The 144,179-nt window shown below is 43.3% G+C and overlaps 1 protein-coding gene across 1 annotated transcript; it reads left to right on the top strand.

Moving 5' to 3' along the window:
- The first annotated feature begins 38,949 nt into the window (after positions 1–38,949).
- On the top strand, positions 38,950–126,805 carry Armc3 (armadillo repeat containing 3). Its single transcript, XM_052157458.1, has 19 exons — positions 38,950–39,366; positions 41,727–41,775; positions 49,892–50,009; positions 52,892–53,017; positions 58,728–58,796; positions 59,944–60,119; positions 67,236–67,430; positions 72,315–72,498; positions 88,093–88,245; positions 88,371–88,476; positions 107,913–108,162; positions 110,333–110,469; positions 112,819–112,987; positions 115,338–115,435; positions 116,297–116,398; positions 116,788–116,883; positions 120,567–120,767; positions 121,058–121,220; positions 126,507–126,805. Exons 2-19 carry the CDS (start codon positions 41,728–41,730, stop codon positions 126,714–126,716), a joined length of 2,601 nt encoding a protein of 866 aa, XP_052013418.1. The 5' UTR covers positions 38,950–39,366; position 41,727; the 3' UTR covers positions 126,717–126,805.
- Positions 126,806–144,179: the final 17,374 nt, after the last annotated feature.

The following is a 144,179-nucleotide window of genomic DNA, read 5'->3' as shown; positions in this document are numbered from 1 at the left end:
TATTCAGATATCTCCTCTGGTTGGTAGGAGCCTTGGGAACAAGGGCTTCCCAGATGGTGCTTTGTGTTAAGTATTTGAAGCTGACAGGCCTTAGAAGTCTGCAAGCAAGGGTAAGGCCCTCAGATTTTTATCCTCATCACTTCCGTTAGCTGCCATAGAGACTATAACTGCTCTCTCTCCAAGCAGAGTAAATAATCTAGGAAGGTCGCTATCTCTATTCACCCCTGTCAAGATCTATGGACTAAAGCTTCTGTAACTGTGACTGTATTTCAGAGGGAGAGGAAGCGTTGCTGCACAGACGGCCAGGCCAGGAGGACTCTGAACTGGCAAGTCTGGGAGCATAGCCTTTTATTCAATCATGTATTTATACCTGTTGACTTGAAGCAGGATTTGGGTGATGGAGGTAGACAAAGAAAGGAAAGGATGCTCCCTGAAATGGCAGCTTCTTGTTCCTAGGAGATGGAGAGGGGGCAGCTGGAAGACACAGATGTGTACCTAAATAGGACCAATAGGAGAGACGGGAGGACCCAGCCCCATAAGACACCCAAGCCAGCCTCTGAGCAGCTCCCTCCAGACCTCTGCCATCCTGAAGAAATAATACAGTCATTTTTAATTTCATCCGCCTTTCTCTAATATCTTCCTAAGCCTTATGATTTGTTTATGCCAGGGAATGAACTCAGGAATCCCCTAGACAAGAGCCAGCACCCCATGACCAACTATCTTTTTGATAGCTGAGAAAAGATATATCCTTCTAGCTCTACATATATGGGTGAGTATGAAATAGATACCCAAGAAAATGAAAGTCTGCTGAAGAATGAATGAATAAATGCCAATGTGTATAAAACCAGCCAGTCATCCCAGAAGAAAATGGAAGAGACCCTGAAGCAAAGACATAATGAAAAACAGGGATTCAGGCATCAACCAGAGCTTAGGAAAACCTGAAATTAGAGATACAGATATCCAATACTTCTGACATTAAATGCGAGGGTTTCTTTCTTTCTTTCTTTCTTTCTTTCTTTCTTTCTTTCTTTCTTTCTTTCTTTCTTTCTTTCTTTCTTTCTTTCTTTCTTTCTTCTGGGGGGGGAGGGGGGTCGCCAGGGCTACTCTTACTTTAGATAAGCTACAAATATAAGGGGCTTCACAAACTCTTTTAGAGTTGCTCATTTGCCAGGAGGACAAATAGGGAATATATGAAGTCACTCTAATTATGGGTATAGGTCTATTGTGGCAACAGACACAGATCAGAACCAGCTAATGAAAAAAGCTCATAAGGTAAAACGTGTGTCTGGGAGGACCTTACAAACCAAGATCCATGAGACATGGATCTTTAGGGACATGTCATCTCACCTGCCTCATGTTCATAGGTGTATCTATATCCACACAAACACATACACACACTCATACACACACACACACACACACACACACACACACACCACAGGCATGCACACATACATGTATATGCACACTCATGCTTATTTTGTTTTATTTATTTATGGTTCTATCAACATGCTTATTTATTTATTCTGTTCATTTGTTTTGCTTTCTGTGAACCTTGTGTTATCATTTCCTACCAATGAACGTAAAAGGCATAGACAGGGACAAGAGCCATTATTGCTGTTATGAAAATAGAAGGCCATGCCACAATGAGAATTTAACTCCGCCAAAGAATACAATAGTCATTTTACCTGTTCCTGAAGATTTGAAGTTCCCAAATTGTTGTAGATGCCCCACCCCTTAGATCAAGCCATAGCACTAAAAGCATATAAATAAGTCAAAACTGAGTGGCAATTAACAGCCAGAAAGATTATTCAACTGGTTTTATTTAAGAATTAAATTATCCTGGAATTCATTTTTTTCTAGCACAGCAGAGACATGATTTACATAAAAATTGATATGCTAATTAAGATTAATCTTGGAACTCTGCTGTGACAATGCTCTGTTAATAAACAGATATTTCTGTTCATGGTATTTTCTAAATTTGAAAGTCCACAGTTTAGATAGTGTATTTTTCCTTTTGATTTTCCTTCTTTTTTTTTTTTAAGTCAAGCAGTATGAGGTGAAAATTAAGGTAAAGAAATTTGTCTCATCAGAAGGTGCTGTTTTCTTTGTTTTTTTTTTTATTGAATATCGTCTTCATTTACATTGCCAATGGTAAAACCTTTCCCGAGATTACCCCCTTCTCCAAAGACACCCCAACCCCTCCTCCCACCCCCTGTCTCCATGGATATGCCCCTCCACCTGACCCACTTCCACCTCCCCACCCCCTCGATTTCCCTTTGTTGGAGCATCTATTCAGCCTTTACCTGACCAAGGACCACTCCTCCCATTGATGCTCAACAAGGCATTCCTCTGCCACAGTTTTGGCTGGAACCCTTTGTTGAAGGTTTAGTCCCTGGGAGTCCTGGGGCATCTGGGTGGCCAACATCGTTGTTCTTCCCATGGGGCTGTAAACCCCTTCAGCTCCTTCAGACCACCCTCCAGCTCCTCCATTGGGGACCCCATGCCCAGTCCAACAGTTGGCTGCTAGCATCTGCCTCTGTATGTGTAAGGCTCTGGTAGGGCCCCTCCGGAGACAACCATGGCATGCTCCTTTTGATATACACTTCTTGTTGTTCATAGTAGTTTCAGGGTTTGGTGACTGTTTAAAGGATGAAGCCTCAGGTAGGGCAGTCTCTGGGTGGCCTTTACTTCAGTCTCTGCTCCACACATTGCTTCCCTTATTGCTCCTGTGAGTATTTTGTTCCCTTTCTCAGAGGAACCAAAGCACCCTCACTTAAGTCCTCCTTCATCTTGACCTTCCTGTGCTCGGTGAATTGTAACTTGTTTATTTTGAGCTTTTGGGCTAACATCTGCTTATTAGTGAGTGCATACCATGTGTGTTCTTTTGTGATTGGGTTACCTTGCTCAGGATGACACTTTCTAGTTCCATTCATTTGCCTAAGAATTTCATGAATTCATTGTTTTTAATAGCTGAATAATACTCCATTGTGTATATATACCACAGTTTCTGTATCTATTCGTCTGTTGAAGGGCATCTGGGTTCTTTCCAGCTTCTGGCTATTATAAATAAGGCAGCTATGAGCATAGTGGAACACGTGTCCTCATTACATGTAGGAGCATCTTCTGGGTATATGCCTAGGAGTGGTATAGCTGGGTCCTCAGGTAAACATTATGTTAAACATTAGTTAAACATTATGTTTATCCATCACTGTGGTTTGGCTATTGGTCTCCTCTGGTAGGCCCATGTATTTTGACGCTGGTTTTTACCATGGAAATGCCATGAGACCCTGAAGAGCTAGGGCTTAGCTGGAAGTCCTGAGATCACTGAATTCCTGATCCAGGAAAGGATTAAGGCATTTTCCTAGGGAAGCTGTATTGGTTACTTTTCTATTGCTGTGATGAGACACCATGGCCAAAGAAACTTATAGAAGAAAGCATTTCATTGAGTTTATGTTTTTGGAGTTTTAGAGTCCATGATGGCAGAGTGAAGGCATGGGGGCAGGAACAGGTGAGAACTCACATCCCAAACCACAAGTATGAAGCAGGGAACACACGTGGAATACTGTGAGTTTTTTGAAATGCCAAAGGCTACCCCCCAGTGACACACCTCCTCCAACAAATCTCCACCTCTAATCCTTCCCAAACAGTTCTATCAATTGGGTACCATATTCAAACACATAGGTGCTTTTCATTCAGATTGCTATACGTGCCCCTGATACTACCCAACACAGTTATAAAGGGAGCAATCCTGGTTTGAGTTGTGGTTGCTGTCCGAAGCTATTTTCTCTCCAAATGTGGCCCTGTCCCCTGATAATTCCAGTTGTATATGTAGGTGCCTCATGGGGTATCTAAGTGATCTCCCATGACCATCCACTTTTTGTCCAGCCATCTTTCTCTGTTTCATATCAGAATTTCTATTCCCTGTGCCTTAGCTTCACTGATCTTTTCCTCAACAAAATCAAAATGGCTCTTAATTCCACCCAACATTTTTTTCAGATGTTGTATTGTTCCAGCAAGAAGAATTCTGCACTTTGTTTCTTCCCTCACTGTGCTAATGCATTCTTGAGAGGTTTTCTTGAGATGTTTTAACAGCAATTTTAACTGCCCCTTTCTGGGCCGGGCAGTGGTGGTGCATGTCTTTAATCCCAGCACTTGGGGGGCAGAGGCAGGCAGATTTCTGAGTTCGAGGCTAGCCTGGTCTACAGAGTAATTTCCAGGACAGCCAGGGCTATATGGAGAAACCTGTCTCAAAGAACAAACAAACAAACAAACAAAAATTAAAAAAAACCCTGTCCCTTTCTTCTCTCATTTGAACCCCCTGACCACTCTCATTTGAACCCATTTTAGATTGACAGAGGATTCTCTTCATCTCATTATGCACTTTCTAGCACATCTAGTAACTATCTATTGGGTAATGGCTGCTATCAAAATTATGTTGTTGGTTGTGCAGAGGCTAATGGAATTTCTGTCTTGGCCTCTGAATGTTTGGTAGTTAAACCTGCTGCAATAAATGAACAATAGATAAGTAGGAAGAAAAAGTAAGAGTTCCTATATATATATACCAGAACAGGGCAGGAAATGAATACACAATGATTCATTTAGAAGTTTAGAAGCTTCTAGATCTTTTCTAGAGAAGAAATGGAAGTAGAGATATAATTATTTTTAATGGAAAGAATAAATGATTTGTGTGTGTGTATGTGTGTGTGAATGAGCCTGTGGAAACGAAGGTAGCCCAGGACAGAGTTCATCTGGTTTCTGGCTGTGGTGTTAATTTTAGTGATCTTTTCTGTGAGCTAGGTGATCCTGTTTGATGAGAGAGTGGTGAGGGTGCTCCCCCTCATTTCCTTCCTTCCTCCCTCCCTCCTTCCCTCCGTCCTTCCCTCCCTCCCTCCCCTTTTCCCTCCCCTCCCTCCCTCCTTCCCACCCTCCTTCCCTTCCTCCTCTCTCTCTCCTTTTCTTCCCCCCTCTCTCCCTCCTTCCCTCCCTCCCTCCATCCTTCCTTCCCTTCCTCCCTCCATACTTCCTTCCCTTCCTCCCTCCATCCTTCCTTCCCTCCCTCCCTTCTCCCCTCCCTCCCTCCCTCCCTCCCTTCCTCCCTCCCTCCCTTTCTCTTTCCTTCCTTCTCTCATACATGCTAAGTAAGTGCTCTAGCCCTGAGGTTTAGATCCAGTCTTTCAGGTATCATTTTTACCCCTAAGTCCTAAGATGTAACTGAATTTTTCCTAAAACGTCTTTTAATGCGTGTGGATTTAGTTGTGACTGATAGGCGTGGCCTGTCTGATGCTTCTTTGCAAGCTTAGGGCAGGGAGGTCTTTAGCTGCGTCTGATCCGTGTTAATTCAGCACGGTAGCCCAGAACAGAGTTCATCTGTCCAGCACTGTTGTTAACCTGGAGGTTGTGGTGCGCTCTACTGAGTGCTGCAGTGTTTTAGTATGGGCCTTCCATACTAGTTAGCTTATAAAAACAAAAGCAGAAACAAACATCTCGCAGCCCTGTACGAAGTTTGGTGATTTCTTTGTTCACAGCGCCCATACATGGCCCTGCACACTCTTCAGCATACAGTCAAAAACTTGACAGAGCCTCCATGGCTCAAATGTCCCCTCAGGATCTCATATGGGCAGTTGGTCTCCTACATGCTAAAGACATTTGGAGGTTGGGGTTCTGCAGATAATGAGGATTGGTAAGGTCATTAGCGTGAGGGCTCCCCATGATAAAGACTAACTGTTGTATGATAGGATGAAAGATCTAAGCTGCCTTACACTGCTCTGTCTCTTCGAGGAGGCCCTGTGTCATACTGTGGTACAGACCAAGGACCACATCTGATACTGGAGCAGTGGCTGGCATCTTGTTCTTGGACTTCTTAGCCTCTAGTACCAGGAACTAAATAAACTTTATTCGTTATAAATGACTATCTTGGGTATTTTGTAGTAGCCATGGAAAATGGATTAATATAAGACCCTCATGCAGTCTGTTGGGTTTAGGGGTGCCAGCTCTACGAAGTTTCTACTTCCTTCATCTTCCGACCTTCAGGGCCTTCTTCCATTGCCATTCCCAACTTGAGTTCCTGTTTCCAGCGTGCTGCCAGATCCCTTGGGTTTTATTTCAGTGTAGAAACTGTCTCTTCGTAGAAACAGTGGTGGTTATCAGTTTAATATCAGTTAATCTCATTGTATTTCATTTCTTTCTTATATCACAGCCCTTACTGTTTTTTTTCAATGCCCCAACCCCCCACTTTCTAATATTGTCCAGTCTTCTGGTTGTTCATGACTCTGCCAATTCTAGGTAGTTGATCATGATTACAGCCTAAAATTAGATTCCTGCCTGAACTTACTTCCTTGTCATGGCCTAATGTCAGATTCCTGCCTGAAGCCCATTTCCTGGTCCTTGGCCAATGTCAGATTCCTGCCAAGCAGCCCCCAAAGCTCTCCACATCTTCCCCTTTTTTATTTCATAAACCAGATTGTACCTGTCTTAGAGGTTCTGACAAGAATGCCTTCCTTACCCATTGTGGAATGTGCATTATCAAAAGCAATGCCATTCTGTCTTAGGTTGGTAAGGCTCTGTGAAGAACTTACTCATTGTTGGATGCCTTTTAATAACTCTGTCTGAGGGTTCATTTTTAGTTTCAAGACTTGTATTTTAGCCACCAACATGTTGAGTTGTTAAAGGCAAGTTTTAACACGATGGATAGGAATAAAAGTATTCCCAGGACAAGAAGTTCTAGCATGATCAAGCTATATATACCATTCTTGAAACTTGACCAAGATAAAAATACTGACCTCAGGCCATGAATAATTTTATCAGCAGTATATCTGCAGCATTAAAGCTCAGCAGCGCAGCATTCGTTAAATTCATAATCTCAGTATGCAAAGCTAAAACAACCAGAGAGGTGTTGGAATTATGCCAAATACCCTGCAAGTGTCTTTGAACTTTTTCCCAATTATAGTGACTGCCATTGTAAATGTTAGAAGTAACACAAATCTATTGGTATTTAACATGACACTTGAGATGGCTTCTTAGTCTTAAACTCTGAACCTCCTCTCCAATAATTTGAATAGTATCAATAAAGAACATCAATCTGTTGTTCTAAATGCCTGTCTCAGTCCTCTTGTATACTCAAAGCATTAGTGACATTTTTCTTAAATGATTAACAAAAGTAGCTGTCCTAACTTCTTGTATCAAAGCAATTGCTATGAATGTAATTAAAGCTCCTATACTGGCAATAATCACGCCCACTATCCTCTTGCTTTTGCTTAAAGCCTGACTCACTTCTTCTAGTACCTGCAAGATTTTTTCAGAATACCAAGATTCTGTAATATTCACAGGCAATAAAACAAAAGCTGGTTGATAGATCACTGTAACAAACATGCCAGATTTCAATACAGCAACACAATTGGAAAGAGTGCAATCAATACCACTTGTACTAAATACTCTAGAAGAATCAAAAGTAATTTTAACATGACCAATTAATAAAAATTTGGGAGCCTTAACACATGTGCTAACATTTGTTCAAAATCCAGATCCTGTCCCAATTTTATCCATTGCAAATATAACTTCATACGAGGCAACTGTCAATTTTTAAATATGTCTTTTAAAAATGTCCACTACCAGTCTTCCAAATGAAGACTGTCATTCCCAATACTGGATTAATTTCTAGACCAGTCAATGATTGAGTCAGAGTAACTGGTCACATTAAGGGATATAGAAGAGTCATTATAACAACTTCTCTATTGCATTAATTTTTCTAAGTCAGTTTCCACAGTCTCCATGTTCTCTGTCCCACAAGGTCTAAAAGCTTGAGGCAAGGCAGCTTGTCCAATCTGGGGCATAGGCAAGCAAAGGTGGGTCAGGAACATACACCCAATACAGCTTTTCTGTCATCATTATCAGGACACTCAGCAAGCTCACAGGTCAGCATAATTCTTTGTCTGAGCATCAGCATGTCGCACCAATTACTCTGGGAGCTAGCATGCTCCTTCAGCATCCTGAGGAAAAAACACTAACATGCCCTCTTTCCTATATTAAATATCTGATCAGGACCATGCCATATGCCAGTAAGTGGATCCTTTCATTTCACTTAGGCGTAAGTATGCCTAGTTGTAGAGTGCCATCGACACTCTGCAGAGAGTTCCTTGGCATCCACAATTTTAAAATAAGAAGAACATGATTTAAATAATTGTGTGTTGCATGAGGATATAACTCCCCCTTTTTATTTTAAGATTTTTATTAAAGTTCCACAGTACCTGTTTCACAATACATTGTTCTTGAAGGTTATCAAGGAACCCAGGAATTCCTTAACCCAGGTTATTAAGGAATCCCAGGAATATGGGTAATATTAAATTGTCAAAAAAAATCTCAAATGCTTGACTGTAATAGTCAGTTCCATAATCTATTTTAATCTGATTTGCAACAACCAGCATAGAAAAACAATGTAGGCAATGAGTAATTACATTTTTAGTTGCTTTTCCTGTTAAAGCAGCTGCAACTAGAAAGCCCGAAAAGGTGTCAATAGTCACATGTACATATTTTAATTTTTCAAAATCAGAAATTTGAGTAACATCTATTTGTCATAATTGATTAGGTATAAGTCCTCAAGGATTAACACGATTACATGGTACAGGTAGAAAATGAGGACATTCAAGACAAGCCTTTACAATCTGATCTACATTCTCTAAATACCAAATTGTGGTCTCGATATATTATTACTTTGATGATGTAAAGAATGAGATTGTTTGGCTAATTGTTCCTATAATCCACCTAGTATACAAATCTGCTGTGGCATTGCCCTAAGGGGTTCAGGCAATCCAGTAAGAGCTCTTAAATGTCCTATAAAGTTAAGGAACAGTACATTTTCTTAAATTGAGTTGTAGTTGCATAAATAATTGCAAAATTTGAGAATTAATGTTATCTTTAAAAAAGGAACAGTTTTAAGTAATTGTAAGCCATAAACTATATATTGCCTATATCAGTATACAAATTAAAAGTTGATTTTTCAGCATTTGAAAAACAGTGGCTACAGAATGTAGTTCAATAGTCTGTGCTGAAGCAGGGGGAAACTCAAGAGAACAAACATGACCCAATTACATATACTGCCTTCCCACTAGATGAGCCATCTGTAAATACAGTAAGAACATTTTCTATAGGCTACATGCATAATAAATTTATAGGAAATACAAAAGCATGCATAGAGAAAAATTGTACCAACTTGTCTTTTGGATAATGATTATCAATTTTACCTAAAAAAATTTGTACATGCAATCGGCCAAATATTAGTATTCTACAATAACCAATTTAATTGCTGTTTGGAATAAGGAATATTCCATCATGTTCTTTCCCAAAATACTTTCTTGATTCTATCCTACAATTCTGTATTAACACAGCAACAGCTTCATAATAGGGTGTTAAAACTTTCTAGATGAATCCACATTGATCGTCTCTTTTGCCAAAGAACTTCTGTGAGCACATGAGAAAGTAGCAAAAACACAAACAGCCAACAATTGATCATAATCTATATAATGCATCTGTTGTTAGTCAATAGCTTCCTCTACTTTCTTAAATCTATTCATCCTGTTGAGGGGAATTAGGATTTGCATTTCCCTTGAGGGTACCAAACAGAGGTTTAAGCTCTCCTGTAGTAAGGTTAAGATGAGGTCTTAGACAACTAATATCTCCTAACAACTTTTGAAAATCATTTAAAGTAAGTAAATTATCTTTTAATTTAGATTTCTATGCCATAATTTGTTTAGGATATAACATATGTTCCAAATATTGAAAAAAGATGTTGTCTTTGAATCTTTTCTGGAGCAACAACCACGCCCCAAAATTTTAAAGCTTGTTGTATCAGAGCAAAAACTCATTCAGAGGGATCAGATAATAAAATGCTACCCATATAATGAATAATATACACTGAAAGATTCAAAGTCCTAACTTATTGTATTGAAGCAGTGGCAAATTTGACATAAAGTGGGGCTATTAGCTATTCCTTGAGGCAAAACTTTCCAATGATATCACTTCATGGGGTCTATAAAATTACAAGCAAACTCACTAAATGCAAACATCCCACAGTCACCAGGATGCAAATGAACAGTATAAAAACAATCCTCCAAATTCATAATAATTCTATATGAATTTCCTGGAATGGCAGTTGGAGTGGGAAGGTCAGGCTGCCATGACTCCACAAGTTCCAGAGCCTCATCAACCCTTCATAAACCCTGCAACAATCTCCACCTGCCAGAATTGTTTTTCTTAATTACAAATATGTGTGAGTTAGAATCCTGAGCCTGTAATCAAACTGCAAACTACAGCCAATGTAACCTTGGCAGTTTAACTATAACTTTTAAGTTTCCCCTGCAAAACCAGAGTACAACCACAACTTTTGAAAGCAAAACTCAACCTCCAACAAAAAAAAAATCCAGTCTCTCCAAAACACCAAGTTAATCACTCCCATGCTACAAAGTTTGGCTGCCAGTTCCTGCACATGAACACAATACGGTGCAGCCTCCAATACCTCACAAAAGTGATACTACTCTACATCCTATCTTTTAATAAGTCTGGTTTCTAGGATAAAGAGTACATAAAATATTACCCAATTTAGACTTACTTTAGAGACCTGTTTTCCTGGGTTGGCTCATGCCACATGTTGTTGTTCTGAATGATTCTTCCAACCTGAAGTTACTAGATTTAAGCCAACTTCCTGTTACCAATGTTACAAATTTGTAATCATACCCAATAACTTATAAGCCAATAATCTATAGCCAAGACATGCAGGACATATTTAAAACCAGTCAGGCCAGGCAGTGGTGGTGCACACCTTTAAGCCTAGCACTTGGGAGGCAGAGGCAGGCGGATTTCTGAGTTTGAGGCCAACCTGATCTACAGTGATTTCCAGGAGAGCCAGGGTTATACAGAGAAACCCTGTCTCCAAAACAAACAAACAAACAAACAAACAAAAGTCAGAAACAAAAATAAAGTGGCTACACACTTACTTATTTAAACCAGACAAAATTTCTACTTTTCATAGCTGTAATTTTAAGAGAGGAACTCCTTGTTACCTGCTGAACCCAACAATCACAATCAGAGAATTTTGTAGGAAAAACAACCATCAGCTTACTTACCATAGAAGCCAAGAAACTACTGGCCCCTTTAAGAGCAGCTTTTATAGACAATCAGCTCCTGGTAGGGCTTTTCCAGCTGTGCTAGACTCCTAACTACAGGGGCAGGGTTCCAAAGGCCAATTGAGACTGCTTTTTTTTCTTTTTTCTTTTCTCTCCCTCTCCCTCTTCCTCTCTATCTCCATCTCCCTCTCCCCCTCCCTCCCTCCCTCCCTCTCTCTCTTTCTTCTTTTCTTTTCTTTTCTTTTCTTTTCTTTTCTTTTCTTTTCTTTTCTTTTTTTAAACTAGTTAAAACTAAATCAAGGGCTGAACAACCAGCAGATAAGGTTTTAACTGTTTTTTCTTTTGAACGTGAAACACAGAACAACAATCAAACCACAAAATGAAAACAGACTTAACATAAGACAGTCAGTTTTGAAGGACAAGGAAAGATTGGTGTGCAATAGACAATAGACAGAGAAGGAAGAGAACAAGATGTCACAAAGGGACCCAGATATCCTACCTAAGGGACCCAGAACTAAGAATCCATCCAGCAGGACCCAGAGAGGAGGCAGGACGTCTCCCAACCTCCTCCTGTCCCTAGGAGAGCTCTGAGACAGCTTATGTTCATTTTCCCTTTTCTTTCACCAAAACATCCCCAGATGGTTGGAGAGGACTGCTATTCTCAAACCCATTCTCTCATGTCTGGGGTGTAAACTGTCTCTAGTCAGGGCACAAAGACTAAAAGCATCTATGAGAATTACCTTTGCTTCGCTAGATTTTAGCGTAACTCTAAACACATACACAAAACACATTTTACCATTACCATGTCCTCCTACAAGGTTTATTCCCCACTGGCCCAAATCTTTTACTTTCCTTTGCACGTGCTTCTAATTCCCGCGGTGTCCTTCACTATACCATGGTTACTGCGTAGGACCCCCGTTTTGGGGAGACCCCACTCGAGTCTCGGGTTAGCGCATACCCGAGGAAACACGAGAGACCGGCTTGATGCAAACACATGAGGCAGTTTATTATCCGAGCTCCAGGCCAAAACATATCTCACATAGGAGACAGAGGAGTTGACCCTGAGGCTAGGAAACCAGGGGTTTTTATAGGAAAAGGGGATTTGGCGCGGTTACACATAATTGGCTGATTCAAACATTGGCGGGAGGAATTTGTGCGTGGTTACATAAGCAAACAGTACATGCAGATCGGGGCATTGTAGAGTTAAACATTGGGCCAGTCATCAGATGAGCTAGTTCCTGGGACAGCGTGAGCTATCTCTTGAGGCCAAAGGTCTCAAGTTGAGGGCGGAAAGGCAAGTTACTCAGTGACTCAGTGCTAAGCTAATCGCTGGGGTCTAAAAATAATTGAGTTGGGGGGTAATGGCATTAGAAGTTTACAGAAGCAAGATAAGCTTAGCTCATTTCCAGTTATCTTGTGGGGCCATGATCACCTATTCAAGGCCTTTTTGTCTAGCTTTTACAGGGCAGGCTCTGGACTGTGACCTTTTACCTAGTTTTTAACAAAGAGCACAAAGAGCGAGCTCTGGAATATGAAGTGTTTGGGGCTCCCAAGAAGGCTGGAGTTATGCTGTATTATTTTTTATCCTTTTGACTGTTGCTCTGACATTGAGGCGCCATCGACCAAGCCATCTCAGTCCAAGGTTCTCCAGCACAGGAGTGAGGATTAAAAAGAAAAAAAAAAAAAAAGACAATTAGACCACATTGCAGCATGATTCCAATCAATTCTGGGACTGAAGGCACATTTATTTTTTTTTCAATCCACTTTTATGCCATTTTAATTACATGCAAGTAATAGGGTGAACAGTACAATGAGGAACAAGCAAAGCAATAAGAAAAGTCCCATGATCACTCCTGTGATCGCTGTCTCTAAGGGCTCACCTGAATGACCAAAATATCTGAGCCCACTCCTGGTCCAAGCCCAAAATCAGATTCTTGTCTGAAGCCTACTTCTTTTGTTCCACCCTAAAATTAGATTCCTGCTGAACTTACTTCCTTGTCATGGCCTAATGTCAGATTCCTGCCTGAAGCCCATTTCCTTGTCCTTGGTGAATGCCAGATTCCTGCCAACTGGCCCCCAAAGCTCTCCACAGGAAGTAGCTCCAGGGAGCTCATAGAGCTTTTCCAGACTGTGGAGCAGTTATTGAGGCTGAGTGGAGGATCCACTCTCCAGTCACCAATCTAGGAACTTTGTGTCCCTCAGATAGGGAGGGGTGGCAGCAAAGGATTTGAAGAAATATAGCCAAAATGTTTCCAAAATTGAAGAAAAAATTCTGCATATCTGGTTTTGAAAACAGTAAGATGCATTTCTCATGCACACCAAGCCCATTGCAACTCTGGGTGACCTCCAGATCAGCCGTCATGCGGGTGACAGACAGGTCAACAGGATGTGCTTCAGTTTGTAAGCCAGTGTCTTCCCCACCCAGGTCTTCAGCGTGGCCTCAGTACAAAACACTGATTACATGCCATTTTCACTCCAGAGCTCTGTCCCGATGGCAGACACAGCCCTATTTTTATTGGTCTACTGGCTCCCCTGCCGGTCCTTATCCTTTTCCCTTTTCATTTTATAACATTTCTTTCATATGAAAAATTAATTTTAATTATTTAATTAGCATATATTTATTCATTTACAAAATAAATGGGCTTCATTATGACCTTCTTATACGTATGGATCTTTAAAACTTCCAATTGCCTTTCTCCTGTCCGCCATGCCCACTAGCTGTCTCCTTATTTTCAAACAGTCCCCCTTCTACTCTCATGATTTATTTGGAGAAGTCAGATTCCTTGTATGAGAGAAAACATCCAGTGTTTCTCTTTCTGCATCTAACTCACTTTTTGTGATGAGCACCAGGTGCATCCATTTCCCTATAAAAACATTATTTTGTACTTTATGACAGAATAAAGATCTGTTGTATATATTTACTGCTTTTTGAAATCCACTCTTTGTTTTTGGTAGATACCTAAGCCAATTTCATAACTTGGCTCATGATAAATATTTTTCTGTTCTTAATTCTGTCTACTCAACTGCTTCCTGGAGGATTGAACCTGTGACTTTTTCTTTTTCACATCATAAAAAGAATTTAAAACTCAAACTGAAACCAATTGAGAAATCTGTCATTTGAAGTGAGAACACATTTTAATGTAAACCAGTCTAGGTGAAGGCCAGTGTTCCTACAGTACAGCAATAGTTGTAATTTTACAAACTGCAAGGACTATACCATAATCGCAGAAGGAATTCAGTGTTCACGGTTTTCAGAAGAGAAATTCTTTGAAAGTTGAGAGACATGAGCTACAATAGACTTCTCTTGGTCTTTGTGCTGACCAGGTATTTTCACAGTGATGAAAATATGAGAGAAGCAACTTAAAGGAGAAAATATTCTTTCATCTGTAGATTTTAGAGGTTTCAGTACAAGATTGGCAGGATCCATTGCTCTGATTTGAAGTGAAACAGGCCATCATAACAACAGGATATACATGGTAGAAGAGAAGGCTTTCTTCCCATAGCAAAACAGAAAGAGAGAGACAAAAAGGGACTGGGGACAAGCTCTATCTTTTCAGGGCCATCCAAGTGACACATTTGCTCTCATTAAGATACTGCTTTCCATCTCTTTTTCATAGCATCACCAGCTTGAGACCAAGCCCTCACTCCTGAGCCTGCTGGATACTTCCAAATCCAAAGTCCAACAGCCTTGCTGAACACCCTGAGAAACACAGCCTATTTTCATTCTTCCAGAGTCAGGCCAGAATTGGGCAGGGGAGAACTCATCACAACCCCCAAAGGGATCTGGGTTTGCAGATTTTGCAAAACCTGGAAGGACAGAAAGCCCAGACTCTCTCATGTTGAAAAATAAGCATGGTTTCCCCAAGTGACTTTGGTGAGGATGTAACAACAGCAAAGTCTTCACTGTGGTTTTCTGATGTCTGGCTTCTTTAGAATGCTGACCAGAACATCCAGGGAGGAAAGGCTTTGCTTTTCATTCTCACAAAAGTTGTTTTTGCAAAAATAAAAACTCTGTTCTGGTTCAGTATGGCTTTATCTGGCAGTATTTTCCCGTGGCAATATCAAAAGTGGGACCATTTCTGTTCCTGATTGCCCTTCACTGTCTGAGCTTTTCCATGACAGAAAAGAAAAATCAACTCCCAAAGTTGATTTTTTTTTTTCTTTTAGCTTCCCTCTCCCTAAAGAGTGGCAAATGACCTTTTTGGTCAACTAAAAGCATTCTTCATCATGATGGCAACCTTGAAGACACCTTCCTGCCCTTGTTCATTAGACATTCAATATCTTTTTTCAGATGAAACAACTGGTATACCTGTTTATGTACCTTCTAGAAATTGATCTCTGCAGACAGCAGCATGGGAGCTCACTGGGAGCTCAATTTGCTCTTTTCACTTGATATCAATTGTAGATTATCCAAAATCAATATGTGTATGTCATTTTTTAAACATCAGAACATCATCTGGTGAGTAAGCCATTATTTACTGAATTAGCCCCTTCCTGATAAACACTTATTTTGATTTTATTCCCTTGATATTACAGATAATACTAAAGTAAATATTCTTGAACATGTTTAATTTCACATGTGTAACTAGGTATATTTGATATTTGTGAATACCTATTTATTTTATAGAGTTTTAAGTGTATTAAAAACCCTATCAGCTTGCCTGCTTACCCAGACTCTTATGAACAGGGGGTGTTATTCGACTTTTGATAGTCCAACAAAAAAATCATACCATATGATAATTCATTCTGTTTTTTTTTTTCATGCAGGACTGCTATATGATCGTGCGTGTTGTACACTGAATGAATTTGGGAGCATTTCATATTCAGTTTGGTATAATAAATACTCCCTTGAACCCTGTGATGCAGGTTGGCACAGCTAAGTGCTGGCCCTACTCCGTGTTAGGCTGACACTTAACCACAACTTCATGAACCCAAGAGCCACATATTTTCCATTGACATTCTTCATTTTTATCTCCTACACATTCTTTGCTTTTTTATTGTTTATTGTTTGTTTGCTTAGTTTGTAGTGATTTTCAGATATTACATATGTTGCATGTAGTTTTAAAAATCACGCTACCACCTATGCCTGGGAGCTGCTGCCAGCACTCTGGCCCCTCCTGTTCCCTTTCATTCCACCTAGCTTAGCTCCCGGATTGGCTGCAACCGGCCCTAACCCGGCTTCCTTTTGAATACATGGATTAAAATGTTACCTTAATTTGCCTGCTAGCACAACTGCTCGGAGTAAATATCTCCTGCCTGGAAATGTGTGCCCTTACCAATTTATTAATCTCTGTCTCTCCTTCCGCACTAAGTTTAAAGGCTTGTTCCAATTAGTCCCTGTCAAACATCTTTGGCCTCCTCCTGGAGAGGAGGCTGCAGGCCCTAGCTGCCCTGAGGCCTTACATGATTACAGTGTCCTCTTTCCTCCAAAGCAAAAAGCCCCTCTCTCTTTCCTGTATCTCTTTTTCCTCTTGGGACCTGGAAGTCCCACCTGTACCTTCCTCCCAGCAATTGGCTCTTGGCCTTCTTTATTGAAATCAAGAACCAATTAGGGAACTAGATCTCAGTATCAGAACTTCCCCTTACACATACATACCACATAGCATGACCTGGAATTTTCCTTTATCATAAGTCAATAATCACCATTTCCTACATGTCTACCCTTATACTTTACTCATTTTTCTTCCCAAGTACCACTTCATTCCTCCTCCCACAGGTGTCCCTCCCCTCAAAAGTGGTCCTCCTCCTCCTAATCCTTCTCCTCCTCCTTTTCCTCTTCCTCCTTTCATATATGATAGAGATGGTGTTGAATCTGTAAATTACTTTGGGTAATATGGTCATTTTCACAATACTAATTCACTAATTCCATTCATCCATGAACACATGGGTGGTCTTTCTGTGTCTTCAATTTATTTATTCACTATTTTACATTTTATATTCTAAGTCTTTTACCTTCTTGGTTAGGTTTGCTCCTAGGTTTATTTTTAAAACTATTATAAATGGGTGCATTTTCCTAATTTCTTTCTCCAAACATTCCTTATTGATTTGTAGAAAAGCCACTGCATTTTATTTGTTGAATTTGTATCTTGCAACTCTGCCGAAAGTATATGTCTATACAATTCTAACAACCAGTCAAATAAAGACACAGGAAAACATTCGGACCACAGAAGTCTCTTGTGTATTCCTTCTAATCAATATATTATAAGGACTCATCTTTATTTTGACGTATGATGCCATGAGTGCCTGACCTACCTCTAAAACTTGATTAAATGGCCTTAGGGACATACTTCCTCCAGCAAGGCTCACGATCTATGTCTACCCAAACAGAGACCCCAATTGAGGACTTAGTATTCAAATGACTGAGACTATGGAGGTACATTTCTCATTCAAACCACAATATCATCTGCAATTCTAATAAATCAAGGTCAGTCACTCCTCAACTTCTCCCCATTTGAAGAGGATCTCTTCAAGTCTAGGAGGAGCCTATGCCCAGCTTGAATTTTTCATAGCCTCTGCTTCTTTCTTCATGACCAATCTGCCTCTTTAGTATTTTTGCAGTGGGCCCTGTGGTTTAGTTAAACCTCGGGCCTGAATCATTAGCAACCAAGACTGCAGTCTTCATGATAATAGTATTCAATTTTTTAGGGGTGAAGAATATGCCATCTCCTCTATATTTGCATTCCTTCCTTTCGAAGGACAAGTAAATAACAAGATAGGTTGGACAACAACCCGACACTCTTTTTTTTTTTTTAATAAATATTTGCTTCTACAGAAAAAAAAATTCCTATCTGGTTATTTCCCACTTTCTGATCAGTGGCCTTGAGACATAGATTTTTTTTGCCTGAATTGGGTTGCCCAGAACAGCCAATGTCTCACATATAAAATGGCTCAGAAGTGAAGCTGGTATCTTGTAAGCAAGACCAAGGATTACACTGAATGTGATTTTAAAATAGAAGTAAGTAATGACTTTAATATCTGTTCTCCTTCTTCATCTACCAAAACAATTGTTTTTTTTTAAATGATATACTCAACTTATTAAATAGGTAAATCTAATCCTTGCCCCCACAAAAGAACTATGACTGCAGCCTTCATTAAAACAACAATAAAAGCAGAAGCAAAGTCGGCCCCCGTTCAAAATACAGACAACAGAAACACAATGTAGAAGCCTTCAAATGAAAGATGCAGGCTCCCAGCAAAGAAAGCAGCAGGTTATCTGATTTTATGGGCAAAGATGTTTGTGGATAAAGAGAAAGGATTGGGGATATGATCTGGTGTTTTTATTGCTTTTCTCTCTGTGTCTTAAGTTACTTCCTTTTTACAGCTTCAGTAATATCAGTATTCTGGGATAGATGCAGAGGCCAGTAACCCATATTTCTTAAATTACATCCAATAAGCCAGGAAAACTAATAGGGACATGAAATTCTTACTCAGGAAAATTTTAGCTTGTGTATTCTCAGCACTGTGTGCCATTCCACGGTGAGTCTCTTGTCTGTTTCCGGGTTCTTTATGCACCCTGGGAACAGATAGCCTTTATTTTGATATGGCTCAAGAGGTTTTATTCTCTACCTTCATTCTTACCAGCGATGCTAATAATCCAAGGGCTACTGGAGTCTGGTTTTACTCAGTCACTTAAAACTTTTATTTCAGTGGAGTCTTATTTGCCAGCCAGAAATACTTACACTGGTTATTATGTTCATATAAAATCTTCAAAAAAAAAAAAAAAAGCTCTTTGTTGCTCTTGAGGAATGCCTACACAATTAAAATATCAATGTTTTATTGAATTTGAATTTTGGGTTTTTCAATTGATAACAGGGCTCGACCATGTAGTTTCAGCCATAAAGCAGTTTCCAGTAGTCATGGTCTTGACAAGTTGACACTCTTGCCTAAATAGCAGGCTAAGGGAAGGAGTTCTCAAACCCTTCATCTACTCTGTACCTTCTGTCTTGAGACAGCCACACTATATCTCTCACTAATCACAGGTCTGGTGATCCTGATCTGGACTGCCGAGGTACAGACTCCTTCCTTAAACAGGCATAGTGTTCAGCTTCTGTCTAAAGACAGGTCCGAAGCGCAGAGACAAACTAAAGAATTGTTTCCCATCGAGAGGTTTTTCCTGATGTGTTTATACAAAGATAAAGAGAAGGAAGAGATGTTCTATGGAGGTATGGTGAGGAATTCTGGAAGGGAGTGCCTCAGTGCGCCCATGTCACAGCAACCCTTCCCCCTAAGTGAGCAGAGTAGAGTATAGAACAGAGTTTGTTCAGGGCATGGGGAGGGGAGTTAAAAGTGGAGTAGAAGCCGAGAAAGGCAGAGAGAGAAGTAGAGGAGGCAGAGTGGCCAGACATAAGCATGTGGAAAGAGAAGTGGGAAGGGAATGGGGAGGGAAGGGAAGGGGCAAGGTGACAGATCAGAGCAAGGAGGGAAGAACAAGAAGGCAAGAGAGGGAGGGGGGAGCAAGAAGCCCCTTCTACAGTGGGTCAGGCCTACCTGGCTGTTGCCAGGTAACTGTGGGGTGGAGTTTAGATAGACTGCTAACATTTCCTGTTGTTTCTCCAGCAGGATGAGTTCCCTGTTCCATGCAGAGAGGGGGTAGGCAGAGAGAGGTCATTGTCTGTCCTTTTACACAGAATGAGATGTTATCTCCAAGAGGATGAGTTGACTCAGCCATGTCATCACCCATTTTCCTTTTGAACTTCAGCAGCCCCAGTAAACAAGCTGATAAGCCCACGGTGCAAATCCTAGAAGCCAAATTCAAAGCCAAAAGAATGTAAAGTCCGGCCTAAGCTCCAAGCGACCGGTCCTTGTGGACTTGGTCTACTAAGTTAAGCTGATCATAAAGGCCTGGAGTCAAGTACACAATGAACATTATTTACTTTGAAGTTCTACCATTCAGGCTTTCAAATGGTCTTTTTGCTGGGATGGCTGCCTCTCTTGTGGTGAGGTCTTATTTTGCCCCGTGGATGCTTATTTAGTAGCATGACCCTTTTGAATAGCCAACAAGGCTTCCCACTGTTTCAGGAGCTGCACACAGTGTTACTCTTTGGAGCTTTTAATTTTTTTTCCTTCTTCCCTGGTACAAGACAAACGAGCTGAAATTGTGCCAAGACTTCACTTCAACCATAGCACAAGATAAAGAGGATTTACAAGCAAAGAACTCTCTTGAAAGGCTGCCAAAGAAGCAGATAACTTTTAAATAACACAATGTGGTAGCAGAAAATGCCTGTGGCAAAACTACGGCTGTGGGATGAAGGAGCGTCTCATAGACCGTGTTGGCAAACTGTGTGCTTAAGCTCTGCAGAGAAACGGAAGGCTGCCCCGGAGCCTATGGCCTTCCTTACACTAAACTGGATGGTACAGGAAACACAAGTATTCTATCTTTATTATTGATCTTTGACCAGTTTCACCTGATGTACAGCAATTAACTATATGATTAATTTAATCTGAATAGACTTTAATTGCCAAGTATTGCCAAGGAACTTATTCTAATTGAATTATCTAAAATACAAATGTATTCCTTTACTTGAATCGCGTATAGATATACCAATAGAATAAAAGAGAAATGTTCTTTCTTTGCTGAAGATTAATTCTGAATTTAAGTTGCTCTAACAAATATAACCCAGTAGATACAATAAAGAGAACACTTAGTTTTCACAGTGTTGGAGTATGAATGTGCAAGGTCAGACTTTTTGACAGATTCGGGGTCTTGTTGTCACACTCAGTGATCTGAAAGGGATTTGGTGGAGTCAACAGGCGTCTTGGTGTAAAGCAATGATTGAATGTTTTTTTTTATATTTCATATTTATAACAAGAATAATGAAAATCAAGCATTTCCTGTCTGAGAATTTCCTTTTACAGCAAAAGGGAGTGGGATAATATATTCAAAACCCTGAGAAAAGTAATATTAGCTTAAAATATTATATTCAGCAATTCTATTTCTGAATAATGGAGAAAAATATAAAGACTTTCTCATCAGGAATGGAGAGAATTTATCACTATTAGATTAACGTTAACCAGAACACAACAAAGGTTGTCTCCAAACTGAAGGAAGAGGATGCTAGCTAGCAATATGGAGACACAAAAAGTTACTGGTGAGATTAGGCACATTTTCAACATCCCCAACCCCAGATGTAGATACTGTCATAACCTCAGGGAAATGGACTTAATCTTTAGTACTAAAGTTTAATACTGAGACTAGTAAAAGAATATATGTCTACCATGATAAGACCATGGAAACATATTATGAAGATCTATAAGTCCTGGAAGGATATAAATATGAGGGGAAGGGGATTAGAAGTGTGTTATCTATGACACAATAAAAAATGTTGTTAGATTCAAATAGCCTGCATCAGGTATTTTATCTAGGGCTCAGGGTAACCATGAGAAATGAATCCAGTGACACTATAGCAGAAAACACAAATCACAAAGGGAAAAGCCAGGCAGCAAGAGAGGAACAAAGGATCTACAAAACAATTGGAAGACAATTAGTAAACTAACCTTAGATATTCCTAAATCTATCAACAACTCCATGGGACTGTTTACAGAAGAGATTCTTGAGTTAAAAGGTATCCCAGGTAAGCAGCATAGCATTACCTCATGGAGCTAGAACCAGAACAAAGACCCAAAGTTCAGAACAGAGACGAAGAAAATAGGTTTGGATACAGCAAAAAAGAGACCTGAAACTGAAAGGTGGTATTGAAAATTATCTTATTATTCTCTCTGTGTGAGTGTTCTGCCTGCACATGTTTATGCATCACATACATTCAGTGCCCATGGAGACCAAAAGACAGCATCAATTTCCCTGGCTCCAGGGTTACAGACAGCTGTGAGCTGTCATGTGGATGGTGGGGATAGAACCTATGTCTTCTAGAAGAACAGCTAGTGTTCTTAAATCCTGGGACATAGTTCCTGCCCCCAAAGATGACTTTCTAAAACACACACACACACACACACACACACACACACACACACACACACACACACACTTTGCTAGACTAAGAAGAGAGAAGAAGAGAAGTTACAATTAATAACAGCAAAATATGCATCATAAGGAGCTGCCATGAGCAATTATAGGGCAATAGATTGATAATCTAGAAGAAATGGTTAAACTCATGGGCATATACAATCAAGCAAGACATTAAATCATTCCTTCAAGTTTCCCATAAAAACAAAGGATTAGATGACATGGCAGTTGAAATCTATCAATAATCTATAGAAAATTAATACTGATTTTCAAACTCTTCCAAGAAATTGAAGTGCAGAGAAAACAACTAAATTCACCTGGAAAAGGGCAGCACTACCCAAATATCAAAGTCAGACAACAAAGAGAACTACGAGCCCAAATCACTCATGAATATATTCACAGGACTTCTCAGCAAAATATGGGCGGTTCCCAAATTACCATTCTCTGATTTCGGATGTTGCAATTTAATGATAGTGTGAAAGAATACCGTGTCCATTTAAGAGAAGCTGAACTGTGAAGTGTGAATTCTAGTTTTCTTGGGTTGATGACGTGTTTCAATGTGCTGTCAAAATATTAGACAGTTGACAGCTCACTGCTGTCGTTTGTCACCTGTATAATCACACAGACTTAAAAATAACAATATTCACAATTTATGATGAGTTCGTGTATATGTCTATGCTAAATCAATGAGAATTTAGGATGGCAAATCATACTAGGTGGTACATTAAAAAGACATTCATTATGACCAATTGGGCCCTATTTCTGGAATGTAAGAATCATTCAGTATGGGGCTAGAGAGATGGATCAGCAGTTAAGAGTACTTGTTCTTGCAGAAGACCTGAGTTTAGTACCCAGAACCCATATCATGCCTCACAACCATCCATAACTCTAGTCCCAGGCGATACAATATCTTCTTCTGACCTCTTAGGTAGCATGTGGTAGAGGAAAAATACTCATATACATTAAATAAAGATCTAAAAAATCATTCAATATGTAAAAAGAGATTAACTTGATTCTCCATATTATACAACAGAGGTTAAACTATATGGCTGTCTATATAAAATTATTTCACAATAAGCAATGCCCTTTAGTAATAAAAAACTATCAACAATTTAACCATAAAAGAAAAAGTCTTAAACACAATAGAGATCAATAAGTTCACAGCTAATGTGATACTCTGTGGTGGAAATGAGAACCTTTTTCTCCAAGATCTAGAGTAAGATAGGCTCACACTTACTATTTTTGTTCAACATAAACTATAAGTCTTGGCTACTGCAACTAAGCAGGAAAAATAAATAAAGCAAATCCAAATAGGGAAGGAATAAATTGTCTCTACTGATATGATCTTAGATTCAAGAAGAAAACTCTAAAGTTACACACACACACACACACACACACACCAAGCACACATATGCACAGGTGCACATACCATGCACATGTACAAAAAGGAAAGAATTAATAAAGAATTAATTAATAATTAATATTAATTTACCAAATATTGATTTTAGGAAATGTTTATAATTAAAATAGACTCAGATTTTAAATGAGAAAGAGTTGAGTTTGTTCTAGCACACACACACTGACACACACACACACACACACACACATGCTCGGGCACGTGCACACACTCCCAATTTACAGTTCAAAGTTTCTATGTGTTGATCTTGCTCAAACCTTCAGATTCTTGATATTCACTTTGGTCAGAAAGAGATAAGCAGTGAAAGGTTATGTTTTTATTCAATGAATGAAAACCATTTTTTCTGTCCTGTGAGGTAACTCGATCTCTAATCTTGCTAAAATTGTGTCTCATGGAGTCAATCAATTTTACTTATGTAGTGTTGAAATGTTTCATGGTAACAGATGGCTTCTGACTCCTTCAGAATATATTCATATTAAGTATTGAGAAAATGTTAATAAAAGTCTTCTTCCCACATAGCTACAATTCTACTGCCTCTTCTAATTCCTAATAAAACATGGTTTTTTTAAACGATTGGCTAACATCCATAATTATTTTCTTTGAGTCTGTTAATATTGGGTCCCTTATATTTCCCACCATCCTTTCAACTATGGAGTATATGCAAACATTAATTAACAGTTTAAAGCTGACAACTAGCCTTACAAATACACACTTTAATTCCCCTCCTTGCCCCAGTGTGGAGGATTGGCTCTGAGGCCTCATAGATGCTGGGCAGTCTACCATTGAGTAATAAATATTTCCAGTCCTCATATTACGTATATTTATTTTGAAAAAGAGATCTCATGGTTGCCTAGGCTGGCTTTGAACTCACTCTGTAGCCTAGGCAGGCCTTAGGAAATGATGAGCCTCCTATCTCACCAGCTGTGGCTTACTCAAATCCACCCATGTCACTCTGAAACTCTTCAGTGGTCACTTTCATAGAAACCCTGTTTTTACTTATTTGAATGTGACTATAGTGGTCAGAGTCTTCTGAGAGTATTTACTGCAAAGTATAGATCCACAAAAATGGTCCATATTCTTATTTTTCTGTTTTTAAACAATGATTTCCTTTGATAGTAGGGCTTTGAAATAACGTTTTTGGCATAAAGCCTTTGATTTACAACTAAAGCATCAGCAGGTGTATCTGTCTTACTCGTTTTGACTTGTTCATGTTGTACTTTACATATTTTGACTCTGAGACTTTGTTTTGCTAACTCTTTACTAAAAAACTGTCTATCTCCTCCATTTTTTTAATATAACTATCTTGTTTTGGGGGCATTGGGGTATGTGAATGGTCATGTGTGTCCAGTACATGTGTATGTAGCTGGGTACTCATGCACATGTGTAAAGGCCACAGGTGAACCTCAGGTGTCATTCCTCAGGAGTTCTTTGCTTTTCTTTGAGACAGGTCTGTCAGTGGTATCTGGGTTTCACTTCTCTGGTCATGTTAGCTGCTCAGTGAACCCCAAGGATCTTCCTGACCCACCTTTCCCAGGGCTAGTGATCTGGCTTTTCACTGGATGCCGGGGATCTGAACTTGGCTTCTCAGACTTGAGCATTAAGCACTTCATGGACAGAGTCATCTCTCTAGCCACACATTCCTTCCAGAGCAGTGGTTTGTGTGTGGTTTTCAACGTTCTTAACACTGTGACCCTTTAATATAGCTCCTCATGTTGTGCTGACCCTCCCCCAAACATAAAAGTATCTTCATTGCTACTTCATAACTGTAATTTTGCTACTGTTACGAACTGCAAGGTAAATATCTAATATGTGACCCCTGTAAAAAGGGTCATACCTCATGTTCCTTCTGGTCTGTACATCCAACTGCACTCCTGCTGGATGGGCATGCCTCCTCCCACGCCACTCCACAGCCCTGCCTGCCTCTCAGGACTGCTCTAACAAGGGACCTAGGTGAGACGTCTCCACAATCCCTGTGCCAGCTGGGACCCAAAGAGCCAGGGTGGCTCTGCCCCACCCTACTGGAGCCCCATTTCCCTTCTAGCCTGCACCTCCATCTGCACTCTTGACAGATTGGCATGCCCTCCCCTTCCCCCAGCTCTGTCTGTCTCCCATGAAGCCTCCTCCAATCTGGGACACCCCAGGCAGCCAATGCCAGAGACAAGCAGACGGTGAAGAGCAAGCCCAAGAACACGATCAATCCAATCAACACACCACCATCAAAACCCATCTCTTCTACTACAGCAAGCCCTAGATATCTTAACACACCTGAAGGGCAAGATTCTCACCTTAAATCCCATTTCACGATGATGATAGAGGCCTTTAAACAGGATATATATAATTCCCTTAAAGAAATTCAGGAAAACACAGTCATAGGTAGGAGCCCTTGAAGAGGAAACAAACAAACCTCTTAAAAAAATACAGGAAAATAAAATCAAATAGGTGAAGGAAATGAACAAAACAGTCCAAGACCTAAAAATGGAAATAGAAGCAATAAAGAAATCACAAATAGAGGCAACTCTGGAGGTGGAAAACCCAGGAAAGAGAACAGGAGCTACAGCTCAAAACACACATTGCACCCCACACAGTAATAGTGGGAGACCTCAATACCCCACTCTCACCAAGGGACAGATCATTGAAACAGAAATTAAACAGAGACTCAGTGAAACTAACAGAAGATATGAATCCAATGGATTTAAAAGATATCTACAGAACACTTCACCCTAAAATAAAAGGATACACCTTCTTCTCAGCACCTTACAGTACCTTTTCCAAAACTGAATATATAATTGGACACAAAACAAGCCACAACTAATACAATAAGGTTGAATAACCCTTTGCATTCTATCAGATCACAGAGGACTAAGGCTAGACTTCAACAACTAAAACAAGAGAAAACCCACATATACATCGAAGCTGAACAACTCTCTACTCAATGATAACTTGGAAAAGAAGACATAAAGAGAAATTGAAGACTTTCTAGAATTCAATGAAAATGAAGGCACAACATATCCAAACTTATAGGATACAATGGAAGCAGTGTTAAAAGGAAAAATTCATCAGCTATTAAAAACAATAAATTCATGAAATTCTTAGGCAAATGGATGGAACTAGAGAATATCATCCTGAGTGAGGTAACCCAATCAAAAAAGAACACACATGGTATGCACTCACTGATAAGTGCATATTAGCCCAAAAGCTTGGAATACCAAAGATACAATTCACAGACAAGAAGGAAGATCGAAGTGTGAATACTTAGACCCTTCATAGAAGGAGGACCAAAATACCCATGGGAGGAGATACAGAGACAAAGTATGAGCAGAGACTGAAGGAAAGGCCATTAAGAGACTGCCCCACCTGGGGATCCATCTCATATACAGTCACCAAACCCAGACACTATTTGGGGAAGCCAACAAGCACTTGCTGACAGGAACCTGATATAGCTGTCTCCTGAAAGGCTTTGCTGATTTTCTTTCTGTATCCTGACAGATACAGAGATGGATGTTCTCAGGCAACCATTGGATTAAACACAAGGCTCCCAATGCAGGATCTAGAGAAAGGACTGAAAGAGCTGAAGGAGCTTGCAACCCCAAAGGAGGAACCACAATATGAACCAACCAGTATCCCCCAGAGCTCCCAGGGTCTAAACCACCAACCAAAGAGCACACATGGAGGGACCCATGGCTCCAGCTGCATATGTAGCAGAGGATAGCCTTGTTGGACATCAAAGGGAGGAGAGGCCCTTGGTCCTGAGAAGGCTCAATGCCCTAGTGTAGGGGAATGCCAGGAAAAGGAATTGGGAGTGAGTGGGTTGGTGAGCAGGGAGAGGGGGATGGGATAGGGGGTTTTGGAGGGAAAACCAGGAAAGGGGACAACATTTGAAATGCAAATAAAGAAAATATCTAATGAAAAACAAAACAAAAGGAAAAATTCATAGCACTGAATACCTTCATAAAGAAATTGGAGAGGTCTCATACTAGCAACGGAACAGCACACTTGAAAGCTCTAGAGCAAAAAGAAGACACACCCAAGAGGAATAGAGGGCAGAATAGTCAAACTCAGGGCTGTAATCAACCAATTAAAAACAAAGAGAACAATACAAAGAATCAACAAAACCAAGAGCTGGTTCTTTGAGAACATCAACAAGATAAACAAGCCCCCTAGCCAAACTAACTAAAAGGCACAGAGACAGTATCCACATTAACAAAATCAGAAATGAAAGGGGAGCTATATCAACAGAAACTGAGAAAACTAAAAAAGAAATCATCAGGTCTTACCTCAAAATCCTATGCTTGACAAAACTGGAAAATCCAAACAAAATGGATGATTTTCTAGACAGTTATCGTGTACAAAAGTTATATCAAGATCAGGTAAACTATTCAAACATAACTACTGAGGAAACAGAAAGTCATTAAAAATCTCCCAACAACAGCAAAAACAACAAAAGCCCAGGGGCAGATAGATGGCTTTAGTGAAGAATTCTATTGGACTTTCAAAGAAGTGCTAATACCAATTCAATATTCCATATTATAGAAACAGGAGGAACACTACCCAATTCATTCTATGAAGATACCTAAACTATACAATGACCCAACAAAGAGAACTTCAGACCATTTTGCTTATGAACATCAACACAAAAATACTCAATAAAGTTATCACAAACTGAATCCAAGAACACATCAAAAACATCATTCACCACAATTATGTTGGCTTTATCCCAGGGATACAGGGATGGTTCAATGTATGAAAATGCATCAATGTAATCCACTAGATAAACTCAAAGAAAAAATTCACATGATTATCTTACTAGATGCCAAAAAGCCTTTGACAAAATACAACATCCCTTTATGTTAAAACTCTTGGAGAGATCAGGAATTCAAGGCACATACCTAAACATAATAAAAGCAATATACAGCAAGCCAATAGCCAACATCAAATTAAATGGGAAGAAACTCAAAGCAATCCCATTAAAATCAGAGACTAGACAAGGCTGCCCACTCTCTCCCTATCTATTCAATATAGTTCTCGAAGTTCTAGCTAGAGCAATAAGACAACAAAGGAGATCAAGGGCATATGAATTGGAAAGGAAGAAGTCAAGATATCACTATTTGTTGAGGATATGATAGTATACTTAAACAAAATGGCTGGATATAAAATTAACTCAAATCAGTATCCCTCCTTTATACAAATCATAAACGTGCTGAGAAAGAAAATAGGGAAACAACACCCTTCAGAATAGCCACAAATAATATAAAATATCTTGCTGTAACTGTAACCAAGCAAGTGAAAGGAATGTATGACAAGAACTTCAAGTCACTGAAGAAAGAAACCAAAGAAGACCTCAGAAGATGGAAAGTTCTCCCATGCTCATGTATTGGTAGGATTAACATAGTGAAAATGGCCATCTTACCAAAAGAAATATACAAATTCAATGCAATTCTCATCCAAATTCCAACTCATTTTTTTTACAGATCTTAAAAGAACAATTCTCAACTTCATATAGAAAAACAAAAACCCCAGGATAGTGAAAACAGTGCTTAACAACAAAAGAACTTCTGGGGAAATCACCATCCCTGACCTCAAGCTATACTATAGAGCAATAATGATAAAAACTGCATGGTATTGGTGTGGAGACAGGCAGGTAGATCAATGGAATAGAATTGAAGGCCCAGAAATGAACCCACACACCTATAATCACTTGATCTTTGGCAAAGCTAAAACCATCCATTGGGGGTGGGGAGACAGCATTTTCAATAAATGGTGCTGGCTCAATTGGCAGTCTGAATGTAGATGAATACAAATTGATCCATATCTATCTCCTTGCACAAAGCTCAAGTCTAAGTGGATCAAGGACCTCCACATCAAAATGGATATACTGAATCTAATAGAAGAGGAAGTGGGACACTTTTAACATATTGACACAGAAGAAAATTTCCTGAACAGAACTCCAATGGATCAGACTCTAAGATCAACAATTAATTAAATAGGACCTCTTAAAACTGAAGCTTCTATAAGTCAAAGGACACTGTCAGTAGGACAAAATGGCATCCTATAGATTGGGAAAAGATCTTCACTAACCCTACATCTGAAAGAGGACTAATATCCTATATATATAAATAGAGTACAGAGTTAAACAGAGAATGCTCAACAGAGCAATCTTGAATGGCTGAGAAACACTTAAAGAAATGTTCAACATCCTTAGTCATCAGGGAAATGCAAATCATAATGACTCTGAGATTCTACTTTACACCGATCAGAATTGCTAAGATCAAAAACTCAAGTGATAGCAGATGATGACCAGGATGTGGAGACAGGAGAACGCTTCTCCATTGCTGGTGGGATTGCAAACTTGTACGTCCACTCTGGAAGTCAATCTGGTGGTTTCTCAGAAAACTGGAAATAGTTTTACCTGAAGACCCTTCTATACCGCTCCTGGGCATATACCTAAAAGATGCTCTACATAGGCATGTGCTCCACTATGTTTATAGCAGCCTTAGAAACTAGAAGGCCAAAACCATAGGCTAGAAATAGAAGCAACCCAGATGTCAACCTAAGTGTGGATGCAGAAAATGTGGTCCATTTACACAATGGAATACTATTCAGCTATTAAAAGCAAGGGAATCATGAAATTTGTGGACAAATGGATGGAACTAGACAATATTATCCTGAGTGAGGTGACCCAGACCCAAAAGGACATGCATGGTATGTACTCACTGATAAGTGGCTGTTAGCCAAAAAGTATACAGTATCCATGATATACTCCATAGACCCAATGAAATTAAACAATAAGGAAGGCCCAAGGAAGGATGTTTAAATCCCACTTAGAAGGAAGAACAAAATAGTCATGGAAGGCAAAGGGAGGGAGGGCTCTATGTGGGAGATAGGAGGGGAAAGAGAATTGGGGTTCAGGATCAGGTATGAGGAGAGACAGGAGAGAGGCCCAGAGGGCCAGGAGAATGAATGCTGCTGGAGGAGGGGCATGGGGGGAATCTCTAGGAAGTCCTAGAGACCTGGGATGTGAGAGACTCCCAGGTCTCAATATGGGTGACCTTAGCCAAAATGCCCAACAGTGGGAATATGGAACCTGAAGAGGTCACCCCCAGTAGCCATACAGGACCCCTAGTGGAAAGGTGGGAACATCAACCCACCTACAAAACTTTCCACCACAAACTGCCCCTGTCTAAAAGAAATGCAGGAACAAAAGTAGAAAGGAGACTGAGGAATGACTGTCCAGGAACCAACCCAACTTGGAATCCATCCTATAGGCAGGCAGGTGCCAATCCATGATACTATTACTGATCTGTACTGTGTGGAGACAGGAGCCTAGCATGGCTGTCCTCTGAAAGACTCTACGCAGCAGCTGACTGTGGCAGATACAGATACCTACAGCCAAGCATTGGACTGAGGTTGGAGACCCCCATGGACGAGTTAGGGGAAGGACTGAAGGAGCTGAAGAGGAGAGCAACCCCATAGGAAGACCCCATAGGAGGGTGTCAACTAACCTGGACCCCTGCGAACTCTGAGAGACTGAGTCACCAACCAAACAGCATAGACGGGATGGTCTGAGAACTCCTTGTAATATGTAGCAGAGTGCTGCCTTGTCTGGCATCAGTGGGAGACTCTGTGCCTAATCCTGTAGAGACTTGATGCTCTAGGGTTGGGGGATATCCAGGGAGCACCCTCTCAGAGGTGAAGGGGAGGTGGTATGGGGGAAGAACGCTGTAAGGGGGGAGGACCAGGAGGGAGGCAGGATTTGGGATGTAAATAAATAAAATAATTAATACAAAAAAGGAAAAGGATCACAACCCACAGGTTGAGAACTACTGTTCTAGATAATTCTGTCAATTCCCCTGCTTTAAATGTATCTGCTAATAGTACTATTTATAAGTGCTATCTTTTCTATGCTTTTTCTTGATCTCAAGTATAGCTAATTTTGCACACAGGTTGTTAAATTGGGTGTTCCAACAATTATTCATAGAACTGGCTTTTGGCTATGAATTTGAGCTTAATTCAGTACTAGTTTAACAGATTTCACAAAATAGACTTATATATCTTGAGCTTGCTCAAAGAAATTCAAGTTGCCTTTTTCTTTTTTTTTTTTTTTTTTAAACCTCATCAAGATATGTATTAAATGGAGTGGAGATAGCCAGCCTCGTGTCCTGGGCTCATGGTTCTGATTCATAACTTCTCTGTGACATAAAAAGATTGATAGAATCTACTGAGGGGGAGAAGCATGAAAGAAGAGAAGGCTCCTATTATTGCGCTGCTCTGTAACAGTGGCTCCGCTCCCTGATTCCTCAGGCCTCATCTGTCTTGTTTTCAGTCAGCCCTGAAAAGTGCTGGAAGCAGGGAGCTTGTTCTCACAGCCTCTCAGTTAGCTCTGCAGGTCTCTATGCTCCCTCCAGCTAACATGGGGGCTGTGTTCCAAGTTGGAATCTCAAGCAATTCCTTGCTCAGTTTTTGACCTTGGAAATTCAAAGGTGTAAATCTGGGGCTCTCTGTCTCACTTGGCTGGGTTTGGTGAGGATCTGTTTCCTTTAAAGCAGTGGTTTTCAACCTTCCTAAGTCTGCAGCCATTTAGTATGCTTCTTCATGTTATGGTGTCCCCTAACGAGAAAATTATTTCATTGCACTCCATAACTTTAATCTTGCTACTGTCAGGAATCATAATCTAAATATCTGATATGTAGGATGTCTGATTACGGAACTCTCTGAGGAGTAGAATGACCACAGGTTGAGAGTCACTGCTTTAAAAGTTGTCTCCTTTCTTTCTGGTCTGAGGGGAAGAAATATCTGTTGGAGACAATTTTGACAGACCCCCATGGCTATCACCCAAGCACAGTGTGGTGAATAAAGACAGCACAAAGGTATGGGGTGGGGGACAGGGCAAGTTACCTCTAATTTCAGCTGGTATAGAAAACAACAGGCTTGCTTAGAGTTTTAAATCTCTTTGAGGGGCCAGAAAGTAGGAAGTTTTTCAGAGTGTCATACCAATACCTTCTCGCCTCTTGGACCTACGTATGAATTTCTGGTATACAATGTTCAAAAACACAGCAGAGCCAACAGTCATGGGAAACCCTGTGTCTAGATTATATTATCCTGTTAACTTTTGCCAACCTATACAGATCTGTCTTTGAGACCTGGGATTTGAGGACCTTAAAGAATGGGGTTCCCCAGGATTTTCTCAGGAGAGACCAATTTTAACACTATTGCCTGTCACATACTGTGGATTACAGCTGGGAAAGCATGAAAGCAATGCAGAAGGCCATATCCATGCTCAGGGTACACTGAAGACTCAGTACATTCTTTCAGATATGGGATCTATACGTTCAGAATGGGTTCTATAGCTATGTTCCAACATCTGACAAGAATAAACACGTCTCATAAATTAAATGCCTAACAGAGGAGGCATGAAGTCACATCTAAGAACAGCCCAGGGAAGAAAGTACACTTGCAGTATAAACCCTCTGTCTTTTCCCTGGAGCCTCTCTCACAATTCCTCAGGTCATTGATCACCGTGAGACATTCCTTTAACCACATTCTGACAGTCTTTGCCCATTATCGAGTTCGGGCTCCTTGGATTCAAGTGTGAAGACAGAAAGTATATAGAAAACATGCAAGCTATAAAACATGACACGAATCCTACCTAGAGGGCATAGTACCCAACTGAAAGGGGCTCCCATTGGCTGAACAGGACAATTAAATGTAAAAATGAATAGGGGGTACAGTAGTCTTAGCCCCATATAACATGTTAAGAGCCAATGTATTTATACTGACATTTACAAAGGAAACATGGCCGGAAGGCATTCATTATCATTGGAGGTCCAGAGACAACAACTTATTCTGAAGAAGAAAAAAAGTGACTTCCCCTTTTGGGGTGTACTCTCTATATATTATCTGAGGCATACTCCGCTGTATTTTTTTGTTTGAAGTTTATTCCATAGTACTTACTGTCTGAGGTGTACTTCTTAGAATTATAGCTATCAAATTGAGGAAGATAAATGGGAAAGGAAAGAAAAAAGGGATATAAGTAGATGAATAAATCTATATTGGAGCAGAGGAAGTAAGACAATTTTCAGATAAAAAAATTCTAATAAATCCACACACAAATTATCAGAACTAAGGAGAGAGTTTAACAAGGTCACATCTTATAAGATCAATATATAAGTCTCAGATTTGTTTTTCTACTAGAAAATTTCTGCACTGCAAATAGTGTTTTTTTTTCTTTTCTTTTTTATAATTGTATCAAAAAGTCCACAGAATACTTAAATGGGAGCAAGGTAAGTATGAGACTTGTTAATTCAGAGCCAAGTGTTAATGCTGAGAGAGAGAGAGAGAGAGAGAGAGAGAGAGAAAGGAGGGAGGGAGGCGGGGGTGGGGTGGGGTGGGGAAGAGAGAGAGAGAGACTGTGTTTGTGAACTGGAGAACTCAGGATCATTAAGTGACCAGGTCTTTTCTGAATTTATCCATGGACTTCATGCAATTGTAATCAATATCCCAGCAGGGTTCTTATAGAAATTGACAAGCTACTTTCAAAATGTGTAGGAAATGTAAAACGACATGGGGTGGCTAAAGCCACTTGAAAAGGCTTATGTGACTTACTGGAAAGCTAAAATAATGAAGGCACCATAGTTATTACTGAGTGGTTAGAAATATTGATCAAAAATAGAATAAAGCCCAGAAAGAGGCCGGCTTACAAAGGATGGATTTATTTTTGAAAAAGATGCCAAAGTAAAGCAGAAAATTTTCTTTAAGTGATCCAGGTATCTTTGAACATTCATATGGTGATTGTGATGCTTAAATTACCCACAACATCTACAAAAGTTAAGAGGACATGAACCTAAATGTCAGATTAAAACTTTTAGCCTTATAAACAAAAGCAAATGAAAACAAACCCAGACAACAACCACAACCACCACCACAACCACAACTGCAACAATAAAAGCACAACAAGGAAGGCAGGAGAGATGGCTCAGTGGTTAGGAGAACTTGCTCATCTTGAAGAGGACGTGGGTTCAGTTCCCAGCATCCACATGGTGACTCCACTGTAACTGCAGTCCTAGGGAACCTAGTGCTCTTTTCTGGCCTCTGCAGGCGCTATAATGACTATGGTGCACAGACTTGCCTGCAACCATCCTACACATAAAATAGAAATAAAGTCCTTTTTTTTTTCAGAGTAACCTAAAATGTGTGAATAGAATTCTATGTAACTTTAAAGCTTCTGGCCTTTGAAAGATATATTTAAGAAATGAAAGATGATTCTGTGGTTAAGAGCACTTCCAGGTGCCCCAGGTTGGATTCCCACCATTTATATGACAGTTTATAGCTGCCTGTAACTCCAGGTCCAGAGGATCTGGTGCTGTCTTCTGGCCTTGTCAGGCACTGCACACACATGGTGCATAGACATACAAGCAGGCAAAACACCTATGCACCGAAAAAATTAAAATTTCAAAAGGACATGAGAAGGATAGACCATATATCTGTGGGAAATATTTCTAAGTTACCTTTCTGATAAATTACTGATATATAAAACAATTCTTACAACTTAGAAAGATAACTCACTTAGTAAAGTGGAGAAACATATCCAAACATATACTTCACTGAAGAAGATAGAGGAACACATGAGCATAGGAGATCAACATCAATCCACAAGAGAGAAATATAAATTAAAAATCAGTTGGAGAGGGCCAACAAGAGGGCTCAGCAGGTAAAAGAGCTTGCTGCACAAGCCTGGAGACCTGAGTTCAATCCCCAGAATCCACGTGGGAGAGGAGAGAACTGACTCCTACATGCTGTCCCTTTGACCTCCACAGGAACACCATAGCACATATTCTATCTCCTCACAAAATGAAGAAATAAAACTAAATACAACCAAGAAGAGATCGCACATTCACCCTCTGGAAGGACTGGCAATATCAAGTCCTATAGAGTGTATTGTCCCACAGGAGTTCTCGCCTATTTGCAACTACGTTGTAGGTGTGGAAAGCAACTAGCAGGTTCTCATGACACTAACCACAGCCTTGCCTTAAAAAACTAGAAATGAAATTCTACTCCTTATATTTTCCCAGGGAGAAGGAAACATGTCCTCCCCAAGCCAGTGTCTGAACGTTCAGAGAAGGTGGGTTTATACCATCCACAAATTAGAATGTGCTTGGATCAACATCAGCAGCTGTCGGTATCGCTCAGTAGTGAAGAGAACGAGTCTCAAGGGCATGGTGGTAGATTCAAGGGGCCAGACTGAAAAGGCTGCGTGCTGTTTGGTTTCGTTTACAAGACATTCCAGAAAAAGCAAAATTATAGGGAGAGAAAAGAAAGCAGTGGCTCCAGGAAAGTAGGGGAGAGGTTTGACTTCAAAGAAACATGAAGGACACTTGGGATGACAGAAATGTCCTGTATTCATGGTGGCAGTTGCTCCCACAACTGCAAAGATCGCCAACTGTGTGTTTAAAAAAAAAAAAAAAACTGAACACAAGACATATTGAGTGAAGAAAAAGTCTATGAAAAGATTAAAACAGTGATTTAAATTATTTCATAAAGAATCTCTTTATGACTTGCAATACTGTGTTTTCAAGACATATGTGTATGATGTACCAGAACAGGACATGCCTATAAAAGCCAAACTAATCTCACTTCAAGTCTGTCTTTGCCATTTACTAGAAAAATGACTTTATGCCAACTATTTAGCTCATACCTCATAAGATTAGGGTGGGGCTTAGATGACTCACATTAAAAACTCATAACTCTCTGACTGGTAAAATAAGTGTTTACCGCATGTCCATTTAGAAATGGCCTAGGTGATAGAGCGTCCATGCTTGTACACAGTTAGACAAACATATACCCGCACACACACATGTGTACCCACAGCTTATAATGTCACAGGAAAACACTGGAGCTAGCACACGTGTAAGTTAGAGCAATGGTGTAAAATAAAGAACTATTTGTGGGCCTGGAGGAGTGGAACTTTCTGGGGGAAATCATGACAATAGATATGAAAAATGAGCAATGACTTTGGGGCCAGCTAAGGGAGCGAAGGGCAGAAAATGTCACTGTGTCCTAGGGAATGACAAGCAGTTCTTATGACAAGAGAGCCTAATTCAGAAGGGAGGAGCAAGTCAGAATGCCAGTCATGTCGCAGCCCATCTTGTAGTGGCGAAAAAGGGAACCTGCAAAGAGAAAAAAAAAGGCTAATTAGTCTTGCATCTTACAGGGGTGACTTTAATTATCCTGGGAAAGAGCAGCTAAAGCGAGAACAAAGTTAGAAGATTCAGACATATTGAAAGGCGTGTAGAGAAACCCAGGAAAAGCATGATGGTACTGTGAACGTGGGCTACAGGAGTGACAAGGCAAATCTGAGAAACGTAGACTCTGATGGCTGAGCATGAAGGAGAATGGGTGGCAGGCTTCACAGGAAAGGAGTTAGGAGGACACTAGTACCCCTAGATAGAGAAGTGGTTCTCAGTCTTCCTCATGCTGAGAGGCTTCAATACAGCTAGTTCCTCACGCTGTGCTGACCCCAACCCTAAGAAGAATTTTGTTGCTAGGTCATAAGTGTAATTTTGCTATGGTTTGTGAATTGCAATGTAAATATCTGATAGGCAGGATATCTGAGGTGTGACCCCTGTGAAAGTGTCATTTGGCCCCACCAAAGGGTTACAACCATAGGTCACTGCCCTCACTGCCCTTGATAAGTAGAATATGTTTGTTCCAGGAAAACCATGCATTTAGGTGAATCTTGTTGATGTTTAAGGTGTCTTTGACTATCAGGTGGAACTATCCAGCAAGTGAAATGACATTTGAACCTAGAGTTCATTCTCAAAGTTAGATGGGGGGCTATGGAGTGGGATAGCAATTGAAGTCACATATAGAGGCAAGAGCACCCCAGAAAACTGTAGTGTGGGAGAGCACCAGGAACTGATTACTAAAAATAGCACTATTTATGGGGTATAGAGAAAACCTTCAATACTGGTTCTGAAACTAGGAGAAGGATCAAGGGACAGAAAGCGGGACATTTCCAGAAGGAGCTACTGAGAATGTCATGTGCACAGCAATATCAGAAAAGACAAAGCAGCAAACATCCTATGGCTCTAGGCAGTCTAGTGCTTGGTGCCTGGATAGCATGTTATTGGAGGGTCTTGTAGACCTGTCAGCAGTGGACATTAGTGGGGCCGCAGCCATCTTCTGCCTGGCTTTTGGCTCCTAACTTGTGAGGTGAGTGTCTTGCTCTTCATGTGCTCCTCCGTGATGTACTTACAGCCCTGGCCATAGGATGGCATCTCCAGAACTGTGGTAGAGACAAAACTGCCTTTTTATAAGTTTATTGCCTCAGGTATTTTGCTATAGTAATGGAAAGCACGGTAATGAAGATGAAGGAAGCTAATTTTTATGCCTTATTCTCCAACCTCTCCCCTTCCCTCCTTCCTTCCTTCCCTCCCTCTGTGTGTGTGTGCGTGTGTGCGTGTGTGTGTGTGTGTGTGTGTGTGTGTGTGTGCATGTGTACCACAACACATATACATATATGAAGGTCAGATACAAGCTTTATGAAATTGGTCCTCTCCTTCCATATTTATGTGGATTCCAGTGAGCAAGCTCAGGACTCCAGGCTTGTGCAACAAACACCTCTACCTGTTGAGTCATTTTGCCAAGACCCTAAAGGAAATTTTGGTTTGTTTCTATTTCTTGTGAGACATAGTGGGAAATTATTATATTTATATACATGTAGAGGGCTGGAAGAAAGGAAGATAATGAATTACATTAGCTAAATTAGTCAAAGTTTAATCAAAATATGGAAATTACATGAGATATTTCACCACAAATACTTTGATAGAAATAGTTGTTAAATATGTAAAAATCTGCTTGTTTGGTGATTAAAATGGCGGCAAGAGGGTACAGAAATAGTAAAAGTAAAGACACAATACTTTTTACAATAGTAAAAGTAAAAACTGTAAGACACAAAAACTGCCCTGTTCGGGCCAAAAGAGCAAGGAGATGGGGTCCACAAAGTGTAAGGGGTGGGGAGATGGACTCCTAAAGGCAACTGAAGGATCCCTGCTGGTGACTGCACTGGCCCAGGCCACAAGCACAAAGAAAGACCTGGCAGATAAAGGGTGCCCAGGAGAGCATTGCTGGGAAAGAAAATGAGGAGATGCAATGAGAAGCAGCTGGGGGGGGGGGTCTTAAGAAGAGATTGAAAATAAGACTGCAGGATGGCATCAAACAGGCAAACAGCTTGGCAACAATGTCTTTTCCTAAGAAAGCAGCAGACATTTGAGCAATGGAGGGACACGACCAGAACAATGATTTCCGGGGTCGGGGAAGGAGAGCCGAGGGCGGGGAAGTGGGGGGGGGGGAGCGGAGGGGGGAGCGGGAGGGGGCAGGGGCGGGGAAGGGGATCCGAGGGCGGGGAAGGGAGGGGGGGCGCAGTACGTCTATGGTGTGGAGGAAAAACCGGGAGGAGAAACTCGAGTCATTAGCCCCGATGACCTGGAATGTGGTGGCAGTAAGAACTCAAGAAAGATCTAGCAAGGGAAGGAGCTGATGACTTCTTTGCTGACTGTGGCTAGGGGGCAGAGGGCGAGAGAGCAAACAGGATCGGCTCTATTTGGACCATTGGAAAGAATATCTGAAGACAAGGAAGGGAGGGAGAGGAGAAGGTCTTGAGCCTTGTTTGGCTTGCTACAGCACGATTATGGTTCCCGCAGGATTGATCGCCTTGGAGCTGGACAAAGGGAGCCTTGGGGCTAAGAACTAATTCTGGGCAGAGCACGCAGGCGCAGCCCAGTGTCGCCTAGCAACAAACATCAACACTGATCCTCAGAGGCCAGTGCAGTTTACCACGTGTAAGGAGCCACTGCTCCTTGGGACTTGACTCCGCACAGGTAAGGGACAGCTGGGCTGTCCCCGAGGGTTGGAGAGGCCAAGAACTAGAGGACAGGGCTAACTGGAGCGTTCGGTGCACGGGTGGGGACCGCTGTGACAAAGGGACAGTACACCTGACGAGCTGTCCCAGACAGCACCCGTAGTTATAAGCGTTGCACTTAACGGATCAAACCTGGGACTCTGAGGGACTTGAAGGGCTAGGATCCTGTCACTTGACTGTAAGGGACTCTTGAAGTAGGATCCTACCTGCTTCAGCCCTCCTCTGCAGCTTTAGGTCTATCTAAAGGCAGCTTCTGCCTCAGCGAATACCTGAAGCTCAGAGACTGAGCGGGCGGCGGGAGAGAATGGGAAAATGAACAACAAATAATGTGACCATGAAAAGTAAAAATTGAAGCCAAACCCATTGTCATAATCAGAACAATGAACCTGGTACCTATTCATCCCGCTATCTTTTTGCTGTTTCCTAAAGAAACGGTTAGGTGGGTGATTTTTTTTTTTTTTTTTTTTAATATCCAAAGACGTTCGTTGCAGCCTTGGCCATAATTCCAGAAAATTGGAAACCGAGGCTAGATGAGTAATGATTTTGAAAAACATTATTTACATGACACGCTGACCCACTGGAGACACCGGGAGGATAAATGGAAATGTTTGAACTTGCCCTTTAAGAATTTCTTAGGAAAATGGTCCCAGGTAAGGAAATTGACAATAGGCAATAAAATTCAGGCAAGATGGTAAAACAAAACAAACAAAACCCCAAAACAACAGCAACAACCCACTTATCTTTGGGTAAATTTTACTTTTGTTCATTGTGTCTATGGCAAATTGCTCCCACTTACACCAGAGAATTACACCTAAGCCCCCAAACAGCCATCGACCATCCAAGGACCCTTTCCTGCTTGTAACACTGTGCATCTTTATTCTCTGCACTGTTTGTTATTCAGCTGTTCAGAAAACATCATCCGTTAGTCGGAAGGCAACTGAGATAACTTCACACAGTTTTGTGTGGGTGTAACTTGTTTCCTGAATGTCCTTTAGAAGGAATAGCTAGAAATGAGCTGCTGGTATATCTTAGAATGCTTATGAACTTATTTTGACCTATGAACTTGCCCCTGTGCCTGTGGTAGCTTCTCACTGTTCTGGACTGGCTTCTGTGTGTCTTTCTGAATGAAACAAGGCTAACACCAAGGGCCCGTGCACTTTTCAAGCACGTATGAATATTTAAGATTTGAGAAAAATGCTGGCACTAATATATGAAAAGGAAGTTGAAAATTGGTTATTTTCATGTTTTACTAATGGTACATTTCCATACATTTTAAGACAGTTTTCTCATTTTGTAAGAATTTTCAGGTATCTACTAGTTGCTGAGTGAGTTCAAAAGCAATCCTGATGAAAATTTGGGAACTAGAGAGATGGGCCAGTCAATGGTTTGTTGTTCTTGTAAAGGACTTTGGTTCCCATCACCCATATTGCAGCTCACAAGTCTATAACTTCAGTTTCAGGGGATCCAACACCATTTCCTGGCTCCCTCAGGCACCTGGCATACACACGTTGCACATATATGAAGGCAAAATAACCATATACCTAAGATAAATAAACCTAAACTTTATTTATGTAAAATTATATTTAGTGGAGACTATGAGTGTTTTGTTTTTTAACATTTTAGTGTACTGGATGAAGCATAAGATATAGCTCAGTATAGAATAAGCCTGCCCAGTTCCTCACAGACCTTATGATTCAAAGGCTTGAAGTTACTCGCATGGAATAGAAGTCTTTCAGAAACGTCACCGTGTTTCAGAAGAGTTACTGTGATCACGTGGCCTTTTAATGTGTACAATGCATTCTGCCCAATGTCTGTAAAACCAGATGTTGCTTTTGACCTCTGACAAGCAATTTGAACTAATCCTGATCCTATCCCATCCTAAGGTTTCTCATGGGAATCTGGTAACTTCCTCTTCTTTTCACCAAAGTGTTACTCACAGGAAAACAGAGCTAATGGTTTTCATAATACTGAATTCATAGCATGGGCTAGATATCACAAGTACACAACAAAGTTGCATAAAACAAACAAACAAACAAACAAACCCACACAGTTGGTGAGTAAATGCGCTATGATTTTTTTCTTGCTTAATAACACCAATGTTCAAAAATCTTACCAAAAAGTTCCTTGAAAATCGATGCTTCCAACAGAGACTTCTGTAACATTTTGGCATGTGCTGTAAGTCCTACATCAACTGTGTGCTTTCCTTGGTGAAATGTGAAGAGGAAATGATGATCCTCCGAAGAACATAGATAACTGAGATCATGGAAGATGTACCGATTTATGATGTGCACATCATAATTTTGCATCTTTTTTTCCTAGGATGGGTAAAAAAATAAAGAAGGAAGTTGAACCTCCCCCTAAGGATGTGGTAAGTTTCTGGTGCAAATACCAGCAACACTTTAACCACCAGTTTTAAAAATAAATTGTTCCAACAGTTTGGTATGTCCCACAGTATACATGGTGGCAGACGTCCAAAGTCTGACTAATGATATTAGTCAGAGAAACCTAACAGTATATAAACAAACACTTACAACATTGTCATTACATAATTAGCACAATTAGACAGCGATTACTAGCTCTTCTAGTGTGTAGATAGCATGTTTACAGTCTAGTAAATGGATACATAGTTTCATTGTGTTTTTTTTTAAATACTGCAAGTTTCTGTTGACTGGCCTATAGTTAATATGAATTATCCAAGGAATTTTCAAAAATAATGAGATGTTATGCTACAGCTCATACATACTGTGTATGCTATTTGCTGATAGTCTTGGACATGAGATGGCCCATACTGGATTTTCCAGTTGGAAAATAGTCTGGGGCCACCAACTCTTTCTCTTTCAAATACTGAGCATAAACATAGCCTCTTACAGAATACGCTTTTGCTCCTAAATGCATGGTGTGTCAGTTGACTTTAATCAGTTACTGAAAGACAGTAGAAAATGATTGTTGATGATTCTGACTTTGGAGTCTAATTTCAAAACACACATTTGCTGAGTTTATCATCAAACAGAAGACACATAGAAATGAGGGATTTCCAAATTTGCAGAAATTGGAAAGTACTGCAGAAAACTGCCTTCCAGATCAGGAGTGTTAACAATCGAGGACAGAAACCTTGTCTCAGCATGGTTCCTCATGAACTGTATTAATCGCTTTGACCAAGTTGCCAAATTTGGCTAAACTATTTCAGTTTTCTTTATCTTTAAAATAGGACTAGCACTCTCCAACTCATTTGGATATGAGTTGGAGAAATAAATTACATGACATTCTCAGTGTTTGACATATAATTCAGTAAGTAATATCCGTTAGTACCAGGACGCTTCTTTGTCCTTCTCTCCCTCCCTCCCTCCCTCCTCTCTCTCTCTCTCTCTCTCTCTCTCTCTCTCTCTCACACACACACACACACACACACACAAACACACACACACACACCCATGACTACCAAGGTGTTTGATACTTTGTGATAGATTTATGGCAAAAGCTATAGAAGTTTCTGTCTTCCCTAATCTGGGGAAAGCTCTGCAGAGGCAGTCGGTGTGCATTTGTGACAGAGTTCCCTCATTGTTCTCATTCTGGCCGTTTCCTTTGGACACACTCCTAGCACGTGTCAGACACTCTCAACTCAGTGGATCATAAGGCTCCTCCTACTCCGTATATCACTGCTGGTGCCTTCAAGGGAATTTATGAACACAGTACTTAGCAGCAACCATAATTAAAAAAAGAATCAGAGGACTAACAATCAATAGAGGTATCTGTTTGGCACACTTCCTACAATGTTAACAAAGAATGGGTGTGCTAATACATGTCTGACAATATTATAATGTCTGGCTGATACTGTGCTGTGCTCCAATTTTTGTAGATACATGGAGGACTTCAGAAATGCAGCCCCAGGGCTAAAATCATACGCATGCAGGTCTTTCTTTCTCAGTTCACACTAAGGTTGGGATCCACTGAAGACACATAAGACATTCACCAATGATCCTTGTCTATTACCGTTTTCCCACGGACTTCATGTCAATCAAACTGTCTCCATTAAGAGACCCAATCCTCCTTTTTAAAGGGTTTTATTATTTTTACTTATGTGTGTGTGTTTCTGTGCATCATGTCACAGTTCTAGACCAGGAGTTACCGGCAGTTGAGAACTACCTGATGTGAATGCTGGGAACTGAACTCAGGTCCTCTGCGGTGGGAATAAGGATTCTCAGTGTAACACGGAGCCATCTTTCCAGCTTCTCCAACCCTTATTTTACCTGACAACTTCCAGAATTTCCAAAGGCTTATCACAATTAAAGTAGCCTAACTTTAGGCTGATTTCAAGATCTACTTCTTCAAAGCCCATAAAAACATTTGTTCTGGGGCTAGTGAGATAGCTCGGCAGGTAAAGATGCTTGCCTCCAAGTCTCAGGGTCAGAGCTGATACTGAAGAGTCACATGGTTAAAGGAGAGAATGGACATTATTGACTGACTCCCGCAAATTGCCTTCTGACCTATACATACACACTGTGGAGTGCACCCTCCAAAATACAGTAATTAAATGCAATAAAAATATTTTCAAAGTTTGATCTATAAATTGCAAGTAATAACCAATGTCAAAGAGAGCTAGGTAATTGTTGATGGCACCAAACTTCTCTCAGTGTACTAATGGTAATTTGTTTCCCTAGAAACTGCCGGCAACGACTTTGTTTCCATTCATCGTTGATCTATTAATTAAAGTGGGTTAAGAGAGGCAGCAAGAGTATTGATATGGTTAAAACACAAGTTTTCCTAAATTCTCACTGGTCAGGGATACAGTGATATATGCAGACATAGTTTGTAGATTTACATTTTTTTTCTCGTGAAAGAGATAGAATCAGAGAAAGTTATCTCTTGAATGATCAATCTAATTGTCTTCTCCCTCCTCAAGTGTGGCTGAAGGGTTGGTTGTAGTGCTTTAAGAAAATGCTGCGTTCTTGAGAAATGGTTGCGTGAACAAAAGTCTAACAGGAGGTACTCTCCAAGGCATTTCTAAGTATAAAGCATATATGCAGTGACCACAGCTACAGGCTATGGAGTCACATTGCCTGGGTTTGAATTCCCGCTGTGGCATCGGTTTATGTGCATTTGTGCATGGGGTACATTCCCATTCCCATTTCCAGAGCTCTACCTGGCACAGGGAGGATGTGATGATACCCGCCCCCGGGGCAATGCTCATTCCCAACAATGAGCATTAGATAGCCTCAGGTGCGTAGAACAGGGTCGAGCACTGGGCTCCACTCCCAGTGCCCCCAGAGCTACATGTGAATCGGATATACTGGTGTATCCCTACCACATCAGCACTCCACAGCCTTAGGAAAGAGACTCATTACTTTAAGGTCAACCTGGGCTGCACAGTGAAACCTTGTCTTGAAAAGGAAGAATAAAAAGCAAAGCCAAGGATGCAAGCTTGGCTTGTGAGTACCATGTTAGAAAGGCAGAAGCAGGAACATGGCGAGCTCTGAGGTGCTTCCAGACAGTGGCTTCTCGTGGTCGTGCTCCTCCATAGAGATTGGAGACTGTCTCCGTATGCCTCTGGTCTCTCAGCAGACTAGCCTTTCAAAGCAGAGCTTAGCCAGGACGCTTCTCCCGTGCTTTCACTCTTTCTGTCTGTAGTCTTGGCGCACAGTTCATTTTATACAGAGCGTGACATTGTAATTTCACAAGCGTGCTGCTGACTGACGACCTCGTAGGGAAGCAGATGAGCTGTGTGATTACAACTCGGCATTATTTATTCAGGAGTGTGGCGTTCTGTTACAACCACCATTTTATTCTCAGCACCTTTTTAAATCAAAGAAAAATTACTATAATGCTGTAGGCCCTGCAGGAGAAAAAAATACCACGCCAAGTGCCTCTGCTGTCTGCCAAGCACTGGCGTCCTACGGCAGAACTGATCTTTCGAATGTAGCTCGTATGGCCCCCATTTTCTTTTACGGTTCTCATAATTTATACTACCTTGTTCCTAATGATGACTGGAAGATGCAGTAACTTATCAGAGTGTTGACTAAACCTCCAGGAGAGAGCAAATGGTGTTTACTTATTACTCTTCTCCCAGCAGATCTGGATGTACTACTCTACCTCTTCGAAGACCGCAGTTACAATGATGTTCTCACAAGTTAGTCACATGTTTACAAGACTCGCTTTAAAATACTCAAATACTAATTTAGATTTAGTGCTGTATAGTCTGACTTAGGTACTCTAGAGACTGAGACAGAAGGGTCGCTCTAGTTTGGGAGTTCAAGACCAATCTGGACAATACTGTGGAATCTAAACATCCTCCTCCCCGCCCCCCTAAAAAAAAGGGGGAGCTGGAGAGATGACTCAGATGGTGACGTCTCACAAGCATGAGGACCTGTGTTCAGAGTCTCAGAACCCACATAAGCGTTAGACATGGCCATTCTTATATATAATTCCAGTGCTGGGTAGGAGGTGGACGCTGGAGCAGGGGGAGGTAGGGAGATGCCCTGAAGCTCAATGGTTGGCCAGTCAATGCAACAGGTGAACTTCAGAGACCTATTCCAAAAAAGGAGAAAAGAAGAAAAAAAAGCGGGAATGGGGGAAGAAGGAACAAAAGGTGAAAATGATTGGTTAAAAAAAAAACACTTAATGTCAAACCCGTGACTCCAGACGTACTCATGCCAACAAGTCTATACGGCCCAGAGAGAGGGGGTGGGAGAAAGAAGGAGAGAGAAGAAGAGAGGGAGGAAGAGGGGAGAAAAAGAGAGAAGGAAAGAGGAAGACTTGTATTAGAAAATTAAAGCTCTGAAGTGGTCCTTAAGTTTGTTCTGTGTGTGGGCTGGTGTTCTGTGGAAGACTTCAAGCACTTCCTAATAGCATCTGGACTGTTAGGAAGTGCTCGAAGTCTCAGATGTCTAAAGCTGTGGTCCTCAGACAATCACAGGCAGTCAGGGAGCCTTGTAAAGGTGGGACAGAAACTCAGGATCCCTTTGCCTGCAACTTCAGTAGCAGATGCACCTTCTGAAGCCAGTTGATGCCTTAGGCTTCCAGATATCAGAAGACAGCACTCAGATAAGCCGCCTTAATTCCACAGACTGAACCCAGGAGGCCCAACAAGATGCAGAGTCCCATAGCTTCAGCTCTTACTTAGGAGAGAAATTAAATGAGATTATCAAGAAATGGCGGGTAGCAGGTGGCATGGCGGTCACTGTGGGAGCCTTCGAAGTGGTCACCTGAAGGTTAAATTCAGCTTGGATATGTGCTGCCAATAGAACAGGGAGAAAAGTAACGTTTCATCATGGTGTGGGCTGTGAAAGGGAATGGAAGTATAGAGGGTGATCAGGACCTAAAGAAAGTCCGGTTTTTGTTTCAAAAGAAGAGAGGTTTGGTTGGAAGCTTCTCATCCACCTCTGTATCTCAAAGAAAGGCCAACAGCAGAAAGTCTGGTTAATGGTCCCTGGAGACTTTAAGTTCTCAGCTGTCTGGGCGGAGCCATTCACGATGCACATGGCAAAGGCAAACTCCGAGAAGGTTTTGGATGCTGTGGCTTTTAGAGCACACTCAAGTCTGGGAATCATGATTTTGATAAGAGAGTCTTATTGAATTTCTAGGGCAATATTAGGTAGAGCCTCCAGAAATGCTGGGTCCATATAGTATGTCAAGCTTTTCCCTGTGTTAAAGGTGCTCCTGGATTTGTCTTAGCAAGGTTTAAAAATGAGCTTGTGGTGAACAGAGTTGATCCAGATGGAGGTTAAGTGCTTGACAGAACATAATCCAATATTCTTTAAGGTCCTTCTATCCCCATTACCAAGGGGGAAAAATCTATGCAATCAGCTATATAGTTTTCATGATGTTAATGTAGCCAATAAAAATAATTAAAAATGCAAAATATATAAGAGGTATATGTGACCCATATGAGGAAAACAATCAGTAAGCCATTAGAGGAAATAAAATAGGAAACTAAAAAAAAAAAAAAAAAAATACAGTTACCAAAAAAAGAAGACAGAGAAAAGGGAGAGTAGAGACGGATAGTAAGATGGTCAATAGATCTCAACCATATCAATAATCATACTAGATTATTGATAGGGAAGGTCAAATTTAAGGAAAAGACTCAAGAAATGTTTAAGGATAAAACAGAAAGACAAGCCAGGCGGTGGTGGCACACGCCTGTAATCCCAGCACTCTGGGAGGCAGAGGCAGGTGGATTTCTGAGTTTGAGGCCAGTCTGGTCTACAGAGTGAGTTCCAGGACAGCTAGGGCTACACAGAGAAACCCTGTCTCAAAAAAACCAAATCCAAAAAACCAAAAAAAGAAGAAAAAAAAAAAAAAGAAAAAGACATAATATCATGCAAACCCTAATCATAAGAAAGTGTCTATGCATCGGAACAAATATAATTATAGGACAAACACTTATCAAAGAACATGGAGATTTCATAATTTAAAAACAATTTCATTTTAAAAGAAGAAACCAGTCTCCAGTGCTGTTCACTTAATAACACAAAATTTTATAAATATGAAGAGGCTATTCCATTACATAAAGATGAAATATACAAACATATTAATTTTATGAAAAATCAATGTCTGTAACCTATGCAGCATTGCAGAGTCGAGGAAAGCAAAACCTAGTGAAGAAGACATGCTGTGCTGCATGCGGCTACATTGATAGTGACGTTGCAAACGGTAGAACTACTTTGGGAAAACACGGCATTTCCTTGTGACGTTAAACACATACTTGCCATCAAGCTGTAAGTTTGTGTGTGTGTGTGTGTGTGTGTGTGTGTGTGTGTGTAGTGAATGAGCATGTGTCATTTCACACGTTTGGAGACCAGAGGTTAACACTAGGTGTTTTCCCAATCACGTCACATTTATTTTTTGACACAGGTCTGTCACCGAGCCTGTAGTGCATTGATTTGGCAAGAAGTTCCCAGGGGTCCCCCTGTGTCTGCCTCCCCAGATCCGGCATTACAGGCTGTCACTACTGTACTAACTGTTTTTGCATGGGTGTTCAGATACAGAAGCTCTGGACCAAGGTTGAGACAGCACTGTCCTATAAAACCCAGCAGAAGGCATTTCAGATAAAAGTGCCTGCCACCAGGCCTGATGACCTGAGTTCGACTCCCAGGGCACACAAGACAGAAGGAGAAAGTCCGCTCCTGTGAGTTAGTTGTCCTTTGACTTCCCTTGCATGTGCATATGTGCATGCATGTTGTATGTATGTGCACACCCATGTGAATGTGCACATATACACACAATTAAGAATGTGATATTTTTTCAAAAATTTGACAGACTTTTCTCTTCTATGGGATTTAAACTTTTTTTTAAAAATTCCAGATACATCCTTCTAGGCGATGGCCTACATCTGCCATCCACCTTCCTTCCCTCTTCCTAGCCTGCGCGTTTCACACAATGATGCCTCGTACATTCCCAACCGTAACAAGGTGTAGTATCGGGAGCATCAACCCAAAGAACCAGGCGGCACCGGGAAACTCGCTTGCCTTTATCATAAACAGAACTCCTTCCTTCCTTCATCTCTGGAAATGAAAGAAAACAGCACCATGATTTGTTTTCTTCTGGCCCACAGAAAGCCCCAGCGCTGTGAGTTCGGTCTAGCTTGTTTTTGCTACACAAATATTGCCCAGACGCAGCATGATGCAGGACTCAGAATCCTGCGCACTTCCTCCACGCTATGCCACTATTGTCCTTTTCTGGAACTTACTCAAGGTTGTACTTGTTACATGCATCTTTCTGTTCTTAAATCTTTTTTCTTGTTTAGCATCCATAAATCAGACTTTTCCATTAAGAGTTCAGTCGTTGGAACAGACACATTCACTGTTGGGACAGGGCACCGGATAAACTCATGGATTCTTGCGTGTTGACTTAGAATGATAATAATAGATATTTATTTTAGTGAGCATCTGCTATGTGCTAGATAAGGAGCTAAGTGCGTCATCACAACCTCTCAAACCCTTGCTCGATCACTTCAGATACCTGCTATCATCACTAGAACACAGAACAAGGAAATGGCACTCTAGATGCTTCAGAAACTTGTCTGAGACCAATTGAGAAACTAGATCTGTAATAAAAATAATCTTTCTTTCCCTTCCACTGTTCTCTAGGAATTAGAGGGCTGTCGGTGCTGAAAGTTGTTTCTCTGTCAGTAGTTTGTAAGACTTTTTCTTCAATTTTACTTTCTGTGCGCATGTGTTTCACCTACATGCATGCTGTACCACATACATGCAGCACCCCCAAAGGCCAGAAGAAAGCATCAGATACCCCCCAGAAACTGGAGCTACACCGTTGTAAGCCACTGGGAGGGTGCTGGGACCTGAGCCTGGGCCCTCGGGAAGAGCAGCCAGCGAGCACCCTTAACCACTGAACCACCTCTCTTGGCAGCGCACCTACTGGGCAGTGACCACACCCTCTTGCAAGATTGCGGCCTCTTTAAATTTTAAGCCACTGCTAATTTTGATGTGACATTTACGTGGACCTGATTAGTTTTCTTTTTTTTTATATTTCAGTTTGACCCGCTCACAATTGAAAGCAAGAAAGCAGCCACCGTGGTGTTGATGCTCAAGTCTCCGGAGGAAGACATCTTAGCCAAGGCCTGTGAGGCCATCTATAAGTTTGCTTTGAAAGGTTTGTTCGTTTGCAGTTTATCTTTCTATCTCATTTCTATTAGAGTACCATATATATATAATATATATATATTACATATCAGGTGCTCATTTATCCAGTCAACCAGTAAGAATAAATGCCACAGACGCAAAAAGAGCAGTTAGATAAATTTGCGTTGGCCCATGACCCAAAGTATAAAACAAATAGGCCTGTGCGCAATGTGAATATAAAGAGCTGAACTGAAGGCCGCCCCTCCCCCGCCTCCCTGCTCCCTTCCCCCAGGACACCCCCCCCCCCCCGTCACGTCCCCCCCTCTCCATTTCCACTTGGTTCTCCCACACCCCTTCCCTCACAGCCCCGGTTTGCCCAGGCTCTGTGGCCCTTTCCTAGTGTCCTCGGCTTTACCGCCCATTTTCATGCTAATTTTGCAATTTCTTCTTCCTTTACAGCTGAATAAAATTCAATTCAAATAAAATTTAAATGATCAACAGGGACAGATTGTTGTATTCAATTAAAAACCCCAAAACCAAACAGTATGCTGCCTTCTAGAAAGACCCTTAGAATATTAAGGCGCAAATAAAAGGTAAAAAGATATCTCATGAGAGGACTAATCACTATAAACATGGAGTGATTATATTAATATAAGAAAAGTAAGCAGTAACAGGAGCCAGAGGTCATTTCATTATGATAAAGAGGTCAGATAATTCAAAGGCTGCAGAAAATCTTCTGTAGCCATGGACCGAATAGAGGACACTCAAAATGCAGAAAGCTGGTATTTCGAGAAAAGATAAGCATCCGTTGACACCCCCCAGAGAGAGGATTCCAGACCTTTCTCTCAGTAAATGAAAGAATAAATAGACAGTAAGTTTGAAAATATGGAAGATTTGACCATCCATATTAATGAATTTAATCTGCATGGACAGACTTCTCTCTGAGAAGTCTGGAGTGAACATTATTTCTCAGGAGTAACTTACAGAAGACTCACCTCAGTAAGCTGCATTCTGGGGCACAAAACACGACTAAACAAATTTCAAAGGGATTCTAAACTATTCAAAACGTATCTCCACACCACGGAGGAATTACATTAGAAATCAGTAGTAGCCAATATTCTAGCAAGCAGCACCCTTCTGTGCAGCTCAGGAGTGAAAGAAAGTGGGGGATGAAAGTAGAAATTAATCTATAAAACTTTGTAGAATGCTGTTAAATTAGTGTTTAGATAAAAATGTATTGCACCATGTTAAAAAGCAAGGTTTAGGGTCAGGGTGACTAAAATGCTGACAGAGTTCGGATCCCTGGGGCTCATGTAAAAGCCACTTCTATCCATGCACATGCCCTCAAATGCCAATCACACACACACACACACACACACACACACAGAGACACACACACACACACAGAGACACACACACACATGCACACACAGACACACACACACAGACACACACACACACACACACACACACAAAGACACAAACAGACACACACACACACACACACACACAAATCATTTTTTAAAAGTGTCAAACCAGTAGATTCAGCTTCCTTTTTAAGAAAGGGCGATGGTAAAGGAAAAATTAAACCCAAAGTCAGTAATAAATATAATAGATATCTGAAAAGAAATGAAAGGAACAGAAAACAATTATAAAGAGCACGCTGAAGCCCTGAGCTGGTAAAGAGAGAAAACGAGGCACACTGCAGCCCTGTATGCCTCTTGAAGGTGGGTATGGAATTTGTAAAGAATACACGAAGTTAAATCCAACAACTGACTTTCATGCCAAGACCCCGTGACTTAAGGCATAAAAGTTGCTAATCAACTGACTTTGAGATGAGATGATTTCCAGGCGAGGGCAACAGCAATCCTGACTGCTGAAAGGAGGGGCAGGAGGCTTAGAGCCAGGGAAGTGGTAGGCAAACAGGCCAGAAATATGTGGTTGGTGACTTTGAGGGAAGAAGGTGCCCACAAGGCAAGGAATTCTTGGAAGAAACAGAAAGCAGACTGAAGTACAGTTCAGTGGTTCTGCATTTCCTTAGCTTTCACGAGGTCCTGGGTTCCATTCTCACCCCTCACCCCCAGGAAGACCAAGGAGAGGAAGAGCTCTCTTGTGGAGCTCTCAGAAGAAACAGATCACCTGGTCATCCACCTCGCCTGTACCCATGGAGGTCTAGTCCAGATTTCTACCTTTCCAACCCAAAGATAAAAACTTCACTGTTTTCAGACACAGACTTTGTGGAGTTAAAGCACCTATAAGAAAATAATACACCCTTTTTATTGTGGTGTAAAAGCTAAAAGCACGATCTAAGGGCTAGAGAGATGGCTCGGCAGTCAAGAGCACGTGCTACAGTTATAGAGGACTTGGACTCAGTTCCCAGCACACACACATCTGGTAGTTCACCACTGGCTATAACTCCACTTCCAGGGTTTGTGTCCTATTATGACTTCTGCAGGCACTGTACATACACACACACACACACACACACACACACACACACACATACACTCTCTCTCTCTCTCTCTCTCTCTCACACACACACACACACACACTCTCTCTCTCACACACATGGTGTACAGACATAATTGCAGCAAAAACACCTATATAAATAAAATAAACATTTTTAAAAACCCACAAATTTTAAAGACAGGAGTGTGGGAGTGTCTGGGATGCTGTGACAATATTAGGATACCGCTCTGGGCTGGCCTTCTGTGAGTTCAGAGCTGAGGGTGAGCCTGTGAACACCAGGGGAGGAGAGAGCAGAGGTGCACAGGGTGCCGGAGCCCGCAGGTCTTCTCTGAGAGAAAGCGAAGAGGGATAGAAAGGGCAAACAGGAGAGTGAGGTAGCCCAGGGCACAGCTCCCGGGGTCTGGAAGGCATTCACACATGGTCTTGTTTTACCCATGGCGTCAGGTGAAGAGAACAAAGCAACTCTCCTTGAACTTGGAGCCGTGGAGCCTTTGACCAAACTGCTCACCCACGAAGACAAAATTGTAAGAAGAAACGCTATGATGATCTTTGGTATTCTGGCGTCTAACAGTGAGTAACAATGTTTCTCCTTCTTTCAAGTCTAAATTTAAGGCATTTGTCTATGTTCTATTTAAGCCGACTTTAATATTAGCAAAGGGGGGAAGGGCGTGCAGTGTAACTAATGATTTCATATATTTTTTAAAGATGTGTTTGTTGAATGTGTGTGTGTGTGTGTGTGTGTGTGTATATCTGCGTGAGAGTGCAATCGCTTGTGAAGGCCAGGAGAGGACGCGGAAGCTCCTGCATCTGGAGTTGCAGGTGGTTGTGTGTCTGCACACATGTCGGTTAAGGCTTTATATCAATTTCTTAGTGGATGAAACTCACATTAGTGTTTTGATAAACTGTCTTTTAAAAAATGACTATTGCTTGTGACAAAAAAAATTAGTTGTATTTACTCTTGAATCAGATCTATTATTTGATTCAAATATTTATATATATTTGGAAGTGTGGCATTATAGTATCAGCTAAAGTGATTTTCTGGCTTTGAGAACGGCAGTTTGGTGACACCATGGCAACAGCAGCAGTCTGGCTCTGGACAGGATGGATCTGTCCAGGCATAAGTCACAACTCTGTGTTTCGGTAGTTTTTGAATCACAAACTTTGTAACTCGGGGAAAAAGCTTCAAAAAATACATTGAGCCAACAACTCTGTAACTAGAGAAACCTCACTGATTCTCTTATTGGAGAATAAATTCAACCAGGCATAAACCCAAGTCTCCCAGTTACAGACTATGGCTGAGTTTAGCGCTTTGTCCCTTGCCAGGTCTCCCCAGGGTACAGCGTGGATTCTTCTCTTCCTGTCCCCAACAAACAGTTTTTCTAGATAATTGAATGGTATGCACAATTTTCTAGATAATTGAATCAAATGGTATTTAGATTTTCAATGACTTTTTTTCCTGTTTGTTTTTTTTCCTTATTACTCTTACTTGTTCATTCATCTATCATCTAAGATGTAACATATCTATTTCTTGAGAAACTCTCCAAATTGTTGGTGAAAATTCTCAGCTCAGGAAATACAAGTTGCATTTTATGGGTTCCTAGAGGATTTTGTGACCCTAAATTACTTAGAATTAGGGGACAGAGGGACGGCTCAGTAGTTAAGAGTACATCCTGCCTTTGCAAAGGACCAGAATTTGGTTTCTGGCACCCACACTAGGTGGTTCGTAACTGCCTATAACTCCAGATTAAGGAGGATCTATGGCCTCTGGCCTCCTCTTGGGTCTACACATGGACACACACACACACACACACACACACACACAATTAGAAAAATAAAAAATTTTAAAGAAATGTTTTCATTTGTGTGTGCTAAGTGAGGGGTTCTCTGGAACCTCCCTGTAGGCTGGGTTTGTTTGGTGCTAGAAGGACACAGGCCATCTGATGTCCAGTGAGGAGAGTGCTGCTGCCTCAGGGTTCCAGAGAGTTCCTGGCCCCCTGATCTAATGATTAAGGGTGGCAGGTCCTAAATACATACCTGTTGTGATGACCTACCATGGAATGACGATTCCATGGATTAGATGAAAAGAGCCAGTACGTGAATTAATTGCTTTGTTATGTGATGATGCAGTCACACACACGGCACCCCAGCTGCTCGGTAACGTCTCCTTTTCTTGGAAGAATCCACCTTTTCACGGCTGTAACTCCACTTGCCACACTTGTCCTTGAAAACTTGGATAGAGATGAGTGCGTTGCCACTGGACCCTGAGGAGTTGTGCCTCCAGGCTAGTCTGTAACCGCCCAATCGCACCTCCACAGTGCTCAGTTACAGCGTGTCGACACGTCTAACAGCAGCAATGGATGCTCGTGAGAAATACGTGCCTTCCAGCGGCATTCGTACTCAGGGAACAACTGCTCACAGCGGAAGAAGTGATGTTTCAACAGAATTCTGGCAGCAGAAACTTCCTGTGGGAGACTGAGCTCCTCTTCACAACCGCCTCCTCCGCCTCCTCGTCCTTTTCTGTTTCTCCTCCTCCTTCCCCTCCCCCCCCTTCCCCTCCCCCCTTGCCTTCTTCCCCCTTGCCTTCTTCCCCCTTTTTTGCCTTTTCTTTCCCTTCTTCCTTTTCTACTTCCTCCTCCTTCCCCCTTCCTCCTCTTCTGGAAGTTGTCTGTGCCAAACTAAAGTGATTCAAATAGACACTGAAACTACTGGACCTTCTTCTTCAGCCAAAACACAGCTGCCACCCCCTGTCTCCTGCCAGTTTATATTTAATTCGTTGAGGACACACAGCAGATGCAGTGACTGTCCTCAGCTCCAGAGCGTCCACCAGAAACCTCGCGTCAGGCAACCTCAGAAACCAGCACCTGGGTCACTCAAAGACACCGCAGGTAGATGGTGCTGTAAACAGGTTGAAGGCCAAGAATGAACTGGGTGGTAAAACCAACATATGGTGGTTGAGAAAGTAGTCAAACCTGTCAGAGTGGTGCCCACCTGTAATGTCAGCACAGGGGAAGCGGAGGCAGAGGAATTGCAGTGAGTTTGGCCTGGCCTCCATAATGAATTCTAGCCCAACTAGGACAAAAAAGTTGATGCAATCAAAACAGATCTGATGAAGTTAGAGCAGGTATTGAAGTCGCTGGCAGATCTGCCTCAAGCAGAAATCATGGGTGGCGCCCTGCTTATTCAGATGTGGCTCACTGACCCCGGCATGGGTCAGAATTTTCATCCAGTTGCCCTGTGCCCTGCACAGTTGAAGGAGAAGGAACCGAGACTGCATTTGAGCAGCTTGCCTGTTATTTTTTGCTGATTTATCCTTAAGAGAGAGAGAGAGAGAGAGAGAGAGAGAGAGAGAGAGAGAGAGAGAGAGAGAGAGAGAGAGAGAGGAGAGAGAGAACTCTTTGAACAATCCAGTGTCAAAGCAGAATAATAAATCCATCAGGTCCGGCAGTGATGGCGCACGCCTTTAATCCCAGCACTTGGGAGGCAGAGGCAGGCGGATTTCTGAGTTTGAGGCCAGAGTTCTGGTCTACAGAGTGAGTTCCAGGACAGCCAGGGCTACACAGAGAAACCCTGTCTCAAAAAACAAAAATAAATAAATAAATCCATCAATTTGGTCACCAGTTCACAGGGCTGCACTGAAGGAGAAGAGTGGGTCCGCAGATGGGATGGACCACAGAGTGGTCCCTGCACATCTCTGGTCCGTTGGTCTATATTTTTTGGCATGAGATTATCCGATGAAGACTGTTAACTTGGTTGGACAAAATAAGGTGTGGCATCAGCCTGAGGCTGCAAGGAACATGCAGCTATGGGCTTTTCCTGTGATTGCCGATCACAGAAAGAAATCAGTTGGACAGTGCGCAGGTGCCAGCATGGCTCACCCTAGGTTGGGAACGCCTTGAGAAGTTCTAAAGTGCATGAACACGCAAGAATGGTTTTTATACACAGGGAAAGTGCTCAGATATCTAAAATCCCAGGTTGGGTCCAGAACCATGACAGAGTCCAAGTAGGAATGAAGACATGACAGATGTGGTGGTGACTTGAATAACAATGCCCCCCATGTGCCCATAGGGAGTGGCACTGTAGAGGGTGTGGCTTGTTGGAGTAGGTGTGGCCTTATTGGAGAAAGTGCATCACCAGGGGCAGGTTTTGAGGTGTCAGATGCTCAAGCCAAGCCTAGCGGCTGACTGTCTCTTCCTGATGCCTTCAGATCCAAATAAAGAACTCTCAGCTACTTCTCTAATACCATATCTGCTTGCATGCCGCCATGCTTCCTGTTACGATGATAACAGACTAAACCTGTGAACTGTAAGCCAGCCCCAATGAAATGTTTTCCTTTCAAAGAGTCACCACGGTCACTGTGTCTCTTCACAGCAATAAAACCCTAACTAAGGCACACATCCATACAGAATGTCAGGGATCAGGCAGGCCGTACTTACTCTGATGGACAGCAAATTCTCCAAGGAATCCAGAACCTCTGTGGAACTATTACGTCTGTAAGCCAGCCCCAATGAAATGTTTTCCTTTCAAAGAGTCACCACGGTCACTGTGTCTCTTCACAGCAATAAAACCCTAACTAAGGCACACATCCATACAGAACGTCAGGGATCAGGCAGGCCGTACTTACTCTGATGGACAGCAAATTCTCCCAAGGAATCCAGAACCTCTGTGGGACTATTACGTACAGCTCAGGGAGGAAGGCAAGCCAGTTTCATAGGAGGTCTTTGTAGGGAAGCAGTTTTGAGGAAGCTGTTGTTAATGCTTTCTGTAAACGTTCACACATGGACGAGAGGAAGACATTGCCAGTTCCCTAAGCCTGGCCCGACCCGGGGAAGGTTTTGTCAGTTCCCATGAGGCATTGGGTCCGTCTCAATAGTACGCATGGATTCAGGATTCCCTCTGCTTCCCTGCCCACTACCTCAGGACATTGCACTCGGCTGTCCACTTTCCATTTGCTGGACCTTCAGCCACTTGCAACAGAAACATCGAAATCAGGAGTTTTGACACATCGAAGAAAAGCCATACCTCCAAATTCCGCAGGAAAAGTGTGCTCAGTCAGTGCCAAACCCATTCAGCAATTCAGAAGGATGAAGGCCTCCAAGCCTGTGTGCTTCAGTGACCTTTCCTCCAATTCCAGCAAGGCTAATCTTCCTTTGCAGATAAAGGAACTGGACAGAGAAATGGCCAAACTGAAAAACAGAAATGTCTTTCTTTTTCCTCAAAAAGCTGGAGTTAGGGCCACAAGGAGCAGGGGGCAGAGAGGCGCCTGTCTAGCCGTAGTCTAAGAGAGTCCACACGGAAGTGAACTTAAAATACCATTTTAAGTACTTTGGACATCTCCTCTAAGTGGAGTGTAAGCGATCAGGTTATGTCAGCCAAAATACATTAAAATACTTGTTTTGCATTCTGCACAAGCTTATAAAAATTAAATTTAAAACAACCTCAAAATGCAGAGACTAAGCGACCGCAGGTACCCTTCTCCTTCTGGTACCCCTGCACCGTAAGCTAAGCCTCGAAGAAAACTGAGGAAGAGTCAGACGACCAGGACACCTACGGCACGATGCGGTCTTCTAGGCATGACAGGCGAGTGGCTCCAGCGGAATCTCAACACTGTGGTTCCCTAAACAAGACCTTGCCTAATGACAACAGTCAACGTGCCAGTGTGGATGGGGGAGTCTCAGAGGTCCATCCTTAAGTAAAGAGCTACGGAGAGAGGATGGATTAGTTTCTCAAGGGACAAGCTTGATAGGTATGCAATTCTAAGTAGTCAGCTCTAAGCGCGTGTATGTGTGAGTTGTATACACACACATACACACACAGAGAGAGAGAGAGAGAGAGAAAGAGAGAGAAAGAGAGAAAAAGAGAGAGAGAGCAATACTTTAAAGAGAAGAGGTCATAAATTTGAGAGGGAGGATATGGGAGGAACTGGAGAGGAAGGAAGGATGGAAATGACGTAATAAAACATTCAGGTATAAAATCCTTAAAACAGAATTTGTATAATAAACGAGGATGGGACACAGTAAGCTCGCTTGGCTGGTGTTCTAGGTGTATCTGGCACCTCTGCCGTCACCACGTTTCGTGCTGATGAGGAGGCAGAGGCTGGATGCTGTCAGGTGGATAAACTGGCCTGAGCACGAAGCCTGCCGCCTCCGTGCTGCGGGCCTAAACCTCAGGATTTTTACCCGTGAATTAGCTAGAAGTGCCTGTGTCCTGAGGAAATGCTTTAAAGACATTGCTGTCATCACTTTACTAAGCTTTCGTGTTTTGCCCCTTCCTTCCTTCGCAGGTGATGTTAAGAAGCTACTGAGGGAGTTAGAGGTCATGAATTCCGTGATTGCGCAGCTCTCCCCAGAAGGTGACTCTGCATTCCACACAGATTTCCAACAGGAAACTCATTTCTCTTTACATTTTATTAAACTACACATCAGAAAGAACTTAAGAGTCATCAGCTGAGGGTTGTCATTATGATCTTGGAAACCACAGCTCAGTTTTCACTGAAAGTGTGATGTGAGCAAGATTGTGGAGCTTTGTCCAAAGTCCCCCTGCCCCTGTGTGAGTGTGAGTGTGAGTGTGAGTGTGAGTGTGTGTGTGTGTGTGTGGTATGGTGTATGTGTGTGTGTGTGTGTGTGTGTGTGTGTGTGGTGTGGGGGGTGTGGTGTGTGTGTGGTGTGTGGTATATGTGTGTCTGTGCATGTGTGGTATGTGATGTGTGTGTGTGGGGGGGTGTGGTGTGTGTGGTATGTGGTGTGTGATGTGTGTGTGGTGTGTGTGTGTGGTGTGTGTGGGGGGTGTGGTGTGTGGGGTGTGTGGGGTGTGGGGTGTGTGTGTGTGTGTGTGGTGTGTGGTGTATGTGTGTCTGTGCATGTGTGGTAGGTGATGTGTGTGTGGTGTGTGTATGTGTGATATGTGGTGTGTGGTGTGTGTGGTGTGTATATGTGTGATATGTGGTGTGTGGTGTGTGTGGTGTGTGTGTGTGTGTGTGTGTGTGTGTGTGGTGTGGTGTGTGGTGTGTGTGTGTGGTGTGGTGTGTGGTGTGTGTGTGGTGTGGTGTGTGTGTGGTGTGGTGTGTGGTGTGTGTGCGTGCATATGTGTGTGTGGTGTGTGTGTGCATGTATGTGTGTGGTGTGTGTGCATGTGTGTGTGTGCATGTGCATGTGTGCATTTGTGTGTGTGGTGTGTGTGTGGTGTGTGGTGTGTGGTGCGTGGTGTGTGGCGTGTGTGTGTGTGTGTGTGTGTGGTGTGTGTGTGTGTGTGTGCGCACGCAGGCGTGCATGCATGCACATGTTCCTAAGATTGAGCCCAGGGATTTTCTTGTGTCCATAGGTCCTTCCCCTTGCACTACATCGCACAGCACTGGGACACTAGAACTTTCTGCCCTTGCCTGCCAAATGGTTAAGATCACAAGTGTGTGTCACCATTATGCACACCCCCCTCAGAGCCGATTGTAAAGAAGAGCTTCTGCAAGTAGCTAACTGGTTGTCTCATTTATTTGTGATGTACAGAAGAAGTGGTCATCCATGAGTTTGCTAGTCTTTGTCTTGCGAACATGTCTGTAGAGTACACAGGCAAAGTGCAGATATTCGAGCACGGCGGACTGGAGCCGCTCATCAGACTGCTGAGCAGCTCAGACCCGGATGTGAAGAAGAACTCTATTGAATGCATCTACAACTTAGTACAGGTAAGGCTAACTTCTAAACAGCGTATCGATGTTCCTACAACTCAGTGCTAAATGCTATATTCAGGAGGCCCTGAGTTTTAGCCTCAAACCCATTAAAAAAATAATGTTTGGGCAAAAGGCAACTGTAAGGGATGGGGCTGGAGAGATGGAACAGAGGTTAGGAGCACTGGCTTCTCTTCCAGTGGACCCAGGACTGGTTCCCAGCAGCCACATGGTGACTTACAACCATCTGCAGCTCCGGTTCGAGGAGATCTGTTGCCCTCTTTTGGTCTCTGTGGGCACTGTGTGCACATGCTACACAGACATGTAGGCCAAACAGCCATACACATAAAGTAACTTCAGAAGCCCATTATGGAAAAAGGAAAAGATTTTTAAAACTCTCCATTTGCACAGGGATGTCCTCAGCACACTCAGAATTAATCACACATGAAAAAAAAAAAACAGAAAGGAAACTTCAAGTCGATGTCTTTCAATTTTTATAAGTAATTATAAAAGGAATTATAATTTCCTTTTAATAAGCAGTTATCTACCACAAGAAAAAATGTATTTCGGTTTTAAAAGAACAAAATGACATGCATATTAAGGTGGGATTGTCTGAATCCACTGGGCTTGCTTTGAAATGGGAAATGTACAATTCATGTCAACTCTGGGAAGGGACAACTCAACAAACCACTGCTCTCACCACAAATGAAATGAGAAAGCTGATTCTAAAGCCGAACTTGAGTAACCGTGGCCTGGAAAATGGGGAGCCCCATGTCCCCAGGTGGAAGCAGGTTCATGAGGTTTTACAGGAAGGCAGGATAAAGAAAATCACAAACCAAGTCATGTTTTAAACACACTGGCGAGTCCACCATAGGTGCAGTAACAGCAAGATATTGGGATCTCCCCTATGGGCCTCAGAGGGGGTGTCTGGGGCAGTCTTAGCTTTGGGTTGGTAGGAGCTTATAGTATGCTAGAGTAATAAATTCCAAAAGATTTGTGTTTATTCGCCTGTTAGTTCTGACACGGCTGAGCAAGGATTGATGTCCCAGGGGCCAGAACCAGCACAAGGGAAGGTAATGAGGCTGTGGACCCGCAATGTTCCAGCCTCTCACGTCACTGATGCCATGACATCTGACTCTGCAGACACAGCTTCTTTCTAGAAATTCTCATTCATGAAAACAAGCCACTGAGGCAGTCCCGGTGAGCTCAGAGAGTTATGTGGCCAATGGCCGAAGTGTGGGCCATTCACTAGTGAAAACCTGTGTCTTCTCATTCCCAGCAGCCAAGTGCCCTCTCCTCAGGATGCTTTCCTGTACAGTAGGACATAGCTGCATGCCCCCTCCCCACTGCGTCTCTCCCTGTGTCCTGTCCCCGCCCACAACAGGTCAGTTTAGAGCAGTGGCTCTCAACCTTCGTAAGGCTGCGACCCACAATCATAAAATTATCGTCAATTCTCCTTCATAACTCTCATCTTGCTACTGTTATGAAGCATAACGTAATTATCTGAAATGCTGGATATCTGATAGACAATATGATAGGATCGTTAGACCCGCAGAGAGGCGCGACCCGCAAGTTGAGAACCTCTCGTTTAGAGAGCCTTTCTTCTCAGCCGTCTTACTTACTTTTCTGCTTGGGCTTCATAACAACAACCAAATTTGCCTGTCAAGCTTTGGGTCAGCTGAAATCCCAAGACGCAGCATGAGGGCAAGGAGAGACGACTGAGAGACAGTTTCTAGGCAGCAAGATGGAAGGTGACTTAGAAAACATCCTCAACCTCAGCTGGTCCTGGTAATATGGCGTCCGTCTGTCACCAGGCTCCTGAAACAGACATCCTCGGGAGGAAGTCCTACCGCCTCCTGCTGTCTGCCATCTCTGATCCCATCTCCTGACCATCCCAGCTGACTCCTCTATTGCTGTGATAAAAATACCCTCACAAAAGCACTTAAGGGAGAAAGTTTTGTTTCTGGCTCATAATTCAAGAGGATGTACTCCACTGTGGCCGGGAGTTAGAGGTGGCGGGAGTGTGTAGCTTCAGGTCACATCACATCCAGTCAGGAAGCAGAGAGAAACGAGCTCTCTCCCCGCGCTCAGCTAACATCCTCCATTTCATGTAGTACACGATCCATGGCCCAGGGAGTGGTCCCGCAGACAATGAAAATGTGTGTCCTCACACCAGCTAATGGAATCAAGAGTATCCCCAAAGCTAACTTCAGTCCAGAGAGCCTCTCACAGGGGTGCTAGCAGGCTTGTCTCTGGGGTGATTTTTGTGTTGTCTGTAGCTGTCCGTTGACACCGTCTGTCCGGCCATCCACTCAGCAGACTTAAACCTTTCTACCTGTGGATTGTGGGTTTAATCTCATGACTCCTCGTGGCTGTGTTCTACTTTTTCTTTCAAGTGGAAATAAGCATTGCCTTTAGTTCTTCATATCAGAAGCATCGGGGACTAAGGAGGGATTAGAGCTCCTGAAGCCAAACGCCACAAGCTGATTGGCTCAGAACAACAGTCAGTTCCGGGTCTAGAGGTTCAGTGTCGATGTTATCATGACTTGTCCTCCAAACACTGGGCAGAATGGTTCCTCACTACCCAGCTTTTTCTGGTAGCCAGCACTCTAGACTCTGCCTCTGTTGTCTCCATCCTCATGAGGACACTTCTCCTACCTTATAAGGACACCAGTAAAGGACGCACTGTACTCCAGGATGAGACCCCCATCTTCCCAAATTACACCCCAAGTGACTCTCTCTCTCCAAATCTGGTCACATTCGGAGCCCCTGGGGGGAAATGATTCCACTCATTTTAAAAGCCATCTGTAACTTTTACGCCTGAAGGAAGCTGAATATTTAAAGATTAGGTGAAAGAGGAAGAAAGGCTAAGGTGAGACTAACCAGAGGGCACAGAGGCAGTGTCAACATGAACAAAATCAGAAATGGAAACGGAGAGAGAACAACAGAGCCTATACTCAACAAAACTGGAAAATCTGGATGGAATGGACAATTTTCTAGACACATACCAAATACCAAAGTCAAATGAAGATCAGGTAAATGATCTAAACTGTCTCATGACCCCTAACGAAGGGGCATTAAAAGTCTTCCAACCAAAAAAGCTCAGGACCAGATGGGTTTAGTGCAGAATTCTATCAGACCTTCAAAGAAGATCTAATACCAATACTCTTCAAGCTATTCCATGTTGTGGGAAATACTAAAAAAGAATCCTCACCAACTCCCCGCGTTGTCAGAACACACTTCTGTGGTCTGCCGGCCTAACAATGGAGAGCTGCAGAGCTCCCATCAGTCCTCAGGTCTCCTGCGCTGGTGAGCTAACTCTCTCTTGGGGTCAGACCATACTCCTGAGATCCTGCCATCTCAGCAACCAGCAGGGTTCCCACAGGTTTATCTCACATCCACACAACTCCCCACACACTCATCCCACAGTCTGCCACCTCTCACCTCAAATACCTGGTAGAAACATGATATATATCTGATATATGTATATATATAGATAGATATAGATATATAGATATATATACATATATCAGATATATATCATATATATATAATTTTTATTGAATATGTCATCATTTACATTGCCAATGCTAAAACCTTTCCTGACATCCCCCTCCTCTAAGACTCCCAATCCCTCCCCTTCCTCCTTCCCCCTGCCTCTGAGTATATGCCTCTTCACCCAACACACTCCCTCCTCCCCCCACTCAGTTTCCCTTTATTCGGGCCTCTGTTGAGCCTTTACCTGACCAAGGACCATCCCTCCCACTGATGTCCAACAAGGCCTTCCTCTGACTTTTTGGCTGGAACCATGTGTGCCCCTTGGTTGATGGTTCAGTCCCTGGGAGTCTTGGGTCATCTGGGTGGCTGAAATCATTGTTCTTGCCATGGTGATGTAAACCCTTCAGCTCTTCTGGACCACCCTCCAGATCCTCCACTGGGGACCCCATGCCCAGTCCAATAGTTGGTTGCTAGCATCTGCCTCTGTAATTGTAAGGCTCTGGCAGAGCCCCTCTGGAGACAACCATGGCGTGCTCCTGGAACTAGAAAGTGTCATCCTGAGCGAGGCAATCCAATCACAAAAGAACACACATGGTACGCACTCACTAATAAGCAGATGTTAGTCCAAAAGCTCAAAATAAACAAGTTACAATTCACTCAGCTCAAGAAGAAGGAGAACTTAAGTGAGGGTGCTTCGGTACCTCTAAGAAAGGGAACAAAATAGTCGCAGGAGCAATAAGGGAGACAATGTGTGGAGCAGAGACTGAAGGAAAGGCCACCAGAAACTGCCCTATCTGAGGATTCATCTTATAAACAGTCACCAAACCCTGACACTACTATGGACGACAAGAAACATGACTCTTAATGCTTATTTAGTTAGCCAATTAGATTTATGTATATTGTAAACACAATTAAAAGATGCCAATAAAGTAATTCCAGAGCCAATTAAATGTGATGAAGCTTTATTCTAATATTTCTAACCTTATGAAAACACACAGAAAAACATCAGAAGGCATCCTGATTCTCCGACCTGCGTCCTCTCTCCTGAGACCACTATGACTCGCCAGTTCCCAGCTCCCAGCTCCACCTCCCCTTTCCTGTCCAATCACAGGCCTTCCACTGCCCTAATATGATTGGACATGGAACATCCTGCAACAGTTCCACAACATAGAAACAGAAGGAACGCTACCCAATTCATTCTATGAAGCCACAGTTACATTGAGTATTCTCCCTTGGAGATGGAATGGTTTCTGTCTAATCAGGAACTTTTAGCAATTTATTTTCATAGAGGACTTCATAAGAGATTTTTTTCTACTTCTATCATGTTTAATGTTCCAAATAGATCTTGGAATAGATTTTCCCTGCCAGGAGAGAGGGATCTCCCAGCAGCGCTTTCACTTCTGAGCACAGAGGTGAGATCTCAGCCTTCTCTCTGGAGGGGAACAGCTAGGAGCACAGGACATGTGATCAGTGGAGCTGCTGGGACAGGAGTCTTCTGGTCGCCATTTGCATCAGGGAGCCAGGTGGCTCCACGGCCTTCTGTGCACAAACCCTGCCAGGAGGGAGCTGGTCTCCCAGGAGTATGGTCACAGGCTTACAGGCCCACAAGAGGGACAAGTTCCAGCCAGAGACAGCAAGACCAGCTAACACCAGAGATAACTAGATGGTGAAAGGCAAGCACAAGAACCTAACAATGTTTGTAATTCTGCTTCCAATTAATTTAGTAATGTTTTTATGTCTACCATTTTATCTGTGTTATTTTCCATGACAATCTTTGATTTTAACATGTTTTTCTTTATATTGTTTCAATTTTATCAGAAATATTTTCCATGCAATCTCCAATTTTATCATAAAATGTTTTTACTTCCTTTTTCAATAAAAAAACTAGTTAAAAAAGATATCAGGTACATTTAAGAGGATTTAACTATAACATGCAATAAGGACACATGCTCCACTATGTTCGTAGCAGCCTTATTTATAATTGCCAGAAGCTGGAAAGAACCCAGATATCCCTCAATGGAGGAATGGATGCAGAAAATGTAGTATATATACACAATGGAGTACTATTCAGTAATTAAAAACAATGAATTCATGAATTTTTTTAGGCAAATGGATGGAACTGGAAAATATCATCCTAAGCAAGGTAACGCAATCACAAAAGAATATACATGGAATGCAATCATTGATAAGTGGATATTAATTAGCCCTGAAGCTCTGAACACTGAAGATACAATTAGCATATCAAATGATTCCCATGAAGAAGGAAGAAGAGGACCCTAATCCTGGAAAGGCTTGATCCAGCATTGTAGGGGAGTACCAGGACAGAGAAAGGGGAGGGGGAAAGATAGGAGAATGGATGGAGAGAAGAGGACTTATGGGACATATGGGGGGGGGGGACTGGGAAAGGGGAAAGCTTTTAGAATGTAAACAAAGAATATAGAAAATAAATAAATAAAAAAGATAAAAAAATTAATTTGATGACTTAAAAAATGTCAATACTGAGTTGTATATTTTAAAATAAATTTTATCAGTTTAATAAAAAAAATAAACATTTAAAAAAAGATAAAGAAAAGCTAAGGTGAATGTGGAGGCTTTCCCATCATATGTGTTTGTGTATGTATGTATGCATGTATATGTGTGTGTATGTCTATATGTGTATGCGTGTGACTATGTATGTGTGAATATGTGAATATGTGTGTGTATGTATGTATGTATGTATGTGTATATATGTGTGTTGCACATACATGTTTATGTGGGTGTGTACACATCTGTGCATGTGAATGTGGAGGCCAGAGATCAATCCAGTCTTTTTCAATTATTCTCTACCTTATCTTTTGGGGACTCTCACTAACCAGAGCTTGATGAAGATCAGCTGGCTGGCCACTAAGTTCCAGGGCTCCACCTACTCTGTCTCCCTGGAGCTAGAACACAGGTGTGCTGCCAGCCTTCTCTACATGAGTTCTGCATGCCCAGATCCATCTCCTCAGGCTTAAGTGGCAAACACTCGACTGACTGAGGCACGCCCCCAGCTCCGCTTTTCACCATTAATGCTATTTTAATTACATTTGAGTTTTTTAAAAAGTCATGATATAATAGTAGTAAGAGTCTGGGAGTTTTCCCCACTGCTCCATACAACATCCTTTGCCCCATGACTGCTACCAGGACTGGTTCTTCACCTGTAACCAATTCTCTGAGATCATGTGTGTCTTAAGTCAAGGTCAGGAATCTGAGAAAATCCTGCTATGAGTTTTTCATACACATGAATACTGCAGCTATTTCATAATCAACCCCCTGAAGATAAAGAACCCACGCCATTATTTATCAAATACTATTTGAAATAATCTATTAGTGTGAAAGAAATTGTATTATGGATGCATTTTAAGGTATGGCTGTTTATAGAAGTTTGCAGCAGTATGAACCCCGCAGGTCATAGATGATGGTGAGCTCCTGTGGACAATGTCTGCATAAATAAATGATTGTGTTATTTTCCATTAAGAGTTTCCTTTGGCCTGTGAGTTATTTTGGAATCTGGAAACAAAGATGGGGAAATTATAATGTAATAATAGATGCTCTCCATTCTGGGGATTGGATTTTGTTGTAAACATGACTGATATTCCCATTTGTATTTCACGGCAGGATTTTCAGTGTCGGACTACACTTCAAGAGCTAAACGCAATCCCTCCGATATTAGAACTTTTGAAGTCAGAGTACCCCATTATCCAGCTGCTGGCTCTCAAAACCTTGGGTGTCATCACATGCGATAAGGAGGCTCGGACGATGCTGAAGGAAAATCAAGGGCTGGACCACCTCACCAAGATCCTGGAGACCAAGGTACTCACGGCGTTCCGAGATGTCCGCAGGCCTGGATGCTTTTAATTCTAGCAAGCAGAGTTTACAGGAGCAATTCGTTAATTGCTGTGTAAAGTCTATTAGGGTTGCTTAAAGGCCTAGTTACAGAGACCATCTAGAACTAATAGGAAATAAACCTTCTTTCTGGCTTTGAAGGTTTAAGATTTTTGGGAAACACCCAGGATCAGTCTTTAGATTTCTCTGCCCATCGTGATTTTCAGTGGAATGAGGCAAGCAGAGTGAACCACCTTCCACATACATTGAGAAGCATTGGGGGTTCCCACGGGGTTTGCAAGGACTGCATCTCTCTCCCACGTGGTGAGTCTCTGGGTGTCTCACATCTCCTGGTTACAACAATCTAGCAGGATGCTGCAGGCCATGTAGCTGCATAGACTTAGCTCAGATCCCTCCTGAAAGAGGCCCCCAGGCTCAGTTCCAGAGCCAAATGTTGGTGTGTAGACTTCAGATCCACTGCCTGCCTCTACTCCAATACATTATATTACACAAACTCTGCTTGGCTCCTTTTAGAAAGTAAAGAAAGCAAGACCGTCCAGGAGATTACAGGCTCCTTGAATACTAGTTTAATATTAAGCTTTAGGTTAACCAATCATTAGATTTTTCTCCTAAAAATTACAGACCTAGAGATCATACAAAACTGAGAAAATAAAGCACAGTTTCAAAAGCTGTCCTACACAAGCATGTTCCGGTGACATATTCATCTACTTCCGATCCCGTGACACCCTGTTACCTTGTATACCAGATCTGTGCTGAGATGTTACATTTATGGTATGGAACTATAACAGTACTATAGGCTATGTACACTGATAGAACTATTTAGAGCTCTAAAGTTATTATTATTTTGTCCTATCAATTCATCCTATGATTTCAAATGGAAGATATAAATCAGAGAGGTTTCTCTGTCCAGTGAACCACAGGTATAAAGGGATTAACCACAGAATAAATATAGCTTTGTCTGATTGTCTCCTGCCTTTGTGGAATTAAAAAAAAAAGCATAGAAAGATCTACTCTGTATGGTAGATACAAGTATTTTGTGTATGTGATTTTATTATTTTCTCATTTCTTTCAAAGTATGAAAAACTATAAAATAACAATAACTACATCATTATAAATGATAACTATATAACGTCTATCTATATATAAGATACATCTATTTATATTTGTATTATTCTGTATAATATACATCATATAATTATCTCATGTGTTTATATCATTGAATATATCAGATATATTATATATACCATATGTAATTATTGCATCATTAATCTCATTTAATAGATGTGAAAAAATGAGGCTGCCGGGTTAAATACCTCTCTGTAGTCACAGACAGTACAACTATACACAGAAAGGGAAAAAATAAGAGTATTTTTCAGACTAATATGGATATTTTATTTGAAAAAATTTAAATTATACTAAAATACATAGAATGAAATATAAAAGTTCCTCTCCCATCCCAATCTAGGCTGGGGCACAGGCTCAAAGGGTTGTTTGTCATGTTTCCTATGCACTGAAACTCCTCACCAGGGTAATGAGGCCAACCCAGAAGAAGGCTACAAAATCCTAACAGACTTGAAAGCAGACCTGAAAGACAGAAAGCCCAAAAGGACAGGAAAATCTACCGGAACTGCTAAGTAGATTTCTCAAGGTCACAGAATAGGACAATTCATTAAAAAAAAAATATGTCGCTTTATGCTAGTAATGAGCGTTCATAAGGCAATATAAATATAACTGAAGCTACAATACTTTCTGTGTGTATGTATGCTTCCTGGTTTTGTGTGTCTCTGTGTTATGCGTGCATATGGTGTCGGTGGGCACACGCACGTGGAGGCCAGGGGTTAACATCAAGTGTCTTCCTCAATTGCTTCCCCCTTTATTTCCCGAGAAAGTGTGTCTCACTGAACCTGGAGCTGACAAATTCAGCTAGACAGGCAGGCCAGCAAGCCCCAGGCATCCTCCTGTCTCAGCATCCCCAGCACGGGGATCACGCATACGTGTGTGCCCAGGCCCACAGGCTTGCCTGGAAAGACCTTCACAGCCTGAGTGAGGTCCCTAGACTCCTACAGTATATTCCTAATGCATGAACTGCAAAGAATTAAATTATCAAAACTTGTGTCAAATCTATTCTTGGAAGAAGTGCAAAACAGCATTGCGAAACACTAAGATGGAGAGCCCTACCAAACCTGTGGGTTATAGCATGTGAACATTTTACCAGGCCTAGGAGTTGTTGACTTGGTTGTAGTTAGGCATGGAAGTAATTATTTGTTTTCAATTTTCCTGGGCTACTGGTTTGTTTTGGCCTCTCCCCTTATTTCTCACTTCTGTCTTCTGAGTAGAGACAGAATCTCTCTTACAGTGCTGACTAGACTGACCAGCTAACTATGTAGACCAGCCTGGCCTCTAATTCACAAAGAGCCGCCTGCCTCTGCTTCCTGCACACTGGCATAAAAGCAATGAAGACCAAGCCGTGTCATCATCATTCTTACGTTAAAATTAAATTTATACTTTTAAAACAATCAAGGACAAAAATCATGCATCCATCTAAGATGAAGCAACTATCCTGTGTCCATCAGAAAACACACCACACCTTACCCTAGAATGAGTGCAAAGCTAATAAGTGACATTTATTCTTCTTCTTAACTTCAGGAACTTAGATCCTATCATATCAAAGTAATGAAAATGAAATACTACATTATAATTAACCATCTCAAGTTGTATGATAAGAGGACAGAGTACAGAACAAAGTTTTATGCTAGATGCACAGGTACAAACAGATGTGTGCATAAGCATCCTTTCCTAAATGAAGAAGAGACACTGGGTAATTACAGCTTCCGCAGCTATAAGCATTGGCAGGGTCCATCTGACTGACATCCATCACTACCTCCTGTTATCAGTGCAGGCTCCTTCTGTCTCCAGCAAGAGCCTCCCCTGATGAGAGAGAGCTTTTTACTCGTGGCCCATCTTCATTGATTAAGACTAGAACAGACTGAGCCATTGTAAGTTTGCTTGCCTATTTGGTTTTGGTTTTGGGGTGTGTGTGTATATGTGTGTGTGTGTGTGTGTCTGTGTGTCTGTGTGTGTGTGTGTGTGTGTGTGTCTGTGTGTATTCCTATGTGTCTATGTGTATGTTGAGACAGGGTTTCACTGTGTAGTCCCAGCTGGCCTGGCCTGGAACTTGCATCAACCATTTCATCCTCCTAATTGCTGAGAGTATGGCACATGCTACCACACTTGGCTGTTCATTATACATTTTGGACACATTGGGTAATTGTTCTTTCCAGTGGCTTTAATCACAAGTGTGGTAATACCAAGAGCCACACTAAGAGAACTCGTATTTTCTAGACCTCTTTCCCTTTGATTGGCAACCTAACTTCCCCATCTCCAGCAACTGTCTTCTTTGATTATTGATTTAGGGCATGGGGAGCCCAAGTTGTCATGAGGCAGCCTTAACCTGTAATTCATTAGAATCGTTTGTTGTACGTCCTGGTGGAAATATTCCTTCCTATGGAAATAAGATCTCTGGGCCACGAAAGCATAAGTTACAGGCACAAGAAGCAAAAGCTTCACCAGAGAGCCATTAAGAGTGGTGACAAGAGGGGCCACTCCCAATACCCAATACCCACGCCTTGCTTCTAGGACCTGTGAATCCTAGCTCAGGGAGAAATAGCACTGTATGTCAGACACTGATTCAAAGCATATTCAGCCTTGTGTAGGACATCGATACAGCCCCACAAAGTGTGACCACCTTGTACATGATTTAACAGTCTTCCAAAGGCCATCCCAGAATTCTGTCACTACCCTTGCTTCAGGGTGGTAGCAAAAATAGGAGGAACACAGTGTCCCGTGAGCATGGCTCTAGCTGCACTTTCCTAAAGTGAAGTCCTTGGTCAGAAGCAGCATGGTAGAATACAGTATGGATAACCTCTGCTGCATCTCTCATTTTCAGTGTAAGGAGGCTCTAGGGCCGCACTGCTTTGGGAACCCATGGGACTCTTCCATCAAGAAGGCTATGCTCCACTGCCTTTTCCCCCATCACTTTCAAGATCTTAGAGAACATATTTACCTTCAGCTTCTGTCCCATTCCCAAAACTACCTTCTCTAACTGCAGGTTATAGCTCAGGGGTAAAGCTTGCCTAGCGTGGGCAAGGCCCTGGCTTCATATTGAGTACTGTCTAAAAATACTGTACTTTTTCCTGGGGGTTTTTATATCTGTATTTAATGGAAGATAATATAAGCAATTTCAATTCACTGTAATTACTGGCGGTTTTCTTTATTATTTTATCCATAAAACATTTTGAAGTAAGAGAAGCAAGAAAAGATGAGGCAAGCGGTGTGGGATGCGTCCGTTATAAAGACTTCCGCTTCCTTGGGCTCTGTCAACACAAAATTAAGCACACTATCTTCTGATTCCTTAGCACAACTGTGGTTTTTTTTTTTTTTTTTTTTTTTTTTTGAATGTGAAATTTCCCCCATAGGCTCGTGTCTTTAAACACTTGGTTCCCAGATGGTGTTGCTGTCTGGCAAGGTGATGGAGTGGAACCTCAAGGGAGAAAACACAACACTGAGCGGGGGTGGGGGTGGAGGTGGGGTGGGGTGGGGTGGGGTGGGGGTGGGCTTTGACAGCTTATAGCCTTGCCCCATTTCCTGTTCTCACTCTAACTCCTGGCCACCCCTTCAATGTGAGTGGCCAGCCTTTTATGTTCTGGGCCATGATAGACTGTGTCCCCTTAGAACTGTTATCTGCAGTAAAGCCTTTCTCCTCTAAGTTGCTTTGGCCAAGCATTTTGTCATAGCTGCCTGTGAAGTAACTGAAAGGACAATTTTCAAGCTGCGTTTGTTTTCGATGATTAGGAATTGAACGACCTTCACGTAGAAGCCCTCGCAGTGATAGCCAACTGCCTGGAGGATATGGACACGATGGCGCTGATGCAGCAGACAGGGAGCCTCAAAAAAGTCTTGGTGTTTGCAGAGACCTCCACCATCCCTGACATTCAGAAGAACGCAGCCAAAGCTATTACCAAAGCGGCTTATGACCGTATGTATCCCTTTCATGTAACCTCGGCACACATCTTCCCTTTGCATTCTTTATGCTGATCAATATATATAAACACTAGAGCATCTCCCTGCTTTAAAGATACCTCTCAGAGAAAAGCAGGACCCAAACATCTCACCACCAGCAAGTTAAATGCAGATTGCTTTGTCAGGGGTAGGGGTGTTAGAAACTTAACACCACTTAATTATAACCCCGTTTTTGAAAAGTAGCTCATTATGAATTTAAGCTTTAAGCTTTTTATTTCTCCCCAAATCGGAATACCACAGAATGCACGTGGTATTTGAGATTCTGAGAGCATGGTTTTGAGAGATCATGCTCAGAATGACATCCAAAGACTGTCAAGTGTCAGCTGGAATTCAGCAGGGCCACATCATTCAGCCACAGAAAACAATATGCTTGTTCTATATACATAATACAGTATTCATTTCTGTGACAAGCTGTGTTGCTACAAGTCTGTAAAACAAGAGTGATTAATTACATCCCAATCACTGAAATCCAATGATAGCTTTAATATATGGGGGATTTTGTTAATAAAAGATGGGGACTTATTTTCCTCCTTCTCCGTCACTACTCTTAGAAATGTGATTGCAGCTTTACGTGTTTCTATGATTTACATTCTAAACATATATACTCACATCTGAATATATGTCTGTGCATATGTTGTGGAGAACATTTTTTTCAGCCCATACTGGATTTCCTAAAGGCTCAACTTTAATGTAGCAAAGAGAAGCTCACTGTGTAGCACAGAGTTACGTAGTGGGGCTACTTGACGTACACTGTCCACACCAAATCTAAAGACAGGCTGTAAAATTAGGAATTCATCAATATCGGAAATGTGTGCCAAAACAGCCTCCCCTTTATGGGAAAGATTTTATTGTGAATAAGAGAGAGAGAACTCCCAGAGGCATCTGCAGAGCCCAGAGCAGAGAGAAGGGAGCACGGCAGTCTCTGCTGCTCTCTCCTGTTCTCTTTGTATTTATTTATTTATTTATTTATTTATTTATTTATTTATTTATTTATTAAATGTTTTTGTAAAGATTTATTTATTATATGTAAGTCCACTGTAGCTGTCTTCAGATGTACCAGAGGAGGGCATCAGATCTCTTTTACGGATGGTTGTGAGCCACCATGTGGGTGCTGGGATTTGAACTCATGACCTTTGGAAGAACAGTCGGTGCTCTTACCCACTGAGCCATCTTGCCTCTCACAGATAGCCCTGGCCATGCTGAGAGAATGTGAGAGAGGTCAACTCAGCTAGCGGGTGAGGGGAGGCAGGCGGAAGAGAAAAGGATGATGGGATATCGGCATGGAGGCTTTGAAATGTATAAGGACTTGTGAGTAGGAACACAGCTGCCTGGAGGCCAGTGTGGGCTTTGACAGGAAACCGCAGGTACACATCAGTGGAGTCACATGTCCCTTCTGCCAGAGGCAAGGCAAATGATGGGTGGGGAGTGGGGAGGTGGGGGGGAGGGGCCAGGGTGTGAGGTAGGGGAAAGAAAACCTGTTTCACACGTTTCTCAGGGATGTTGGCTTTGATATAACTACCAGAAATTCTCTACAGTCCATCTCAAGCTTATGTCTGTATCTGTGGGCTCCTTGAGTCCTAACAGCTAAATACTTACTTATCCCGGTTCTGACCATTGGAGCGTAGATGTTATCACACCGGGCCAGTTCACAATTCTTGGTGAATTGAGACCCGATTACACCAAAAGAGATGTAATAGATTACCACACACACTGCCATACCCAACATGCTTTGCATATTCCTCTCTGCGATTTGGTACGGCTGGGTGTTTCTAAGTTTGTCCAGTTCCTGCTAGTGTAGTGATTGTATACATTTCATGGTGATTGTATACAGTGAGGGAGGACACAGTCGCTCCATGGTATGGTTGAAGGGAAGGTTTTTATTATAGGTACCAGGGAGAGTGTAGCCAGGGACATCCAGCAGGGAGAGAAAGTAGCATACTGAGGTGTAGCCAGCAGAGTGGTCTTGGCCATGAAAGGAGAGATGGGGGGAGGGGAAGGGAGGGGCAGAGAGCCAGGGTGGCTGAAGTAGCAGGGTTACTGGGGGAGGGAGTGGGGGAGTCGGGTTACTGGGGGAATTGGATGAGCTCCAGCAGCTTAGGGTGGAGGGCAGGGTGAGGCCAGCATGTGCTTTGGTGTGTTAATGGGCACCAGGGGTAGCCATTTAGCCCACATTTCTCTTGGACAATGAATGATCAATCATTGACAGAGAATGGGTGGTGACACAGAATGGCAGAGCCCCTGGAGGGCTGGGCTCAGGACTAGTTTTAATACTGTTACCCTGGCGACCTGCTTCCGTGGCCGTGAGGGAGACCAGCAGTCTCCACAAACCTGTCCATTCATCCATCCATTTGTGAGTTTCTTTCCACAAACTGAGGCTCACAAAGATGTGTCAGCCATGCTTGTAGAAACACAGGATTACTCAGGAAGAAGACCACTCCATGAAAACTCAGGGTAGACGAGTGTTAGGTTCAATAAGTACTTACAAACCACAGACACACGTTGATTGTGGAATCCATCATGGAGATTTCCTGGGTAAAGAGGATCTGGACAGGATGTTCACTGAAAGGAAAGGCGTGTGAAGGCTCAAAGAATGCAGAAGTTTCCACATCTGGAAATTTGCAGAATGCCTGGTGACTGGAACGCAACAGAGCACTGAGCATGTTGGTTGAGGTGAGAGAAGCAGTGAGGAATCATTATCAGCCATGACTGTTGGCATTTAGTCCAGGCTCCGCCCCACGGTTACCTGGCAACAACCAGCTGTGCCTGACTCATATAAAAGGGGCTGCTTGTCTCCTCTCTCTTGCTCTTGCTCTGTCCTCTCGCTCCTTACCCTCTCTCCCCATTCCCCTACCCCCTCTCCACATGCTCATGGCCAGCTCTACTCTCTCTCTCTCTCTCTCTCTCTCTCTCTCTGTGTGTGTGTGTGTGTATGTCTGTGTGTCTGTGTGTGTCTGTGCGTGTGTGTCTTCTTCAGCTCCCCTCCCCATGCCCTGATTATACTATTCTATACTATATGGTCATGTGGCTGGTCCCTTAGGGGGAAGGAAGAGGCACTGAAGAGAGTGAAGAGGGAACATTGTGCTTTTCACTCTGTAAAGAAGAGCACTCTTGCTCTGAGGTTAAAAGATTGGAAGCTTGTATCACCCAACACAGAGGACCAAGAGGAGGTTGCTATGGTGAGGTATGAAGCTTACCTGGAAGGATTTGGGGATGTAGCTGAGAGGTAGAATGCTGACTTAGCATGCATGATGGCCAGCAAAACACACACACACACACACACGTACTCTTGTACACACACACACACAGAGGCACACACATGCATGTACTCTCACACACACAGACACACGTGCATATATTTTGCACACATACCCAGACACACAGATGCATGTATAAACACAGATACACACACAGACACAAAGACAGACACATGTATGCCTACAGACACACATACATATATGCTTGCACACATACCCAGACACACAGATGCATGTACACACACAGATACACACACAGACAAAAAGACAGACAATGTATGCCTACATAAACACACACAGACACACACACAGACACACATGTATATATGCTTGCACACATACCCAGACACACAGATGCATGTACACACACAGATACTTACACAGATACAAAGACAGACATATGTATGCCTACACACACACACACACACAGACACACAGGCACACACACACAGGCACACACATGCATGTACTCTCACACACAGAGACACACATGCATATATGCTTGCACACATACCCAGACACACAGATGCATGTACACACACAGATACACGCATAGACACAAAGACAGACACACACACACAGACACACATGCATATATGCTTGCACACATACCCAGACACACAGATGAATGTACACACACAGACACAAAGACAGACACATGTATGCCTACATACACACACACACACACACACACACACACACGCATATATGCTTGCACACATACCCAGACACACAGATGCATGTACACACACAGATACACACATAGACACAGAGACAGACACATGTATGCCTACACACAGACACACACACAGACACACATGTATATATGCTTGTACACATACCCAGACACACAGATGCATGTACACACATAGATACACACATAGACACAAAGACTGACACATGTATGCCTACACACACACATGCACACACACACGTGCACACACGCGCGCGCGCACACACGGGCGCACACACACATACACGCAAATGCACACACACACACACACACACACACACGCACACGCACACGCACACGCGCGCACACACAGACATACATCCAGAAAGTAAATTGACAAAAAGACAAATAACAGGTTTCCTCACATGAGAGGAAAGTGTAGAGGGAGGGTTAACAGAGAGCCCTTGTAATGTTCTACAGCACAGCGGGGTAAAATGCTTGACAATCATCACTTCAAAGCAGTCTCTAGAGAACACTCTGAGTGTTCCAAACTCAGTGTTAGATACCCGAGGTGATGGATTTCAGTTAACCTGACTAGTTTACTACACACTGAATACATGTACTAAAACACCACATGGGACTCTGTGTTAATTACTATATAATTGCTGTATGCCAATTAAGAATAAAATATACATCAAAGATCACATTCCATCCTCCTACTTTGACAAACATGTTTGCATAAAATTAAATCATTAAAGTCGTAGGGCTTGGTGAGGGATCATTGGGTAGTATGGCTACTGTACAAGAAAGAGGGCCGGAGTTTAGAGCCCCTCACAAACATAGGTCACACACACCTGCAGTGTCAACACAGGAAGGCAGAGATCATGGGACCTGCTCGCTCAACCAGTCCAGCCAATGGGTGAGCTCCAGGCTCAGTGAGAGACCCAGTCTCAAAACTTAGAGAGTAATAAGGAAAGATGTCCACCGGTGACCTCTGGCTGCCATAAATATAGGTGTAGACATGTGCCTTCCCTATATATCACACAAGCGCGTACATCCCAAAGGCACATTTACACGAGTCTTGTGTATAATTTTTAACATGAGTTGAAGTTGGTTATAGAGAGAGTAGACAGGCAGGCAAGCAGACAGATAGACAGGTAGGCAGACAGGCAGGCAGGCAGGCACACACACACACACACACACACACATACACACACCCCGATACATGGTGTCATCCATAGCACAGATGCAGTGAGCATAAGGTCAAGGCGCTATACAAGTGGAAGCCCCAGCCTGCCTTGGCCCACAGAGAGGCTCTGTAAGTCCTTGTGGAATGGTGACATGGGCTTAGGTGTGTGGGGGGTGGGGGGTGGGAGGTGAGACCCAGGATGAGGCCAGGCGTCTGACTTTTTACAACTGAGAAATATTACGATGCAACACCAAGAAATGGGAGCCCAGAAGAGGCACGAGTGTAATTTGAAGAAAGGGAAATGAGCGCCCTCTTGAAAATTCTGATTAAAATATTAGCAGTATAAAATTCACCGTTGTAGCCATTGCTAGGTGCACAGTTCAGCGGCATTAAGCGCGTTCAACATTCTCTGGCCCTTCCCATCTGCAGAGCATCACCCAGAATGGCACAAAAGGTAACTCTGCTCATTGTCTCTACCTTGTCCTTACAGATCTGGCTGCCATGGGCTCTGTGTGCCCTTAGGCTCACCCAGCATGCTACCCTCCTAATGCCTGTTCATATAATAGCATGTGTCAAGATTCCCTTGTTCTTAAGGCTGAATAATACTTTTGTTTACACCACATTTTGATCTTCCATTCGGCCACTGACGGACAGTTGAGCTGCGCTTTCCCTTTCAGCTGCTGTGAATGCACCCTCTATTGAGCGAGCATAAAGACATATTTCTTTGACTCTCTGCTTTCACTTCTTGTGGTGTGTACCAGGGAGGCTTGCTAACTCATATGCTGATTCTATTTTTAACGTTTTGAGGAACTTCCGTGTTCTCTCTAACAGCTGCGCTGTTTCTTCATCCCCAGGAACAACATTCAGGGTTCCAGTCTCTCCACATGCCGGCCAACATTTGTTACTTTGCTTGGTGACATAATAACTGTCCTACTAGGCACACGATGACATCTCAGCGTTGTTTTTTCTTTATATTTCCCTAGTGATTAGCAATGTTAACAGATTTCTTCGCCTGCTTATTAACCACATGTAAATCATTATCAGAGAAATGTCTCAGTCTTTTCTGTATGCAAATGCATGTGCATGCATGTGTGTGGAGGCCAGGGAACAACCTTCCTCAGCCACTATGCACGTCTGCTGTTGTTGTTGTTGTTGTTGTTGTTGTTGTTGTTAGGCAAGATCTCTCACTGGCCTGGAACCTACCAAGTTGCCTAGGCTGACTGACTAGCTAGTTCCCACACCTGTCTCTTCCCGGTTCTGGGGCTACAGGCAAGAGTCAACACTGCTCGGTTCATTTAAAAGTGTGTTCTGAGGATCAAACTCAGGTCTTCATGCTTAGCACTTTTACTGAATTCTCTTCTGGGAATCCATTTTTTCATTTTCTACTTTGAAACAAGGCCATGCTAAGCACGCAGACTGAACTTGCACTCACCCCGTAGACCAGGCCTTACACTTGTGGTCTTTTTTCTTCCCCCCTTCAGCCTCCCAAGTGGGCGGGGTTTCAGGCCCAGATTTGCTTTGGCATAGAGGTGTAGGAATTCTTCCTGTGTCTTGGATACCCAACCCCTCATCTGTGATTAGCTAGTAACTTTTCCCATTTTGCAGCTGCCTTTTTCCTGTTTATTGTGGGTTTTGATGCATGTATATTTTTCATTTTATTCAGCTACATTCATCTATTTTCAGCTTCATGGTTCAGTGGTTTTTACCAAATCCATTGAAATGAAGGTTTTCTCCTACTCAAGAGTTTCATGCTGTAAGTCCTTACCGTTTGGCTTCTGGCCTGCTTTGAGCTAATTTTCTGCAATTAATTTAAGGATGTTTCCAACTTCTCGCTTCTGTGTGCATATAGACAGTGTTCCTAGCACCATTCCTTGGAATCCATTCCCCCCCTTTATAACATGGCGTTATATTCAGGCACAGAGTTTTTGAGCTCTTTGTAGCACTTAATGTTTTCTGGTTCTGCTTCCTTATGTCAGTTCTAAAATAGCTACATTTCAGTTTCAAGTCGTGTCTCCTCAGTCTTAATTTTAGGATCTAATGACTAAATCTGTATTGACTCCATCTCTGCTTTGTCACTGTATCATTGCCTGAACCAGGACTTTCCGGCAGTTCAGACTCCCCTGCTGTGTCACCTCCCAGGCCATCCTGAGTAAAACCCCATGGTAAAATGCACCATGATTACCTCTTCAGGACTCCCTTGTCCTGAAGACCCCTCCTCCCTTGAAGTGTGTAAATTAGTAGAATGAAGAATCTTTTAAAAGGCACTGACATTTTCTATAATATGGAGATAGTCTGGTGTGGGGCGATTTTAACTTTCTGTCTTGGGAAGCTATCATTTAGTCAATCTCTTACCCGCATGGACTCACGGGTCGGACCCCAGGAAAGCATGCTAAAGGGATCCAGTCCCCCTTCTGAGCCAGGACAAGAGCTCAACATCTTTCCTCTTAAATTGTAAAAAAAAAAAAAAAAAAAATTATTTGTGTGGTCTTTAAAAATTAATTGTTTAGGTTTACAGTTTTCTAAAATGGGAGTTTTACTTTGAGATTAGTGTGGCATTTCCTAGAATGTAGTCAACGTGTACACGCGGTTGCAAACCCTAACAGAGTCACTCTGCTTACGAAGGAGCAGGCACTTCCTGCATGCCTGCTGCATGAGGGGCATCAGTCCTGAAAATCGGCGTGACGCTGGGATAGGGAAATGGATGATCACGTAGCAGATGCATTTCCCATAGGACGCCAGACTGGGTATTTACACTGTCACCTTCTGTCACATCTAGTTGGCCCGTCACCGAGGAAGTATAGGTTAGGGGCTTCTTGCCACATTGTATCTGTTGCAATGTCAGGTAACTTTAATTTACTTCATACTGTCTTACATTCATTTCTAATCACATTCATTAAACCTCTCAATTATGCACTCCAACTTTAAATTCTAATTTGATAGTAAGATCATTAAATATTACCAAAAATGGTTTTGGGAAGCAAGCCATTATTTAAATGTAAGACGGTTTAGACATAGTATAGTTGGGTTAAGGGAACAAGCAGGGACCATGGCTGAGAGATGCCAACAAGCTGAAGCCCCTAATAGCTGCCAAGGGCGAGGCAAAGATATAGAGTGAGAGTTATTTATACAACTACCGTAGTTGGTATTTGAATTTAATTATGACATCTTTGTTTTTCATACTTTGATTTTCTATATGTTTTAAAAGTAGATTTTTAAAACTTCTAGAGTTAAAGTTATAGCAATGAAACTACAAGTGAATATTCACACACACACACAATGTATATATATATATACATATATATACATTGTGTGTGTGTGTAAGGGCATAGTTATATAAGAGTCCTGTCATCAAATAGTCATGAGCCTCTCTTTTTTAAGTATCTCTTTACTATGACATATTTTATTTTATCTACATTTTACATTTCTAATCTAAATTTCTAGGCAAATAAAGTCTTTTCCGTCTATCTCACCAGTTTCCTGTGCTAATGCTGGCCCTCTTAATGTTCTATTTTATTTTTTATTTGTTTCTCAAGTTATGCAGACATGTGAGTGCTATTATCACAGTATGTTGCAGAGTGTGTGGACCCGTGTGAGTTCAGCTTGTTAGAGTCAATTTTCTCCTGCCATGTGGGACCTAGGGGTTGAACCCGCCAGGCTGTCTCACAAACAGATGTGCTATGTTTGTGAGCCTCACCTCTGGATGTGTTTGCCGGCTTTGAATGTGTTTGACAGTTTAGCTGGGTATGGAAATATTGGATTACATTTCTCCTTAACTTCCTTTGAATCTTGCTTTTGTGGCTTCCCAATCTGAGCCCTGCCGAATTTTACTTTTCTGAATGTAGTTTTTCATATTTGGGTAAAAATGTTCTTTTCATTAAATTCAAAGGGTCTGGGTCTAGAGATGTAGCTCAGCAGTCAAAAGCTCTTGTGGCTCTTGCAGAAGACACAGGGTCAATTCACAACACACTTATTGGTAACTCAAATCCATCTTTAATTCTAGTCCCAGAGAAGGAGTGTGTGGCCTTCTGGCCTCCAAAGGCACCAGGCAGGCAAGTGGTGCATATACATGCAGTCAGAACACAACCCTCATGCACATTATATGCATGTATGTATGTATATGCAGGCATATAATTTTTTGAGACAGAACTTCTCTGTAGTCCTGGATAGTAGTGACGCTTATAGACATGTTTGGCCTCCGACTCATGAGCTCCATCTGCCTCTGACTCTTGAGTGCTGGTATTAAAGCCATTCACCACCACTGCAGGGTAAATAATAATAATAATAATAATAATAATTAGAAAAAAATACAATAGGTTGTAAAAGTTACCCAAATATATTTTTGGTCCATGCCCCGTCCACGCCATGCTTTCATTCCACTGTCCTTTGTGCTCTTGCTTTGGCTCTGCTTGATCTTTACTGCCCCCAGAAAACTTATCATTACTTACTGTCTTTAAAGCAGCTTTGTCCTTCTTCTTCCATTCTTATTGCGCCCTGTCAGAGCTGCAGGGTTGCTGTGGCGTGCTGACGGCTCTGTCCCAGCCTGGGACAGTTTAATCAGCAAATGGGGCTCTCACAGAACCGTTGGCTGTGTTTCTATCATATCAGCTGATATGTTAGTGGAAGCCTTTGGTCCACGTTTGGGTGTTAGCAGGGGTGTTCTTGTACTGTGATGTCACACATCACTGTTCTGTCTTCCTGTGCCACTGCTAGACAGGTGGGGACTAATAGGAGTGGGACACATACTGAGAGGTGCAGTATTTTTGACTGGAAATAATTTATGGAAGGTTTTTATGGTTTTTTCCCCCTCTCTTTCGCCTGTGGTCCTCCCTTTCTTCTTCGTCAACTGCTTTAACAAAGAAGCAGATTTTTAAGTTACCTCCACCTCCCTCAGCATCTCTCCATTGCTAAACTCACTGATTCCAAAACAGCTCTGTAGAATTTGATGTCAACATGTTCAGTGAGTCCTTTAGACAAATCTCTCTCTTCTTCTTGAACTCTAACTCAGGGTATACCCACTGTTGGCTGTCACCTCTTCCTCACGCTTGTCTTCCTCTCCATTTCTAGAACAGTCTCTTATTTAGCTCTCCTCCCAACTGTCAAACCAAAATCCTTCACATTCATCCATCATTTCAATACTGAGCTTGTCTCCGGATCTTTCTAAAATCTTCCAGAGAAATCGCACTTGTGACTAACGTCTGCACTACTTCCTTCTCTGTCTTAAATCTGTTTCTAATCCTGACGTGCCTTCTGAATCTCTTCTGCCTGTTGCTTCTGATGGCTTCCCAGCACATGCAACTACTGTGCCCAAACTTAAGCTTTAGGAGAGTATTAACTTTCTTTGAGAATCCGATCAAAGCACTCTTGCCAACAATACATATGGGCATTATTCTGCATGTGATCTCAGAGGCATCGTGGGCTGTCGGAAGCCACCTCTGTCTTCCAGATGATGGAGTCTAAATGAGGAAAGCAAGGGCGAGTGGGACCACGTTGACACACCCTCACTCAGTGTTAGCTATTCATCTGGTGTGGTCAGACACCATTTGTTTAGATTGGAACTTTCTGTTTCTCTGTTGTGCTACATTCTGCAGGACATGATTTGTGCTAGGCTACATGAATTTTGTATTTATTTCTTCTTGTTTTGGTCCTTACTTTGGGTCTGGGGACATCTCATTTTGACTTTGAACATGGGGGCTATCCATGTTCATCAAATGGTTAAACTCAGAGAGAAAATCAAAATGCCTATTTCTATTGCTTTTCAAGGTGTCGAAATAACTGCCCCCCCCCCCCCCGGACTTAAAAGATTGTGTGTATGTACACACATCTGTGTATATGTGTACACATATGTGTATGCATGCCTCTGTGTGTCTGTGTGTACATACATATTTGCATGTGCATGCCTATGTTGCTATGTGTGTATGTGCATGTGTATGTGTGCACATATGCATGAGTACATATGCATGTCTGAATACCTGTATGTGACCACACATCTGTACACATGTATGTGTGCATGTTTGTGCACATGTGCACATGTATGTGTGGGCATGTTTGTGAACATACATGTAACAGCACATGTGTAACACAGCCTTGTGATAGTAAAAGCACAGCTTCAGATGTCGGTCCTTGCCTCCTACCCTGTTTAAGAAAAGGCTTCTCTTGCAGTCTGCGGCTCGTGCCCCAGGCTAGCTGTCCCGTGAGCCTCTACGGATTCCCTCATCTTCTCTGACATCTCCTCCAAGAGGAGTGCTGGGTTACAGAGACCTGTGTTACAGCGCCTGGCCTGCATGTGTGTTCTGGGAGTATGCACTCGGGTCGTCAGGCTTGCCTGGCAAGCACTTCACCCCCTGAGCCATCTCCCTAGCCATGAGACTTTTTACAAACGTACTTCAAGCAATGAGAGCCCGTTCTGCTTTATACATATTTCTAGTTTCCTGCATGTGACATTTATAGATTGCTATTATGGTACATTTAGAAAACCTGTGCATGAACTCAATGAATCTGGCACTGTTATTGTGGGATACTAGGTAAGCAGTGGGATGAGAATCAACCTCCGCTGACCAGCAGAATGCCCTTTTCTGGATGGGTGAGGTTTCTCTCTACACTAATGTCACTCATGGGTATGCTGTGTACAGCTCCAGAGACATTTGCCTTTCTGGTTTCAGCTCTTAAATGTGGTTTTCTTAAAAAAAAAAAAAATGAAGCTCACGTATCCACCTTCCTCCCTCCTTCCCTATCTCTCTGTGTCTATCTGTCTGTCTGTCTGTCTCACTTGACCAAACCCAGTTTTTAGAATGTGCCAGGCCTGTGCTCCATATCTGGGCAACCCTCCCATCTCTAAAGGTTACATATATTTAATTACAACTGTACTTGTCCAGCTGGTAACTTTACTTTGTCCTTTATGGCATGTTCTCTCTGAGTTGATCCTGCCTCTTGGTGAGACACCCAGGAAACATTTGTTGAGTGCTTCTTTAAATCCAAGGGGCCCCTAGGTGCTTTGATTTTCTCAGACCAGGAGACATCTGATCTGAAAGCTTCATTCTTGGTTCTCAATGCCTCGAGAAAGAAACAATTTCATAAACGCCCATAGTTTCTACCTTAAATCCTTAAGGGTGGCCCAACTTCTGATGGGACCTATTTCTGAGGGGAGCCATGTGCCGTTACAAGTCTCTCTGCTTTAGACTTCTTGCTTTAGCCACATTTGTTAACAGAACTATTTAAGTGAGCAGTAGTGGGGCAGGGTCAATCTTCCAGGGCCACTGCTAGAGGACCAGGTGGCACCTTCCTCCCTGCTGGGTCAGTCCCTTCTTGTCTACCTGGCCACAACCCCAGATCACCTCTCCTTGTGGGTGTGGCTGTAGACCACTCTCTTTCCACACCCTACCTGTATTTCTTGTCTGATTTTTGTATCACTTTGTACATCTTTACATCTTGATGTCCATGTGCCAGATTTATTAGACATTATATTAGGTGAGACCTCAAACTTAACAAGGATTAACAGAATCATCTTCTAATATTTCTGTGGTAAAAGTGAATAATTAGGTGAAGGTTTAATTTTTCTCCCAGTGCCATAAGCTTGGACAGATGTTAGTCTTCATTCCATCAGTAAGGACAACTTGCCTCTCAGCAGTAATTTATAATTCGGCTTTCCTGTCCATCGTTCCAATATTTCAGACGAGTGCGTGTGTCTGCACTGTCTGTCAAAAAACAGCTGAAACATGTAAAAAAAAAACCGAATCGGATTTCGAAGTTGTGACTTGCGGTTTCCCCCACTGTGAGAAGCAGGCTCAGCAGGAGTTTGACCTGGCACCATTGGAGGGTGGGGAGGTGTTAATGACCTAGTTGCTGAGAGTTTTATGAGCTGGTGTTAACTACTCAGCAGGGACAAAGGTGGGACAATGGCCTGTCCAGAGAACAGGCAAGGACAAGCATTAGGCATTCGCTTACAGCCCCGAAGCCCCTGCCTTCTTTATGTTAGCACACTGAGTGCTGTTTTCAAAGGGCATTACTCTATTAGTAACATAGCTGTCTTTATTATCTGCATAATTAAAGCACAAATACTTCTTGGCATAGCGTCTCAGTGAAAGTACTTGGTTAATATGTTAATTCATCTTTTAAATCTATTATAGCCACACTGCAGTCAGCACTTTTGAGGTTTGGTGAACACAGCTGGATTTTGAGAACATTCCCAGCAGGACTGAGAAACTAATTGCCCACAGTATTTATTTAAATTATTTTGTAAAAAAAAAAAAAAATCTACTTGCCCTCAGTATTTACTGAAATTATTTTTTTTAAATCTTTCCAGTCCTTTTGTATATACTGTTTTTTTAATGTAACAAATATGTGTTCAAAAATTGATCTTTTCACATTAATGGTTAGTGTTATCTTGTCAGATTGTCCCGATAGACTCCATGCTAAGTGATCTGTTTAGGACTTGATTCAGAGACATTAGGGAAAGCTTAAAGGTACAACTATACCAATCTTCTTTCCCTCCCTCCCTCCCTCCCTCCCTCCCTCCCTCCCTCCCTTCCTCCCTTCCTTTTTCCTTCCTTCCTTCCTTCCTTCCTTCCTTCCTTCCTTCCTTCCTTCCTTCCTTCCTTCCTTCCTTCCTTTCTTCCTCCTCCTCCTCTTCCTCCTCCTCTTCTTCCTCCTCCTCTCCCTCCTATTGTCAGTGCCTCCGGAAAAAGTCTCCAGCATTTTTTTAAACTAATAAAGACTTTGTGAATTTAAAAATATCTTAGAGGAAAAAAATCTTAGAGGCCATTTTGATGTATTAACTCCAGCTTTTTCGTTTTTAATGAAACACCCGTTCTGACCAATTGAAGCCCGTCCAAGTTCAGGAGTGATAGGCTCCCAGACTGAGCCTCCTGATTGGTTACCTAGCTTGGAGACCTCTTGGGACACATCTGGGGATGGGTGAGCCCAGGCCAGAAAGTCTTTGCAAGCATGGCTGAACACGGGTGTTATGAAGAGAATCTGGGGATCATAGTTAGAAGGAAGGAGAAGGCCGACCTCAGCGTTCCGACGGAGACACCCTTAGTGTTTTTGTTTCAGAAAGCATCTGGGAAAAAATAGTTCAAGTAAAATATATCTAAGTAATTGATTAGTCCCGCATGCAGATTGTAATAGAAAGTGCTGTCAGTGTTTGGAGGCAGAAGAGCCTTCCATGTTAATGCCCTCAGACCACAGAGTCCATCTTGTTCACTAGCCCAAAAACCTGACTCTGTCAAGATTATGCCCTTCAGGCTTCGCAAAGACAGTGAACGGAGAATCAGATATACAGCCAACAGTTTTAAAGAAACCAAAAGTATCTTAGAAAAGAATTTGTTTTCATCTGTTTCTTCCCCAGCAGCCTCTACAGCCAATGGCCCCAGTCCTCAACACTGAGGTTTTCAGACTCCTTAAATAGTAGAAGGTTCAGCATGAAATAGAATGAAAAATTTTAAATTAATGGAATGCAAAAATAATCTTAATATTCTATTTAATGTTTTGCTTTGACACAAGATATTTCCCTCAGTATATTATGAAATTAGCATTTATTAAAAAAATAAACAAACACTATCTCGAAAAACCTAAGACAAGAGAAAAAATGTTTAAAAAACAGAGACCAAAAAAAAAAAAAAAAAAAACAAAAAACCCAAAAAACAAAAACAGAAAATTCTCTTTAGGTTTCAGGTTGGGGAAGCTTCAGGGCAGACTGCTTGCTTAGTCTATCCAGGGTCCTGAGGTTCTGCTTTCAGCATCACACACACACACACACACACACACACACACACACACACACACGTTTGGTTTGAAATTTAATATTTCATAAGAGAGCAAATACCATGATGTGGACTTAGTGTTTTTAGAAAGCAAAACTATTCCAACGTGGTCTTATACTGTGTCTATGGTAATTAAAGTGCTTTTTCTAGCCTTCGCTGCTTGAGCACATATAATCATTTGGGGGAAAGACACTTGATGGTCCTAACGGAAGCCGAGAAGCGTCGGACTGTCCCTCAGCACTCATTTCTTCCTTCCCCTCCCCTCTGCTCTTCTCCGGAAGTCTTAAGTATCCACTTCTCCAGTCTGTACTTTGTAGGCACATCTTAATATTGTGTTTTACATTTAAAATAATAGAAGATACTTGAGCTCTTATGGTTAGTGAGGAGAGAGTCCGTGTGAACACCAAGAGCGGAATCAGCTTGTGAGGTGTCTTAAACACTTATGACATGAGTGTGTGCGTGCACCTCACCACACAGGCTTCCTACCACGTGGAATACATGTCACACCCATCAACCCTTTGGAGTCTCGGCTGTGGTCTGGAGGTTAACTAGGTACATATTTTCCTTAGTTTAGATTTAGACATGAAAGTTAGCAAATGGCTTATATTTCTGTCAGGTAGTAAGTTTACTTTTACCAGGCAAATCCTGATTTATTTTTCCTTTCTGTTTATGAAAGCTGAAAATAGAAAAGTTTTTCACGAACAAGAGGTTGAAAAATGCCTGGTGACCCTCCTGGGATCTGACAGCGATGGGACCAAGATTGCTGCTTCCCAAGCTATTTCAGCCATGTGCGAGAGCGCAAGCTGCAAAGACTATTTCAACACCCAGGGTAAGCAAACCAGAGGCCGCCATTTCTGGAAGGCTTCTAGGTTGCTGCACTGGGGTTGTGTGGATACTGCACCGGGGCTGTGTGGATGAGTGTGGAGTCACCGACTCACACTTGTTGCCCTGCAGGGATTCCGCAGATAGTTCAGTTGCTCAGAAGTGACAATGAGGAGGTGAGGGAGGCAGCCGCACTGGCCCTGGCAAACCTGACAACCAGCAGCCCTGCAAATGCCAAGTAAGTTCACTAACCTCACTGGGGCCAGGACACCCTGGCTGTGACATCTGGCTTTTATGATGATTCCATATTTTCTTAGGTAATCTGACTTTTTGGTTCTTTGGGGTCTCTTATGAAAGTAGTTATCTGATTTGCTTGTCCCCTACCAAAAAAATTTGAATATTGAATTTCGTTGAAAAACTGTACAAACCCTTATACCCAGATAGCAAGTTAAGACTTTGTGTGTGTGTGTATGTGTGTGTGTGTCCGCACGCCGTTTCCTCTATGTGTGTGTGTGTTCCTCTCTGTGTGTATGCGTGTATGTGTATCTATTGGTTGCTGTATGTGGATGTGTGCATGTGTGTGTATGTGTGTGTGTGTGTTTCCTCTGTGTATGAGTATGTGTATACCGGTTCCTGTGTGTGTGTTGGTTCCTCTGTTCCTATGTGTGTGTGCATGTGTGTATGTGTGTGTATGTGTATATGTATGTGTATGTGCATGCCGGTTCCTCTGTATGTGTGTGTGTGTGTGTTTACATGCCTGTGTGTACAGATACATATAGAGTCCAGGCATTATGATCTGTCATTGTCTACTTTTTTTAATTCAATTTTTACTATTTTATGTGTCTTGCTGCTTTGTCAGCTTATATGTCTATATATCATGTGAGTACCTGGCACCCACAGATTCCAGGACAGGGTGTTGGATCCCCTAGGAATGGAATTACAGACACTTATGAGCAGTTATGTAGATGTAGAAAATCAAGCCTGGATCTCTGGAAGAGCAGCCGGCACGCTAACCACTAAACTGTGTCTGAAGCCCCAATTCCCATCATTTTTAGAGACAGTTTCCCACTGAACCTGAAACTCTCTGATTCAGGAAGCACAGCAAGCCGGTGAGCCCTGGGGATCCTCCTGGCTCCTGTTCCCCAGCCCTGGAATTACAGGCATGTGCTACCATGCCTGGCACTGTGCACAGGTGCTGGGATCCAGACTCAGAATCTCATTCTTGTGCAGCAAGCACGGTCCTTGCTAACCGAACCGTCTCCCTTCCCCCGTTAACTCTTACATCTTTCACTTCCTATGCCAGTGACGGTAAGCAGTGCTAGAAATATTCCTGACAACATTATTTAAAACAATTGATAAGTGGTAAAGGGTTTAAAGACCCACTTAGAAAGGATGCAAGCATTAGAGAAATGGGAACATTTTAAACTTCAACTAAAGGCAGCAGCAAACATGAAGAAAGGCTGGAGCCGGGGATTTCTCCTGATTAGCAACAGTGTGGAATGTGTTCTGTAATCATTTTTAAAAATAGTTATCTAAGTAGTCGTCACTAATGAGACCAAGACTCTGCACGCTTAGCTAACTTTCCAGGGTGCGTGCGTGTGTAAAGAGCTGAGCCGGAGACTGAATGCAGGTCTGTCGGACTCCCAAGGGCAAGTTCCTTTCTCCACAGAAGGTAGTATAGCCTTGCAAGACAGGAATTTCCTGAACTTGGCTTTTGTAAGATAATCCTTTGCCCTCCTTGCCTCTTACTTGGTATGCAAACTAAATTTACTTCTTATCTTTCTTTGCATGTGTACATATGTGTGCATGTGCATGCATGAGTGTGCGTGTGTGCATGTGAGTATGTGTGTGTGTGTGTCTGTGTGTTTGTGTGTGTGTATGCGCGCGTGCCATTCTAGCTAAAATTACCCTTCCTAACTTGAGGCATACCCCCCTAATCCCCTCACACAGCCATTTTCTTAACCTTTCTTCCTCTTTGTCTACTCCACACAACTCCACACAAACATTTTATAAAATGCCCCTTGAGAACCTAACAGCTGAAGCATCAAAACAAAGGATGCTCCTCTGTCTGAGGTCACGGGAATCACTTTCCAAGCCAAGGGTCAGCATTGCATCCAGGGGAATAAGCGCTGACCTTTAGAATGCTTCAGACACAGGAAGCAGGGCGTGAAAACGGCAGCCATACTACTGCAAAACATTTTATCAGTGACACTAGAACCTCCCTGCGGCCCGTGTGGGCTTACCTACTCTCTAAAGTCATTTTCCCGAGCCCCCAGAGTGTACAGGCGTCTTGATATGAGTTCGGCCTCTATAAATTAGCTCTGTATAAACCGGAAGGAGATAGGAGGGAGCTAGTCCTCTCAGGGGCTGCCTTCGGATTTGCTCCGGAAGCTATTTCTTTCACAGATTTTTGTTGTCTTTTGTAGCTTCCACTTCAGAAATACAGAGTCAAAGCTAAAGAATGCCTCTTTTCTCAGCTACAACACGCCTCATCTTGTGATTTAGTCTGAGGCGAGATTCTCCTCACCCACTACGAGGCCTTTTCTCCTTGTGTTTGATAAGGGGTTTATCTGGTGTTCTCTGATATATATATATATATATATATATATATATATATATATATATATGAGCTAAAAATACTTTTTGAAAGCAAATATTTAAAATATTAGATTTATTTATTTTATCGTTGTGTGGGTATGAGTGTTTTACGTGCAGGTATGTGTGACTCAAAGGTTAAACAGGGCTTTGGGTCCCCTGAGACTGGAGTTGCTGATAGTTTATGAGCCTCTGTGTAGGTACTGGGAGTCAAACCCAGTCCTCTGATAGAGCAGCAAGTGCTTTTAACAACTGAGTCTTCTCTCCAGCCCCACGGTAAATATTTTTTAGAGAGAGAGTCAGAGTTGGTATGTCTGTGCCAGATGCTGAAAACTGGAGTAAAAAAAGGACCCCATAGTCAACCAGAAGTAAGGAAGCCTGCCAGGCCGCCGGGCAGCTCCTTCTAGAATGTTAATCACTTAATGTATTAATTATAAAGTCAGATCCAACAGAAATGACAGCATGCTTTTAAGAGAAAAACGTTTTCTCCTTTGACTATTTCTACATCAGTTAGCATAAGTCTGGCTTTCCTGAGGTCCACTGAATCCCTTTTTGGAAGGGAACAATTTCACTAATATTCTCCCAGCAGAAGCCATGGTACTGCTGGGGGTTGAGTTTGTTTTTCTGATTGCTTTCTGTGTGAAGGAAGGAAGCAAAGCCAGAGCTGAGTTCAGGTGCATTTGAGAGCTGCCTGAACACTTTCTCATTTCTAACCTAATTCGTAACTGAAGTAACAATATGCTGTAACCTCTGTAAGTACTGTGAGTGAGCCTTGCGGTAACCTGTCTCCTATATTCAAACCTTGATGTGACTAAAATTAATTTCTAATTCTTTTTTTAAATAATAGTATTTATTTATCCTTGAAAGTTTTTTCATAGAATAGATACAATGTATCCTGCTCATATCCACCTCCCAGAGCTCTCTCTTGCTCTCTCTAATGCCATCCAAGACTGCATCCTCATTCATACCCTTCCCTATTTCAACTATCTGCATCTCTCTCCATCCCTCTACCCATCCATCCATCCATCCATCTGTCCGCTATCCATCAGTCCATCCATTCCCCTGTCTATCTACTGAGTCACACTAGTGCCGCCCATAGGGGAATGGGTGTAGAGTTATCCACCGGGCCATGAACAACCTATCAAAGGCCACCCCTTTCCAAAGAAGAGCAATTGATTCTCCCTTCCTTATCACCATGAACTGCCAATAGCTCCTCAGCTAGAACCTCTGAAGCCCCTTCTCCCCCCATGCTAGAATTCTTCATCAGTGTGATTTTGTGCACATCACCACAGCTACTGTGGGCTCACATGTGCAGCAGCTATATGATGTCCAGAGGACAGCATTTCCTATCCCTCTGCCCTGGCCCCCAGCTCTTTCATCCTTTCTGTGCCCTTCTAGGAAATGTTCCTTGAGTCCTGGGTGAAGGGGAGGATGGGGTGGGGTGGGGTGGAGCAGATATCTCACCCAGGGCTGAGCATTTAGCCTTTTCATTCTCACATTTGGGACATTTTCTGGAGTTAGACGCCTATTTTGTAACCTATATAATCAACTCAACTAAACCAAGTCAAACAGGAAAAAGAAAAGAAAAGAGGAGAGCCGGGTGGTGGTGGTGCACACCTGTAATCCCAGCACTCTGGGAGGCAGAGGCAGGTGGATTTCTGAGTTCGAGGCCAGCCTGGTCTACAGAGTGAGTTCCAGGACAGCCAGGGCTACACAGAGAAACCCTGTCTCGAAAAAGCCAAATCCAAAAAACCAAAAAGAGAAAAAAAAGAAAGAAAAAAAAAAGAGGAGGAAGAGGACAAGGAGGAGGAAGAGAATGAGGAGGAGAAGGAGGAGGAGGAGGAAGAGGAGGAGACCCTGCCACCATACTTTGAGGTTACTTTTTTTTTTTTTTTTTTTGCAAAGGGACAAATGCTTTCTTTATTCCAATTTTTATGACCTAAATATGAAATTGCATAGCCTCTGTTATAAACAAGTTTATCATCTGCTCTTGGGCCAGCACACATCTTGCTTCTCACTAAGAACATATTCCCCTCCCTGTAACAATAATGTGTAGATGGGAGACTTTCTCAGCAGCATTAGCAAATGGCCAGGCTGTGCAGACCCTTTTGTGGACGGTTTTCAGGTTTAAAGCCGTTTGATCCCCATCTTCTCAGGTAACAGGGTGCTGCCTGTCAGATGCCTTCTTTAAACATGGTTCCACGGACGCTCAAGCTTTTTGGACCTTTCAAATTTCATTTCTCCACAGAGTAACACTTCAAACAGTTTGTAATGAGTCTGAATGAAAAGATTCTGAACCACTTCATCCTACTCTGCTGCACTCCTGCTGAGGCCGTGGTGTGCAGGGAGATGGGATGGAGGGAAGGGAAGTGCGAGCCAGGACTGAACCTGTGACTGCAGAGTTTTCCTTTCCTTTGCTTTCTTCCTTTCTTCCTTCCTTCCTTTCTTTCTTTCTTTCTTTTTGTTTTTTTGTTTTTTTGAGTCGGTTTCTCTGTGTAGCCCTGGCTGTCCTGGAACTCACTCTGTAGACCAGGCTGTCCTCGAACTCAGAAATCCACCTGCCTTTGCTTCCCAGGCCACCATGCTCGGCGACTGCAGAGTTTTCAATCAATAGTGATGTTTTCGAGAAACTTTAGGGAGCAAGGGGCCACTCAGCCCCCATGAATGCAGATCCTGGGGTTCCAAGGATTCTCTGGGCCTTTCATTGGCAGGTTGAATTCATTCACCTTCACTCTGCATGGACCTGGCTGGCTGACTCCATAACTTTCCCTCCCTAAATTCCCTCGAAATCTGCCTTTCTGTGACTCAGAAGCCCCAGGGCCAGGTAACTAGCCATATCCAACGCTATATGAGAGCCGCGAGGGAGGGTTGCTCCTCACAGTCACGCTCTAGGTTCTCAGAGGTCATTTCCAGTCTGCCTGCCAAGTTCTCTAAATGAGATGTAGCTTACTTCATTAACAGACAAATTAACACTGTTGGGAAAAGACAACCAAGGGTAAAACAGGTCATAAAGTATGTTCTAGAAGTGCTTTCCAGTTGCAGAAGTATTTTGCCCGAGGTGTTTTGAACTGACTGATGGACAATCCTCTTGCCTAGGATGTTTTTCTAGAAAGCCAAGTCACTGTTAAAGTATCACCTTGGGAAAGCTTTGCCTCAGTGTTGAGAACTGCCATAGTCAACACTGCAGCTCTCACCCCTGCCCCGCCCCACCGGCCCCTCCCATTCTCTCACCACCTCCCATTTTCCTGCTGATTGGCGTTTACATTCTGTCTCCCACTAACACCAGACCCACGGAGGAAGCAATCTTTTTCATTGATTCATCGATACTTTCCAAGCATCTAGAACAGCACTGTTGCCCAGAAAGTGGGGCTACAAGGTGGAGGTGGGAGAGGGGGATGAGATATTAAAAAAAAAAAGAAAGCAAAAAGAAAGAAAAAAATGCACCCATAATGGGAAATGGGAAGCTTAGTGTGCCGTGGAATTGCAGGAGGGGCGAAGCCTGGACATCTCTGTAAACTGGGACTGGAGGGGGACCTGAGGAAGAGAACTCACTAATGGAGGCGGAGCAAACTGCAGATCTCCAGCAAAACCTACAAAGACCTCCAAGTTTGTATTGCCACGGATGGCTGGACACTCAAGAAGTGTCTGCCTCCTCCATCGGGCTTGGGTCAAGTACCCCAAGGAAACCTGACCAACACTAGTTCTACAAACTTGGAGTAGCCACAGCTTCTAACGAATAGGAAAGCAGCCTACTGGAAGAAACGGCTCCAGAGGCTTGTTGGAGAATAACGGAAGGGGTACTTAGCCAGCCCCAGGTCCTTGAACAGAAGAGCCTGGGGTTTCTACAACCAGAATCTGTGGAAATACAAGATGTCATCTTGGAAATGTACATGACCAAGACAAGTCGGGAACCTGCTTTGAAATTGGCGTGTGAGTAGGTATATAATTAAAAAACGAGAGAGAGAGAGAGAAAGAGAGAGAGAGAGAGAGAGAGAGACAGAGAGACAGAGAGAGAGACTGACAGGCAGACAGACAGAGAGAGAAGGAGAGAATTATAAGTCAATATTTGAATTGTCTTCTTTGTTTAAAAAGAAAATTAAATGTAGCATTAATAAATGGGAGGTTGAAACTAGAGGTGATTTTTTGTTTTATGTACAAATTTCAAGGAATTTGCTAGTTTGTAGTGTTTGATGTGGTTCATTTTCAAACGTAACAGATGATAAAGACATCATAATGATAATTTAATAAAAGAATTGTATTGTACTTTTAGACAAAACTAGTAACACATTAAAAGGGAAAACGTTATGGCCCATTTAAAACTCTGAGTTTTAAATGAATGAATGAAGTCTAAATGAATGAAGTTTAAATGGATGAAGTCTCCTGACTTCAGTCTCTAGAACTGAAACTATCTGGATCCCAGGATCAGCCTTTTAAAGAATATGGGTATTGTACTGAAAACAAAACATTACTAGATTATTGACCAATAATAAATTTAAGTAAAATTAAAATACCCTCGCCTTTCTCTATGGGCACCCTATACCCAGTATTACATTGGCAAAAGAGAATATGGACTTAGCTCTTACACACACACACACACACACACACTTCCCCCACCAAACGTTATGTTCAGTATTGAGTATTTGAAATAGACCACTTTTCTTGAATGGGCTCCGTCTACCTTCATTAGTCTTCTGAGAACAGCATTTGTCACCAAAGGAAGTCAGCATTTTGAATGTGGCTTCTTCTGGTTTTTATTCCTAGTTCCAGTTATTCTACCAGAACCTGACGCAAATCTATCTATCTATCTATCTATCTATCTATCTATCTATCTATCTATCTATTAAATATAAGGAAAACTTATATTTAGAATACAAGCTACTACCTAAAATCTAAATGTGCATACAGCTTTAAGTGTTTGGTTAGTTTTAATTTTAGAAAGGTTTAAATTAAAACACATACACACAGATAGAGAAATTTTATATATGTATATATATATATATATATATATATATATATATGAATGAGGGAAAATAGTATATAGTATTGTATGAGAACAAAAACCAAGAAAGGTGTGTTCTGTTGTAGGTAATATAATTAGCTCCTATATAATTTTGTTACCTTAAGATACACAAACAATTTATATTCATGTAAGCATAGTGTCCATTTTACTGTTTGTTAAAATAACCACCACATCGTGATCCAAAGGAGTTCCTAGCCAGAGATCCATATAAGAAGAGATAAGTGTCTTTATATGCCTACCAGTGGCCCTGTCTTCAAACAGGAAGTGATAACTGATGTTCGTGTCCGCATAATTTGGACCACAGAAGCCACAGCAGTTAACAGTGGCTTCCCTCTTAGAAGCCCTGGGTTCTTACTTTTGGTCTTTTGTTTTTTTGCAGAATAAAGGTTAATGAATAAGAAACAATGAATCAAAGTACTTATCTGAATGAGAGACAAGACCTGCCGGGGTCTCTTGTTAGAAATGAGCGGAGAAAGAAATTGTTTTAAGTGGGTAAATAAAGTAGGAGGAGACAGTGGAGGCCAGCCTGCCTGGAAGATGAAAAAAGAGATGAAGCAGTAAAAACCAGGCGAGAATAGGCAACCCGCCCCCACCCCCCCACCCCCCTACCTCCATCCCCACCCCACCCCCACCCCCTACCTCCACTCCCACCCCACCCCCACCCCCTACCTCCACCCCCATCCCCTACCTCTACCCCTACCCTGCCCCACCCCCACCCCTACCTCCACTCCCACCCCCCCACCTCCACCCCCACCCCACCCCCACCCCCTACCTCCACCCCCATCCCCTACCTCTACCCCTACCCCACCCCCTACCTCCACCCCCATCCCCTACCTCTACCCCTACCCCCGCCCCACCCCCACCCCTACCTCCACTCCCACCCCCCCCACCTCCACCCCCCACCCTGGGCTAATTTGGACAGTGCTCCTTCCTTGGTACTTGACAGTTCTCTGTGTGTAATGCTTTTTGGAAATGAGAAGCCATTTAATTTTTGGATGTAAGAAAGATCTTCAGTGGAATTTCATGTTTTATTTACCCTGTACTTTTCTGCCCAATTAATCATTTCAAATTCTTAAATAATTTATATAAGTGCGGAGCAAATGATTTGTGGATGATCCTTCTGAATAGTTGATCCTACACGCACTGAGAGTATTTGAAACAATTTATAACATCACTGCCATCTGTTGGATCTGACCAGAATTAGATTCAAAGTTGCCCCAGGAATGGAAAGAATTCAGTAATGCTTCATTTCCCTTTGCACTGAAAACTAAATTTACCCATTGATCAGCCATGGCAAGATTTGAAAATGAATATAGTCGTTGACCCGGACATTTTTAAAGGGATCTCTTTTAAAGATACAATTTTAGTAAATACCAACAAATAAATATTGAAAACAACATTTTAATACTTACAAGAAAGTGGAAACTTGTAACTAAGGTTAAACTCTTCACAGATAACGGTGTTCAACCACACAGACCCTGATTCTTCATAGCCATAACCTTAGCTCCATGAAGATAATTTTAAAGACCCTTGAGTTTTAAAGACCCCCTTCTTCCCATTCTCCTGTGGAATTTGCAGTTCTTCTGCATAGCTTCTCAACTAACCCACAAAAGCAGCAACCCAAGACATTTCTGAATTGTATCATCTATAACTGGCCACTTAAAAATACTTTGATTAATTGTTGGGCCACCTTAAGTCTTTGAAATAGCAGAAGTCTCTAGGGACTTCTCCACTTTTGTGTGACCTATGCCAGGACTACAAACCTTGATGATGATGAAGGGGCTCTGTGCAGAGACAGCCTCGCATGCATATGTCTGAGTGCCTTGCTAACTTTTGACTATCTTTGACTGTATATCTCTGTCAATATGAATGACTGATCATTTCCTATTATTTGTATTAAAATTTCTCTTGACCAGTAGAGAAACCCAGAAAAATTCTCACCCACTAAATAAAGCTGAAGGAAGACAGTTAATATCACTTTAATGTCTACAAAATTTATTAGTTGATCATCCTGTCTAAGAAAACCATATATATTATGTGGAAAAAAATTTAAATACATCCCCAGGAATGCCTCAATAAAACCCAGGACTCAGTGACCACTAGATCCTCTCACACAGTCAGGAATGGTCCAAGCGGAAGTGGGTGTTATCTCTGTCAGTGTAGAAAGTCTGTAAGTACGTGTGTATGTGTGTGGGTGTGTGTGTGTTCATGCTTTAAAAAAATCACCACCCAAATAAATAAAGCTGGTTGTGGGTCTGGTAACATAATACACTGTTTACTTATTTTACCATTTCTTTGTATACCTTTTAACTTGTAGACGTGGGACTGATTATCCATAGAGTCGCCATATTTTCTTGTAGAATGATGGCTTTAACAGTGACGACCAGTTATTTTGAAGACAAGAATTCAACAAAACACATCTGTTAAAAGAGGCCAAATACCAATTCTTCCCTTCTCCCTCGTCATCTCTTGCAGGAAGGGGCGCTGCACACCTCTCTGAGATGGCTGTAGTTGTTTACTATAGTCCTTTAAGGAAAAATTATCACTTTGTCTAGACCCACGGCTCTCCAGCTCTCAGATTCACTTAGGATAAGTAATCGTGGGACTCAAAATCCTTACAGAAACATTGGACTGAGAAACGACCCACGAAAGACGCAAACTCAGCACATAGGGCTTGATGTATGGGTCGGACCTAAAGCTGAAGCCACGCAGTTATTGTCTTTGTCGCGTAGGGTTTTTCTTAAGAAATAGGTTTTCTGAGCGATTTCCCTTCACCCACAGCGGCAAGAACCGCGTCTTCATACTGCCCCCTAGTGGCGGCTCAGGAGGGAGTTGGGGGAGGGGCAAAAATAGACCGAGCGCGCCGTGTTTTAATGAAACACACACTTATTTAATTTGAAACACTCTGGCGAGCCTAAAATAATATTTTTGGAACATTATTAAAAGATTGTGATCTGGAAAGCATTTCGTTGTGATAGTATTCTACTGCTAAATACACGGTTAGCAGATGTTTGTGTCTGTCTTTGTCCCTTTCCGAGGTGCAGTCATTTCAAAATGTTTTGATACCTCTTTTTTTCTTCTTCCATCAGTGGCTGAATATTTGCCTCGCCGTGTTTTCAGAGGGACAAACGCAGTACGTTTGAGCAATAGATGAATCCCGTTGTAAAAGAAAGGATTATTTAATTTTTTGTTTAAATTCGTTGTAAAATTTTAGAAGCTTGGCGGTCTCCCAATACAAGTGAGAGGCAACATAACATTGGGCTGCTTTAGGAGGGCTGCTTTTGTTTGAAGGATCATCCTTTCTTAAAACGAAGGAGACCATTTCAAAGAGCTTGGCACTTTAAAAGTCCTTTGAGAGCGTCTGAGATTGGACAGTGGGTAATGGCCCTTGTCACGAAACCGGATGTCCTGAGTTCGATTCTCAGGTCCACCCCACACGGTGGAAAGACCTGACTCTCAACGGTTGCCCTCTGAGCTGCACACACAAGCCGTGGTGCACACACACATTTGCAATGACCAAATTAAGTAATCAAAGTCCTTTGTGTGACAATGACCAATGGGAAGAGCCCTCAGGGGGTTCTTGTGAGGTTACCCCATTCCTTCCATCCAAATTTATTGAATGACTGTTATATTCAACCATAGTGCCTCTATTCCTGTCTGCATAGAAGAATCTTGTCCTGACTTTGCTTTTATTGGGCTGGGGGTGGGGTGGGAGTCATACTGAAGTTAAAAAGCACCCAGAATGGAAAACCTGAGTTTCCAATAAAACCGCCTGATTTCCCATCCCTGTTATGTCGGCTGAGGCTTGCCAGACCTCCACAAACACTTTGAATTTGATTAGCTACCAGTTTTCTGAGGCTCAGTGAATCTCATAAAATGTTCAATTAGAAAATTATCCGTGCTGCCTTTATTACCTACAGAGCGGGGCTGATATTTGCATAACATTTTAAAGTTGCTAGTACTGTCTGGTTTCCGGCATTACTGATTTTCACAGGAAATTATCAAACAGATTGGATAGCCTCAGATTATTTCTCTTTTAATTTGAAGCCTATTTAAACCTACACATTATTTTGTATCCACCCTTGACTTTTCATATTATTAATCATTACCTACATTTTTCCCCCTTCACTTGGGAATAGGCCCTTATTGCTCATTAATTGTAACTACATGGAAAGGCTCAGATCCGATCTCAGAAGAAGCTGCCTCCGCTGTAACCCTGCAGGTTTATTTCAGAGCTGTCTGGCTGAAAGGTGATCTGAAAAGGATGATTTTCCCACACACATACAAATGGTGAAATATGGTCATACTTTGCCGTGGTCAATCCTGCGGCTGTTGGTCGCTGCAGTTACGGGCAAACATTTAGCTAAGTTCCCAGCCGTGTGGATCCTTGGATCCTACAGCAGTCTTATGTGTGAAGGAATGTCCTTGTCACTGTCGTGCACATTTGTTCCCGTTACACATGAGCAAGTAGAGGCATGTTACTTCCCCAGGTTCCCGGAGGTCGGCGGGACACTGAGGCGCCCCGGGACAACAGCCTGTCCTGTCTCTGTGTCCCTGTGTCCCTGTGCAGCCCGGGGTTCCTTCTCTCCCCCCCTGCTGCTCACCCTCCCACTTAACATTTGTTCAGCAAACGTGATAGTATCTTGCTCTCGTGAAGTCAATCTGTGTCTTCCGTCCCAGACCCCGCTCCTCTCTCCTTTCCTCTGATCTTCCCCAGCCTCTCCCCATTTCTCATTTCTCAAACAACAACAAAGCGAAGCAAACAGACTCTACATTTGCTCTTCTTGGAAGGGGAAGACAGACTCTGAAAACATTGTCCTCTGAAAAACGTTGGAATGCTTAAAACAAAGACCTCTAGACATGAAAGTGTGGGGCTGTGATCCCAGCACCTGGGAGGCCGGGACAGGTATCTGGAGTGTTAGGTCATCTCTGAGGCTATGGTCCCAGCACCTTGTAGGTGGGGACAGGTATCTGGAGTGTTAGGTCATCTCTGAGGCTGTGGTCCCAGCACCTGGGAGGCCGGGACAGGTATCTGGAGTGTTAGGTCATCTCTGACTATGGAGTGAGTTGGAGGCCTACTTGGGCTATGGGAAACCAGGCTTCAAGCAAGCAAAGAGACAAAACAAAATAAATAGAATGCATTAACGGTCACACAGCCAGGGTTTTTAATCCTGTGCCAGCTGCCAACGCCTTCAGGAATGCTTTCCTTCCGTCTGAATTGTGTCTTTAACAACTAGGAAATAACGGACGGAATGCAGACGGACCCCTGGTTTGTACCTCTCAGCCCGCTCAGTGTAGCAGGCACGCCGACCCTTCCAATAGTCTTTCCTCTCCGGAGATGACATTGTACAGGGGATCTAGGGCCTTCCCCCCATCATGACATTTTGTTATTTATCTATGACTTCATCTCCAAGCTTAGGATCCTTTGATAATCTTGTCACTACTTTCCCTTCATTCCTTCTGGGTCAGTTGTGAGTAAGGCGCTGCTCCAGCTGTAGAGATGCTGTGTTTGGGGGTGGGGGGTAGGTGGTGACAAAAAGGCCCTGGGGACCTCCCAGACTCAGTCTGGGAGATGGCAACACATAACTGTTATATTTCAGTTTTGAGACAGGGTATGGCCGGTAGCCCAGGCTATCCCAGTCCTCCTGTGTCGGCCTCTCAAGTGTCAGTATTACAAGCGAACCTCCCTCAGTCATCTCAGATACGATTTTCAACAGTGTCAGGCACGTAAGTGAACAAAATATCACAGAGTCATAAGAGGAGCATGACCCTAGGGTCTTTAGAGGCCCAGGAACCTGCATGGAGCTAACTGAGGAAGGGGGACATAGCTCAGTGCTGAGGATTTAATTTTTTTTTTTTTTTTAGTCACACTTGAGCGTTCAGTGTCCTTAGTGACAACATAAAATTGTATCTTTGTCAACTGTGGAATCCTACCTATTCCACATAGGCTAACCAGGAACATTTGATAACTGCGAAATCATTTATTCCAAGCACCCAAACGCTCTGAGCCTCGTCCCTGTTTTATTAGGAGAAGTCAGCCATGTGATCTGAAGAGAGGTGTTCTCTCCCTTGGCAGGGAGTTCATGACCTGCCCATTAATTACCCATGGTGGAGCAGTCTGGCTTTTGAAATGGAGGATGTGTAAGGAAGTGAAGAATTGTGATCCAACAGATAAGTCAATAAAGACTCCTTGGCCCTCTGTGTAAGAAAATTACATTTGATTCCCACAGACTTTGACTGACTGCCTCCAAATCTGTAACAAAAACCCTTGTGCTGTCCGTGGAGGGCTGAGCCAGCACACTTGAGTGTCCCATTGCCAAGTTCTTCTACTACGTCAGAGAGACCAGAGAGATGGTAGGAAGAGTGCACCTGTGCACCCGGAAGGCCCAGAGCCACACAGAAGGCCCAGAGCCACACCGAAGGCCCAGAGCCACACCGAAGGCCAGCCTTTACTTTGTAACAATTGTCTTGCTACCTTACAATCTTTCATTTTAAGGATGCGCCTACAATTTTGATTTCTCCCTTTAGAGCCAGTTGTTCTTTACATATTATTTAAAAGAAGAAATCTTCGCCGCCAGTATTGCCACAGCATTCTGAAGCTGAGGGCCATTGCCAGGTGATCCCTGCTTTCAACTCTGCAAACACATCCCGCTCTCTGTCTTCCCGGGTTCGAGCCTCACCTTTAATGCCTGAGCCATCTCTTCAGCCCAATGCAGTGCTTTTGTGATCCTTAGCTCTGTCTTTAAAAAAAAAAATTAAAAAAAAAAGCAGAAGCAGGAAGAGGGAGCACAGATTCTTACTCTCTGCAGTCTAGCTCTGGCTCTGGTAACCAGGAGAAGTCCCACCACGCTTCACCGGTGCAGGTCTCCTGTCAGCTGGCAGGGCCACAGGTGCCACCCTGAACGGCGCTGAGTGTGCCTGTCTCAACCACTGTAGCCTGACTGTGCCAATATGTCTGCCTCGGTGTGACAAATCTCAGAGACATATGAAATGTCACGCTGGTGGGAGTGGTTGTAGTCGCTGTAAACAAACAAGGTTCTCGGTGCCAGCATTTCCATCTGTTCCGCCGGGTTCCACATATTACCCTGCATGTGGGCTCCGCTAAACAGATTTCCAGAGTGCCCAAGGTCACCCTTGACTCATGTAACCAGTCATTACAGATCTGTTGAGCACGGCTCTTAAACCTGCAGAAAGATCCAATCCCAGGACCGAACGCTGTGCCTTGGTGGCACATTCAGAATCCTAGTTCACAGAGACCGCGACTCCGCTCCAGAGAGAGTGGAGAATGGAGCAGATTCCTAAGATGTCCTGTGCTTAAGGTGCAAAATTTCATTACCTTAACTTCATCCAAAAGTTGTCTCAACATAACAAAAATGTTGCCGCGAGGATGGGACGGACCGGATTTAAGGTCAGCCTAGACAACAAACCGTGGTGGACATCCCAGTTTGTCGGCTCCTTTGTCATCCTTTGTCAAGTCCCTCAAATTTTTCTTCACTGCCTTGAGTTAATCCAAGGCAGTAAAATATTGTTGTCTCCTTTAAACTGGAGAGGCAAACCAAATAAAGGGTGAGCATTGACTCTAAGAAGCATGCATGTAGCCGGCTGGAGGCACATGAGAGACACAGCGATTGACCAGGGGGTCACACCAGGGCAACACAGCAGGAGGGTGGGACAGCTGTTGGAGGACTTCAGTCTCCTTAGTTCTTCAGGAGGAGACACAGGGGGGTGGGGAAAACACACCAATGTGAAACAGCACCGTAGGCCATTCGTTGATGCGCTGTGTGTAATTGAATTTTTCCTTAGTGAAGTTTAGGATCCATTTTGGTTTTTGTTGTAGTTTTGTTTTGTTTTGGTGGGTTTGGGGGGTTGTTTTGTTTTGTTGTTTGTTTGTAGGTCTTGGGAACACTAGTGAAAACTGCTGAATTCCATGACAAATATTGTGACCTAATCACATTTTGTTATGTTTGGCTGCGAACGTCTGTGTCAAAACATTGTTTTCTGAACCACGACAATTATGTATATTTTGCAAAGGTTTAAGTTCAGGTTTTTAAAAGAAGAACTGAGTTTGGGGATCCAGAGCCCCTTTCTTGAGGAAAAGCCATTCGTGCCAAACTGTGAAAGGGGATTATCCAGGGGAGGGGACAGGAGGGGGCATAGGAAGAGCTTGTATAAATGTCCTGGGGTGAGGCACAGCAGCAGGGACAGGGAGGAGTGGGTGTGGGGTAAAGAGGGAGGCAGGAGCAGGCGGGCCAGACTCTGGAAGCTGTGTGCATAATCCGGGCTTTATCCCAATGGCAGGAATCTGTGAGCGTTTGGAGTAGGCAGTATGATTATAATTTTAAAATACTGTGTTAGCCATAGCATGAGGCATATTAGAATTGACAGACAATACCGGAAATACTGATTGACGGACGGTCCATGCTCCGTGATGCGCTTGTATTCCCACAGAGGCATTTAGAACAGAAATTAAGTCCTGATGTAGTTTATACCCCTAACCTACCAGACACCTCATGACAGCACACTGTACGGTTCCGGGGAGGGGCTAGGTAGAAGCAGGGACAGAAGAGGGTAGGGCATCAGACGGAATGCACTAATGGCAAACGCCAATACGTTGCCAACCTGGGAAAAGGCCTGAACTGAAAACCTGCTGCATGGTTTCGCTTTTAAAAAATCCTAATTTAAACTAAAAGGCAAGGACTGTGGGCATGTGTGTCCCTCTGCGACGGTGTTGATCTACAGAAGAAGGGGATCAGGTGGGATTTAGATGGATTGCGGGGAGATGAGAAGAATTGGGATTGGGGGAGGGAGTGTAACTGGTGCCTAGTTAGTTTGGATACAGCAGACTGCTAGACCTCACCTCTGTTCTCACACACACACACACACACACACACACACACACACACACACACACACACACAGATGTTCTTATCCATCTCCCTGTTTGTTGCTCAGCTCATTTTTAAATTTTACACTTTAAACTCATTTGAGTAAACTCCAACTGGATGGCAATGAATGATGATGGTAAATATCAGAAAATATTTTCTAACTATTGTGGTGACATATGGCCCTATAATTCTGGATTTTAGAATACAGCAGTTTGACTTCTGTTTCATTTGCTTGGATAATACTGTACTGTTAAGGAAACTGAAACATGTTTTTAAAATATGACAGCCTTCGGTTTCTGGATGTCCCCATTAGGGACAGGAAAAAGTAAACCAGACTTTGGTGGGTTTGAAAGAAACAAAATGAACGCAAAGAATGTTTTAATATATAAATTTTGTGTTATATTCCGATCTTGTAATTAGCTTGTTTTTAGGCAAAAAAATGGTCGTGATGACACCCTTTCTGCCAAAGCTCATTTTAGTAAATTTTCTTTTTAGAGTTATGCAGAACACAAACTAAAGGCAGAGGGCCCAAGTCCAGTGTATGCCTTTCTTCCCAGGGCTGAAAGCTTGGTTTATCACTGCGAGGCTGTTTAGCTCAGTAAAAGCTGTCTTACACTGTGGACCACAACTCTGGGCTTTTAAACAGCTAGGGTTTTATACACTTCTTTTATTGTCTTCATAAAGACTGAAGGCAAAGGCAGAAGGTGGCGGCCGGCGAGCAAGGCACATGTTTACCAGAGCATGCTAACACTGAGCAGAAAAGCCCAAAACTCAGGTGTTCCTCAGAGGAATCCCTAGCCTCGATGCACTGTTTCTCAGTTCCATTGTTGTCATCCTCCTCCTCTTCCATAAATACGGGCTCTTTTTGAAAATTATTTTTATTTCATTTTATTTTATGTGATTTGCCTGCATGTGTTTGTACACCACTTGAACTCCTGGTTCCCAAGGAGACTAGAAGAGGGTCTCCTAGAACTGAAGTTCCAGCTAGTTTAGAGCCACTGAACTCAGGTCCTCTGCAAGAATAATACATCATTCTAGCCAGGTAGCAGCCATCTCTCCAGCTCCTACTGCTGGAGAGAAAACAAAACAAAGTGAGGTGTGCTTTTTATTTAATTTTCAAAAAAGGGGGGGGAGAAGAAATTCCACTATTTGACAAAGGAGTTGTGCATTTTAGGCAAGGTGAGCTTATGGTGGTTAAAGATTTGCAGCAATTGGCATAAGGGTCTGAGTTGCAAAAAGTAATTCAAAAGAAGAGGCGTTTTGAGAAGATTCCTGTGTGTGCTGATTAGAAACATACGTTGAACCTGAGCTTCCAGGGGTTGTCAAGTAGCTCCATGGTAAAGTGTGTATAAAGCCCTGGTTTCTGTGTTTGGCATGTGTATGTGCACACACACACACACACACACACACAAACATGTGTGCACACACTGGGAGTTGGGGGGAGACAGACATGCATACAAATGCTTTAGGAAGTTTTTTAAATTTCAGTTTCAGAACCATAAAAGTTACATAAGCAAAAATTTGAGACGTTCCTGGTAAGACCTGGAGCTCTAAAGCCACCTGGCCACCATGTCAGTTAACAATAAGAAGGCATTAGAAGTGAAATTATCATAAGGGTATCAAAAGACTATTTTATCCCCAAGGAAAGGAAATTAAACACTGACCCTCAGCTACCAAAGAAAGGAAGATGTCACAGGAAGGGTTAACTGCATCCCCAGAGCCAGAGGAGGCATGGGAATGAAGCTCCCACCACGGAGGCAGCAAGTGTGTTGGAAGGGCTAACCTAATAAACCAGGGTGCGGCGGGCAGGCCTGGGGCCCGTCATCAAAGCAGAGCCCTGTTCCCGTTATTTCTGAGCTGGTTTTATGGACATCACCGCCTACTCTTCCCCCGGGACCACTGGCCTCCCTATCCAAATTTCATTTGTAATCTGCTGTGGGATGGATAGATGGATGGATGGATGGACAGAACAACTGCCATGACTTCTGTTTTGAAGGATACTGGTCCATCACTGTCGACAGATTCAGGCGAGGCTATCAAATTAAATGCATTGGGACACTGGTGACTTTACTCTCCCCCTGCTTTTCTGGTTTTATGATACAATCCTATATGAAAAATAATCCATCCAATATAAATTTGAGATGTTTACATTTGAGACGTCCGTGTTATTAAAGTGTCAATAATTCTTGCTGTCGTGATGACTTGTACTAACATGATGAGTAAGGTAAATGGACGATATCATTACTGTTAGTATGATTTTTTATGTTGCCGGGGATCGAGCCTAGAGCCACGCATGTGCTAGGTAAGTGTCCTTCAACTGAGCCATATTTCCGGGCCCCTTTGTCTTTTTGCCCTTTCTTTTGAGGCTGTCTTACCAAGTAGCCCAGGCTAAACTTGAACTTACTCCATAGTCCCTACAGGCCTCGAACTCCTTGCTATCCCCGTAGCTGAGATGATAGCTCTGGCAGATCTGGCCCCTGTAGGTCCTTCAGAGCCAGTGTGTTCCATATATCTTATTACTCAGGGTTATTTTTCAATACAGCTCCTTGCATCAAATGCTTTACATCTTTAACCATTATAATAAACCTGTCTTGGCCGAAATGCACGCATGACTCCTTTTGTCAAGTACAACTCTCTCGGAAAGCCAGGGCAGCAGAGACCTGAAGTGGCCGGTCATATCACACCCACAGTCAAGGGGACACAGCTATGGACTTATACATGAATGGTAGTGCTCCGTGGCTTTCTCCACTCATATAATTCAGAATCCCATGCCCAGGGAATGGTGCCGCCCACAGCGGTCAGATTTTCCCATCTCAATGACCAGGGTCAACATAATTCGCCAAAGACACACAACCAAATCTAGACAACGCCTCACTGAGACTCTTTCCACATGACTCCGGATTGTGTCACGTTGACAATTAAAATTCATCTTCACTGAATAACTGAACAAACACTTAAGAGTCCTAAAACGTTTTGGTCATGCATTTTTCTACCACTTAAAAGGATCACACGCTTTCCCTCATAATCCTCAGACTGCACTTAGATCAGTAGCGCCCCCTTCTGGGTTCATTGCATGACAAGCCTCCCTGTTTCTAAAGTAGATTGCAAACTTCTCGCAGCAGATACAGCCTTGAAATGGAGAGAATGACTTTCCTTTCTCCCTGTTGTGCACAGCGCTGCTGCAGAAGCAGATGCCATTGACCCGCTGATAAACATCCTGTCGAGCAAGCGGGACGGAGCCGTGGCCAACGCTGCCACGGTACTGACCAACATGGCCATCCAAGAGCCTCTGCGAGCTATCATCCAGAACCACGAAGTAATGCACGCACTGCTGGGCCCGCTGCGCTCCTCCAACACCGTGGTGCAGAGCACCGCAGCGCTCACTGTGGCTGCCACTGCCTGCGACGTGGAGGCCCGCATCGAGGTGAGGCTGAACCCGCGCACGTGGTTCCGAGTCATGCCAACTGCGCATACTACCCAAGCTTCACTAACTATCCGCACTCCTGTTGTCACGGCCATCTCCTGGGGCATCCAGCTAGCCACTGGGTATTTACTTCTCTACTACTTGGGGCCAGGCACTGTGCTAGGTGTTGGTACCGTTGATGCCAAGCAACAGTGCCGTGGCCATGCTATCCCGCGCTTGCAGAGGGGTCTGCCTAGCCTGGGATTCTGCAGAGACTGTGTTCTGCCTTCCTGTCCATAGTGACCCTCCAGCACATACCCTCCTCACACCATTGCACCCTAAGTCCATGTGAATATCCACCCTTTCTTTACCTCCTCCATTTCTCTGAATGCAAAGGAAGTCCCCCACACACACCTTTTTTTGTCCACCTGGTAAACTGCTTTTCCCACCCAAAGCCAGCTCAGCACCTCATCTTCCACTGGTCCCTTCTCCAACCCTCCGGCCTAGCTGGAGCCCTCTCTATGCTTCTGTTGTTCACCAAGTCTCTCCCTGTCTTCATACTCCACATCTTATGGACCATGAAGGAAAAATTATAAACACCTTCTAGCTTTGGGGAAAGGAGCAGAATTTTCTGCCCTTTGTCCTTGTTACTACTATATACCTGGCACATAATGTTCATTTGTGTATTATTTTTACAGGGGCTCACTGCAGAGCCCAGGCTGGCCTCTGGCCTCTAGCCTGGGGCTCGCCATCCTCACCCCTTCACCTCCGAGAGCTGTGGTGGCAGATACGTGCCTCCATCCCTGACTTTAGTAACGCCTGTGTAGCATGTAGCTGTTAAATGAATGAGAAAATGAATGGACAGAGGAATCAATAAGTTAGCTCTCTGCCAATAGAGCACACAGCATTAGATTTCTGAGTACATCTTGTGTTGTACCCAGAAATAAATGTGGTCAGGAATCTGGCATCCTAAGCATGCCATGTCTCAAACGAACCAGTGAGTTCTATCTACCGACACTGCGTCTGGATTGAAAATGCTTGCAAGTGGATCATGGTCCTCATGGTCTCTTGACTTTGAACACTCCCTTTGGCTCTATCTTCTGGAATGTTCTTTTCATTCTCTAGACAGAGAGAAAGCAATATTGCATCTCAAACACAAGGCCACAAGCACACTCTCAGATCGTCCCTTTCTTGTCGGAATTGCATCCCCGGAAATTATTTCATGATGTAAATAACACAGCTCCATTCAGCTTCTTTCTTCCTTCTTTCCCTTCTCTATTCCCCCAAAAGAACCAACCTTTACATGGTAAAGATAACAAAGCACGAGCCCTTTTCTACAGAACTGTTCCCAGCAAAGCTTTGCCTCTGTTGCTGACCTGGGCTGTGGCATGCTGTGAGTAGTGTTTGCCAGCTCCGAGAAACAGTGAGCTATCATCCCAGTGTGCACTTGCAAGTGGTGTGTGTGTGTGTGTGTGTGTGTGAGAGAGAGAGGGGGGGGGGAGGGGGGAGGGTACCTTCAGGGTGATCACAGCATTGTGTATCCCACCACATCCTGTTTCTGGCACCCCTGGCTTCCTTTTGTTACAGTCTTTGTGACTACACTGGGACTGCTTGATGGCGTAGCATCATCCCCTAGTGACAGCAACAACATCACTTTTATCACCTGTTACAAAGTCACTTTCAGCAGTAAGGGGACACATTTATGTCTGTCATGACCAAATGAACCTTCAGTGTTCAGGCACAGGGTGAATACGCAGAGTTTCCCCCATGCTTCAGGACATGAGGAACTATGCAGTGACTCTCCTTGGCTTTCTTAGCTTAGAATGGAAAACTGGATTCTTGTAAAGAAGACTGTCAGACTTCCCTCTGAATTTAATAACTCTAAACTGGCACATTCTAAAACAGTCGAAATCTTTGCATATTCAATGAGATTTTTCTAATGTATGATTTTTTTTTTCTATTTCCCATGCCCTGCTGAGGATGGAACCCAAGGTTCTACGCATGGCTCACCACCCATGAACCATGTCGACAGGACAGCCCTGGGGTTTTGCAATTGGGTCTTCCTCTGTAATACAGGCTGGACTTGAACTCGGAGCCTCCTGGCCCAGCCACCGACTACCGAGATTACAGCGGCGGGCCGCCACGCCTCTTGCTATGCTCTCAATGTGTCAGTTTTGGTTTCTGCTTGTAGCTGAGGAACTGCGGTGGTCTGGAGCCCCTGGTTGAGCTCCTGCACTCCAAGAACGACGAGGTACGAAGGCATGCCAGCTGGGCTGTGATGGTCTGTGCCGGCGATGAGCTGATGGCCGTCGAGTTATGCAGGCTTGGGTGAGTGGATGTTCCTTGCGTCTAGCTCAAAACGGAGAGAAACAGACCTTTTAGGTCCAAGGAGCACCCAGCAGAGCCTGCACTGTGAATAAGCCCAGCACTCAGGAAGGGCCACCCTGGGGTCAGGACATCCCTCCCTAGTGTGTGCACCCAAGGTGCCACCTAGCTATGCACACTCCGCATTCCTTCTCCGGTTCATCTCAATGGTTCTCTTTCATCTTTGCCATGCATAGCCTCAAGGCTAAAATAGACTGGGTGGGCCACGACTACCACCTCTTATAATCACTCTCCACCACCCCCTTCACCCGACACCTGTAGTTAGTTCCCACCCTTCCCCCAGTTCACACTCCCCACAGGCTGCAGGTGAGCGTATTCTCTCAAGCATTGTAGCAGGAAATGGAGTTTGAAGGTTCCCATACACTCCCAAGCATTTTTCCTAGTATATAATTTTGTTGCTTAAATCTGAGGTCTTTGCACTCTTTTTGCATTAAATGAACAATGATAGAAAAGCCGGGGCCAGGCCAACTCACTGGAGAATTCTGCTGACTGTACAGTGTAACAGCAAATTGGCGGACTGAGGACTATAAGTCACACCACCATGCCTACTGCTAGAGAAAGGGCGTCTGATAAGGTTCAACATCCCTCCATGACAAAAGCCCTGAAGAAATTAGGAGGAAGAAAGGATCATCCCTCAACAGAATTAAGGGTACAGACAGCAAACCTTTAGCCAACATTTCTAAGTGGAGAAAAACTAAAATCATTTGCTCTGAAATCAGGAATAAGACATAGGCAGCTATAGTGACTGCTCAGATTCAACAGTGCACAAAGTCTTAGCTAGAGAAACAAGAGAAAGAAATGAATGGATAGGAAAAGTCGAATTGCCCCCTTTTTTCAGACAGCTTAATCTTTAACTCAAAAGATCCTAAATATTTCACGGAAAAACTGTGACGCACTTTTAGAGCTGACTCTTAGATATGACAAGCACTCTCAGAAACTAGCAGGGTCTAAAACCAACATCTAGAAATCATTAGGTTCTCTGTGTGTCAATATTAAACTTGCTAAGAAAGAAATGGAAGAGACATTAATTCCATTTAAAATATTTTTTTGAAAAAAAATCTAGGAATAAATATAACCTGTGACATAAAAGACCTCTAACATGAAAACTTTAAGACACTGAAGAAGGAAACTGAAGCAGAAAGACACTAGAAGATGAAGAAAAGAGCTATGCAAACGCCCTTGAATCATGATCAATAACGGTGAAACATCAGCACTTGTAAAGCAACCCATAGATCGAGCACAATAGCCATCAAAATCCCAATGCCGTTCTTCGCAGAACTGGAGAAGACAAGCCTGGAATTCACGTGAGAGCTTAAGAGCCTCGGGAGAGGCAAAGCCTTAGTAATCAGAAAAAGCCACGCTGGAGGAATCTCGGCAGATGATCTCAAATGACACTAAAGTGTCAAAACACGAACAAGGGTTTTTTTTTTTTTTTTTTCTTTGACACATCCAAAGAAACTTTCTCAGTTTTCTGTTGCTGTAACAGTGGCTGAGAAAGAAACTTACAAAAAGAAAAGCTCATGATTTCTTGGTCTTGATGCGTTCGTTGGGACCTGGGTGAAGCATCACATCACAGTGGGAGCACGGACCCAAGCAGAAATCCTTCTGTCTTGGCAGCTAAAGTGGGAGCAAAAGGAAAAGGGAAAGGGTCCCGGTAACCCTTTCACAAGACCTCCAATGACCTCTCTCCCTCCTGCTAGACCTCACCTCCTCCTGCTAGACCCCACCTCCTCCTGCTAGACCCCACCTCCTCCTGCTAGACCCCACCTCCTCCTGCTAGACCACACCTCCCTCCTGCTAGACCCCACCTTCTCCTGCTAGACCACACCTCCTCCTGCTAGACCACACCCCCTCCTGCTAGACCACGCCTCCTCCTGCTAGACCACACCTCCACCTGCTAAACCCCACCTCCTCCTGCTAGACCACACCTCCCTCCTGCTAGACCATACCCCTCCCTCCCTCCGGCTAGACCATACCCCAGTGTTTCCACCACCTCCCAACAGCACCACAGGCAGATGACCAAGCTTTTAACACATTTATCTAGGACGTGTCCCACCAACTGTTTAAATATGAGTTATTGCGTGGCATTTATGTTCTCAGAAAGTGCTGATTTGTCTTCATAATTCTGTCAGTTTCACCTCATTTAAAAAGACAGAGGAGGCTCCCAGCTTTCCATCTCAATTCTTCGCTCAGGAGCTTAAAGGATATAAATGGGAACTCAATGTCCTTTGGCTTGGAGAAAGCAAACAACACAAGCTTTATTTTATTTTATTTTTTTAACTTTATCGACAGGGCCTTAGATATCCTTGAAGAAATTAATCGATCATTAAGTCGGAAAAATAAATTCAGTGAGGCAGCCTATAACAAATTGCTCAACAACAATCTTTCCCTGAAATATAGCCAGACTGGCTATTTGTCTTCAAGCAACATAATCAGCGATGGATTCTATGATTACGGTCGGGTAAGTGGTAGCATTTATTTGTGTTTTACTCTGATTTTTCCTTTAATCACGATGCCATTACATTACTATTTTATAAGCACCAAACATACTCTATATTTTTGTAGATAGAAATGTGAAAATCAGCACTTTAGCCTGGACTACTTCTGGCTATAAGATGTCTGTATCCTCATAGAGTTTTAATTAGATTCTGTTTTCCTTGCTGTTTAAGTCAGCTTGTTAATCCCAGTCTCAGTAACATCCCAACACACACACACCACTGAGAAATTGCTCCTCAACCAAAGTTCATTTTGTTCAACGGCGAGTCATTCTGAAAGAACCACTGTAACATCAGATGCTTTGGGAGAACTAAGGACACGATCAGGAAACCAGAGAACACGGACACACTGAGAAATGCTGGCCTGAGTCTTTGAGACATTCACTAAGACAATATTCTATACAAAGGAGAATTCTGATTCACTCATTCCCTAAGTACGATGCTTCTGGTGGTACAGGCTTTGACTACGACAAAGCTGAGTGAAAAGGCTAAAAGATGTCTGCCCCCATGGAGGACAGGGAGGACACTGACAACAGCAATGCGCCAGAGTGAGGGAGGTGAGAACAGACTCAGGATGAGCACATCTACAAAGCTAGGAGGTCACAGGACTGAGGGCTGTCGTTTTCCAAAGTGTGGTTAGCTAGCCCTCACTGAACATAGTTCCTGAACGAAAACGTGGAGTGGGTGGGGAAGGTTAGCTTGGGGGCTCTTTGGGAACGAGATTTCTGGGCAGAGGAGCAAGGGTAAATGTGCTTGGCATGTTTGAGGAATATCAGGATGGGGGCAGCATGGAAACTGAGCTGATAAAAATGGAAGAATAAAAGATGGTATTATGCATACGGCAGATGGGTAAAGGAGCCCAGATATTAGGGTTCTTGAAGACTACTATAAGGTCTCAGTCTGAAATGGGAAATGGAGAGTAATAGGATCTGTCTTTGTTTTAGAGGACCTCTTTGCATTGTTTTGGAAAGATCACCAAAGTATCTTAGATAGGAATGAAACCTGTTCCTTGATCCCAAGGAGACTAAGAAGTTGATCTAGTCCGCCCTTTTCTTTCAGGCTGACAAAATTTGACAAAATTATCCTCAACCCCCTTCTGAGCCCCTCCACTCTCAATTTTGGATCCTCTTTTTCTTTGATTATTGTTGTTATATAAAAATAGATATGTGTGTACACAGAGGGACAGATGGCTGGATGATGGCTGGATGGATAGATGGATGACATAATGGCAGAAGGACAGAAGAGAGGTGGGATGGAGGGAGGGAGAGGGGAGAAAGAGAGAGAGAGAAGAGAGAGAGGAGAGAGAGGGGAGAGAGAGAGAGAGAGAGAGAGAGAGAGAGAGAGAGAGAGAGAGGAGAGAGAGAGAGAGAGAACCATCCTACCTACCTTGGAAACCAGTAAGGGGGCTCATCCCTAGGAAAGATGAATTCCTGTCTCCCAGCAGTGATTAGTTTACTGATGTTCTTTCTCTAGAAGTGGGACCCTATGAAATGTTCTCCCCTTTCTTATTACATCCATGAGCATTTTGCCTGCATGTATGCATGTGCACCATATATATGCCCAGTACCTGGGAAGGCCAGAAGAGAGCACCAGATCTCCCGGAATAAGAGTTACAGAGAGTTGTAAATGACACATGGGTTCCCAGAACTGAACCTAGGTCAAGAGAGACAAGGGTTCTTAACTGCTAAGCCATCTTTCCAGCCCCAGCTTCTCTTTAGATAGGTCCATGACACTGTGAAATCAGTGTCAGCCCTTAGGTATTTTTTACAGGCCTCCCTAGAGTGTACAGTTAGATTTTGGAAACAAATGCTTCCATAGAGTGTGATAACAGCTATGATAAGGAATAGCTGAGGGCAGACCAGCAAAGAATGTAGGTATAAAGGACTGTGTCTGCAAGCTCTGGCTTCCATATCTAATTATGTATAGAGATCTGTCTGACTGTCTGTCTGTCTGTCTGTCTATCTATCTATCTATCTATCTACCTACCTACCTGTCTGTCTGTCTGTCTGTCTATATATCTATGTATCTATCTTCTGTGTATGTATATATCTTCTATCTATTAATTTATCTATCCATCTGTATCTATCTTCTATCTATCTATCTATCTAATCTATCTATCTAATCTATCTATCTGTCTGTCTGTCTGTCTGTCTATCCATCTAAGCATCTATCTGGTTTCTCTATTATTTATCTACAGTATGTGTGCACACAAATGAATTAAATCCTTCAAACTATCAAGAACTCCTTCTATTAGGGTTCATGTTTAAACTCTAACACATGCAGAGAACGTGCTTTTGTGCTCGCATTATCTTACAGATAAATCCTGGCACCAAACTTTTGCCACTGAAGGAGCTGTGCTTACAGGAGCTGAATGATCAACGTGCTATTCTATTAGTCAACAATAAATCTGACACGTGAGTTGTTGGGGGGAGGGGCTGCAGGGAGGTAAGTGTGCAGTTTGCGTTTGTCACTGTGCAAGTAGACAAAGTTCCCAGTATGGAATCTTCCCAGCCGGAGCTGTCACCGTGGAAATGAGAGCTGGCCCATAAACCGAGCCTGACATGGACCATCTCATATTGTCCTTTGACTCCATGCTAGCAATTTCCAGTGGATTTGGAAAAGTAACCAAAGAATGTAAAGTGTAGCAAATATTGACACATCTCCAGAAATGCGTACCCATCATTCATATTTAGAATGACTAAATGGGATCTCTTAAAAAGTCAGGGAGCATTAAGACAAAGGCAGGGTCTCACTATGCAGTTTTGGCTGGCCTGGAATTCACTGTGTAGTATAGGGTGGCCTTGAAGTCACAGACAGCCACCCGCCTCTCTCTAAAGTCCTGGGATTAAAGGTGTGTATCACCACGCCCGGCTTCCAGAGTTCTGGCTTTTTAAACTGGGTCACTTGTAGCACGAGCCAGCCTCATCTCCTCCTGTAGCTGGGGATAACCTTGAGCTTCTGCCTCCACCACTGAGTGGGTTATAGGTGCCCAGCACCCGTCATGATACAAGTGGTGAAGAGGATCAGATGGAAGGCTCTGTGAGTGGCAGGCCAGCCTCTGCCAGCTGAGCTACGGCCCAAGCCTCCAGCTCAACATTTCATATCCATGCCAGACTTGGGGAAAGTTTTGTCTTAACTTCTCCTTCCTTACGCCTTTAAAAATAATATGGCACCATTCTGCAAATATGACTTTTCCAAGAAATCTGTTTTCCAGGACAAAGTTAGCACTGACTAACTTTTAGCTTGTTACTAACTTCAAATGTATAATGTTTTAGCTCTCCACCTCCATCTATGGAGGATAAATCGTCGGAAGTTGGCTATGGACGAAGCATTTCTTCTTCATCTTCCTTAAGAAGGGCAAGCAAGGAGAAGGCCAAGTAAGGACACATTCTGCCAACCCTTGACCAACCTGCCTAGGTGGTTGGAAAGTTGGGGGCGGGGGTTGTTTTGTTTTTAGAATTTTAGATTTTAGTAAATCAATTCTTTTTCTTCTTATGCTAATTTAGCTGCATAATTGTTTTGTAAGCCAATGTGGCAAAGATGACTGGGGGAAATGAGACATGGAGGAACCTCGGTAGAGGTTGAGTTTCCCTAAACTGTGGATAGAATAGACCCTGACTGCAGTAGTGATTGAACCCAATCATGATGGAAGAGAAAGGACCTTCTAATGACATCTTTAAAATGTCACCTGTCAGCGCAGTTAGTGTGACTAGAATAAGCCATGTTCTTTTCAAATGACAAAAAAGAAAAATAGTTTTCGTTTTAGTGCTGGATTTGGATCTCCCACAGAAGAAAAATCAGAGCCTGCATCAGGACGGAACACTGTCCTTAGCAGAGGTGTCACCAAAGAGAAAGGAACGAGGTAGGAAACTCATTGTTTTCTTCTCCCAGTTAAAATCGTGACAACTTGTGATTATGCAGCCAGGGTGCAGAAAGGGAGAGATTGCTTTTGTTTGTTCTGTGCTGGGCATGGAACCCTGGGGTCTCCAGGGTGGGCAAGGACTCACACTGAGCCACAACCTAGCACCTAACATTTCCTAGTTAGTAGCTGCCCCTCAGGCCTTCCATAGCTTGGTGCCATAAAGTTTGCCCAGCAAGCGTCATTACCCCAGCACTGCTATGAGAGCAGTTTGACTTTTGAATCCTGTGTATTGAATGAGGCAAAAACCTCAAGTTGTAACTTAAGTGTTTGTTTTATTCTGTGCTGTCTTTGACATTTTTACCCAGAATTTCTCCCATCTCTGGATGAACCAGGTTACCCTGGTAACTACTACCATCAAGGACTGTAATGGCTTTCATTCCCAAAGGCTAACAGAGGCAGCAGCTGCCCTCAGCTACTGGTGTCCCTGTGGTGGGGGATGGGAGGGAGGGGGCTTAGCTTCTTGCAAGCAGGCCATTTTCCTGTGTCCTTTCCTGTTGGCGCTCTCTCCATCCTTTTCCTGGCTGTGTCCCCTACCCTCAGGGCAGAAGCAACACAAAGCAGGAGACAGAGATATAGCTCTTGTGGTTGGAACGTTTGTGGTGTGCTTTGTGCTGCTAAGGTTTTATGTATTCTAAAATCCTATTTGGCTCTGGGGAGAGGGCTCCATTGACAAAGTACTGGCCTCGTATGCACAAATGCCTGGGTTTAATCCCCAGTAGGGCATAGTACAGCCTGGTGGTTCACACTTGCAATCCCGGCACTCAGGAGGTGAAAGCAGGGGGATCCCGAAGTTCAAACTTACCCTAGTTTTCATAGAGAGTTGGAGGCCAGCCTGGACTACCTGTCTGAAAAAAGTTGGGGGTGGCGGTGGGGAGAAAAAAAAATGATTTGTACTTACTAATAGCAATTGAAGGAATCTTTGATTTTTTTTTCAAAATAGTAAAAAGAAAAGTAGACTTCAGTTGATTTGTTCCTCTTACCTTCTGTGGTAAGTAATGGGTAAAGATAAATAATTCCCACCCCCAGTTTGCTTCATTGAAACATAAAGCCAATATTGAGAATTACTTAAAGTAGGTGCTGCTCCTGCCTGGTCCCAGGTTAGCCCCATATTCTTGGCTTGTTTGAATCTGGAACAAATTAAGTTCCTGCCAGTTAGGTAATGAATTGTTTCAGTAAGATCTACTGCTTAACCTTAATATTGTGAGAGTCTAGTCTCCTGAACATAGAACAAAAGATCTGCCTCCGTGCATGCAAGGAAGGGTGTGGCACGTTCAGCTAAAGAGACAGTTCCTTTACCTTAAAACTGACGTTCTTATTAACACACCACTAGTAACTAGGTGACAGAGTCATCTAGAAAACTTGAGGTGTAGAACTGAGGTCAGTCAGAAAGAGGGAAAGAGCAACAGAAGCACTTAGGACCCTGTCCCCCAGAGCTACAGCTGGTCTCGAGACTTGTAACTAGAGGGTTAGGAGCTGGGGAACAGGTCTGTGGTGGAGCTGAGGAATATTAGGACGCCCACGCTGTCCTGCTCTGATCTACCTGGACCCCTGAGACTTGGTCTATTAATTCTGAAATACCCCCTCCCAATACCACCCAAGCATATTTCGACAGGCCTCCTGAGGCCTCTTGACATGACCCCACATGATTATTCGTTCACCAAAGAGTGGTCTGCCATAAGACTCTTATTTACTGCAGTTGTCCCTTGACAATCATTAAGAGAAAAAAATTGCTAAGGCTGAAAATACAGAGAGGGACCATTGGAGTGTGGGTCAGCTGTGAAGTGGGAAGGCTGAGCCTTGCCCGAGACTCTTGCTTACTTTAAGTTTCTTTGAACTCCTTGCAAAGGGGCTGTAGTGACAATCTAGGGAGAACTTCCCCTTCCTCTCAGAGGCTATGTTAGTTGGTTTTCAGTCAGCTTGAGTCTTCTGAGAAGGCAGAACCTTAGTTGAGAAAATGACCTCAAGCAGATCAGCCTGTAAGCAAGTCTGAAGGATATGTTTTTTTTATCAGTGATTGATGTTGAAGGACTCCGCCCACAGTAAGTAGTGCCATCCCTGGGGTCCCGGGGTGTATAAGAAAGCAGGCTGAGCAAGTCATGAGGAGCAAGCCAGTAGGCCGCACGCCTACATGGCTTACACATCAGTTCCTGCCTCAAGTTCCAGCCCTGACTTCTTCCCTCTGTGATGGAGTGTCACCTGAGAGATGTAAGCCAAAAAAAACCCTTTCCTCCCCAGCCAAAGTTGCTTTTGGCCCTGACGTTTATTACAGCACCACCTAAGGCAGAGTCACTTGCTCTTCCGTCAGCCCTTCCGCCCCTCTCTGCTAGTGCCATCCCTTGGAAAAAAAAGTCAAAAAGGCTGGAAAAGTAATCCCAAGGAGTACCAGTGACAGAGAAGATATTATCTATTAGCCGGAGATAGTGAAAGTAATTATAGCATATGGGTCTGGGGGGGTGGGGCAAAGGTTTAGGACAAGCTGTTTGCAGGAAGGGTGAGCAGAGCAGAAAATGGATTCAAGGAATTGAGCAGCCAGTGCCTAGTGTCAGCCAATGGAAGTGTGCGAAGAGCAAGCTTTCCCACCCACCATGCCAGGGATAATTGGTGTAAAAGTGAATGATAACTCACGCAGATGGAGGCAGAGTGCCCAGCACAATTAAAGTTTTTAATTAGCCGGGCGGTGGTGGTGCACGCCTTTAATCCCAGCATTTAGGAGGCAGAGGCAGGGGCAGGGGGCAGGCAGATTTCTGAGTTCATGGCTTGCTTGGTGTAAATAGTGAGTTCCAGGATGGCCTGGGCTACACAGAGAATAAAAAAATATTAAAAACAAACAAACGAACGAACGAACAAAAAGGGAAAATGATACAAGCAACAAAGTTTTAAATCAACATGCCACGAAACTGCTTTCTGTTTAAAGTGCTACAGAACTTTCAAGAGGGAATTCATGTAACCACTGACACACAGAAATGAGCTCCACCATCCCAGAGCCCTGCCCTGATATCGCAGCTCGCTCGTTCTTCCGGATGCCGGGACTTGGTGGTGGTTTTCTGTTATTTTTGCCTTTCCAAGGTCTTAACTATGTAGCCCTAGTTAGCCTAGAACTCACTTGTAGACCAGGCTGGCCTTGAATCCACAGTAATCTGCCTATCTTTGCCTCCTGAGTGCTGGCATTAAAAGCATGGACTACCAGGTCCAGCCAAGAATGACTTTCATGGGATCATTGGTGTGATACATCTGATACTGATGTTTTCCAGCCAGCATAAGACCTTTGAGATGCTTCCAAATTGTTCTGTGCATTAGCAGTCTATCCCTTTTTATTCTTAACCAGTATTTTATTGTATGGTCTTAACACTATATACCCATCTCTTATCGAAGGACATTTGAGTTGTCTCTAGTTGTTGTTTTTTTTTTAATTTAAATTAACTTTTGATATAGATACGAAATAATGAGCTTTGTCATGGCATTTGCATACAAGCATACACACATTGTATTTTGTTCTAACTAATCTCCCTCCCCGATTACCTTCTCCTTATTGCCCTGATGCTTCTCAGACTGATTCAGAGCATAGTTAGTATTTGACCATTTCCCCGACAGAATATGGGATTTTATTATTGCTCACTCTAAAGGAAAGGGAAAGGGAAAAAGGAAGAAGAGAAAGTGAAAGAGGAAGAAGAGGTCCTGTCAGCAGTGCCCAAGTTCACGGAAGGCAGCCCTGAGAAAGAGTGGTACCCTCCTCCGGACCCTGAGTTCTGTGTGTATGTACTCGAGGTGACCAAGTCAATCCTGCCCATCACCAACATTAAGGAACAGATTGAGGTTCTTGCCAAGTGAGTTTCTCCCCGTCTCCCTCACTCTCCTTCTCACTCTGTCTATCTATTTTAATTTCTGCATTGTGTTGAATCAAATCACCAGGATTCCAGTTTATATATGTGTTTGTGATTGTCTCAGTACAGTAAGCATGCTGATTTTTTTTCCCTGCAGGCATATTTATTTTTTAAGTAAAACAGATAAAAACCAGATGAAGTGTAGTTTTTGCATGTGCAATTATATATATATATATAAAATCATCCAAAGTAAGTGATTAAAACTGTTTTTCATCTCAATGCAATGAGCACAGGTATGTGGCAGATAAAATGGGCGGTAAGATTCCAAAGGAGAAGCTAGCTGATTTCAGCTGGGAACTTCATATAAGTGAGTTGAAATTTCAACTGAAATCCAATGTCGTTCCAATTGGATACATCAAGAAGGGAATCTTTTATCATCGAGCGTTGCTTTTCAAGGTATTTATGATATTTCTGTCTCATTTGTCATTAAAAAGTTTTCTCTTTATCTTATCAGGATGAGTCAGTTGCTAACATTTAACAGGATACTAATCTTTGCATTTATACTTAATTAATTGGAAATGTTTGTGATTATGTACACACACACACACACACACACACACACACACACACACACACACGCATGCACGCACACACAGCTGCTAGAAGTACAATCATTCAAACTTATCGTCTACCTCTGTCCTTCCGGGATTCCTGCAGGGTTTGGAGGTTAGAGATAGGACTGTGATAGACTCTGCAGTTAAGAGGTGCCTAAGTCTCTGAGGTGGTGCCAGAGAAAGGCTCAGAGAGAGAAGTGACACATGGCCAATCTGTTAGAGGCTACAGAGGTTCCATCAGCTGTCAGGCGTGGTGGAGCTCACACACCTGCAATCCTGGTTCCTGCGAGGCCGATGTGGGAAGATTTTCTAGTTTGAGGCCACCTTAGGCTGCACAGCAGGACACTGCCTTTTAAAAATAAGTCTCAGAGCCAGGAAGGTGGCTCAGCAGGTAAGGACACTTCCTAACCAAAGTAGATGACCTGAGGTTGTCCCTCAGGATCCACAGAGAAGAAGGTGCATGTGCACACACAAGCACACACAAGCACACATAGAGATACACACACACACACAGAGGTAAACACACAAACACACGGAGGTAAACACAAACACAGATAAACACACAAACACAAAGAGAGGTAAACACAAACAGAGAGATATAAACACACAAACACACATAGAGAGAAACACACAAATACACAGAGAGAAACACACAGAGAAACACAAACACACACACAGAGAAGCACTCAAACACACACAGAGCTAAACATATAAAAAAGTTTTCACTAGGTAGAAAAAAACGAACATTCTAAACAATATAAATACCTACACTTAAAATCCCCTTGGCATGAGAAGCAGTCATCCACGTGAGGAATGCAGAGGATAGGTAGAGAGAAAGCAGAAGAGGGTGAAAGTAGAGAGTGGGTGTATTTGAAGGCCTGACATGAAGCAGCAGATGAATCTGCCCTTCGCCCTAAAATCTGAGTAAACACTAAAAATTGTCAGGACAGAGAGAGAGAGAGAGAGAGAGATTTTGAAAGGGCATCCATGTTGTAGACAGAGGAATGAATTAGAACAAACACACACTTAGAGACAGGTTGACCCTTTAGAAGGTGGGACAGTACAGGTGATGGATTCGACGGTGGACGGAGGTAAAGCTGAGAAGACTCAGATGTAACGACCAGCGGGACTTGATAACTGCCTGTATGTAACTGAGAGAATGCCTAGGAAGAGAGGAGTGATCCCCGGGTCCTGGGCAGGGCAAGCAGAGAAGACGAAGACGGCCCCATTCACCAAGCCTGAGCACAGGGCAAGCGTGAAGCTAAGGAGAGCATGATCTTTTATCCACTGTGTAGGAACTTAGAAAACATTTCCTGAACGTACATTTCTTCCATCTCCCAAGTACTTATCAACTTCTGTATCAGTGACCTTCCTCCTTTTTGTGACTAACCACCTAGCAAGAAGCAATTTAAGGGAAAAAGAGGGTTCAGTCTCCCAAGGACATGGGGAGGCGTGGCAGCTGCAGCTGGTAACCCTGCACCCACAGTGAGGGGGCAGGGGAAGAGAGAAGCTGTTTTCTTCTTTTCTCCCCTTTCTGCAGTCTGGAACACGCCAATCCCCCCACCCCCCAGCCCCCGGGATGCTACTGGCCACATTGAGAGTGGCTCTTCCCTCCTCCCTCTCCAGTTCTTACAGATACCCCAGCGTGTCTACTAGACTTGAAAGGGTTTATCCTTCGCTGAAGGAAGTAAAGACAGGAACTCAAAGCAGCTCAGGAACCTGAAGGCAGGAGCTGATGCAGAGATCATGGAGAAGTTTTGCTCCCTGTGGCTTACTCAGACTGCTTTCATACAGAGCCCAGGACCACAAGGCCTATCGGTGGCCCCGCCCACAATGGGCTGGGCCCTCCCCCACCAATCTCTATTTAACAAATGCCCTACAGGCCTGCCTATAGCCTGAGTTTAGGGGAGGCATTTTCTCAATTGAAAAGCCCTCCTCTCTGAGGACTGCATACCTTGTGTCAAGTTGGCATAAAAGTCGCCGGCATGACCATCATAATTCCATCACAGGCCAGTTTGCATCTCACTCCACTTTTACACGAATCCTATTCATCATCTGTATGCCTTTTACTATAACAAAGCACCACCACCGCCGCGGGCTGGGGTTTGGCAGGGAGTCTAAACAGCAACTATTTCTCACAGTAGCAGAGGGTGTGAAGTCCAAGGTAATCGCGACAGAGGAATTTGCATCCCGGTAGGGACTTCTTCCTAGTGTGCAGCCAGCTGCATTACTGAGGCCTCTTCACAGGGCAGAAGATCTTATCTCTTCCTGTTTGTTTGTTTGTTTGTTTGTTTGTTTGGGACAGAGCCTCTACATAGCCCTGTCTGTCCAAGAACTCACTCTGTAGACCAGGCTGACCTTAAACTCCCAGAGATCTATCTGCCTCCCGTAGTGCTGGGATTAAAGGTGTGTGCCACCACCGGGCCCGGTAGATCTTCCTGTTTCTCTAATTCCTGGGGAGGGACGTCTCACCCTAACTAGCTAAGCCTAGTCACCTCCCCAAAGTCTCACCTCCAAGTGCATTATCAGAGCCAGGCCTTCAGCATACAGGTTTGGGAGGGCGCACGGATCTTCAATCCCTAACTCTGAATCCATCGCTCTTAAGGCTACCTCGGTCATGCAGCTCTTACACCACTGAATGCTAAGCAAGGTGGTCTCTGAGCCTCTGCGTGCTCTCTATCCTCGCCACGCATCTCCTTTAGTCCGTTTTCCTCCAGACCCTTGTTTGGCCCTTCACCCAGGAACCGCCCTTGTTTGGCTTTACTCCCTGCCCTCCTCCTTCGCCCTCCCCTTCCCCGCCCCTCCCACACCCCAGGCAGCCAATAAGTCACTCACTGGTAACCTCAGTTTTTCCACCTGCACCCCAGTTCCAGAGTAACACCTGGAGGCTTATTATTTACTAACAGCGCTTACGGCCCTCTGCTAGGCTTGCTTCCCAAACAGCTTGTAACTTATTTTAACCCATTTAACCTATTCTATGTCTGCCACATGCTTGGTTATCTTTCCTCAGAGCTCACGTGGCAAATCTCTTACCTCTATTTCCCAGAGTTCCAATCTCCTTACCGGAACTCCCACCTTCTACTTCCTGCCTGTCGCTAATAGGTCACCAGCTTTTAATTGACAGGTGATACTTCCACACAGTACGCAGAGATGATCCCTGCACCAACTCGTTTCCCTTCCCTTCTACAGCTCCATCTTTCACAGCTGCCTTGCCAACCCAGGACCAGTTGTCAGTCCTGTCCACTCTGATGGCTACAGAACGTGACAGGGCTGTCTATGTTTCCGTGGAGGTGTGCGACAGGCCATTTCCAGCCTATTGCAGGCATTTTCCTAAGGCTTTCCAGCATCTAAGCCCCACCCCCTGAACCCCTTTCCTCTGAGCAGGGGACTTGAGGAAAATAGCTTTTTAGACAAAGCTCGTTCATTCCCCAGTTCAGAAAATTGCCTTAGGCTGCACACTGGAGGCAGCCGTCTGATTCCCTGTTTAAGTCACAACCTTACCTCAGTTTCACTCTAGCAAACAGGGGATGGTAATCTATTGTGGTGATTTAAAGTGCTTCAATAGGAAATAAGAGACATACCAGTAAATGTTTCTTTGGAGAATGTCACACACACACACACACACACACACGCAAGCGCGCGCGCGCACACACAGTTTTTGTATCTTCTAGGGAGACAGATTTTGATAGTTTTTGTTCTGTGGTCACTGCTTTCTCGGCCATCGACAGCTACAGGACAAACAGTATCAAAATCAAAACCTACAAGTCCTGAGAATGACCACCAAGTCTTGATCACTTTGGCCTATCCTGAACTATGCAGTTTGGGAAAGTTATCGAATAGTAACAAATATATTCAATTAAAACACGAGTTCTCTTCCCCTGGTGCTCCTTACACGTAGCCTTGTTGGACGGGACTTTGCACTCATTCCTTCCTCACACAACCATCAAGGTAGCGCACCTCTCCCCAGCTCACAGAGGAAGAACTGGAGGCCTGGCCTTGCAAAGCCCTTCCGTGTCTTGTGCTCACACTGGTTGGTAAGCATCCCGGCCGAGTCGAAATCTGAACCCGGGCAGTCTACACAAGCTCTTTAAATCATTATGGCAGAAACACTTCTAAATTATTCCGTGGCAAGCATGGATCTGGCAGCCCTTGCCCTTCTCCCCCTTTCACTCTGCCTTGCTAAAAACTGTAAGAACGCATCCCTCCAAAAACCAGCCACCAAGGTCAGGTCCCTTCTCTGGCTACTTCTCCTCCAGAAGCTGACTAGCAAGGTCCAGCTATGAAGTATTGAAATCCAGTGATCAAAAGCCCCCTCTGCCTCACCTAATTAGCATGTCCAATTAAAATTAAACACCTCATCCTAACATGGGCTTTCCCCTTTTACCTTTATAAACAGTCATTTGCCTATGGGCCACGCCTGTCTCCTCTCTATCCAGAGACCGTCCTTTGTCCTAGGGACAAATACCCATTCCCCTTCACCCTGTTCTCTCCCGAGTCTCCCTTGTCCTCCCTCTCCTACCTTTGTCTCTTATTCCCTGCCCTCTGTCCCTCTGGGTCAAATCAATCTCCTTTGTGTTGAGAACTTGGTCTTGGGGCTTCTGTGTTGTACCACATGCTCCTTTATTTAAACCAACAAACAAACAACAACAGCCATCCCTCTACATCAGGGGAAATCCGATGGTAAGGTGGCAGCCCGAAGCCAGAGAGCTGGCTGCAGTTTGCTGTCTCCTGCCCCACGCTTCTTTCGACGTCACACAGCAGATTGGCTGGAAACAGGACTCGCTTCAACCTCACCGCCGACTATGGTCAAAGAGCACCCTGGGCCGTGGACAGACTGATGGATACATGGTGGGGGGGGGGGGGAGGGGAGACCTGGGATAGCTCTCCTCCGGCCCTCCAACTAGCCTAACCAACTTGTATCCCACTACACTAACTTCCTTTCCCAGGGCACTCTGAACACAGTCTACCGACGGTAAGCCCGCAGGCACAGCCCGTGTAGGGCTCTTACCTCACGCTTCTCCATTTTCTAGCGTCCAGGCAAACATCGTTTGCATGCCTGTGTTTATAACTCTCTCTCCATCAGCTTGCCAATGACCCTGAGCCCCTGGTGTCTTTATTCCTACCGCAGGCACTGGCTGATAAGATCGGGGTAGGCTGCAGCCTGGTGCGTGGTGAGTACAGCCGAGGTTGGAACGAGGTGAAGCTGGTGAACGAGGCCCGGAAGGGCGTGATCGGGAACCTGCCGCCACCCGAAGAGTACATCGTGGACCTCATGTTCCACCCGGGGAACCTGCTGAAGCTACGCAGCAAAGAGGCCGACCTCTACCGCTTTCTGTAGTCGCCAGAGGGACACGCCAGCACCCAAACCGGAAGTCGTCTTCGCCTGCTTTCTCTAAGAGGGGCTTTAGCCGATTAGATGATTGCGAATAAAAGTATTAGAAATGGTTCTGTGTAGAAACAAGCTGTGGGTGTGGATGTGACCATGCGGTGCTCTGGGTGCAGGCTGTAGAGTCCCGGGTCTATCGGGGTCCCCCGGGGTCTCCAACGCTCTCCATCCCCTCTCAAGGTTAACATGGGTAAAACCAACTCAGCCCGCTTGGGGCTCAGGCATCTTTTATGAAGGTTCGCAGCATCTGCTTCCTAAGATAGAATGTACTTCTCCCCGGTGCGCTTTGGTATTCAGAATACTTCATTTATATAAACTCGGTCCAGCCGAGTCTCAGTCACCTCGTCTGGATTTTTAAGATTTAAGAGACGCTAGTATTTTCTAACTTAATTGTTCATGTTTATTTGTTTATTTTTAACCCTGATTAGGGACTGAGGAGCTGACTGTGGTGGTTTGAATAAGAATGCCGCCCCCCCCCCCCCAATAGGCTCATATGCTTGGCAGGTTGGCCTTCAGGAAGTGAGGCTACTGGACAAGGATTCCAAGGTGTGGCCTTGTTAGAGGAAGTACGCTTTGGGGGTGGGCTTCGGGGTTTCAAAAGCTCAAGCCGGGCCCTTGTCTTTCTCTTCCTGCTGCCTCTGCTGGCACAGAGCTCCCGCTCCTTCTCCATCACTACTTCTTCCTGCGTGCTGCTGTGCTTCCCACCCTGATGATAAAAGACTAGTCCGTTGAGCTGTAAGCCAGCCCCGGTGAAATGTTTTCCTTTGTAGAAGCTGCCATGGCCATGGTGTCTCTTCACAGCATTAAGACACTGACTAAGACAATGGCTCAGTGTGGAAACTGCTTGCCACACAAACATGAAGACTTGAGTTCACACCTCTGGTGCACACCTAACAAGCTATCCACACTGCTCCTGAGCACGACACTTGTGATGAATGCTTGACCTCTATACCTATATACGTATGTACGTACGTACGTGTACACACACACACACACACACACACACACCAGCACGTTTAATACTGGGTCACCCCAAAGTTATTTTTCATTAATATAACTTGAAAATTACATGATCCTGAGGAAGAAACAGTTACGTAGAAGCAAACAGAGCAGACCCTTGATGAGAACTTGTGTTTCTCGTCAAAGGGGAGATATAAATCACCATTGCAAATGGTAATGAGGATGAACATTATTGATAGCAATAACTCTCATGAAGTACATATTTTCTAGTCAATCTTTAAAGTCTGAAGTTTATCTGCGTAATCATTTTCCTAGTGTGGTTTTACAAGGAGATTGATTTTTTTTAAAGACTATGGCTAAAATTGTTTTTAAAAACTAGTCTGTGGGGATGAGAACACAGTTCATTAAATATGAGCTTTGCCAGTGTGAGAAAGGGAGTTTGAATCTTTGACACTCAGGTAAGACACAGGGAGCCTGGAGACATGTAAATGCTTATAGCTCCCCTGCCAGGCAGTCTATCCAAAACAGCTGCTAACCTCTGGTTCAATGGGAAACCCTGTCTCAAAGCACTAGAATGGACACACATGGGCATATATTGCACCTACACAGTTGTATGCATACAACACAGCATACATTTGAGCACACACAATCACAGACACAAATCTGTAATTTTAAAGCATATAATTCTTTAACTCTGAATAAGCTTCTTTATTCTTTTCCAGTGGCATGGTAAATTATATTTATCATGTGATTTATTGAATCAGTATGGATTACAGGGCACAAGCCCATCTCAGCATTTTTCAAGCCTGTTTTGATCCGTCAAACGCTTAAGGTGAATTACAAAGATTTATAAAGTGTAACAAGATAAAAATGAATGACAAACAGGAGCATAGAACACACACACACACACACACACACACACACACACAGAGAGAGAGAGAGAGAGAGAGAGAGAGAGAGAGAGAGAGATCACAGCCAGGAATGAGCTGAGCATGTAAAATGTGTTCACTAAGATGGTAAATGAAGATCTGACTCCACTCCAAACAGCCACTGAAGAGGCACTGCCGTCTGCTAAGTGATTAGACCAGTTCCCCCAGCTAACAGCACAGAGAGCCTTCTTAGAAGGGACAGAGACAGGGGGATTTCTCTTTCTGGAGCTTCACTGAGATGTAAAAATGTAACAAATGTGACAAGAAGAGACCAGGGCTCTATAGTGTGAAAAATAATGTCCTGGGCCAATAGCCAGTCGTCAGTAGATATACGATGATCTAGAATGAGCAGAACATGACAGCAGTTACAGGGGAGCTGTTGTGGATGCCCAGGCACACGTGTGCGCACTTGCTGCCAGTGCTGGTTCTCACCAGGACACTTTTAAGTCGCTTTGTTTCTTGCATCTTTTAGACAATTTAACACAATGTCCCTCTTAGGGTCTAGGTATTATTGCACAGTTTAAGAGTTTGCATTCTATGTATTTCCAGGCAGGGCTTTCAAGTTCAAGAACCATAGAGTTGAACATCCACCCAATCACATAAAATAATTTGCAAAGGCAACAAAGGTTATGAAATGCCTATAAATGAACGTAGGAAGCATGAGAGAGATTGAACGTGCTTCTGAGTGGGAGACTCAGCGATTATCTTTTCCATATCAACACAGGAGTGGCATTATTTCCATTAGAATCCCAGGGCACCCTTTCTGAAGAATGCATCTAGAAGAATGTTCAAGTATCCACACTATGAAATAGAACAATACAGAGGGATTAGTTTTCCATTTCCTATCAAATATCAGAACATGTGTTGAAGTCAACCAACTAGTATGGCGCAAACATAAAACGAAGAATTAAGACCCTAGATGAAAACCTCCATGTAGCAGTTGGGATTTATTGTTGCAAAAGTAGTTTGTCCTGTAGGAACATGGCAGCCTATTTAGAAAGTGGTACTGTAGTCTTAGCATGAAAGGCCTTTACTGTACGTGGCAGGAGAAACAAGGAGTCACTGAAGACCATATATAAGTTTCACTACATAAAACTTGTAAATAAGATACACAGTGAATAAGATAGCAGACAAGGAGGAAAAAATGTGGCATATGCAATGGACAAAAAATGTTCATATCCTTAATAAGATAAAGTCTTCTATAAATCACTAAGGAAAAACAAACAGTCCATTTGGACACCAGACAAAAACAAGTGCATGTTTCTACCACAGCAACAAGCAATTGCCCAATCTCAATATCCTAAACTAAATATTTTTAATGAGCATGCATGTCAAACACAAATCAATAGGGGTTTTCTGCACAGACATGCAAGGCCTCAGGCTGACAGATGACTGCTGTAGTGGGGATATGGCTTGACTCCCAAGTACCCATGTCCTGGAGACCTGTGCTCCGATTTACTGGTTCTCAGAAGGGTGGGCTCTGTAAGGCATGGGGCGGGAAGGGGGTTGACTAGGTTAGGAAGTCAGAAAGGGATTCATACAAATGTAGCTGGTGAAGGCTCCCAGGTGTCCACCTTCACCGAGACAAGGGTGCTATGGAAGAGGGAATGTATCTCCCACTTTCCCCCATAGTCATGCGTCTGTCACATGACACCACCCACTCCTCCTGGTGGCCCTCCACCCACGTGACACCACCCACTCCTCCTGGTGGCCCTCTCTTAGACTCCCCAGCCACCAAACACATGAGAAGCACAAATCCTTCCAAGACTCAACAGGAGGCGTTCCTCCAACACACGCATTACCTGCTCCAGCTGTTTCTGACGAACGGGCTGATTCAAAGCCCCCGTTGTGCAGTTGTGCATCCCAGGTCACGAGGCTCTCTCCATCACTTCAGTAGGAGAGGAAGGTTTGCAGAATTGTGGCTTGGGCGCAGCCCTTGGCTCAGTTCAGGCCTCACACCTGGATGAGATCATTGGGACTAAGACGTTTACTCAGACATGCTTCATTTCTCGATCTTCTCTCTATGGGATTGCTGGTTAGTGCCTTACAGACCCCAGTGCTAGCAATGATGAGACGGGGGGGGGGGGGGGGGGGGGGGAGGGGACACTGAAACATTTTACCGCATTGTAACGTGTAATTGTTACTTCAAAATTAGGCTTACACTTCTGGAGTTCAAAACATTCTGTCAAAATTAATATCTAAGTAGAAATATCCTTATGTAGTGGAGAGATACGCAGCTAAAAGCTGGAATCCCAGAACTACTTGGGAGTCTCGTCAGAATTCAAGGCCAACCTTAACAAACGGAGTTAGACCTAGTCTCAAAATACAAGAAAATGGGGGCTGGAGAGGTGCAAGAGATGCCTTCATGGTTAAGAGCACTTTCTGCTCTTGCAGAGGACCCGAGTTTAATTCCTACAGGCAGTCGCCGAACTGTCAGGGGTGATTCCTGACACCTTTGTAACTTCAGTTGTAGGGTATCTGATAGGTCTTTTGGTCTCTGCTGTCACTGCATTCATATGGTACACTATATATGCATACTGGTAAAACACTTATACATAAAAGATAAAAATACATAGATCTTAAAAGATAAAGAAAAGGGAGAGGATGGGGCAAAAAGGAAGGTAGAAAGGAAGAAAGGAAGGAAGGCAGGGAGGGAGAGAGGGAGGGAAGGAGGGAGGGAGGGAGGGACAATTGATCAGGTGTCAAAGGAAGCTTGGAGTTGACACTGCTTTCTAGAAACACATCAATTTTGCTTGGCAAGGAAGGACATATTGTCATCCATGAGAAATGCTTATGTATCAGCACAAAGTGGTATAGGATGTTGACCTTTTCTTTTTATTGAGGTAGAACCCTTAAAAATCATCACCCGATTCCCAGCATGCCATCACATAGTAATCTTTGCCCAACCAGCCATCCGGAGATGAGCCCTGGGGTTTTGGAGACAATGCATTCAAAGCCACTCAGAGAAGCACAGTCTACACGCTGATTGATTTTGCTTTTTCCCCTTTTTAAACTTCAGTGGAAACCTGACCAAGGACTTTGAGAACATGGGTGCTGGTTTTGGGTATATTCGGAAAGCAGTGAGGTCATGACCAGTCACTTATCTAGAGATTAGCTGTCTTGGGTTTATTTCTTTCTTTCAGGGATTAATTGATTTTTAGAGCCCAGGCTAGCCTTAAATTCACAACCCCACTTCCTCTACCTCTTGAGTCTATGGAGACCATGATGCCAGGCTCAGGGTTTATTAACAATGCAGTTCTTCATTTAAAATCTCTTGAGTGTTGGGTAGATCACTGGCTCTTGTCTTAAGCTTCTACCTGTTCCAAGCAAGAGCTGTAATGGGTTTGTCACTGTGCGGGCTTCCCTTTGGAGGGCAGTCACCGAACTGTCAGGTGTGATCCCTTAATGAAGCAGATTCAAAGGAAGCCCCCAGGGGCCAACACAGTTCAGGGCAACCATGGGTCCCACCAAAGGACATACAGATCACACTTTTAACAAACACCACTGGAGGAACTGACAATGTTGTGTTCTAGTGACTTCGTTTATAAATCAAACGAGCCTGTCCTACGGAGGTGTGACATTGCTAGCGTGTGATGCCATCAGAGCCAGAACTGGCCTTTCCATGTAATTTAAACACCTTTGCTGTAATTCACCGTTAGCACAAGATAAACTGATGCACACAGATGTTAAATCATTGAGCCAGGTCTGAAGAGGCAAAGCTTCAGACCTGGACCTCATTTGGCTCCAGAGGTGACATTGAGAACCTGTGTGTGTCATCATGCTGCTGACACAATGGAGCATGGAAATGCCATGAGGTGGGACCTGGGTGTGCAAAACACACATGAAGATTAGTGTGCGCATACGTGCACACATGCTTCTGTGTTTGCACTCGTGTGTGTGTGTGTGTGTGTGTGTGTGTGTGTGTGTTTAGAGTGGTTATGGATATTTTCTATTCTCTCTGTGCTTCTTTTCCTTTCAACTCTTGCATGGGTCCAGATAGTTGGGAAGATACGATGTTGGGTTTTATACCCAAATTCAGCTCTGCGGTTGCACAGCAGAATCAGTTACAATGAAGCCTAACTGATATGCTTGAGTCATATCAGTTACAATGAGTCAAAATCAGTTACAATGAAGCCTAACATCAGCTTGAGTCAGACCTCACTTTACACAGTAAGCACGTGAGGTGCTAAGCATGGAAAGGGCTGGCTTCACCCTGCGGCTAAGCCGAGCAGCTGAACACCAGGGAGACACTTTCCAGCGCCTCCTCCCCGCCTTGGCATCTCTGGGCTGTAAGATGGATCTGTTAACCAGGTGAGTATACCTGAGGACCCTGCCCTTTCACTAGGAGTCACTAGGAGCTGCTGTGTCTGCTGCACTGCCGATACTGAGGGGTGTGTTTGTACAACTGGCGACAGGGCTGCCACAGTTGATAGCTGCTGGTAAATGAGCAAGATCGCACAGGAACTCACAGTGGACTGAAGCAGCACGCACAGGACGTGCGTGAGTCCATGCCAGATGGAGTCCTGGAGCTGAAGGGAAAAGTAAACACACACTCTCATCCCTGACCCAGAAGCTGTCTCCACCGAGAACCACGACGTGCACAGGAAAATTTCATTTCTTCCAAGTGCATCTCACTGGGGAAACAAACCACTCTTCTGGAAGCCTGCATGCCTTGCAGTAGGTGGCCAACAGAGACAAATTCAGCAGCATATTTAGGGTTTCTGTCATATAATATCATGTAAGAGTGTCTCTTTTTAAATTTTATTGTATTAGTCTCCTATTCTTTATTGTGTACATTTCATTTTTACTTTTTATTTTTATTATAATTATATAATATGTACATATGTAAAATATATGCATAGTTTATTGGATGTATATTTCTCTTCCTCCCCCTCCTCTTCTTCCTCCTCTTCCTCCTTCTCCTTCCCTACAGGCTCTTTGAATATATATTATAGATTCCAGTTTAGTTTTTTTTCTGGGATTCCTGAGTGTGTGAACAAGTGGGTCTCTCTCTGTTTCTTGTGCCTTTTCCTGAGCTTGCTTCCTTCTGTTTGTTTTTTATCATATTTTATTATTATCCCTTAGAAACCTGCTTGCTTTCTACTGAGAGACAGAAAGGGCGTGGATCTTGATGGGAGGGGCATGGAAGGGAGGAATAGAGGGAGGAGAAACCATAATGGGGATATATTATGTGAGAAAAGAAATCTATTTTCAATAAAAAGAAAAACATAAAATAATAATAAAAATAAAGTATAATAAATAATAAATAAGTGCAGTTTATCACACCTAAAAGAGAGTTGCTCAAAGGCTAAGGGCACGGCTCAGCAGCAAGGTGTGTCTGGGCATGCTCAAACCTGAGTGCTGACTGGAGGAGGCCACCAGCTTAGTTTCACAGCTGGCACGCTGTGGTTTATAAGCAGGAAATACTGTTATCTTTATATTAACTGGCTGCCTTACATTCCTTCTTTAAAAACCCAAGCAGCTGTCACAAGCTGATTTACCTGTAGCTGATTGCTTTAAGCTCACTGAACTGTGTCAGCCATGATGGTCTGCTTGGCCAAATTTTAGTCAGCCTCCTGAGCCCTCCTCCCAGGACTTTCCTATAAAACTCCAGTTTTATCAACGGACCAAGCCATATTGCATACTTTGTGGCAACTATAGGAAGAGCTGATTCAGAGTCTGAAAGGGCACCCTGCATCATGGAGGAGGTGACATAGAAAGGTATTGTACAGAGGTATTTCAACCATAGCCAGGAAGCAGAAAGCACACCGGAAGCAGGCCAGCCTGTGAGAAGTCAAAGCTCTCCCCACAGCGACCCACTTACTGAAATCCTGAAGATTCCCCACACCAGCACAGGAGACTCCAGGGACGGTTCACACTCAAACCACGCACCTTCTAAGGCACGTTGACAAGAATCCCACAGTCCTCAGTAAGTCGGGGCAAGGTCCCTATCTTACAGCATCCCCGGAGTGACCTCTGATCACCCCACCCTGCTGTCAGCCAGAATTCTGTCAGTCCCTACCTCAGGGGTTTCCTCCTGTCAACTTTCCATCACTTGCTCCCGACCAACTCGTTAACTCCAACCTGCCCTGATGCACCCTGTGTCTGGTGGCGTTGGTCTATTTCCCTGCTGCCAACTCTAAGCGGGTAGCAGCAGCAGCTCATGCCACAGTTCCTAATAAAGTCTTCCTGGCTGCGCTCCAGATGAGTAGCCCCGGCATCTATCAGTTCTAACAGTCGCGGTGCTGAGGACATCTGGGTTTCCACTGGGCTTATGTTTAGCGTTCATGTTTTCAGAAGTCAGGAGAACTTCTGCTCTCGGTAACTGAGTAAGAATGGGTAGTTGGCCTCTGCGTAATTTACACCTTTACATGTGCATTTTGATGTTCTTGGTGAACAGTGGTAAGCATTCGGTGACCATTAGTTACCATGCTTTATTCCCTCGCAGTGAGGAGGGAAACATTTTGAGTCTGTTATATATATACCTCTGCAGCGGGACTCTGCCCTCTGCGCCTGGCACTGGGGTGCAGTGATGGATTCACAGCAGTTGTGAGGAACCTGCTTGATTTCCTATAGGCTTACAGATTTATGCTTTATGCTTTGAGATTTACTTTAAGATTTTGGAAGTTCCCAGTGTGAGGAGGCTGAGGCTGGAGGATGATTAAGTTCAAGGCCAGCCTGGGCCATATGGTAGACCTTGTCAAAAAGAAAAGCAAAAGAAAAATTAAAAGGAGGGTAAAAGAGGAAGATGGGGGAGGGAAAGAAACTTGGAGGCTAGGGCTGTAGCTCAGTGGTGTGGTGTGTACTTAGCACGCTCAAGGGCTTGGGTTAAAGAGCTAAGGAAGAAAGGACAGGAGTGAGGGAGGAAGGGAAGGAGAGAGAGAAGAAGGGTTATTTCAAATTGTTATAGGCTTACTATTAATGCTGGGCAGATGGAGTGAGCCTTAGTTTGAAGGGCCCAGCCTGCATAGCTTCCTTTTAAAGTACTATTTTGCAGCTTAACCTAGCTTGGGCTTGTGTTAACCTGCCAACTGTGTGTAAGACTCCGTGTTGGTTAAGGGAGGAATGAGCTTCCTGATCCTCAGTGGGCAGCACTGGGGCAGGTGTACAGCAGGGCCAGTGGGCCAGTCTCAGGTCAGAGCAGTGTGCCCTGTCCCACCCACGGCTTTTCTAGCATGGGTTAGTTAACCTTCGGTCACTGTGATGAAAAGAGCAGAGAAGATCAACTCTTTTTTTTGGGGGGGGGGTTCGAGAAAGGGTTTCTCTGTGTAGCCCTTGGCTGTCCTGGAACTCACTCTGAAGACCAGGCTGGCCTCGAACTCAGAAATCTGCCTGCCTCTGCCTCCCAAGTGCTGGGATCAAAGGCGTGCGCCACCACCGCCTGGCTGAAGATCAATTCTTAAGGAGTTGTATTGTATTTGGGCTTGCCATTTATGATTCTTTTAACGTTAAAAGTACTGGGTTTTATTTATTTGAATAAACACTTAGAGGCTTGTGTGCCTATACATGATGATAATGATGATGTGGTTTTACCTGAAAGTACAATAAATGTTCAACTAACTGAAAGATTGAAAATATTTGGAAATAATAATTAAAAGAGTTCTCAGTTTATTTATTTATTCACTTTGTATCCTGGAAATTCTATTTATTTATTTATTTATTTATTTATTTATTTATTTATTTATGAGTACATTGTAGCTGTTTTCATGCACACCTGGAGATGGCATCAGATTCCATTACAGATGGTTGTGAGCCACCATGTAGTTGCTGGGAATTGAACTCAGGACCTCTAGGAGAGCACTGACTGCTCTTTAATGCTGAGCCATCTCTCTAACCCTACATCCTGGAAACCTTAATCTATAGTTGACTGCTTCTATTGATGTCAGCCTGTGGTACCACATACACCCTGTGGTGTGCAAAACAGGACCTGCTCATGATGTCCTACAAGCAAAAAGAGAAAAGATGTGCTCCCAATTTCCAATATCCACTTCAAAGGCAGCACACACACACACACACACACACACACACACACAGAGAGAGAGAGAGAGAGAGAGAGAGAGAGAGAGAGAGACCTACTTTCTACTATCGCCTGCTGTCCAAGGTTTTATCAGTGGCCTCACAAGCCGGAGACCAAGCCCTTCACAAATGGGCCTCTGGGGCCACCTCAGATCCACAGTAGTACACAGCCCAGAGGTTCAGCTCCCCAAGCCACGCAGCCAGCCAGACTGTGATTATTTTGAGAAAGCCCCCATTTGTTTTACATGAGAACAGCTGGTATTCGAACGGACTCAAACAGTAAGAATCATACTAATCACACTGGATGCAGCTGAAGGGAGCACAGAGTGCGCGCTCTCTCTCTCTCTCTCTCTCTCTCTCTCTCTTCTCTCTCTCTCTCTCTCTCTCTCTCTCTCTCTCTCTCTCTCTGCACTTATGTACCCTGTACACAGATCAAGCGATAAACCAATTAGTTTATTTATATATCCTTTCACTGAAGATGCGGAGCCGATGTCTATCTCTCCTTTTGATTCCAGTCTTTACTGGCAGAAAAGCTCCTGACAGTCCAGGCAAGCGTATTTATATCGTATTATTAAATGTATTATGAGAGACTCATCGGCTTGCTCGCTGATAGTCATCGTCTGAGCAGATGATTTTCTAGCTGTGTGACTTCATTTATTTAGCTATCCAGAATTTTTTTTTTCGTTAAGCCTCATTTTATTAATATAGATGAGAGAGAGAAACAGAGATAAGGAGCCTTAGACTCTTATAGAACAGAGAGTTCGGTGTAGACGCCTGGTCTGCTTCCCTCCAGAAGAGGACGGGATGGAAAAGTTAGCCAAAGGCATGATGTGGCTTGTGCCCTGTAGCCATTATTTTGCCTGGTCAAATAACGTAGTAATAAAATAAAAATCAAGGGCTGCTAGTTGAGTTTGGTGTAAACTTAGCATGTGTGAAAGGCCCTAGGCTCGATCCCAGCCACCCTCCCCTCATACAGCACTGCCACCCCAAAAAGAAAAGACATAAAAAGCACTAGAGACAGGAGAGCCCTACTCTGAAGGGGCCATCTGTGATCTGTGACCTGTGATTACATTTGTTTGTTTGTTTATCGGTGTCTATATCTATCACTCTGTGATGCTCTCTCTCTTTCTACTTTTTGTTTTGTTGGTTTTGGTTTTTTGAGACAGGGTTTCTCTGTGTAGTGCTGGCTGTCTTGGAACTCACCCCGCAGACCAGGCTGGCCTCGAACTCAGAAATCTGCCTGCCTCTGCCTCCCAAGTGCTGGGATTACAGGCGTGCGCCACCACTGCCTGGCACGGTTTTTCTTTGTTTGTTTGTTTGTTTTTGAGATAAGATCTTAGCACCCAACCTAATCTGTCCTTGAACTCCCTGCTTTCCAGACTTATTTTCTCGGTTGAACAAGGATTATGGGTGTGTTACACCACATCCAGTAGTATTTTAATTTTTTATGAATTTCATTTTTATTCCTTTTTCCATTAAAAAAATTAATGGCCTACTTAATACACATAGTTTTCCCAGAGTTTAGGGTACAGAGACCTGATTAGGAAGGGTATTTTGATAGAGGGTTGGGGACACATGACTCCTCCTCGCTGGAGTGGACATTCAGGGCGAACTCTCCCTGGACGCATTACCATTGCCTCCTCTTTCAGAGAAAGATGGCCGGTGGAGAGGCAAGGGAAGTACTTGGAGCAGTGTGCTTTGGAGCACTCTCCTTGCGGGCTGGAGGCAGCCAGTCCTTTCTCTAATGCCCTGACTTTGTGGGATAGCAACCATAGCCGGTGGCAGGCTGGATGATACATAGTATATTAATGAGCACTTGTCCAGCACCAAATGGTTCCATAAATCACCGCCAGAGGCAGGTCCACAGTCACGGGGAAGCTCTAAGGACAGGAGAGCTGCAGGGAGCTGAGGCGGCTCTTCTACCCACCCACCCGGTAGAGAACAGGCATCCTGCCTGGGGAGCAAACACCCCACTCCCACATTGCTAACACCAACGCACACCACCTATAAAAGAAATAGGGAGGCCCTGGTAGATTTAGGGGGACAACGGGGAGCTCCAGCCCACGTAAAGAAGCACACCTGGTGCCCGACAGCTCCCCCTCCATCTCCCGGTCTCCTGTAGGATGACAGCCTTCAAATCAGCGGAAGCTTTAAGATTCTAAAAGCAACGCTGCCTCATTGTAGAGAACTTCAGACAAAAGACAACTGTGAAGAAGTAACCAATAATGAACACCAAGGTTCCCTTATAGAGTTTGGGGGAAAACAACAACAACAAAAAAAGCCCTGGAATCCGTGGAAACGGGGTCTGGAAGATTATGCATCCTTTGGTACCCTGAGTAAATCCAATCCCAGGAGATAAAAACCAGCCATCCTTTCACATGTCACTGTTACAAGCACAGTCTGATCAGTATCTCTGAGAGATAGGGGACAGCACAAGGCTTCTGTCCAGTATTCGCAGATTCTTGTCATAATCAGAGGAAAACTTCAGAGATGAGGATCAAGAGGCTGGGAGAAGGCATCTTAGAGAGGAAGATGGCAAGGACTTGGAAACTAGTCTAATAGCTAGAGACACAGCTCCACCCTACGCACTGAAGCAGGCTGAAGGATTCTGCTCTGGGACCCCTCTCAGGGAAAGCTGATACTCTAGGCTATGCTGGAGAAAAGAGTTTCAAGCTAAGTCAGCATTGAGCCATGTCAGAGTTCATTAAGTGATTTGAATGTGAACTTATGCATGGCATTAACAGAAAGAGAAATGCTTCGAAAAGAAGAGTACAGCCCCAGGTAGTAATGAGGTGGCCTTGAGAGAGAGAGACAGAGAGACAGAGATACAGAGAGACAATCAGAGACAGAAAGACAGAGAGACACACACACACAGAGAACCTCCCAAGTGCCTCAGCAAAAAAACCCCAACAAAACAAAACAAAACCCCCAAAACAAATAAAACAAAACAACAACAACAAAACAAACAACAACAAACCCCCAACATATATGGAGCTGGTCCATTCTAGAGTCCCATAGCAAGGAGTAGTCGGGAACTCTTGTTAGATAAACGAGAGCATTGGGTGACCCCTGAGGTTTGCTGAATGGGATGACAACTGAGAGGATAAAGCCACAGGTCAAAAGAGTGCACAAGGGACCTAAGATGTACATAATGTTAGCGATTTATGTTATTTATGAGATTCCAGAAGAATGCAGGTTTACCTATGGGAAAAGAAAATGCTTATATATGCTTAGGGTGTGTACAGAGCTCATTGCTATTATTTTAACATTCTTCTTTAAACTATCTTTGTATAAAGGGAATGTTGTCTCCACGTAGACAACCTCCTTAGCAAATTCTGATCGATTATGTCAAAAGTCCTTGATGTTCAGCTAGCAAGAAATGTCACCCAGACACCAGGATGGGCTACTTTACCTTTGCATATTAAGTTTCTCTGTCTTTCCCTCCTGCCTCGATCTCCCTCTTTGAGACTTTGATCCATTAATCTTACAGTTTGGTTATGAGTGAAGATCCATTTTCTGTTACCAGCAAACCTTAGCTAAGGGTAGGGTTGTGCATGAGTTAAGGTGGGGACTTCCGGGAGTGGGTTAAGGTTTACTGGGATAAGTTTGTGTGTGTGTGTGTGTGTGTGTGTGTGTGTGTGTGTGTGTGTGTGTGTGTGTGTGTGTCATGGGGCCACATACATAAGAACTGCCAATTCTGTGTGTTTAATGATTTGCAGATGCCATTGCTATTAAGCAAGGGACAGATGGTGGTCATTTGGGTCAGCCAGGCTTGTCCCATCTGGGGAAGGGCAGAGTGGTCCTCTGAGATGTTGTGGTGATACAGTTCTGTGGTGGGGAAGGGCAGAGTGGCCCTCTGAGATGCTTCTCTGATACAGTTCTCTGGTGGCATCAGCTCCCAGTCAACATACAGCCTCATACAGCCTCTCTCATCACCCAAGTAAGTCATTTCTTCAGTAAAAGAGGAACAAAGGCTTTATCTTCTCACTATGAAGAATCTGTGCTTAGAAATAACCAGTAACAGCATAACATATACATACATACACACAAACACACACACACACATGTACACATGCACTCACAAACTCATGCACTCATGCATGCACACACTCACACAAACACACAGCCTTCACCTTGAGGGAGAATAAACAATAGCATACTCTGGAGTCAAATATAAATGACCATACCTGTTCAACACAGACTAAGGTTACTTCAAACGCCATGGTCCAATGAGGTAACAATTTCACAAGGTTCTTATATACAGAACAAAGAAAGTTATATCAGGACATTCTCCAGATACATTCGGAAGAATGTCAGGCAAGCAGGTTAGAACAGAGCAGAGAGAATTATTATCTACCACAAGCCTATGATGACACCTTTATCTTTACAGTTGTGTAGAAGCCAACAATCAGTTCATACATTCAAAAGATTTACCTAACAGTCACTTGGATATTTGGTCACACACAAGGGAAATGAATGTCTATTCAGGGGCCAGGCCAGACAACTTGACTCTGGATCTGCAACACTCCATCCTCTTCAGAACCACTGAAATCCCGGTCAGCCAGTTGGCCTTGGTAGACTGTAGACACAACATCCTTCCGTTCATATTTTGTTCCTGGAAGTTACTCTTAGCTCTTCAAAACAATATTTTAAGTACCTGCAAAATGTAATTTTCCATCAAAGTCGCTGTTCTTTGAGGTGCCCCATGTTTCAACCCGTGTTCTCAGACCACCCAAGGGACCATACACCTCCACCCACTGTGCTGACCCATCTCATCTCATACACCTTCCCTACCTTGCTGCAGAGAGAGAATTTACTCTCTGTTCATAGTCACACAGGCATGCCTAAATGAAAAAAACACACTTTCCAAAAGAATCAACTCAGCAGGAGCGTGGGAGGCTCCTGTATGATCTTGCATGGAGATGCACATTTGCGTGCTAATTACCCAGAAAACTCCAGTGCACTGTGTGCTAGGGATGTGATGGCTGAACTCTGAGAGCTTCGCTGTCTGGGAAAGGGAATGGGACCTGCAGATGGCTTCAGTGCGAGCAACTGGGGTAGAATCTATTTTTAAAGTCATTTTACAGACCCACTTGTGCTAAATTAGTCATGTTAAATTAACCAGATAACTTGCTGTGGGGTTTGTTGTAACTGGATTTCTTTATCAAAAGTAATGCTTCCTGGGGGCTTGTGGGGCGAAGGGAGCATTCTGTGTCATTTACAGCTTAGGAAAGCTGATTGAGAGAGTTCTCTGAATATGGAAATATCTTTCTTTCCTATCGCTAAGTTCCAGAGGAGGCTCCTGGAACAAAGGAGAGATTATCAAAAGAAAGGCATATGTATTTATTAAGATTAAGTTTTGTATTGCATGAGACCGTTCAGAAAGAGAAAAAAAAAAAGGACCCAAAGACAGAGAGAAATTCACGTCCTTATACTAGGTAGGCATGATGAAAACATGGATAAATATGGAGATTGTCAGGAATGGCTTCATGACAACAATCTGGGGGGACTCAGTAAGGCCCACCCACGTTCCTCCTCACGTCCATTAGCCTGGCCCATTCTGTTTTGTAAAAGCACCCCCATTTCGACTGAGTTTTGGCCGTTTCTGAAATGAGGATGATCTGGTATGCACTAAAGTCATTTGTATTTCTAGATTCTCACCCTCCGCATCCCTCCACTGATTCAGAGACAGCCCGAATGCAAACACACACTATAGGTGTGGCATAGAACCTCCACCATTTCTCCCAATCCTGTAAGTGACCTCCATTCTGCCACACAGGCGTGGCCTCCTCTAAGGGACTCTTAGAGACCCTGTCATTCTACAGTCTGAGGCATTGATAAGTCTCCTGATCAATCTCTTACCCAAAAGACAGTACAGCTGAGTGTCATTCCACCCCCCCACACACACACACACACAAACACTTGAGCCTCAAACCTAAGATCTTCAGAGAGGACACACAGGGGTGTGTCTTATTTGAAAAGCTACTTGAGAACTGCTTTTGTGAAACTTGTAGACTCCTCTTCTTGGCCGACTAAACGCAGATGAGAGCCTGGTGGTTCTTTCCTTCTGCATCTGTCTTTTCTCTTTCAGATCAGACTCCTGCTTGGCTCTGCAAAGTCATGGTCATAGTTTCTCCTCTCTTGTGGGGATACCATACTCCGACTAAGCATGTCAAGGGAGAAAGGGGTGCCACTCTAACCCGTTGTTTAAGATCTGGTCCATCATGACACTTAAGTTGGCAAGAGCTTAGAGCACTTGGTCTCGTAGGGAAAGCCAAGAATGATGGACATATTACTGCTCTTCTGTCTTTCTCCATTTATACAGTTAGGGATCCTCTGTCCAAGGAATGACTTCCCCACAGTTAAGATGGGTCTTCCCTCATCAATTATCCCAATCAAGGCATGCCCAGAGGCCCTTCCCTGATGATTGTGGATTCTGTCAGGTGGCCACTCACAGAGCATCTGTCAATCCTAGCTCATTACACCACTACCAAGGCTCATCCTCACCACTTTCAAGGCTGAAACCACAGAGACAATCAAGCAGACACTTGCAACCTCATTTTGATGGTAGGATGGGTTCAGGGGGGGTTGACTGAATTATACAAGGTAACTAAAAACAGAATTTTTGGTGTCTTTGTTTGTATCTGTATCTGTACTTTATACTGATAATGCAAGGGTCTGTGATTTGCCAAGAATGATACCCTAGACTCAAACAGTATGCAACAGCAAAGAGCATTTATTCAACAGAGAACCTGCATGCAGGGATCCACCATTCTTCAGGATGGAAGACAGAGGTGTGGATTTTGCAGGGTCAATTTAAAGCTTATTAGGGTAGGAGTGAGTGACTTTTACCTTTCTCTCCCTTGATTGGTTGGATCTACCACCAGGGGTTTGGGTGCCTTTGTGATTGGTTAAGGCTCTGGGGGATTTGGGGAACTTTAGCTGAATAACTATACTTGCTTGCCTCAAACTAGGCGGAGGGGAAGCTTTAACAGCTTCTGATTAGCTGCCCGTGAGGTTGGCTCTGACTAGGTAGAGGAGTAGCTTCCTGAGTGGCTGCCCTTGAAGGGCGTTTTTTGTTTGTTTGTTTGTTTTTCTGGAATTGGCTTGTTTTGGAATTTTCTAGTTCTGAGAAACAGAAACTTAGGCCTAGTCTCCCAAACTGCCAGTTTGCAGCCTGTCATGGAGTCAGTTTGGCTCTGGCTAACTTTGTCCTCTCAACAAGTCTTTGACCTTAATTTTAACTCTAACCATTTCTCCTGACTCATTTTCAATTACAGGACAGATCCTACCTTCCCATGAAGAGAATTGTCTATGAGGGTGAGGCTAGCCCCGCAGCAATGAACAGGCTAATAATTAATGACTTATTGAGTCACCTTATATGACAACCAGAAAGACCTGAGTTAAGACAATAAGTAATGTTTTGGGGAACCACATCTTGACTAAATTTGTCCTCTTTCTAATGAAACAGGATCGAATAATATCCGTTCCCTGATGTTACCATGTCTTT

Source organism: Apodemus sylvaticus, chromosome 14 (assembly GCF_947179515.1).
Source record: "Apodemus sylvaticus chromosome 14, mApoSyl1.1, whole genome shotgun sequence".
NCBI lineage: Eukaryota > Metazoa > Chordata > Mammalia > Rodentia > Muridae > Apodemus > Apodemus sylvaticus.
This window is presented reverse-complemented; position numbering and strand designations above follow the sequence as displayed.

Excerpts from the sequence above, each read along its gene's own strand:
- Armc3 (XM_052157458.1), top strand. The coding sequence starts at position 41,728 with ATGGGTAAAAAAATAAAGAAGGAAGTTGAACCTCCCCCTAAGGATGTG. Across the intron at positions 116,884-120,566 it reads ACCAAAGAGAAAGGAACGAG|GAAAGGGAAAGGGAAAAAGG; the intron begins GTAGGAAACTCA and ends CTCACTCTAAAG. Across the intron at positions 120,768-121,057 it reads CAGATTGAGGTTCTTGCCAA|GTATGTGGCAGATAAAATGG; the intron begins GTGAGTTTCTCC and ends CAATGAGCACAG.